The 117,246-nt window shown below is 37.0% G+C and overlaps 6 protein-coding genes and 2 long non-coding RNA genes across 10 annotated transcripts; 4 read left to right on the top strand and 4 right to left on the bottom strand.

Moving 5' to 3' along the window:
* Positions 1-31,362: 31,362 nt before the first annotated feature.
* Positions 31,363-34,795, top strand: LOC123905942 (homeobox-leucine zipper protein HDG1-like). Its single transcript, XM_045955748.1, has 6 exons — positions 31,363-31,783; positions 31,870-31,971; positions 32,060-32,272; positions 33,294-33,465; positions 33,621-33,988; positions 34,199-34,795. The coding sequence occupies exons 1-6, from the start codon at positions 31,463-31,465 to the stop codon at positions 34,586-34,588; spliced, it is 1,566 nt and encodes a 521-aa protein (XP_045811704.1). The 5' UTR covers positions 31,363-31,462; the 3' UTR covers positions 34,589-34,795.
* Positions 34,796-39,688: 4,893 nt separating this feature from the next.
* On the bottom strand, positions 39,689-40,703 carry LOC123905940. The gene is made up of 2 exons (XM_045955746.1): positions 40,248-40,703; positions 39,689-39,945 (listed from the first exon to the last, which is right to left on the bottom strand). Exons 1-2 carry the CDS (start codon positions 40,657-40,659, stop codon positions 39,911-39,913), a joined length of 447 nt encoding a protein of 148 aa, XP_045811702.1. The 5' UTR covers positions 40,660-40,703; the 3' UTR covers positions 39,689-39,910.
* A 477-nt stretch (positions 40,704-41,180) lies between these two features.
* LOC123905941 lies at positions 41,181-46,038 on the bottom strand. Of its 3 annotated transcripts, XR_006808648.1 has the most exons (6): positions 44,479-44,793; positions 43,940-44,351; positions 43,743-43,813; positions 43,514-43,563; positions 42,247-42,329; positions 41,181-41,589 (listed from the first exon to the last, which is right to left on the bottom strand). It is a non-coding gene; the product is annotated as an uncharacterized LOC123905941 (long non-coding RNA). The 3 variants fall into 3 exon arrangements; XR_006808647.1 differs by lacking the exon at positions 43,743-43,813 and having other exon boundaries at positions 44,479-44,789; XR_006808649.1 differs by lacking the exons at positions 43,743-43,813; positions 43,940-44,351 and having other exon boundaries at positions 44,479-46,038.
* A 10,054-nt stretch (positions 46,039-56,092) lies between these two features.
* LOC123905939 lies at positions 56,093-56,957 on the top strand. The gene is made up of 2 exons (XR_006808646.1): positions 56,093-56,124; positions 56,647-56,957. It is a non-coding gene; the product is annotated as an uncharacterized LOC123905939 (long non-coding RNA).
* A 1,499-nt stretch (positions 56,958-58,456) lies between these two features.
* LOC123905932 (putative pentatricopeptide repeat-containing protein At1g12700, mitochondrial) lies at positions 58,457-60,562 on the bottom strand. Its single transcript, XM_045955740.1, has 2 exons — positions 60,476-60,562; positions 58,457-60,348 (listed from the first exon to the last, which is right to left on the bottom strand). Exon 2 carries the CDS (start codon positions 60,293-60,295, stop codon positions 58,646-58,648), a length of 1,650 nt encoding a protein of 549 aa, XP_045811696.1. The 5' UTR covers positions 60,296-60,348; positions 60,476-60,562; the 3' UTR covers positions 58,457-58,645.
* A 13,536-nt stretch (positions 60,563-74,098) lies between these two features.
* On the top strand, positions 74,099-76,477 carry LOC123905936 (homeobox-leucine zipper protein HDG1-like). Its single transcript, XM_045955745.1, has 6 exons — positions 74,099-74,515; positions 74,602-74,703; positions 74,792-75,004; positions 75,484-75,655; positions 75,811-76,171; positions 76,381-76,477. Exons 1-5 carry the CDS (start codon positions 74,204-74,206, stop codon positions 76,068-76,070), a joined length of 1,059 nt encoding a protein of 352 aa, XP_045811701.1. The 5' UTR covers positions 74,099-74,203; the 3' UTR covers positions 76,071-76,171; positions 76,381-76,477.
* Positions 76,478-80,248: 3,771 nt separating this feature from the next.
* LOC123904811 lies at positions 80,249-93,552 on the top strand. Its single transcript, XM_045954422.1, has 8 exons — positions 80,249-80,544; positions 80,752-80,770; positions 81,470-81,635; positions 88,588-89,780; positions 89,846-90,322; positions 90,416-91,688; positions 91,749-92,254; positions 92,377-93,552. The coding sequence occupies exons 1-8, from the start codon at positions 80,249-80,251 to the stop codon at positions 93,550-93,552; spliced, it is 5,106 nt and encodes a 1,701-aa protein (XP_045810378.1).
* A 214-nt stretch (positions 93,553-93,766) lies between these two features.
* LOC123905933 (putative pentatricopeptide repeat-containing protein At1g12700, mitochondrial) lies at positions 93,767-95,714 on the bottom strand. The gene has a single exon (XM_045955741.1). It carries the CDS (start codon positions 95,591-95,593, stop codon positions 93,962-93,964), a length of 1,632 nt encoding a protein of 543 aa, XP_045811697.1. The 5' UTR covers positions 95,594-95,714; the 3' UTR covers positions 93,767-93,961.
* Between the last annotated feature and the right edge of the window lie 21,532 nt (positions 95,715-117,246).

Raw genomic sequence — 117,246 nt, 5'->3', positions numbered from 1 at the left:
TGTTTGAAAGAGGACTTATAATTAGGGACGGAGAGAGTAGTTGTCAATGTTAACATGAAAAAGTAGTTTAAATGGTGTATAACTGTTGAAGCATAATTCAAATTCTAAAGTTTGTGGTTTAGCCGGCCATTCTTGGCCTAGTGAAAAGGGAATCGTGATCTTTGGCTCAACGAGCTCAATCTGGCTAAGCGAACACTATGTCAGTTAGTTTTCTATTATCACGGTTAGAGTGGAAGTATGTTAGGAAATTGTTAGTTTTGTTTATAGTTGTAAATTAGTTATATTTGTTACTTAGATTACAAGTAACATTTGTTGTAGTATAAAACCAATTGTATTCCCCTTTCATGAAAATCAATACTTTCTCTAAGGTCTAATGATAACATGTTTTATTGGATGTGATTTGAGACATTCAAAAGAAGAAAAAAAGAATAAAAATTAGTCATTTAATCTTAAAAGTTTGTGAATTTCTGGATTGAGATTTGAGAATGATGAATGTCTTAGTTTATGTTCAATGTCTACAATAGAGATTTTAATGGAACTCGGATATTACAATATAAAAATTTGTTTGATTCAAACATCATGCCAAATTTTGAAAATTGTGATTAGTAAATTAATATGATATTTAATTTTGATTAAATAAAAATAAATGGTGTATCAATAAAATCAATTTTATATTGATTAAAAAGTTTATGAGATTTTAGGTTGGAGAGAAGCAAGAAAACTCAAGAAAGAAGCTTCTAGAAAGGAGGACGAAGAAAATATCATTTTAGTATTTTCAACCCGGATTTATGTGTTTAAAGAAACATTAGTCTTTATGGATTTAGAAAAATAAGAAGGAAAAAAAAATTGGGCTCAATTTCGCTTTTATGGATTTGATCCTCTCAGCAATTTCATTTTCGAATTTGGCCTTTTTATGGATGACTAAGCATCATCTTTGACACATCATTCTTATTTGTCATGTCACACACTGCCATGTCAGCCTTCATTTACCACATATGTATTTTGGAAACGACACTTAACTAGAGACGAAAACAAAAAAGATTTGTACATTCATGAATTATTTTAAAACAAAAAAAAAATATAGAATCGAAAATTAAAAACTCGCGAACTTACATGGCCAAATCGATTATTTAAGCCAAAAACAACTTATTTATATAATCACTTAACAATCAAAACAACTTAACAAATTTTAAATTGGACATAAAAACAGCTTAACAATCAAAACAACTTATTTATATAATCACATAACAATCAAAAACAACTTAAATTTTTTTAAGTTGGACATAAAAACAGCTTAACAATCAAAACAACTTATTTATATAATCACTTAATAATCAAAACAGCTTAACAAATTTAAAATTCAATACAGAGGTTTTAGTTTTAGGTTGCTTACCTCAAATCTAACGGACAAATAGAGCGATAAGAGAGAGAGCGGCGACGGCGATGGTTGCGAGAGGAGTGAACGACGATGGTGCGAGAGGGAGAGAGAGAGTGAGTGAGAGGCTGAGAGCGATGGTGCGGCGGAGTGAACGGCGATGGTTGGGAGAATGAACGGCGACGGCGAGTGACAGAGAGAGAGCGGCGACGGCGACCGTAAGGTCTGAGACTGAGAGAGAAAGAATGAAATTTTCTTTCTTCTATCGCAACTGAGTTTTTTTTCTTTTGTTTTGTTTTTTTGTAGTTCTTTGGTTTTATTATAAAAAAAAAAAAAAAAAATTAAAAAATGGCAGCCTAGACACGTGCCTGGCATGCCTGGTGGTGAAACCGCCACTGCATACACACCAAATCATTTTTAGTTTCCAAAAGAAGTTGTCCAGTATTAGATAACCTTAGCAAGGTCGGCAACATAATGAAAATAAAAGTTCGTAGTAAAGATGGGAAGGTTTTCCATTTTTGGAGTAAAATAAAGAGATATCACATGAGTTGTTTTTTTTTTTCATTAAAAACTAGAGTGCAAACAAAATATATGTTAGCCTGCGTGCAATTGTAAAAGATAAATTTCTTGGAGCTTTGTAGAATTTAAATAGACGGTAAATTTTTCTTAAAAATTTTAAGACTTAAAAGAGTTTCATAGGACATATTGAATATGTTAATTAAAATTGAATTTACCTTTAAAATTTATTTTACATTTAAAGTTTGAATTTGTAGATTTTAATTATACGTGTGACTTTTATATTTAAATTTATTTTTCAATTCAATTTTATGTAAATGGATACAGTGACAAATTAACATTTGAAATACTTTTAACAAATTAGTTATTGAAAAATATTTTTTATCATTGTATAACCAAATATACGCGTAAAATGTTTTACTTTTGTGAGGCTGAAGTGTGTTTGAATATAAGAAAAATGGGAGCAGATTCTCTTCTTGAAAATGTGGTCAAGTGAAATCTGGTTCACTAATTTTTTTTTGTGTTGACAAATAAAATATTAAAAATTCAATTAATGGTGTAGATGAGCAGTGCAGGGACTCCCATGGAATCCTCAAGGGAGAAGATCCTTGCCAAGAAAAATAATTATGGTTTGTGTCCGTCACAAAATTAAATGTAAATTTTTTTGTAAGTTTGTTATTTGAATTTTAAGATTTTTTTATTTTTTTTATTTTAGACTGAGTTTCATTCTCTCACTATAAATTTTTTGTACTAATTTTTTTTTTTTTGGAAACAAGTACAGAACCTTGGGGAGCCAAACTGAACCCAAGAAAACTATGAAAAAAACAAGGAGGAGGAAAATCAAAAGGGGACTTCTGCTCTGATCGGGCAGAACACATAACTTCAAATAATAGAGATATGTGGTTGATATGATGATCTTAGCTTTTATATGAAGGGAAAAAGTACCTGCAAAATTGTTAGCACTCCGACGCTCAAGTCAGTATTTGAAAGAAGAGAAAATATTATGTAAATTGGGTGAAAATTGCATACCTTAGGATTTAGGGATATGTATGTATTTATAGGTCAAAACTTGCATGAGTATGCATGAAGATTGAAGAGTGATAATTCCACTACTTGAGTGGGACCATGAATACTACAATTTTAGTAATATGCTGAATTCTTATTGGCCGATGTCGTGTGCTTTAGAGAACGTGATTGTCTTTCCCTTGAATAAAATGTATTGGAGCTTTGTACGTTTGGGCTTTAGTGTGGTGGACTTTAGTCCGGTCTGAAACAGCAAAAAATTGATGTTTTGGAAAATTCATTTCATTTTGCCAATAATATAATTGTTGATGTCATGTCATTTTGTACAATCTAGACCGTCTACACTACCATATATTACTAGATGCTTACCCGTGCGATGCATGGGTGTTATTAGTTGTTTATAATATAACGTAAATAATAATAATAATAATAATAATAATAATAATAATAATAATTGAAGGAGGAACAACCTATAGTTGAAACTTGAAATAGAAAACAAAAAATCAAGAACATACATTTTTGTTTAGGCAATGACATACATAATCAAGTTTTTTTATGTTTGAAAGGGGGCTTATAATTAGAGACGGAGGGAGTAGTTGTCGATGTTAACATGAAAGAGTAGTTTAAATGGTGTATAATTGTTGAAGCATGATTCAAATTCTAAAGCATGTGGTTTAGCTAGCCATTCTTGGCTTAGTGAAAAGGGAATCATGATCTTTGGCTCAACGAGCTCAATCTGGCTAAACGAGCACTATGTCAGCTAGCTTTCTATTATCATAGTTAGAGTGAAAGTATGTTAGGAAGTTGTTAGCTTTGTTTATAGTTGTAAATTAGTTATATTTGTTACTTATTAGATTACAAGTAACATTGGTTGTAGTATAAAACCAATTGTATTCCCCTTTCATGAAAATCAATACTTTCTCTAAGGTCTAATGATACCATGTTTTAATGGATGTTGTTCTGGGCCGAGCATCGAGCTCGAGCATCAGAGGGTGTCGAACACATACACCATCCGAGCACGTCCTAACGGTCAGATACCCTTGCGTATTGTAACGGCCGTAAACCGGAATGATGAGCATTTACTGCACATCAAGGCCTCCAAGCCGTTTTCCGGCAGCCACTTGATGGCCATTAATGCCATCAAGGGCCTTAGCCCAGCGCTGGGGGCTATATATATGCATCTCACTTCATTTGCAAGGTACGCATTTTTTATAGCTAAGAAAACCTTACACACGTACTGACTTGAGCGTCGGAGTGCCTGCAGGTACACAACCCCCCTCCGCTCCAACAGGGGTCTCAAACGCTCTCAACCACCGCACACGCCGGCGAAGTCGCATCTTTCTGGTCTACACGATCAGTGGCGCCGTCTGTGGGAAAGATAGTTTCCCTGTTTATTCAAACCAAAAACTAAAAACTTCCTCAAAACACCCTTTCACGACCAATGGCTGGCGTTAACAATCATCAAATCCCGGAGCAAGTGGCGGAGAACCATGGATCGCCGATGGACTACGCAGCATACCACCCAGGGGACGGCCAATTCGCCTCCGTAACGGAAGATGGCCAGGGAGAGCAAAACGCGCATTACGAGCCCTACAACCCAGAAGAACCGCAGATCCCTGTGGCTACCCCGCCACAGGCGACTCCGGCAGCGGCTATCCCTCCGGGCGTTCCCATGCAAGAAATGATGGCTGCGCTGGTCAATGCAATCAACCGCCAGTCAGACTTACTGCTGCAACAGAACCAGCGATTCGAGCAGCAGAATCAAAGGCTCGAGCAACAAAGCCGTCGCATCGACGCAATTGCCGAGTCGAGGATCACGGCGCAAGCTCGACCAGCTCGTCGTTCACCCACACCAGTGAGGAGCAGAACCTACTCCAGGTCTCGCTCACCACCTCGCCACAGAAGCGAAAGGAGAAACGAGGCTATATCTCGAAACTCCACCCCGCCGAGGAGACATTCCCCTAGAAGGGACAACCCTCCTCGTCGCCAAAGGAACCGATCCCCGGAAGAGAGAGACAATCACCAAGGCCCCCTCTCCCGAAGGATCCGAGAACTCCCCCTACCGGTCGGACTCGAAAAACCACCGGCAATGGATACCTACGATGGCTCGACAGACCCGGACGAGCACATCGAGAATCTTGAAGCTCTCCTCGAGTACAGAAATGTACGAGGCTCTATCAAGTGTAAGCTCTTTCCCACAACTCTGAGGAAAGGCGCTATGGCTTGGTACAAGAGCTTGGCGCCAGGTTCCATAGATTCTTGGTCGGACCTGTGCGCCCGCTTCCGGGCTCACTTCACTTCCTCGAGGCGTCACCCAAAAACTGAAGCAACCCTCGAGGCCATCATCCAAGGCGAGAACGAGCCTCTAAGGGCCTACCTCGAACGGTTCAACAAGGCAGCCGTTGAGGTGAAGGTCGATGAGAGCATGAAGCTGTACCTCCTCGACAGGGGATTACATCCAGACAGCGACTTTGCTAAAGCTGTCGGTATCGAAGAGCCGAAAACGCTGGATGCATTCTTCGAAAAAGCGAAGAAGTACATTACCTACGAGGAGAAACAAAGGGCCAAAGATATAAGAAGGCCGAAAAGTCAAGAAAAAACCAGGAACCATGAAAAGGACGAAGCTGGGACCTCGCGAAGAGGTAACGAAAAGCAAAGGGAGGAAAGGATAAAAGATTCCAAACCCCCTCGGGGAAAATTCACAACATATACTCCATTGAATGCGTCAAGAGATCGCATTTTCGCCGAAGTCTCCGCTGCGGACTTCAAAAAGGCTGGGATCCACTTCCCGAGACAGCAGCCCATGAAGGCAAATACTGATAGGACGAAATTTTGTCGCTATCATAAAAGCCATGGACACGTCACTGAGGACTGTGTCCACTTAAAAGATGCCATCGAGATTCTGATACAAAAGGGTTATGCCCGAAGATATGTTCAGAACGACGAACAAGCACAACAACAACAACAACAACAAAGGCGGGAGCCTCAAGAGGTCGCAATGGCCATTGATGTTCCCGAGCAGGAAAACAGAGGCATCGTCCCTCAGGCGCTTGCCATCTCAGCTCCTGAAATTCCACTCCCATCCCCGGGGTCAGACGAGGGAGCGCTCCTGAGGCATTTCAACGCCCACCTGAATGGCTCATGGGAAAATTTCCCAAAAGCACTGGTGATAACAGGTGGAGGGCTAAATAAAATCACCCTCGGATCGGTAAAAAGAAAGTTCGAGGAGTTGGAAAACGTTTGCTCGGTGACTCCCATCACCGTCACCAAACCTGAGGGAGACTCCGACCCGCTGGCCTTCTACAAATCAGAAGTTCCTGGGGGCTCGCCAAACTATCAGATACCACTGTTGGTGAGGGCTCGCATGGCAAACTTCGACGTCCACCGCATCCTCGTAGATCAGGGGAGCTCGTGCGACGTAATGTACTCGGGGCTATTCAAAACTCTACAGCTGTCGGAGAAGAACTTGGTTCCATACGTAGGACCCGACCTTCAGGGGTTCAATGGGTCGACTACCAAACCTTGGGGATACGTGGACCTCATTGTCACCTTCGGCGAGGAAAAGGCTATGAAATCCGTAAGGACGCAATTCATGGTCGTCGACTGTCCCTCGCTATACAACTGCATCATCGGCAGAACTACTTTAGCGGAGCTATTTGCTGTGTCGTCCACTGTTCACTTGAAGCTGAAATACTACACACTGGACGGCCAGGTCGCCACCATCAACGGCGACATAGCCGCTGCGAGGAGATGCTTCGAGGCTGCAGCGAAGAATCTGAGCACCGTGGCAACCCCCAAGAAAACTGAAAAGAAAAATCCGGGGGTAAACACTGTTGGAGGTTCCGTCGACATCGATGCTCGACTCACAAAAAAGGAGCATCAAGAGGAAAAACAGAAGGACCTCGCCGATGCTGAAAAGAAAATCTACCGCCCCATCCCGGACGGAGATTTCGAACTGGTGCCCTTGGGCGAAGACCCCCTCAAAGGGATCAAGATTGGAACTGGACTCCCCGACTTGGTCAAAAAGCAGCTGATCGCCTGCCTTAAGGACAATGCTGAACTGTTCGCCTGGAGCGCTGCAGAGATGCCTGGTATCGACCCTGAGGTCGCCTGTCACCAGCTGACTTTAGATCCTAGGGCTAGTGCCGTTGTTCAGCGGCGTAGGAAGCAGTCTCCCGAAAAAGCGGAGGCTGCCGAAAAAGCTGTAAAAGACCTCCTCGAGGCAAATTTCATTTCGGAAGCTAGGTACACCACCTGGCTATCCAATGTTGTACTTGTTAAGAAATCGAATGGAAAATGGCGCATGTGTGTTGACTATACCGATCTTAATAGGGCTTGCCCTAAAGACGCTTACCCTTTACCTAACATAGACAAATTAGTAGATAATTCATCAGGATTTAAATTACTATCGTTTATGGATGCGTACTCGGGTTATAATCAAATAAAAATGGCTGAAATCGATAAAAAGAAAACAGCGTTTATGACCGAATCCGGTAATTATTATTACAACGTAATGCCTTTCGGGCTTAAAAACGCAGGCGCCACATACCAAAGGATGATGAACAAAGTCTTCAACAATGAAATCGGTGACATGCTCGAAGTCTACATGGATGATATGATCGTCAAGTCCGAAGAGGAAGTCGATCATACAGCCCATCTAAAAAGAGTGTTCGACCAAGCGAGAAAGTATAACATGAGATTCAATCCTGAAAAATGCACGTTCGGCGTAAAAGCTGGGAAATTCCTCGGGTTTTACTTAACCGAAAGAGGAATCGAAGCTAACCCCGATAAATGCAGAGCATTCTTTGAATTCCCTACGCCGGACTCAAAGAAATCAATCCAATCATTAAACGGGATGCTCACAGCCTTATCTCGTTTTGTCGCAAAATCCGCTCAACACGCGCTACCTTTATTCAAATTACTTAGAAAAGAATCCGCATTCGAATGGACAAAGGAATGCGAGGATGCGCTACAACACTTAAAACGGGCATTATCCGAACCCCCAGTCCTAACGCGACCCAACGAAGGGGAAACCTTATATCTTTATCTCGCCGTAGCATCGGAGGCCATCAGCGCCGTTCTCATAAGAGAAACCGAGCAAGGGCAAAAACCCGTCTATTTCGTAAGTAAGGCTCTGCAAGGACCAGAACTCCGGTACTTACAGATTGAAAAAACGGCCTTAGCAGTAGTCATGGCCGCGAGGAAGCTAAGACACTATTTCTTAGCTCACTCCATCGTGGTTCGAACTGATCAACCGATCAAGCAACTCCTTGCGAGGCCGGATATGACAGGACGAATGCTAAAATGGTCGCTCGAGTTGTCCGAATTCGAAATCTTTTTCGAAAGCAGAAAGGCTTTAAAAGCCCAAGTGCTAGCAGACTTCATAGCCGAGATGACCACATCATCTACCCCGAACAAAAACAAATGGACCATCTTCGTAGATGGATCCTCGAATCCACAAGGGAGTGGTGCGGGTATCATACTCGAAAGCGGCGAAGGAGCGCTCATAGAAGTTTCACTCGAGCTCGCCTTTCCAACCACAAACAACCAAGCCGAATACGAAGCTTTCTTGGCAGGATTAAGGTTGGCTCAGGATATGGAAGCTGAGGAAATTAAAATATTCACGGACTCACAACTCGTCGCATCACAAATAACCGGGGAATACCAAACAAAAGACGAGCGACTCACGGAATATTTAAACTTGATCAAAGAAAAATTAACCAAATTCCGACAAACCGAAATCAAGCACGTTCCTCGCGAACACAATGCAAGAGCAGATATCTTATCAAAGCTCGCAAGCACTAAGAAAAAGAAGGGCGGGAATCAATCACTTATTCAGGAAACGCTGTCCAAACCAAGCATAGTAAAACCCACCGAGGTATTCCTGATATGCGAGATCGACGCCAACAGCTGGATGACACCCGTGTTCGAATTTCTGAACACTGGAAACCTCCCACTTGATAAAAAGGAGGCGGCTAAGGTAAAAAGGAGAGCCTGCGCATATGTAATCCTAAATGGAAAAATGTACCGCCGAGGATTTTCCATCCCTCTGCTAAGGTGTGTCGAGGAAAGCGAGGTAGCCTCGATCCTCGGCGAGATCCACGAAGGAATAAACGGTCAACACATCGGTGGACGCTCCTTGGCCAGAAAGGCCTTGCGAGCAGGATTCTATTGGCCTACCATGCAAGCGGACGCAAAAGAGCATGTCAAAAAATGTGACAAATGCCAACGTCACGGGGATATGCACTTGGCCCCTCCAAACGAGCTAAGAACGCTATCGTCCCCGTGGCCGTTTTCTTGGTGGGGGATGGACCTCTTAGGACCATTTCCAACGGCAGCAGGACAAAACAAATACCTAATAGTAGCTGTCGACTACTTCACGAAATGGATCGAAGCCGAACCTCTCGCCCACATCACAACATTCAACGTGTTGCGATTTTTCAAACGCAATATACTTGCGAGATTTGGGATCCCTCAAGTTGTCATTACAGATAACGGGACTCAATTCACGGACAAGAAAGTGCGAGAATTTATGGCAAAAATAGGTACAACCCAACATTTCACCTCTGTCGAACACCCTCAAACGAACGGACAAGCCGAAGCTGCGAACAGGGTTATACTACGAGGACTCAAAAGGAGGTTGGATGAAGCAAAAGGAAAATGGACAGAGGAACTACACAGCGTACTCTGGTCTTACCGAACCACTCCACATTCTACAACGGGAGAAACGCCTTTCCGACTGACGTACGGAACAGAGGCCGTAATTCCAGTAGAAACCGGAGCATCCTCCTTCCAAACAGAAGTACCCCTCGAAGGGGAAGACAACCATGAAATGCTCAGAGAGGAGCTCGACCTCCTGGAAGAACTCCGAGACGGCGCAGCCCTCCGAGAAGCTACTTTGAAACAAAAAATAGCAAAGCGGCACGACAAAAAGGTCATCAAGCGAGAATTTGACGTTGGGACACTAGTACTCCGACGCAACCAAAAAGATTCTCGTGAAGGTAAACTCGCGGCAAATTGGGAGGGACCTTATCGTGTTCGAGCCAAAACCGAAAACGGTGCCTATTATTTGGAAGATCTTTACGGAAAAGAAATTCCCCGACCTTGGAATGCCGAAAAGCTCAAACAATACTACAGTTGAGAGAAGGTCAAAACCATCCCTCAACGAAGGCTGTGTCTTCGCCCATGAGAAACACGCCTATACAACGGAGGAATGCTTAGGTACGGGCATGAATCTTAAAATATAAAACAAAGTCGAGACGTTTTGAGCTCGATGATGTTGGCGAGGAAAGCTCTAGACCACGGAGCACCATCGTCGTAGTACACGCCCGGTAGAACCCCAGCTCGCGATGGGATGTTCACACCCCGAGGAGGAAAGCTTAACAACAGCCCCTCTCCTCGTTGTTAGTTTGGATTAACATCTCCAAACACTTAGAATGGTTCCCCGCACCTTCTAAGCCCGGCATCAAATGGTACCAGCTACCACAACGATGACCACCATCCAAACACACACTAGCGCGAGGAAACAAATAGTTCGGCGTATAGAATGTTTGGAAAATTACCAAGTTAAAAACCTCAAATTTGGTCGAGCGCAAACAAAACGACAATCAACGCATAAGCTTAAAAGCGTCGAGCGTACAAACGATCGATTCGACATTCAGAGGAAATTAAAAGCATCGCCACACAAACCCTAAATCTAGATATGAGATAAAGGCGAAAAAGCAGGAGAATAAATCAAAGTGCTGATAGTTGAAGACCCCGAGGGGCCATAATTGTCAAATACATCAAAAGGGCGAACGAAGCGCCCAAAAGAAAGCAAACTAATTACAAGAGAAAAATAAGATTACATCTCATCATCAGGAGGGGTGACAATAGCTCCATCTCTCACCTCCTTCTCCTCATCCAAACCCTCCTCGTTCAAACCGGGGTTGAGAATCCTAAGCTGAGCCACTGCGTTGTTAAAGCTAAAAGCTGCAGCAGCCACCATGTTCGACTCAAGCTCCTGGATCTTGACGAGCATATCAGCACGAGAGGAGGAAGCATACTCCCCTTGAGGATCGAGCTCCTTCTCCCGATCTTCAACGACCCCGATGACTTGAAGTCTCTCCAACTTCCCTGTCAGCTCGCCGATCATAGCCTTCTGTTCCTCAACCTTCTGCACAGCGCTGTCCCTCTCCTCCGAAACTGTCTTGAGCCTATCCTCCGCTTCCTTAAGATTGGCCGAGAGGGTCTTGCGCTCCTCCCTGAACACCTCGCAGGAGGCCTCGGATTCTGCCAACCTCCGCTGCAACGAAGGCAACTCCTTGCGAGCCTCATCCCTCTCCTCCAAATACTTGCACTCCCGACCATTCAAAAAAGTCGCCATTTCGACCAATTTGAGTAGAGCCATGGATTGGGCAGCTATCTCGGCACGGAGAACCTCAGGACCCATATCCGATAGGATGGCTTCATCCGCGGGATTAATCTTCACTTTGGTAGCTCCGGTCAGTAACTCGGCATGAGCATAAAGTGGAGGGAGGACAAAATCGTCAGCAGGAAGCCCAGCAGTCAATTTGTGGGGACCGGGAAGAGGAGGATCATCCTGGCCAGAAAGATCCACGATCACATGATCCTGTCGAGAAGAGGTTTCCTCCTCCAGCCGAGTCCTCTTCGAGCGATCCACGTTGGAAGCTGTGGGAGACTGAGGGGCAGAAGAAGTTGTAGCAGCACCGCTCGCCTCTCTCTTGTTCTTGGCGGCACGAGCTTTGCGAAGAGCGGCAGATCCACTGGTCATTGTACCTACGCAAATCAGAGCAACGGTTAGCAAAACAGAAGGCGAGCAAGTAAAAATGCAAGCAAGTAAAAGAAGTAAAAACAGTTGGTAAGAAATAAATAAAAGAAAGCTACGAGCATACTCCAAAAAACGGTCAGTTCCTCCGAGGTGTCGCAAGCGAGCAACTCTTTCGTGGCGATCACCTTCCGGTAGGTCAACCTTCGACCATCTTCCCCAAGCAAAGGCTCGCCATTCGAGTCACTCAGAAGGAACGGAGGCAAGCCCTCCACAAACTCTAATAATTTTTTATAGTCAGCTCTCTCCTCAGCTGACAGCGCTCCCAGCGTAAACACAAATTCCTTGGTCGACATGGAATAATGATCCCTGCGCCAATAGAAAGGAAATCTGGCAAAATCCTCCTCGATAGGGAGTCCCTGCTCGTCAAGCACTTCCTGTCCCAGCTCATCAATTCGATGCCCCCTACGAACGAAATTGTTCCAACCTTTCGTCGTTATTGGCCTAACTCCATAAAAGACGGACTTAAACCCCCGTACCGACTCGTCGAACATGTCAAAGAGGCGTTTCCGTTGCCTCAAAGAAACCCATCCATGCTTGGCATCCGGTACCGGGGTTCCCTTCAAGAGCTTCCCTTTCGCCCGTTCCCCCCGAGGACAGCTCCGTTGAAGGCCAAAATGGTAGAAAAATAAAGGCAAGGTGGGGCCCAAACCCAAATACTCAGCAGTTTTTTCAAAAGCCTTGATAAAGGCCAGTGAATTCGGGTGAAGTTGAGAGGGAGCCAACCGAAGATGACGAAAGATGGACACCTCCAGATCTGTGAAGGGCAGTCGAACTCCCAGATGCTTGAAGGCAATCTCGTACATGGGGATCGTTCCCCAAGCCCAATTACCGCAGATCCGGTGGCGAGCAGTGGGAATCCGCACCTCGAAGTCTTCAGTAGGAGGAGTCTGAATATCCGTGCACATCGTCTCTGGGATGTCGCTCTCGCAATCCTGATAAACTGACTCCGTCTCTCGGGGTTCATCCGCCACCCACGAAACGTCGGCTCGGATGCGAATTGATGAGGAAGACTGTTGATCTATGAACGTGAAGTCACCTTGAGATCCCTCAGCCATCTAGAAAACCTGAAAAAGCAGAGGAAGGAAAAATGAATTCGACATTCAAATCCACCCTTCCACCGCCAAATCAAGCGAAAGGGCGAGGATCTCAAACAAAAGATTACACGGAAACTAAAGGTGACAAATCATCTCTCCGAACGCGAAATTCATGTAAACAATCGAGCACGAAATGCATATGGTGCTCGACACTGTTCTAAACTAAAACCCAACCGTCAGTTGGTGAAAACAAGCGATTTCTCGCCGGAAAACCGCGAAAAACCCCTCTTTTGGGGGGAAAAGGGTGCTAATCACCACCTACAACCTTCAAAAAGGCTACCCAGACTACACAGGAAACATACTACAGCCCTACACCGCGTGAACTATCTACAACAATCCAAAGTAAAATCCAAACAAAATCTTCAAAGATTAAAAGGATAAAACACTTACTTGTTGATCAAATGAAGATAGGAATGAGGAGTTTGTAGTAGAAAAACACCAGAGAAAGCTTGGACCGGAAAGGCAAAATGATAGAGAAAGTAAGTGAGAAACTGTAAAGTTTCAAACGAAAAACCTCCCTCCTATATATAGGCCAACGCATCCGTACAGGAAAATTCGCGCCGCTTCCATCTGAACCACAGGATCGATCTAACGGTCCGGATCAATCACGATCAAGTGGCCCAGATGCGATCCCAGGAGAAACGAAAAGGCGCGAAAATCCAACGGTCCAAAACGACCTCGAAGTTCAAATCTCAAAGAATAGACACTCGAGTGCTGTTTCGTAGCCTTTACACGTGGCGAGAGGAAACGAAGCGACTCGTCCTTTCAAGTCACACCCGTCTGCTCGCGCAAATCTCGCGAAATCCAAGACACCACATCCCGAGAAAATCGCGACCAAATAAGGAAACGCAAGATCCTCGGAATCCTTCCCCTTATTTCTTTGCTAAAAATTCGGGGAAAGCCGCAGCAATCGAATAAGAACACCGCGCTCCTCGACAAATTCGTAAAGTCGAAAACGTGCTCAACAATGAGTATAATTTTTCGATCGAAAGTCCGCTCGGAATGGTTCGGAAAATTAGCGACATTATTAAATCAAGAGCATACATAAAGCATGAGTGCAAATAAATTATGCTCGGGAAAAATCAAAAGAATTATTTTATTAATGATAGTCCATTACAAAGGGAAGAGAATTACAAATGGATCTGAGCACCTAGTCCTCGTGCTCGGAACCCGAGCTAATCGCGGAATCCGAATCAGTCCACAGCACCTCCTCTGGCCATATCTTAGCCTCTTTCCCAACCTGGGACCCCCCTTCACCAGAGGCAGGGCCAGGAGGATAGAGATGGGGAGATTGATGAGCCCTCAGGAACTCCTCGACTGCCCCAATGAAATCCGCTGATTCGTCGGAACTGGAGGTATCAGAAGTATCCGAGGAAGGGAACATCACCTTAGCTTCTTTCCCCTTTTGAGAACGAGCCGGCGCAGGCTTAGGAACTTCCGCTCTCTTTTTCCCTCTTCGAGACTCAGAGCCATCAGCAACAACCTTCTTGGAATCCCTATTATCCATCGCTAGCCTTCAAACTCAGGGTATGGGAAGCCAAAGGATAAGCAAGTATTTATAGCAAAACTTGCCACCCAAAGGACCAGTCACCACACCTGACATCCCATAAATACGAGAGGCGGCTGCAGAATCCTAGGATTGACCACTTGGAATAAACGATTTTCCTTTCCAAAGCTTGACTTTGACCATAGGGACACTGCGAAAATTCAGCTGCCCAACTCGGATCTGGTACGTTCGGTAAATCGAGATGAATCGATAAAGCTTCAAGTCATTACCCTCGCCTACGAGCATAACGACTTGGGGGGCTCCTGTTCTGGGCCGAGCATCGAGCTCGAGCATCAGAGGGTGTCGAACACATACACCATCCGAGCACGTCCTAACGGTCAGATACCCTTGCGTATTGTAACGGCCGTAAACCGGAATGATGAGCATTTACTGCACATCAAGGCCTCCAAGCCGTTTTCCGGCAGCCACTTGATGGCCATTAATGCCATCAAGGGCCTTAGCCCAGCGCTGGGGGCTATATATATGCATCTCACTTCATTTGCAAGGTACGCATTTTTTATAGCTAAGAAAACCTTACACACGTACTGACTTGAGCGTCGGAGTGCCTGCAGGTACACAACCCCCCTCCGCTCCAACAGGGGTCTCAAACGCTCTCAACCACCGCACACGCCGGCGAAGTCGCATCTTTCTGGTCTACACGATCAGATGTGATTTGAGACATTCAAAAGAAAGACAAAAAAAAAAGGAATAAAAATTAGTAATTTAATCTTAAAAGTTTGTGAATTTCTGGATTAAGATTTAAAATTGATGATGTCTTAGTTTAAGTTCAATGTGTACAATAGAGATTTTAATGGAACTCAGATATTGCGATATAAAAATTTGTTTGATTCAAACATCATGTCAAATTTTGAAGATTGTGATTAGTAAATTAATATGATCTTTTGATTAAATAAAAATAAATGGTGTATAAATAAAATCAATTTTTTATTGATTAAAAAGTTTATGAGATTTTAGGTTGGAGAGAAGCAAGAAAACTGAAGAAAGAAGCTTCTAGGAAAGAGGACGAAAAAAATATCATTTTAGTATTTTCAATACAGATTTATAGGTTTAAAGAAACATTAGTCAATTTATGGATTTAGAAAAAGAAGGGAAAAAAATTTGGGCTCAATTTCGCTTTTATGGATTTGATCCTCTCAGCAATTTTGTTTTTGAATTTGACCCTTTAAGAGGATGACTAAGCATCATCTTTGACACATCATTCTTATTTGTCACGTCACACACTGCCACGTCAACCTTCATTTGCAACATATTTATTTTTGAAATGACACTTAACTAGAGACGAAAACAATTTTTTTTTGTACATTCATGAATTATTTTAAATATATATATATATATATATATATATATATATATATATATATATATATATATAGTCGAAAATTAAAAACTCGCAAACTTACATGGCCAAATCGATTATTTAAGCCAAAAATATATTATTCAATTTTTTTTTACCAAAAATGAAATTATTCATTGACATCAATTTTCAAAAACACCTATTCTATTTCTATCTATCCACATTGCTTGCTTCCCTAATATGGAACCCACAAACAATAGATGGGGACCGTGAGTTTTGACCCCTCCTAAATTCATACATACACACCAAATCATTTTTAGTTTCCAAAACAAGTTGTCGAGTCGTTTCAAGGTATTATTAGATAACCTTAGCAAGGTCGGCAACATAGTGAAAAGAAAAGTTCGGAGTAAAGATGGGAAGGTTCCATTTTTGGAGTAAAATAAAGAGATATCACATGAGTTTTTTTTTTTTTTTTTTTTTTCATTAAAAACTAGAGTGCAAACAAAATTGTTCTGGGCCGAGCATCGAGCTCGAGCATCAGAGGGTGTCGAACACATACACCATCCGAGCACGTCCTAACGGTCAGATACCCTTGCGTATTGTAACGGCCGTAAACCGGAATGATGAGCATTTACTGCACATCAAGGCCTCCAAGCCGTTTTCCGGCAGCCACTTGATGGCCATTAATGCCATCAAGGGCCTTAGCCCAGCGCTGGGGGCTATATATATGCATCTCACTTCATTTGCAAGGGACGCATTTTTTATAGCTAAGAAAACCTTACACACAAACTGACTTGAGCGTCGGAGTGCCTGCAGGTACACAACCCCCCTCCGCTCCAACAGGGGTCTCAAACGCTCTCAACCACCGCAAACGCCGGCGAAGTCGCATCGTTCTGGTCAACACGATCAGTGGCGCCGTCTGTGGGGACCATAGTTTCCCTGTTTATTCAAACCAAAAACTAAAAAACTTCCTCAAAACACCCTTTCACGACCAATGGCTGGCGTTAACAACCACCAAATCCCGGAGCACGTGGCGGAGAACCCTGGATCACCGATGGACTACGTAGCGTACCACCCAGGGGACGGCCAATTCGCCTCTGTAACGGAAGATGGCCAGGGAGAGCAAAACGCGCACTACGAGCCCTACAACCCAGAAGAACCGCAGATCCCTGTGGCTACCCCGCCACAGGCGACTCCGGCAGCGGCTATCCCTCCGGACGTTCCCATGCAAGAAATGATGGCTGCGCTGGTCAATGCAATCAACCGCCAGTCAGACTTACTGCTGCAACAGAACCAGCGATTCGAGCAGCAGAATCAAAGGCTCGAGCAACAAAGCCGTCGCATCGACGCAATTGCCGAGTCGAGGATCACGGCACAAGCTCGCCCAGCTCGCCGTTCACCCACACCAGTGAGGAGCAGAACCTACTCCAGGTCTCGCTCACCACCTCGCCACAGAAGCGAAAGGAGAAACGAGGCTATATCTCGAAACTCCACCCCGCCGAGGAGACATTCCCCTAGAAGGGACAACCCTCCTCGTCGCCAAAGGAACCGATCCCCGGAAGAGAGAGACAATCACCAAGGCCCCCTCTCCCGAAGGATCCGAGAACTCCCCCTACCGGTCGGACTCGAAAAACCGCCGGCAATGGATACCTACGATGGCTCGACAGACCCGGACGAGCACATCGAAAATCTTGAAGCTCTCCTCGAGTACAGAAATGTACGAGGCTCTATCAAGTGTAAGCTCTTTCCCACAACTCTGAGGAAAGGCGCTATGGCTTGGTACAAGAGCTTGGCGCCAGGATCCATAGATTCTTGGTCGGACCTGTGCGCCCGCTTCCGGGCTCACTTCACTTCCTCGAGGCGTCACCCAAAAACTGAAGCAACCCTCGAGGCCATCATCCAAGGTGAGAACGAGCCTCTAAGGGCCTACCTCGAACGGTTCAACAAGGCAGCCGTTGAAGTGAAGGTCGATGAGAGCATGAAGCTGTACCTCCTCGACAGGGGATTACATCCAGACAGCGACTTTGCTAAAGCTGTCGGTATCGAAGAGCCGAAAACGCTGGATGCATTCTTCGAAAAAGCGAAGAAGTACATTACCTACGAGGAGAAACAAAGGGCCAAAGATATAAGAAGGCCGAAAAGTCAAGAAAAAACCAGGAACCATGAAAAGGACGAAGCTGGGACCTCGCGAAGAGGTAACGAAAAGCAAAGGGAGGAAAGGATAAAAGATTCCAAACCTCCTCGGGGAAAATTCACAACATATACTCCACTGAATGCGTCAAGAGATCGCATTTTCGCCGAAGTCTCCGCTGCGGACTTCAAAAAGGCTGGGATCCACTTCCCGAGACAGCAGCCCATGAAGGCAAATACTGATAGGACGAAATTTTGTCGCTATCATAAAAGCCATGGACACGTCACTGAGGACTGTGTCCACTTAAAAGATGCCATCGAGATTCTGATACAAAAGGGTTATGCCCGAAGATATGTTCAGAACGACGAACAAGCACAACAACAACAACAACAACAAAGGCGGGAGCCTCAAGAGGTCGCAATGGCCATTGATGTTCCCGAGCAGGAAAACAGAGGCATCGTCCCTCAGGCGCTTGCCATCTCAGCTCCTGAAATTCCACTCCCATCCCCGGGGTCAGACGAGGGAGCGCTCCTGAGGCATTTCAACGCCCACCTGAATGGCTCATGGGAAAATTTCCCAAAAGCACTGGTGATAACAGGTGGAGGGCTAAACAAAATCACCCTCGGATCGGTAAAAAGAAAGTTCGAGGAGCTGGAAAACGTTTGCTCGGTGACTCCCATCACCGTCACCAAACCTGAGGGAGACTCCGACCCGCTGGCCTTCTACAAATCAGAAGTTCCTGGGGGCTCACCAAACTATCAGATACCACTGTTGGTGAGGGCTCGCATGGCAAACTTCGACGTCCACCGCATCCTCGTAGATCAGGGGAGCTCGTGCGACGTAATGTACTCGGGGCTATTCAAAACTCTACAGCTGTCGGAGAAGAACTTGGTTCCATACGTAGGACCCGACCTTCAGGGGTTCAATGGGTCGACTACCAAACCTTGGGGATACGTGGACCTCATTGTCACCTTCGGCGAGGAAAAGGCTATGAAATCCGTGAGGACGCAATTCATGGTCGTCGACTGTCCCTCGCTATACAACTGCATCATCGGCAGAACTACTTTAGCGGAGCTATTTGCTGTGTCGTCCACTGTTCACTTGAAGCTGAAATACTACACACTGGACGGCCAGGTCGCCACCATCAACGGCGACATAGCCGCTGCGAGGAGATGCTTCGAGGCTGCAGCGAAGAACCTGAGCACCGTGGCAACCCCCAAGAAAACTGAAAAGAAAAATCCGGGGGTAAACACTGTTGGAGGTTCCGTCGACATCGATGCTCGACTCAAAAAAAAGGAGCATCAAGAAGAAAAACAGAAGGACCTCGCCGATGCTGAAAAGAAAATCTACCGCCCCATCCCGGACGGAGATTTCGAACTGGTGCCCTTGGGCGAAGACCCCCTCAAAGGGATCAAGATTGGAACTGGACTCCCCGACTTGGTCAAAAAGCAGCTGATCGCCTGCCTTAAGGACAATGCTGAACTGTTCGCCTGGAGCGCTGCAGAGATGCCTGGTATCGACCCTGAGGTCGCCTGTCACCAGCTGACTTTAGATCCTAGGGCTAGTGCCGTTGTTCAGCGGCGTAGGAAGCAGTCTCCCGAAAAAGCGGAGGCTGCCGAAAAAGCTGTAAAAGACCTCCTCGAGGCAAATTTCATTTCGGAAGCTAGGTACACCACCTGGCTATCCAATGTTGTACTTGTTAAGAAATCGAATGGAAAGTGGCGCATGTGTGTTGACTATACCGATCTTAATAGGGCTTGCCCTAAAGACGCTTACCCTTTACCTAACATAGACAAATTAGTAGATAATTCATCAGGATTTAAATTACTATCGTTTATGGATGCGTACTCGGGTTATAATCAAATAAAAATGGCTGAAATCGATAAAAAGAAAACAGCGTTTATGACCGAATCCGGTAATTATTATTACAACGTAATGCCTTTCGGGCTTAAAAACGCAGGCGCCACATACCAAAGGATGATGAACAAAGTCTTCAATAATGAAATCGGTAACATGCTCGAAGTCTACATGGATGATATGATCGTCAAGTCCGAAGAGGAAGTCGATCATACAGCCCATCTAAAAAGAGTGTTCGACCAAGCGAGAAAGTATAACATGAGATTCAATCCTGAAAAATGCACGTTCGGCGTAAAAGCTGGGAAATTCCTCGGGTTTTACTTAACCGAAAGAGGAATCGAAGCTAACCCCGATAAATGCAGAGCATTCTTTGAATTCCCTACGCCGGACTCAAAGAAATCAATCCAATCATTAAACGGGATGCTCACAGCCTTATCTCGTTTTGTCGCAAAATCCGCTCAACACGCGCTACCTTTATTCAAATTACTTAGAAAAGAATCCGCATTCGAATGGACAAAGGAATGCGAGGATGCGCTACAACACTTAAAACGAGCATTATCCGAACCCCCAGTCCTAACGCGACCCAACGAAGGGGAAACCTTATATCTTTATCTCGCCGTAGCATCGGAGGCCATCAGCGCCGTTCTCATAAGAGAAACCGAGCAAGGGCAAAAACCCGTCTATTTCGTGAGTAAGGCTCTGCAAGGACCAGAACTCCGGTACTTACAGATTGAAAAAACGGCCTTAGCAGTAGTCATGGCCGCGAGGAAGCTAAGACACTATTTCTTAGCTCACTCCATCGTGGTTCGAACTGATCAACCGATCAAGCAACTCCTTGCGAGGCCGGATATGACAGGACGAATGCTAAAATGGTCGCTCGAGTTGTCCGAATTCGAAATCTTTTTCGAAAGCAGAAAGGCTTTAAAAGCCCAAGTGCTAGCAGACTTCATAGCCGAGATGACCACATCATCTACCCCGAACAAAAACAAATGGACCATCTTCGTAGATGGATCCTCGAATCCACAAGGGAGTGGTGCGGGTATCATACTCGAAAGCGGTGAAGGAGCGCTCATAGAAGTTTCACTCGAGCTCGCCTTTCCAACCACAAACAACCAAGCCGAATACGAAGCTTTCTTGGCAGGATTAAGGTTGGCTCAGGATATGGAAGCTGAGGAAATTAAAATATTCACGGACTCACAGCTCGTCGCATCACAAATAACCGGGGAATACCAAACAAAAGACGAGCGACTCACGGAATATTTAAACTTGATCAAAGAAAAATTAACCAAATTCAGACAAACCGAAATCAAGCACGTTCCTCGCGAACACAATGCAAGAGCAGATATCTTATCAAAGCTCGCAAGCACTAAGAAAAAGAAGGGCGGAAATCAATCACTTATTCAGGAAACGCTGTCCAAACCAAGCATAGTAAAACCCACCGAGGTATTCCTGATATGCGAGATCGACGCCAACAGCTGGATGACACCCGTGTTCGAATTTCTGAACACTGGAAACCTCCCAATTGATAAGAAGGAGGCGGCTAAGGTAAAAAGGAGAGCCTGCGCATATGTAATCCTAAATGGAAAAATGTACCGCCGAGGATTTTCCATCCCTCTGCTAAGGTGTGTCGAGGAAAGCGAGGTAGCCTCGATCCTCGGCGAGATCCACGAAGGAATAAACGGTCAACACATCGGTGGACGCTCCTTGGCCAGAAAGGCCTTGCGAGCAGGATTCTATTGGCCTACCATGCAAGCAGACGCAAAAGAGCATGTCAAAAAATGTGACAAATGCCAACGTCACGGGGATATGCACTTGGCCCCTCCAAACGAGCTAAGAACGCTATCGTCCCCGTGGCCGTTTTCTTGGTGGGGGATGGACCTCTTAGGACCGTTTCCAACGGCAGCAGGACAAAATAAATACCTAATAGTAGCTGTCGACTACTTCACGAAGTGGATCGAAGCCGAACCTCTCGCCCACATCACAACATTCAACGTGTTGCGATTTTTCAAACGCAATATACTTGCGAGATTTGGGATCCCTCAAGTTGTCATTACAGATAACGGGACTCAATTCACGGACAAGAAAGTGCGAGAATTTATGGCAAAAATAGGTACAACCCAACATTTCACCTCTGTCGAACACCCTCAAACGAACGGACAAGCCGAAGCTGCGAACAGGGTTATACTACGAGGACTCAAAAGAAGGTTGGATGAAGCAAAGGGAAAATGGACAGAGGAACTACACAGCGTACTCTGGTCTTACCGAACCACTCCACATTCTACAACGGGAGAAACGCCTTTCCGACTGACGTACGGAACAGAGGCCGTAATTCCAGTAGAAACCGGAGCATCCTCCTTCCGAACAGAAGTACCCCTCGAAGGGGAAGACAACCATGAAATGCTCAGAGAGGAGCTCGACCTCTTGGAAGAACTCCGAGACGGCGCAGCCCTCCGAGAAGCTACTTTGAAACAAAAAATAGCAAAGCGGCACGACAAAAAGGTCATCAAGCGAGAATTTGACGTTGGGACACTAGTACTCCGACGCAACCAAAAAGATTCTCGTGAAGGTAAACTCGCGGCAAATTGGGAGGGACCTTATCGTGTTCGAGCCAAAACCGAAAACGGTGCCTATTATTTGGAAGATCTTTACGGAAAAGAAATTCCCCGACCTTGGAATGCCGAAAAGCTCAAACAATACTACAGTTGAGAGAAGGTCAAAACCATCCCTCAACGAAGGCTGTGTCTTCGCCCATGAGAAACACGCCTATACAACGGAGGAGTGCTTAGGTACGGGCATGAATCTTAAAATATAAAACAAAGTCGAGACGTCTTGAGCTCGATGATGTTGGCGAGGAAAGCTCTAGACCACGGAGCACCATCGTCGTAGTACACGCCCGGTAGAACCCCAGCTCGCGATGGGATGTTCACACCCCGAGGAGGAAAGCTTAACAACAGCCCCTCTCCTCGTTGTTAGTTTGGATTAACATCTCCAAACACTTAGAATGGTTCCCCGCACCTTCTAAGCCCGGCATCAAATGGTACCAGCTACCACAACGATGACCACCATCCAAACACACACTAGCGCGAAGAAACAAATAGTTCGGCGTATAGAATGTTTGGAAAATTACCAAGTTAAAAACCTCAAAATTGGTCGAGCGCAAACAAAAAGACAATCAAAGCATAAGCTTAAAAGCGTCGAGCGTATAAACGATCGGTTCGAACATTCAGAGGAAATTAAAAACGTCGCCATACAAACCCTAAATCTAGAAGAGATAAAAGTAAAAGAGCAGGTGGATAAATTAAAGTACTGATAGTTAAAGACCCCGAGGGGCCATAATTGTCGATTACATCAGAAGGGCAAACGCCCGGACAAAATAAAAAGAAGAAAAACAAATTTACACTTCATCATCATCAGGAGGGGTGACAATGGCTCCATCTCTCACCTCCTTCTCCTCATCTAAACCCTCTTCGTTCAAACCGGGGTTGAGAATCCTAAGCTGAGCCACTGCGTTGTTAAAGCTAAAAGCTGCAGCAGCCACCATGTTCGACTCAAGCTCCTGGATCTTGGCGAGCATATCAGCACGAGAGGAGGAAGCATACTCCCCTTGAGGATCGAGCTCCTTCTCCCGATCTTCAACGACCCCGGTGACTTGAAGCCTCTCCAACTTCCCTGTCAACTCGCCGATCATAGCCTTCTGTTCCTCAACCTTCTGCACAGCGCTGTCCCTCTCCTCTGAAACTGTCTTGAGCCTATCCTCCGCTTCCTTAAGGTTGGCCGAGAGGGTCTTACGCTCCTCCCTGAACACCTCGCAGGAGGCCTCGGATTCTGCCAACCTCCGCTGCAACGAAGGCAACTCCTTGCGAGCTTCATCCCTCTCCTCCAAATACTTGCACTCCCGACCATTCAAAAAAGTCGCCATTTCGACCAATTTGAGTAGAGCCATGGATTGGGCAGCTATCTCGGCACGAAGAACCTCAGGACCCATATCCGATAGGATGGCTTCATCCGCGGGATTAATCTTCACTTTGGTAGCTCCGGTCAGTAGCTCGCCATGAGCATAAAGTGGAGGGAGGACAAAATCGTCAGCAGGAAGCCCAGCAGTCAACTTGTGGGGACCGGGAAGAGGAGGATCATCCTGGCCAGAAAGATCCACGATCACATGATCCTGTCGAGAAGAGGTTTCCTCCTCCAGTCGAGTCCTCTTCGAGCGATCCACGTTGGAAGCTGTGGGAGACTGAGGGGCAGAAGAAGTTGTAGCAGCACTGCTCGCCTCCCTCTTGTTCTTGGCGGCACGAGCTTTGCGAAGAGCGGCAGATCCACTGGTCATTGTACCTACGCAAATCAGAGCAACGGTTAGCAAAACAGAAGGCGAGCAAGTAAAAATGCAAGCAAGTAAAAGAAGTAAAAACAGTTGGTAAGAAATAAATAAAAGAAAGCTACGAGCATACTCCAAAAAACGGTCAATTCCTCTGAGGTGTCGCAAGCGAGCAACTCTTTCGTGGCGATCACCTTCGGGCAGGTCAACCTTCGACCATCTTCCCCAAGCAAAGGCTCGCCATTCGAGTCACTCAGAAGGAACGGAGGCAAGCCCTCCACAAACTCTAATAATTTTTTATAGTCAGCTCTCTCCTCAGCTGACAACGCTCCCAGCGTAAACACAAATTCCTTGGTCGACATGGAATAATGATCCCTGCGCCAATAGAAAGGAAATCTGGCAAAATCCTCCTCGATAGGGAGTCCCTGCTCGTCAAGCACTTCCTGTCCCAGCTCATCAATTCGATGCCCCCTACGAACGAAATTGTTCCAACCTTTCGTCGTTATTGGCCTAACTCCATAGAAGACGGACTTAAACCCCCGTACCGACTCGTCGAACATGTCAAAGAGGTGTTTCCGTTGCCTCAAAGAAACCCATCCATGCTTGGCATCCGGTACCGGGGCTCCCTTCACGAGCTTCCCTTTCGCCCGTTCCCCCCGAGGACAGCTCCGTTGAAGGCCAAAATGGTAGAAAAATAAAGGCAAGGTGGGGCCCAAACCCAAATACTCGGCAGTTTTTTCAAAAGCCTTGATAAAGGCCAATGAGTTCGGGTGAAGTTGAGAGGGAGCCAACCGAAGATGACGAAAGATGGACACCTCCAGATCTGTGAAGGGCAGCCGAATTCCCAGATGCTTGAAAGCAATCTCGTACATGGGGATCGTTCCCCAAGCCCAATTGCCGCAGATCCGGTGGCGAGCAGTGGGAATCCGCACCTCGAAGTCTTCGGTAGGAGGAGTCTGAATATCCGTGCACATCGTCTCTGGGATGTCACTCTCGCAATCCTGATAAACTGACTCCGTCTCTCGGGGTTCATCCGCCACCCACGAAACGTCGGCTCGGATGCGAATTGATGAGGAAGGCTGTTGATCTATGAACGTGAAGTCACCTTGAGATCCCTCAGCCATCTAGAAAACCTGAAAAAGCAGAGGAAGGAAAAATGAATTCGACATTCAAATCCACCCTTCCACCGCCAAATCAAGCGAAAGGGCGAGGATCTCAGACAAAAGATTACGCGGAAACTAAAAGTGACAAATCATCTCCCCGAACGTAAAATTCATGTAAACACCCGAGCACGAAATGCATATGGTGCTCGACGCTGTTCTAAGCTAAAACCCAACCGTCAGTTGGTGAAAACAAGCGATTTCTCGCCGGAAAACCGCGAAAAACCCCTCTTTTGGGGGGAAAAGGGTGCTAATCACCACCTACAACCTTCAAAAAGACTACCCAGACTACACAGGAAACATACTACAGCCCTACACCGCGCGAACTATCTACAACAATCCAAAGTAAAATCCAAACAAAATCTCCAAAGATTAAAAGGATAAAACACTTACTTGTCGATCAAATGAAGATAGGAATGAGGAGTTTGTAGTAGAGAAACACCAGAGAAAGCTTGGACCGGAAAGGCAAAATGATAGAGAAAGTAAGTGAGAAACTGTAGAGTTTCAAACGAAAAACCTCCCTCCTATATATAGGCCAACGCGTCCGTACAGGAAAATTCGCGCCGCTTCCATCTGAACCACAGGATCGATCTAACGGTCCGGATCAATCACGATCAAGTGGCCCAGATGTGATCCCAGGAGAAACGGAAAGGCGCGAAAATCCAACGGTCCAAAACGACCTTGAAGTTCAAATCTCAAAGAATAGCCACTCGAGTGCTGTTTCATAGCCTTTACACGTGGCGAGAGGAAACGAAGCGACTCGTCCTTTCAAGTCACACCCATCTGCTCGCGCAAATCTCGCGAAATCCAAGACACCACATCCCGAGAAAATTGCGACCAAATAAGGAAACGCAAGATCCTCGGAATCCTTCCCCTTATTTCTTTGCTAAAAATACGGGGAAAGCCGCAGCAATCGAATAAGAACACCGCGCTCCTCGACAAATTCGTAAAGTCGAAAACATGCTCGAACAATGAGTATAATTTTTCGATCGAAAGTCCGCTCGGAATGGTTCGGAAAATTAGCGACATTATTAAATCAAGAGCATACATAAAGCATGAGTGCAAATAAATTATGCTCGGGAAAATCAAAAGAGAATTATTTTATTAATGATAGTCCATTACAAAGGGAAGAGAATTACAAATGGATCTGAGCGCCTAATCCTCGTGCTCGGAACCTGAGCTAATCGCGGAATCCGAATCAGTCCACAGCACCTCCTCTGGCCATATCTTAGCCTCTTTCCCAACCTGGGACCCCCCTTCACCAGAGGCAGGGCCAGGAGGATAGAGATGGGGAGATTGATGAGCCCTCAGGAACTCCTCGACTGCCCCAATGAAATCCGCCGATTCGTCGGAACTAGAGGTATCAGAAGTATCCGAGGAAGGGAACATCACCTTAGCTTCTTTCCCCTTTTGAGAACGAGCCGGTGCAGGCTTAGGAACTTCCGCTCTCTTTTTCCCTCTTCGAGACTCAGAGCCATCAGCAACAACCTTCTTGGAATCCCTATTATCCATCGCTAGCCTTCAAACTCAGGATATGAGAAGCCAAAGGATAAGCAAGTATTTATAGCAAAACTTGCCACCCAAAGGACCAGTCACCACACCTGACATCCCATAAATGCGAGAGGCGGCTGCAGAATCCTAGGATTGACCACTTGGAATAAACGATTTTCCCTTTCCAAAGCTTGACTTTGACCATAGGGACACTGCGAAAATTCAGCTTCCCAACTCGGATCTGGTATGTTCGGTAAATCGAGATGAATCGATAAAGCTTCAAGTCATTACCCTCGCCTACGAGCATAACGACTTGGGGGGCTCCTGTTCTGGGCCGAGCATCGAGCTCGAGCATCAGAGGGTGTCGAACACATACACCATCCGAGCACGTCCTAACGGTCAGATACCCTTGCGTATTGTAACGGCCGTAAACCGGAATGATGAGCATTTACTGCACATCAAGGCCTCCAAGCCGTTTTCCGGCAGCCACTTGATGGCCATTAATGCCATCAAGGGCCTTAGCCCAGCGCTGGGGGCTATATATATGCATCTCACTTCATTTGCAAGGGACGCATTTTTTATAGCTAAGAAAACCTTACACACAAACTGACTTGAGCGTCGGAGTGCCTGCAGGTACACAACCCCCCTCCGCTCCAACAGGGGTCTCAAACGCTCTCAACCACCGCAAACGCCGGCGAAGTCGCATCGTTCTGGTCAACACGATCAAAAATATATGTTAGCTTGCATGCAATTGTAAAGATAAATTTCTTCAAGTTTTGTAGGATTTAAATAGACGGTAAATTATTCTTAAAAGTTTTAATATTATATTGTTGTATGTTCAACTTATTCTAGAACTTTGGTTAAGTTAGAAAAGAGTTAAAAGAGTTTGATAGGTCAATTAAAATTAAATTTACCTTTAAAAATTTATTTTACATTTGAAGTTTGAATTTGTAGATTTTAATTATACGTGTGACTTTTATATTTAAATTTATTTTTCAATTCAATTTTATGTAAATGGATACAATGACAAATTAACATTTGAACTACTTTTAACTGATTAGTTATTGAAAATTATTTTTTATCATTTTTTGGACATAAAATAACAACGATATTCATTCCAATTATTGATAGAATACATCAGATGCAAGTACAAATTCAGCACTGCTAAAAACAAAAAGAATGAATCTGCGAACAAACTCACAACATCCAAGTTAATAGCATACAACGGCATAATGCCTACAAATAACATGATAAACTTAAAGTCACCGGAATGTCCATGCTTCCGGATCTATAACGATGAAACGCAAATTATTGATTGAATCTGCAATTGATTGAAGTTGATCTTTCAAATACGAACTAAACGAATACCGCAACAAGACGAGAAATCAAAAGTCGTACCAATGACGACTAACAACACAACGCTGCACTCAGATGACAATATCACAACAAAAGAAAGAAAAATTAAAAGACTTAATCTCTGTGAAGAAAGAATAAAATTCAAAGACACAAATTTAGGCCGGCGTGAGAGACATTATTTTTTATCATTGTATAACCAAATATACACAAAATGTTTTACTTTTGTGAGGCTAAAGTGTGTTTGAATATAAGAAAAATGGAGCAGATTCTCTTCCTGACTTTTTTTTCCTACCCCAACAATCTTCCATCTACCCAACATGTTTTTCAATATTCTCATTCTACCCTTATCAAATTTAAGTATATTTTATTATTTTTTACTTTGTCATTTTGTAACTTTTCCGGTAGAGTGAGATCACAAGTGTTCCGGTACGTTTTTTTCCAGGTTTGTTAACTTTACCGGAATTCTTTTTCAAAGTGTTCCAGTTTACTTAAATTTTTAGTTTCTTACCGAAACACTTTTCAAAATCGTTCCGGTTTTATAATTTGCAAAATCGATTGTGTTGTATACCGTGTCCCGGTATACAAAAAAGTGTCCCGGTATACAAAAAGTTCTCCGGTATACAAAAAAGTGTTACGGTAATTACATACGTGTTCCGGTGTGTTGAACAAGAACGAAAAAGTGTTCCGGTATAGGCTTGTAGCAGTTTTGCTAATTTTATTTTTCTCTTTTTTTTTTTAACTGATATGGCTCAAATCGACAATACAAGTTAAATATTGGTAGATACTACAGATGTTTTTACAACTGATCAAAAATTTGCTACACCAGATGTTGTTCTTACATGGGCTCGAGATGTTGGAGATGCCAATAAAGTCAGTATTATCATTACTCGGTCAGATAAAAAGAACGGAATAAGAGGTAGAAATGACAAGTTGGTTTTAGGTCGTGATAAAGGTGGAAAGTATGACTCTTTAGAAAGTTCCATGTCAACTTCATCGAAAAAGTGCTATCCATTCAAAATTAGAGTCGCACTTTCAACAGATGGTTCAAGATGGAAAGTTAAGGTTTTTCATAGAATTCACAAAAAAGTAATAGATTCCACGTCGGTTGTAATAAAAAACAGACGTGAAATCCACACCCTTCATTTCAGGTAGTAACATAAAACCAACGTAGAATCACCATTAATTTTAATAAAAATTAATTGAAAAATCAGGATACCACACTTCGGTTAAAAACCGAACCGACGTGGAATCCCCAAACTTACAACGACGATAGTCTTTATGTCGGGTCCGAAACCGACGTGAAAGTGGTTTTTGCCCGACGTGGAATTCCCATTTTGTACTAGTGTATGCTTTCCCTTTAAACAAGATTTTGGGAGATTTTTTTCGAGGGATATCACACGCATTTTGTAGGGTTTTCGCATTATATTGATGAGTAGATGCAACGATGAATTTATTGGAGCTAGCTAGAGTTCGAAACTGACCATGGAAGGTCGCCTACATGATGTTGGAAAGCAAAAATCATGCACACCCTAGGTTGAGACATCGAAGCTTGCTCTAGAAAAAATGGAGAAGTCTTGATCGTGCACAGGGATTCCACTAACTTTTGTAACCCAGGGCAAAACATATATAACGGGAGTCAGTACGAGCGCCACGTCATCCCTCAAAATTTGAATACTCCCTCCGGTCCTTTTTATAAGGAACAATTTGGAAAAAAAATTTGGTCCTTTTTATAAGAAACAATCATTAAATTTATTCTTACAATTCCATTTTTACCCTTATTAAATTGTATCCATTCCAAAGTTATGCATTAATTAGAGTGATATATTCCCTAAGGATAAATTAATACACCAAGGTTAGTTTTAGTTTTGGAATAGATTGTAAAATTTTAGAATTTTTATTAAGAAAGATAAGGTTTCTTGGTATGTGTATTTTTTTCAAATTGTTCCTTATAATAAGGACCGGAGGGAGTATTTTTTTTATATACTATTATTCTAAGTGTCGTTTTGGGTTCAAAAAATTGGTGATCAAAGATTGAAAACCCTCTCTTCGCGACATTCCTCATGCGTAGTTCCCTCCCTTTCTTTGTGTTGGTTCCACTTCCCTCAAAGCTCAATATGTGGCATTATCTTTGTGAGTAATTCAACGATTACAAAATAATTTTAAGATAATTATAATCTATGCAGTTGGAAAGAGGTAAATGAGGATGTAACATCGACGGATGCTACAGGTAGCTAAGCAAACGGTGACTAGGACTCTGGTTGGGAAGATAAATAAGCTAGCTTATAGCTTATAAGTTAAAAGCTTTGTTTGATAACAGTTTTAAAAAAAGAGCTTATAGCTTATTTTTCAAACGCTATTTCAAGTAGCTTATGACCTTATAGCTTATCATTTTTTTCATCCATTTTTACCCCTATCATCTTACTTGAAAAAAATTAAATATTAATCAAAGATATCATTTTTATGCCATTAATTTCATCCTTATAAACTAGTTCAATCGCTAACTGTACCAATCACTACAAATTCAATTAGCTAGTTTATTCACAAATAAAAACTAGCTTACAAGCTATCCATTATTTTTTACCAAACAGAACCTATGCGGAAGAAGCCACCAATGGAAAATTAAAATGTACCCTTCCGTCCCAAAATATAAGAAAAAATGAGCAAAAAAAACTTGATGTATTTAGTTAAAAAATTGGACCAAATACATCTACTTTGGTTGACCAATTTTTATTTATATTTTGGGACGGAGAGATTAATATTGATTGAACTTTTATGAATAAAAGAGCAGGTTTTCGTATTTGTAATATTCGAGAATACAATGAGAATTTCGTTTAAAACAAAATCTCTTGTCATTTCGTCGTCTGGTTTTTACAAGCTATCAAGTGGATTGGATGGTAACCGTGGTCTTGATAATGTCATATTCTAGGTCAATTCTAGAACAGTTGTTGACAACTTCAACATAGTACAACATGATTTATCTCAGTTTATTCATATTATTAGAGATCGTAAACATTATTTTTTTTATTTACTTTTCCAACATGTTGTTAGAGTTTTCTACGAGAGACAAACCAACGTAGTACGTAACTCATAATTTATTTTTTTGACACAAAGTAGCTCATGAATTTTAGTAAAGACAATTATTGCTATTGCTTTGAAAAAAATCCAAACAAAATCAAAGTTTTAAATTTATTTAAAGTCATTAGGTTTGATCTAGTGGTTGGGGATTTGGGTAGTATGTTGTAGGTTTTGAGTTCGATTCCCAGCTCATTGTAAATAAAATAAAAAAAAAATTAATTTTAAAAAAATATTATTACAAAATATAAATTGTATTTTGTGAAATTGATATAAATACTAAGATAAAATCACCAACAAAAAAACATATCTCACTCCCACCGCAGAATAAAAAAAACCTAGAAGCTGCTCCGAGCTGAGAACAGTGTGAAGAAGGAAGCTATGGAAAATGGAGCTATGGAAACTGCACCAACTTCTGAAATGATCGGAAATGATACCGAGAACGAGAGATCTAAGCTTATAGATCTTGCATCAGCTGCTATAGATGAAGTTATCAAGTTGGCTCAACCTGACTCCGATCTTTGGATCAAGTCTCTGGAGAGTGGGAGGGTTGGGAGGGAAGTTCTCAACCGCGACGAGTACGAAAAGATTCGTTCTCCTTTTGATACTCCGAAACCAAATGGTTTTGTAGCTGAAGCTTCAAGAAAGACTGTGCTATTATGCACCAACACTGCTGCACTGATCGAAACATTTCTTGATGCGGTATGGAATTTAACTGTCTTGATTTTATATCAAGTTTAACTGATTTACTTGAGATTTATTGTAAACCATGATTTATGATATTATAGGATCGGTGGTCGAAGATGTTTTCATATATAATTGCTAAAGCTAAAACATTAGATGTATTATCTAATGGAATTAATGGAACCAGAAATGGATCTATGCAACTGGTATGGATCTGTCTGATCTTCATTGTATTAATTTGCTTGATTTTTTTATATTTGGATGGAAGTTGGAATTAATTATGCTGTTGATCAGATGCATGCTGAGATTCAATTGCCTACTCCGTTGGTGCCGGTTCGAGAATATAGATTCATCAGGTTTTGCAAGCAGCATGCTGAAGGTAATAAGTGGGCTGTTGTTGATGTTCCGATCGACTTTTATCGTGATGGTCCCAATGGAAACCCTAACTTGAGCTGTAAGAGGCTTCCGTCTGGATGTATTTTGGAGGATATGCCTTATGGTTGCCAGGTAACTGCTTATCTATATACAAATTTTACACATTAATTTTCCTATGATTTAAATATGTTTTTATACTACTGAGTATTGATTCTCATGTATCTTGAATTTTCATTTTGAATCAAATCTTTGTTCCACCTTTTTAAATAACCAATCTAGCTAGCTAGCTACTAATTAATGCACAAGATACTGTCTAGTTGATTTTGTATTATCCAAAGTTCTATTTTAATATGATAACTTCAAAGTTTACATAGTTTTAATCAAGGTTATCAAAACCGGACCGGACCGGCCGGTCGGACCGTGAACCGGTCATAAAAACGGTTCGGTTTTGAGCAAAAAACGGATAGGAAACCGACCGGCAAAAAACCGCGTGAACCGGGGTCGAACCGGGTCGAACCGGTGAACCGGCCGGGCGGTTCAAGCGGTTTTGCAGATTTTTTATTTTTTTTTAAAAAAATAGGGCAAAACGACGTCGTTTTAACTTTTTTTAAAAAAAAAAAAAAATATGAAACAAATCAACGACGTCGTAGGAATAGAAAAGATTTTTGTTTTTCATTTATTTTTCATTTGGTTTGAATTATAAATTTTATTTTATTTTGACTTGTGATATTTTATCTTTTTAATGTGTGAAATTACGAAATATTGAGCAATTATTCTTATATTTTTATTTATATATTAATTAAAATATATATTTAATTAAAAACGGTTCGACCCCGATTGAACCCGGTCCGACCAATTGAACCTTGAACCGGTGAGCTCGCCGGTTCGATGACCGGTCCGGTTCTGACAACCTTGGTTTTAATAGTAATTTGAAGCTTTGTTTCTGTTTGGTTTGGCATCTTAATTAGTAATTTGAAGCTTTGCTTATATAACTATGTTGTGTACTTTCTGCTCAATCTTGTAATTTGAAGCACTTTTGAAATGTGTATCATAGGTTTTAACATTTCTGTTATTGTCATCAAGTATAAACTATAGTTTATCTAATTTATGTAATAAACAAAATTGACTGAAGCTAATTTAAAAATTGTTGCAGATAACTTGGGTGGATCATTCTCAATATGATGAGAGTGCTGTCCACCAAATCTACCGTCCATTGGTTAACTCCGGCATCGCATTTGGTGCTCATAGATGGGTTGCAACTCTCAAGAGGCATTGTGAATCTCTTGCCATCCCAATGTTTACCGTACCATCTGATTACCCTGCAGGTATGACACGTCGACACTGATAATAATTGAATGTAGAATGTGTTGGTGACATGTTGGTGTTGGACACTAACACATGTCACACATCAAATACGCCTTCAATCTAAAGTGTTTGTGCTATAGCTTAACACTTTTTGATGGGCATGTTTCTTTTCCAGCTATAAGCCCATCTGGCAAGAGTGGCTTTTTAATGCTCGCGCAGCGGATGTCTGATAGCTTCATGTCCGGAATTTGTCCTTCGTCAGCTTGCAAGTGGGACATCCTTCACATTAGTAACATGGCCAACAACGACAGGAGAATCATGTCCCGGTTAATTCAGGATGCCTCTGGTGAAAATCGTGCAATCGTGCTAAGTGCTTCAACTTCTGTTTGGATGCCGGTGTCACGGCAAAAGATGTTTTATTTCCTCCGTGATGCACGAATGAGAGGTCGGTGGGATGGTTTGTCCAACAGCGAATCAATGGAGGAGATAGTCCGCATTCCTAAAGGACAATTTGGAGATTCAGTTTCTATCATTGGTGCTGCTGTAAGTGCTCATTTTCCCCTTATGTTTATGAGCCAACCATTTCAAATGCTTAGTGTTTATTTAGATTACTATTTACACCTCTCAAATCTCACACCCGTCCACAAATGTCCAAAATGTAACTTAATTAACTTGGATGTTTATATTAATTGTGCATTAAAAGAAAATTATCACTTTACATTTGGATTTTTTTTTTTTTTTGTTTATGTTTAGGCTGGTAAAGGAAACAAGAGCAACTTTCTATATCTACAAGATTCATGGATCGATAGCTCTGGCGCAATGGTCATATATTCTCCGATTAGTATGGAATCCTACAACATGGTGATGAGTAATGGTGAAGATGCTTCATTTATTCCGGTTTTGCCTTCCGGCTTTTCAATTCTTCCAGATGGCAATTCAAGTAACAAAACAATGGTCAGAAGTGACGGTAGTGGCAGCAGTGGCAGCGGTGGCAACATCGGATGCTTGCTCACGGTTGGATTACAAATGTTGCTGATCAGCAGCCGTCAATCAAGCAAGCTGACAAATGAATCAATTGTTACCGTTAATGAAATCATCTCATGCACTATTCAGAAGATCAAGAACGCTCTTGGAGTTGCATGATGAAGAATTTGATATCAAAAGTTGGCAAAGGCTGAGACTTAAATAAGGGTTTCTTTTGTGAGGAAATTTTTTGGATTTTACTTTATGTGAATTTTTTGCATGATGATAGATTTCAGATTTGTCTCACCTTCATTGCATGAATTTGATGCTGGTTGTTTATCTTCTTGAATGCATGATTATATTTTATATTTTTTATTAGCTTTTCTTAAAAATGATTTTTATAGTGTGTTGTTCTTTTGTTAAATTTAACGAATAATTTTTTTATAAAACTTCAACAGAAACATTATTTTCAATAGCTTCTCTTAAAATGTCAATTTACGCATTTCATCATTTTTTAAAAATCGCTAAAAAAGAATCTATTTTAAATAGCTTTTCAATAAAATCATTTTTTATGATAGTTTTTTTTTAAAAAAAAAAAATAAGATTTTTATTAAGATAAATTTTTTAATTTATAAAAATCATTTTTTACTATATGTCAAGATCATTTTTAATTTATAAAAACATTTTTTGTGATAGCTTTTTTTTTTTAAATAGCTTTTCAATAAAAATCATTTTTTATGATAGCTTTTTTTTAAAAAAAAAAATAAGATTTTTATTATGATAAATTTTTTAATTTATAAAAATCATTTTTTACTAATTGTTATTGAATGTCAAAATCACTCTTTTAATTTATAAAAAGATAAATTTGAAATAACTTTTACTATATGTAATTAAGTAATCATAAAAATCATTTAAAAAAAAAAACTTGTTTTAAAGTTAAACCAAAACCACCCTATATTCTAAGCCTTGCTGCCTTGGTTAAGATTTTTTCTGTACAAAATATAAAAGTAAATCGCTTAGGAGTGCTGCTGTTGCGTTTGGTTAATTAAATTGTGGTTAAAAGTTAAAACTTATTTTGATGGAAGAAAGTTTTAGGTTAAAAAAAAAATTGAAAAAATCTAGAGGTTTTTTTCTCGAGTTTTTCTTTTTAAAAAATTTAAAGCTACATTCCTTTTGTTTACTATCATAAAAATTATTTTCATAACATTCGAAGCTTCTACACTTAGGTTTCTTAGTTTTAAAAAAAACAAAATTTGAACAATAGTTTTAAAAACAAATAGATTCTAAAAAAGCTATTAGGATTAACTTTTCATTTTGAAGTTAAAAGTGATTTTATTTTTATAAAATGATTTTTTTTTTAAATTATAAATGTGAATTTTTTAAATGGAATAGGCGCTTCAAACCATTTTCAAAGCCCACATTTTCCTTTTTCATTTTTCCTCCTAAAAGCCTGCGGTTCTCGTTGTGGAAGAACATATAAGCTTTTTTTTTTTGTTACAAAAAGAGGACAGGGCCCGAACATATAAGCTATTTATATTGGAAAAAACTGTTATATTGACAGAAAGTTTGGTAAAATCATGTAACATTATATTTTGTTTTAAATGTATGTTTTATTAGTATGCCGATGACTTGCTATAATTATGAAATTGTCATAATTGATTTATAGATGTATGTGATCCTACCGGATTCCGACTTTTCAAAATAAATAAATGCATATATTTAAGATTTAAATGTAAGGACGAATATGGAGAAAGTTTCCCTAGATTTTCAATTAACAAAAATTGATTTTGAGTAAGAATTATAAAAAACAAATTTATCTTTTTGACAAAATCTATAAATTTTATTTTTATACTTCAAATGTGATAGTTTATCACTATTTAAATTTTAAAAAAAAACTATCATTATGAATTTTTTGTGATCACAAGTTTCTAAATTCATTGAAACACAACCTTTTCGGATTATTATTATGGTTTATTTGTTTGTTGAGTTTGCAAGAATTTTTTTTTTTTTACCACCGTATTTGGTTCATTTGACAGCGTAATCTGATTAATTATGAAGTCAATTCTGATATCAAGTGGTTGTAATCCCCTCTCAATCACAGTTGTGGAGATCGGAAATTTGCAAGAACTTTGCAAACTGTGGTTGTTGAGTTTTTTTTTTTTGAATGGCCGGCAAAAAGTGATTGTTGCCTGTTTTCCTTAACCATTTTCATCATTGTTTATATAAGAAAGAGAATGAATTGATACATACAAGAAGAGGCAAGAATATTGTATCGTGAAATTGTTGTATACGTTGTAATTTGATGTACATATGTATATATGAGAGTACAAGGATCTGTACACTAATTGCCTATAATTGTCTAGTCTATAATTACCTATAATAGAAATCCTATTTTAAATACAATTATGATACAATATTTTGACAGCTATATGGATATGTATTGCCATCATGTTTACACGCCTATAGTTATATTGCCAGCACATGTTTGCTTGGCTTTGACTTGTGCTTATCCTTAACACCCCCCCTCAAGTTGGAGGTGGGATTGAAATTTCAAGAACACCCAACTTGCCAAGTAGTCGTTTGTAAGCGTCGCCTCCAAGTGGTTTGGTGAAGATGTCAGCTAGTTGGTCGAAGGAGCGGAGGTAAGACGGACGGAGGAGACCTGATTTAATTTTTTCACGAACAAAATGGCAATCAATTTCAATGTGTTTGGTGCGTTCATGAAAGACTGGATTTTCGGCAATGTGAATGGCAGCTTGACTATCGCAATGGACAGTGATGGGTAGAGGGTGAGCAATGTCGAGATCCGAGAGTAGAAATTTCAACCATTGTAACTCGGAAGCCAGAGTTGCAAGGGAACGATATTCTGCTTCAGCAGAGGAACGAGAAATAGTTGGTTGTTTCTTAGTTTTCCATGAGATAGGGTTGGAGCCCAACATGGTAAAATATCCAGTGGTGGAACGCCGCGTAGTGGGGCAACCTGCCCAATCAGAGTCAGCATATCCGATTAACTGGAGGGAGCTGGAGGCCGAATGAAATAATCCTTTACCGACACTTCCTTTAAGATAGCGGAGAACGCGTGTGGCCGCATCGAGATGAGTTGTGCATGGGGATTGCATGAATTGACTGAGAGTATTGACAGCATATTGAATGTCAGGACGTGTCACTGTCAAATATAAGAGGCGACCAATGAGGCGACGATAGACTGTCGGGTCAGGAAGGGGACTACCATCATTTGGCCGCAAACGAAGGTGTTGTTCCATAGGAAATTCGGATGGGCGACAACCAGTCAGACCAGCATCAGATAAAATGTCAAGTGTGTACTTCCGTTGACAGAGAAAGATTCCCTTCTTGGAACGAGAGACTTCAATACCTAAGAAGTATGAAAGATTTCCAAGGTCTTTGATGGAAAAAGCCTGGGCGAGAAATTTCTTGATGTCGGAGATGGCGTCGTCGTTGTTTCCTGTGATGATGATGTCATCGACGTAAACAAGTACAAATATAGTCGTGTGATTACTTTTGAAAGTAAATAGACTATAATCAGAGATGGATTGATGAAAACCCTTTTGAATGAGAGTGGTGGAGAATTTTGAAAACCACTGACGAGATGCCTGTTTGAGGCCATAGATGGATTTGTTTAATTTGCATACACACGGTTGCCCTTTATGAGAGAAGCCGGGAGGTAACTTCATGTAGACCTCTTCATTAAGATCTCCTTGGAGGAAAGCATTGTTAACATCAAGTTGATGTAACGACCAATTTTTAATGGCAGCAATGGAGAGAAGAAGTCGCACCGTGACAAGTTTGGCAACCGGTGCAAATGTTTCATGGTAGTCAATGCCATGTACTTGATTGTAGCCTTTGGCGACTAGGCGAGCTTTATATCGCTCAACGGTACCGTCAGAGTGATATTTAATTTTGTATACCCATTTACAACCGATGGCGGTTTTGCCATTCGGAAGTGGAGATAAAACCCAAGTGTTGTTGGATTCAAGAGCGTGGATTTCTTTAGCCATAGCTTCACGCCATTCAGCGGATTTGATAGCTTGAGAATAAGATGTAGGTTCTTTATTCTCAATGATATTGACAAGAAGAGCTCGATGAGAGGTGCTCAAATTAGATAAAGAGAAATAATTTTTTAATGGGAATGCACTCTGTGATGTGACATTGTTAATGTCACATACGTGGTCCGTTAGGCGAACGGAAGGAGTACGGTGACGTAGAGGATAACGACGTTCGGGATGATTGATCGCTGTAGGGGAATGTTGCTGGGGCGGTTCTACAGGAATGGCTGGAATTTCCGATGGGTTATCAACCAAAGGGTTGGGAATAGTCACGATTGTATTATCATGATGACTAATGCCCGGAGGGATACTTGATGCAGGTGATAAATTTGAAGGAGTATCATCAAATTCATAATCAAGGAATTGAGTATTGATGCTTATGTCGCTAGCGAAGGAAGGAGTTTGAAGGTCGTGGTATGGAAACACGGTTTCAAAAAATTGAACATCGCGAGAGACATATATTTTGCGAGTGTGCATGTCATAGATGCGGTATCCTTTTTGATTAAAGGGGTAACCGACAAAAATACCTGGTTTGGCTCGTTCATCGAATTTGTGTTGAATGTTCATATTTTTGGCAAAACAGAGACATCCAAATACACGAAGGGATGAGTATGAAGGAGGAGAACCGAGTAAAACTTGATGAGGAGATTTATATTTCAGGATGGGAGTAGGAAGTTTGTTTATGAGATATGCGGCGGTGAGGACACATTCACCCCAAAAAGAAAGAGGTAATTTCGCTTGAAAACGTAACGCTCTTGCAACGTCGAGAAGATGGCGATGCTTGCGTTCCACAACGCCATTTTGTTGAGGGGTTGCAACGCAACTGCGTTGATGAATAATGCCATGGTCATGAAACCATGTTTGGATCGGTTTGGACAAGAATTCCGAACCATTGTCGGAACGAATAGTTTGCAGTTGGGGAAGAAAGATACCTCCATCGCCGGAATTAATTTGATGAATTTTAGTATTGAATTGGCGATTGATTTGGTTAAAAAAATGAATTAGCGTAGTAAAAGTTTCAGATTTATGTTGCATGAGATATAACCAAGTACAACGTGAATAATCGTCGACAATTGTTAAAAAAAATCGTGATCCATTGTGTGATGGAGTAGAGAATGGTCCCCAAATATCGACATGAATTAATTCGAAACAATGAGATGAATATGATGTGCGTGAAGAAAAAGGTAAACGTGATTGTTTTGCACGCGGACAAACGTCACAAACAAAATTTTTATTCGCATTAATATATGAGGAGTTCTTAACAATAAATTGAAAACGAGAACTAGATGGGTGGCCGAGGCGGAAATGCCATAGGTCAGTCTTATTACATTGTTTAGAACTAAAAAAAGAACTTGATGGATGATCAAGGCAATAGTGATCCTTGTCATTTTTATTTAATTGTGGTTCATCATGCAGGTAATAGAGTCCATTCCGAGCACTACCCCGACCAATCGTCTTCTTCGTTGCTTGGTCCTAAAATATGCAACCAGATGATGAGAAAATAATATCACAATTGATTGATTTTGTTAATTGTGAAAGAGATAATAAATTATACTTGAAAGACGGAATGTGATAAACATTCGTGAGTGTAAGTGACGGCGAGCAATGGATATTGCCGATATGCTTCACGGCCGCGTGAGAGCCGTCGGGTAATTGGACAAGTATAGTTTTATGAACGGGAGAATAGGAAGAAAAATAAGAAAGAGATGTGCATATATGATTTGAAGCACCAGAATCAATAATCCAAGAAAAAGAGACACAAGTAAAGGCAGTACCTGCTAAATTCACGGATGACCCCATAGTGTCCTCTTTGGCTAAGAGGGATAGGAGTTTTTGATATTGTGCGCTTGAGAGTTGTTGCGCAGGGGTAGATGAGGATGATTCGGATTTCTTTGGTGGCCTATTAGGAAAGCCATGAATTTGATAGCAAGTAGCAACAGTGTGACCATATTTATTGCAATTTTCACAATAAGGACGCGGCCTTTTGCCTTGAGTGCGATGTTGCACTTTAGAAGCCTGCAGCGCCGCTGATTCCTCAGCAGGGAGAGGTCGAAAATTGATTTCTTGCTGTTTCTCTTCCTGGCGCACGATGTTGTAAATACGCTGAATTGAAGGAAAAGGGTCCATGAGCAGTATTTGACTGCGAACGGCCGAGAATCGGTCATGGACACCTTGGAGAAATTCCATGGCTCGGTCCTGATTTTGTTGATCGATAATACTCTTGGCATTACCGCAGACACTACAAGAAAACTGCTTTGGAGCGTCCGCCTAAAACAGACGCTAAATACCAAAAAACGGACGCTACAAGGGTTTAGCGTCTACCTAGAGTCTGTGTCGTGGCGGACACTTAATTGCCTGAAGCTAGCAGTTGCGTCCAGCAGACGCTACTTTAGCGTCTGTCTTTTTAAACGCAAAGCTGAAGCTAGTGACTTGAATATACGGCGGACGCTATTGGCTAATATTAGCGTCTGCTTTTGTTAGATGCTATGAATTAGTTTTTGAATAATATAGTGTCAACTAAAAGCAGACGCTAGCAGACGCTAGCAGACGCTAATCTTAGCGTCTGCTTGTTTTAGATGCTATAAATTAATTTTTGAATAATATAGTGTCAACTAAAAGCAGACGCAAACATTTTTTTTTTTTTTTTCAAATATAGCATTGTAGCTGATGAAAAATCAACAAACAATTAATATTAATGCAACTAAATTATAAATTAAATAGTTTTTTACTGGACCTTCTATTTATACCATATAACCATATATAATGTCAACAAAAAAGGTCTACATCCATGAAAATATAATCCACTAATAAATAATCCACCAAAATATCCCACAAAATATATAACCCATCAAAATAGTCCTAAGCACCTATCAAAATATAACTCACTAATATATAACCCACCAAAATAGTCCTAAGCACCTATCAAAACCGCATCAGTACTTGCTCTAAAAATTGATCTAAAACAATAGGATAAATAAACTACATCGTAAATGAAAAGCCAAAGGGCATAAGATGGAAGTCCATCCTTAAGTAAATTGCCATCCATTCAAGAAGAGAAAACAACACTCTGTATTAAAAAACTGCATCCTTTTCCAAAGACAAAACACACGGCAAGGCCTCCAACAAAATTAAACTAATTACCAACAAAATTTATATTCTCTGGTTCGAACCCTATTAAGATACATTCACATGAAAGTGAATAAATTTAAGTGTAAAAATCACATTTAGAGACAAAATCACATGTAGAATCAATTCTAATCACTATTAGAAACACTAAACACATCAAAATCAATTTTAAGTCTTAAAGAATCATCTTTTGGCTCTCCTAACAAATTGAATGGACTTAAGTATGGTTGCTAAGATAGAGGTATATGAAATAGAGTAAATTAAGCATGTGATCACCGGCACAAAGATAGACAATTGACAAATCAAAATCAAAAGAAGAAACATAGGAGTATATGATAAACGACCGATGCAAATATGTATTCATATTTTCCCAGCTTGACAAGAGATCTATGAAAGAAATTTACAACTTTTGCCAAGGTCTTGGAACAAATGCAATTCAAACAAAAAGTGAACAGATAGAACTTAAACAAGAGGGATTACAATACAACCAATTTTACCATTAAGCTAACAACTTAACAAGCTTGTTATATGTTGACTTTTTTGTGTCCATGATTTCAAAATTATATGCTAATATGTTATGTTAAGTAAGATTATATTGAGATAAAGAGGTTTAAAGGATTCAATGAATAATCAATTAGTATAGAGAACCTGACGGAAGAAGATGCAGTAAGTCAGGCTGCTTCCCACATTTTACTATATAATCCAATGAGGCACGATAAAAGTAAGAGAACCTGACGGAAGAAGATTTCACATCAAGATTGTTAGAACGTTGTCAGCAGAATTTGTCAAAATACTATCTTATTCTTCTTCCTATCTAGTAAGTTTGTATAGCCTCATAATATCCATAAGTTTGATCTTTGTATTAAATGACACAGGCTAGTATTAAGTATTAACATATGAAAGTATGAAACATGTTATACTTCTCTTTTCTAACTCATTCACATTCATATAATCAAAACTTCAAAACATCAAAATCCTAATTTCTTGCAACATGACATAGTTTCAAAAAATTATGTGGATTCTTTATAACATATCATTCATTTTAGTAAATAATAAACAATGATCAAAAGAAGGTAAATATTCTATATCATCAGACTGAGATCAAAACTAGGTTTATCAAATTCACTATGTTTAAACAGTACCTTACTCTTGTTACTTCTTATCTCATAAAAAACTAGACTGATAAATCTCAATAATGACAGTAAAAGAGTAAACACAGTTTCTGAAGCTCAAGGATGCATCTCTGTTTCTATATATATTCCAGCTTGAGGGGAGTGTTAGAGTTCTAATTATTGGACCCTAAACCCATTATTAGTGTATATATGTATATACATTCTTGTAATCTAATCCGTAAGTAAGTAATTTTAAAAATTTCTACATAAAATATCAATAACTTAATGAAGGAGGGATTGAACCTTTTAACCTATTATTGAAGAGTTGAACTCCTCTAAGATTGATTAAAAGTCCTAATGATGAAGGGATTGAACCACTAATTTGATTATTATGAAGACTAAGCTTTCTAAGACCTTCAAGACACCATAATCATTTTGAAATAGAACTGAATAACAGTCACAAACTAGCAAAACATAACAGAACAGTCACATAACTGAATACCACTTCACAGAACAATTATAAAACTCTTCAAATAAACCTTCTCTTCTTTTGAATCATACATGAACAAAGGTACTCTAAATAGTAGCACAAAATTTATTAAAATCTACACTTTAACTATTAATTTGAATGCATGTGATAACCTTCTTTCAGCATCAAAATCTTCAAAATAAACTATAATGAATATCAGCCTCCTTGATACTTACATTATACATATCTAACACTGATTCAACATTTGTGTGCAGGTAATTAGCCATTATAGTACTGATTACTACGTATTGCAAGCTTCAGAATGATCACTTACCAGCCATGTAAGATTCCCTTCATCATATGCATGAAATGGATTCAAATAATCTGTACATTCCAAAAAAATTCGCCAAACAGAGCCTTATTAGAGTGTTATCAAAGATGGCATTGCTATGAGCTTTCAACAATAAAGCTACCATACTGATCTCAACTTATTCTAAATCACATCCTTCAAAATTACAAAGTAATGACAAGCTAAATAAACCACATATCAGAAGGTTAAACACCTCAATTGACTTTAAAAATCTGAAGCTTAATTATTCATACAATGAGCTATGTAAAGGGGCTTCAAGTGAACCTGAAGCAAAATTAAGCAATATTGAATCTGAAGCAAAATTAAGCAAATCATATATTCAAGTGAACCTCAATTTCAAGGAATATTTCAATGAGCTATCTTAATATTGAATCTGAAGTAAAATTGAACCTGGATTTTGAAGATTGAATATGATTTTGAATGTTAAACGAAGCTGAACGAAGTTGAATGGAGATTGAAGGTTCAGCGAAGCTTGAGAGGTTCAACGAAGCTTGAGAGGTTGAGTGATTTAGGGATTCGAACGAAGCCTGAATGTTGAATCTGAACGTAGCTTGAGAGATTTAGGGATTGGAGCTTGTGAGTGAGAATCACAGATTTAGGATTGAAGCTTATGAGTAAGAATATCGATGAGAAGCTTATGAGAATCACAGATTTAGGATTTTTTTAGGGTTTAGGGATTGAAGAAGCTTGAAAACCCACACAGACACACAATAACACACTTATCACACAATAATACAACACCAACATACTTAACATTAGAAAGGCACCACAAACACAAAAGAACAGCAATAGTACGCAAAAACTGCAAAAAAGATGAAGAGATGAAGTTACTTAACAGACAGTAATACAACACCAACACACTTAACATTAGAAAGGCACTTAATCGTTGGTAGTGTGACTTTGAGAGCTGAAGAGATGAAGTTACTAACCTTGTAACCACGAGAACGATGGATAATAACGGCGGAGTGATTGGGGTTGTTCTTCACGGATTAGGGTTGATGGAAGGGTTTTCTTCTTCCACAGCGGATTGTTCTTCGACGGGGACGAATTCGGAGGATTACGGTTGTTGAGACGAATTTGGTTCACCCATTCTGACGAATTCAATTCCGTTTACCCATTGTTGGAGGATTAGGGTTGTTTTCTTCTTTTTCTGTATTTTTTTGTCACTTCTTTTTGTGTATTTGAGAAAGAAAAGCAAAAATATATCAAATGATATATTATTGCTCATTGCTGAAATAGGGAATGAAAAGAAAAAAAGTGGGAAAATGAAAAATTGGGAAAAAAAATTGGCTCTTAACAAAAAGTTTTTTTTTATTTAATTTATTGTTTATTAGAGTCCGCTCCAGTAGACTCTAAGATGAATTTTATTTTATTTTTTATTAGTGTCTCAATCGTGTCTATCAAAGCGGACGCTATCTATAATTATTTAATTAAAATAAAGATTTACAATAAAAAGACAGTAGCGTCAGTCATACAGACTCTAAATAGACGCTAATAGCGTCCGCGTCGGGGCAGACGCTAATATTTTTGAAGCTAAAATGCAATTTTGTTGTAGTGAGATGCACGGATTGATAGGTGCGATGGAATGAAGTTCATCCCAGAGAGATTTCAATTGGGTGAAATACAGAGATACAGACATGCCCTCTTGTTTAAGGGCAGAGATAGATTGTTTCAACTGATATATCTTTGGAGCATTGGACTGAGAAAAACGATCCTTTAGATCGATCCAAATTTGCGCCGCTGTTTCAGCATATAGAATGTTGGGGCGAATCTCGGTTGAAACCGAGTTGAGAATCCAACTTGCAACCATATCGTTGCAACGTCGCCATCTAGGGATATCATATTCCTTCTTCGGACAGGTTAGTGTTCCATCGACAAAACCGAATTTATTTTTGGCACGAAGTGCCATTGTTACGGCGCGGCTCCATGAACCATAATTATCGACAGTGAGCAGAGGGGTAACCAGGACAGTTGCAGGGTTGTCGGAATGGTGAATAACACAAGGATCGGTGTTGGAAGTGGTTGTGGAGTGATCATTGATGGGTGGATTTTGTGAAGGAATTGGGATGGTGGAGATTGGCGGTGGAACATCAGACATGGTGATAAGAGTGAATAAGTGTGATGATGAAGAAGGATGGAAACAAAGTGATAGAAACAAAGTGATGGAGATTAACCAGAAAAAAACTGATACCATATAAGAAAGAGAATGAATTGATACATACAAGAAGAGGCAAGAATATTGTATCGTGAAATTGTTGTATACGTTGTAATTTGATGTACATATGTATATATGAGAGTACAAGGATCTGTACACTAATTGCCTATAATTGTCTAGTCTATAATTACCTATAATAGAAATCCTATTTTAAATACAATTATGATACAATATTTTGACAGCTATATGGATATGTATTGCCATCATGTTTACACGCCTATAGTTATATTGCCAGCACATGTTTGCTTGGCTTTGACTTGTGCTTATCCTTAACAGTTTACTAATGTAAACATACAAAAAGTGGACATCAATACGGATTCTTCACCTCCACAACCACGTTAAATACACTGCCGCCATCAACACTGAAAATAATAAAAGAAGAAAGACTATGTTGTTTGTTCTTATAAGTAAATAATTCTTGAATTCTATATGGATTGGAAGGACTGTATCAGGAAGATATTCAAAAAGAAGCTGACAAGAAAAGTTGAGGACTTGGTTAAATGCTTTAAGAATGCCGATGTTGACAAGCTAACCAATTATCCTCATCATATTCAGGAAGATCTAGTTTTGAAATATCCTGAACCAATAGAGATTGATAACTCTGAGATGATTAAAGGGAATGTTATGGATTTTGAAAATCTTTTACTGCCAGAAAACAAACACACAAAATTTTCTGATTGGTGTAACGATCCGTTAGTTTGCATTGATAGCATCTAATGATTTTCGTTTGAATTGTAAGGATTGAGTGCACCTTGTACTCATTATAATTCAATTTTTGCTTATTAAAAATAAAACAGGAGGCTAGCTTGGACAAGGCATGTAGGTGTACAATAAGCCATAATAAAGTTTTTACATTGTACACTTTTCTCATGAGTTTGATAGAATTATTACAAAAATTCTTATTTTCAAATTGAAAGTTGAAACTCAGATCCATTTATTTAAGTGTTAAATATATTTTTGATCCCTACAAAATGATGACCTTTTAAGTTTAATCTTTGTTTAATTTTTAATTAATTTTTAGTCCCCAAAAATATTATCATGCATTCATTTTTAGTCCTTACTGTTAAGTCAACGTGTATTTTTAAATAAACTTTTCGCAGATATGTTTAGAACATCATAAAAAGTTCCTCCAGAAAATATGAACTCAAATTTTTAAGGATTTTAGTCCCCCACTTCAAATTTAGTGTTATTTTTACTTATGTGTCAAACTTATTAATAATTTGGCATTGCACATTTGACAAAAATATTATCCACATCCTCAATCTTTCATTTTATTTCAACTATTTAGTTTTAAAAATATGAAAATAAATAAATTATAATATTTTGAAATAAAGGAATAAATAAAAACTGTTTAGGAATCTAAATTCCCAAATCGAATTCAACCCTCCTTATTGACAACTATTGCTCATGAATCAGTAAAGACAACTATTGCTATTGCTTAGCAAAAAAAAAAAACTATTGCGATTGCTTAGAAAAAAATCCGATCAAAATCAAACATTTAATTTTTTTTTTTTTTATAGATTTTTTTTATTTTTTTGTCAAAAAAATAATATTATTATAAAATATAAATTGTATTTTATGACATTAAACCCTAGTTTTTGTTAATAAATACTAAGATAAATCACCAAAAAAATAAAACATATCCCATTCCCACCGCAAAAACAAAGAAGCTGCTGCGAGCTGAGAACAGTGTGAAGAAGGAAGCTATGGAAAATCAGATGCACAGCAAGCAACCTCAATGCCGATGGGAGATGGAAACTGCACCAAATTCTGAAATGATCGGAAATGATACCGAGAAGGAGAGATCTAAGCTTATAGATCTTGCTTCAGCTGCTATGGATCAACTCATCAAGTTGGCAGAACCAGATTCCCATCTCTGGATCAAGAGTCCAGAGAGTGGGAAGGAAATGCTTAACTGCGACGAGTATGAAAAGATTCGTTCTCCTTTTAATACTCCGAAACCAAATGGATTTGTAACTGAAGCTACAAAAAAGATTGTGCGGTATGGAATTTAACTGTCTTGATTTTATATTAAGTTTAACTAATTATTTTTGAGATTTATTTTAAATTATGATTTATGATTGACGTGATTGTTTGTTTGTGTGAATATATAGAATCGATTGGGGGAGATGTTTTCTACTATGATGATTGCTGAAGCTGAAACATTGGATTGGATGTGTTAGGTAATCAATGATCCATTGTTTATTCATTAGCAAAGGTTGCCTTATATAGGCTTACAATGTTGGGCCAAGCCCAATCAATCTAGGCCCAAAAGAGCTTCCTAACATACCCTCCCTTAAGCTTGATCATTACAAACTTGATCAACTTAAACCTTCTAAAACAAAATTCAAACATTACAATAAAACTGAACACAAAAAATACATTGCAAAGAACTAAGTAACAAGGTTGCAGTCAACAGCTTGTAGGCTTGACACAAGTTGCAGGCATAGGTTGCAGGCGCGCCTATGAGCACAAGCAGTGCAATAACAAGCCAAGCACACGAACCCTGCTGCAAGCCAACACAGTCAAGCAAACCAGCAATTCCATCAGAAACAAGCAATTGCAGCTATAATCCAGCTGCAAGCCAAGCAAACTCACACAACTAACACATGCAGGCCACACCAATCCTTAACTCAATTTTGAAAATTCACACATGCCAATTCCCTCCCTTAATTTGCAAAAGCTATCAAGCTTGAGGGGCTTGGTCATGATATCTGCCAGCTGCTCTTGTGACCTGCAAAACTTCAATTCAATCACACCATCTCTGCTTAGATCCCTCAGAAAGTGGAATCTCACATCAATGTGTTTGCTCCTTCCATGCATAATGGGATTTTTAGACAACTTGATAGTGGAACTATTATCACAGTTAACATTAATGCTGCCAACTTGCTCAATGTGCAGGTGATCCAAAACATTTCTTAACCACAAACATTGACAAGCACATGAGGCTGCAGCAACATACTCAGCCTCAGTTGTTGATAGAGTAACAATAGGTTGCTTTTTTGAGGACCAGCAAATTGCACTATCCCCTAATGTAAACACATAACCTGAGGTGCTTTTCCTGTCATCATAATCTCCAGCATAATCTGAATCACTCCAACCTTGCATAGTTAATCCAGTGCTGTTCTTACATTTGTACAAAATACCAAACTTCATTGTTCCTTTCAAGTACCTCATTATTCTTTTCACCACTGCAACATGCATTTCAGTTGGTCTTTCCATGTATCTAGCAGCCAAACACACAGCAAAGGTCATGTCTGGTCTAGTGGCTAGTAGATACATCAAGCATCCAATCATCTGTTTGTATGTAGTAGCATCAGTAGCTTTCCCATTTTCATCCTTCACTAGCTTGCATCCAGTGACAATTGGGCTACATACCTTGTTGCAGTCCATCATTCCAAACCTTTTCAGAATCTCAGCACTATACTTATGCTGATAAATGAAGATTCCTTGTTCACTCTGACTTACTTCAACTCCTAAGAAATACTTCATTTTCCCAAGGTCTGTCATTGCAAATTTCTCTTTCATTGAAGCTTTGAATTCATTCATCATTAAAGCATCATTACCAGTGTAGATAAGATCATCCACATATATGCTAACTATCAAAAACTTCTGATTACTGCCTTGCTTGACAAACAAGGTAGCTTCATGACTGCATTTTTCAAACTTTTCTGTTATGAAGTGAGATTCTATCTTGCTATACCAAGCTCTGGGAGCTTGCTTTAAGCCATACAAAGCCTTTTTAAGCTTGTACACTTCATCACTCCTTCCTTTCTGATATCCCAGTGGCTGCATCACATACACATCCTCCATTAGCTCACCATGAAGGAAAGCACTCTTGACATCAAGTTGCAGCACAAGCCATTGTTCATGAGCAGCTAAGCAAAGAATTGTTCTTATAGTGTCCCATCTAGCAACAGGTGCATAGACTTCACCATAGTCAACACCATATTTTTGTGAATATCCCTTTGCAACTAGTCTGGCTTTGTACTTCTCTATCTTGCCATTTTCATTAAACTTGGTTTTGAATATCCACTTAACACCTATTGCTTTTGCTCCCTTAGGAAGGGTGGTCAACTCCCAAGTATCATTTGATTCAATTGAGCTGATTTCTGATTCCATTGCTTCTCTCCAAACTTTTAATTTTGCTGCATCTTCATATGTTTCTGGATCCTCACTTGTGCTGAACATAGCTATTGCAAGGTTTTGTAGCTGGTCAATGCTGTCTAGTTCTTCTGTTCTGGTCACATAATCACTGAGATATCCTGGAGGTCTTCTTTGCCTGGGTGAAAGTGATTCATCACTTGTATTTTCTAAGTCCATGTCACTGTCAAGATTTCCATTGACATTTTCATTGTCAATGTTAGCCTCATCATGATTAACACCTTCATTGCCTGCTGCAATATCAACATTATCATCATCATTATCACTTCCATACTGAATGTTCCTTGAACTTTCAGCCTTTTTATCCCAGTTCCAGCTTTTATTTTCTTCAAACACCACATCCCTACTGACAATTATCTTCCTTTCTTTTGGATCATAGAGCTTGTAGGCCTTGGACTCTTCACTAACACCAAGATGAATACATCTGATGCTTTTCTTGTCCAGCTTCTTTCTCTGAGCATCTGGAATGTGCACATGAGCCACACACCCAAATATTCTGAAGTACTTCACTGATGGTTTGTGTCCACTCCATGCTTCTTCTGGTGTGATGTTTTTTACAGCAAAAGTAGGACACCTGTTCATGACATGAGTGGCCCAATTGACTGCTTTTGGCCAGAATCTTTTAGGCACTTCTCTGCAAGATAACATACTTATCACCATATTCAATAGTGTTCTATTTTTCCTTTCTGAAACTCCATTTTGTTGTGGAGTGTAAGCAGCTGTCAATTGTCTTTTTATACCCTGAGAACTACAGAAATCATTGAACATAGCAGATGTGAATTCACCACCCCTATCAGTTCTAAGACACTTAATCAAGCATCCAGATTCCTTTTCAACTAGGGATTTAAACCTTTGAAACAGTTCTAAAGCAGAAGATTTTTCTTGCATAAAGTAAGTCCAGGTTTTTTCTAGTGAGATCATCAGTGAAAGTGATAAAATACCTGTTCCCTCCATTGGACTTAGGGTTTAAGGGACCACAGATATCTGAATGCACAAGCTCTAATTTCTCAGAAGCTCTCCAATTTGCCTGCTGTGGAATACTATTTCTGTGTTGCTTCCCTGACAAGCAATCACCACATTTGTCTTCACTATCTTTCAATTCAGGCAAGCCTCTAACCATCTTCTTTCCAGTCAATACTTTCAACCCTCTATGGCTGAGATGTGCATATCTTTTGTGCCATAGATCAGCTTCTTCCTCTTTTGTTATTTGCAGACAATTTGGAATTATCACAGGTGCATAGATGATGTACATTCTATTTGCAGTCATAGCAGTGCTAATGATCAATCCCTTCTCTTCATGAAACAATTGACACATATTGTTTTTAAAGATAATAGTGATACTCTTTTGCTGTAATTGCCCTATACTAAGCAGATTATTGCTTAAGCCAGGCAAATAATACACATCAGTAATCACTATTATTTTTCCTTCCATATCCAATTTCACATTACCTTTGCCCATTACAGCCATCTTTGAGTCATTCCCAAGCTTCACTGATTCTCTGAAGCTTTCATCAAATTCAAACAGCCAATCTTTGTTGCCAACCATATGATTGCTGCAGCCACTATCAAGATACCAAGCCACATGCTTGCAGTCAGTATCCATACCAGAGAAAGCCATTAGTAACATTTCTTCTTTGCTACCAAACTCAGCATAGTTTGCATTTGTATCCCAATCAGGGCATTCATTCTTGTAGTGTCCCAATTTGTGACACTTGAAGCATTCTACATGTTCTTTATTCTGACTTCCTCTCCCTCTCCCTCTGGATGAAGAGCCACGACCCCTCCCTCTACCAGCATTGGATACCTTGAGAGCTTGCTCCTCTCCAGCTGTGACACCATGACTTTTCTTGCCTTTCATAAGCTTCTCATGAACAAGGAGACTGCTTTGTAACTCATCTATGGACATAGTAGTTACATCATTGGATTCAGTGATTGAGCACACTACATAGTTGAATTTCTCAGTCATTGATCTGAGAATCTTTTCAACAACTGTCACTTGCTCCATTCTTTCACCATGTGCAGTCATGTTATTTGCAATCTTGAGAGTTCTTGCAAAGAATTCAGTGACAGATTCAGTTTCTTCCATCTCAAGAATCTCAAATTCACGTCTTAGGGATTGCAATTGCGCACGTTTCACCTTGTTTGAACCTTGATACTTGCGTCTCATTGCATCCCAAATGTTCTTTGCAGTGTCACGTTCCAATATGGTTTCCAAAATTGTTCGATCAATAGATTGGAAAAGATAGTTCTTTACCTTCAAATCCATAAGCTTGCTTACATCTGCAAGCCGTTGTTGTTCTACCGTCGCATTCACCGGAGCTGCAAGTACTCCATGTTCAATCATTGTCCAGTATTCCTTTGATCGGAGAAGATTCTCCATGAGCATAGCCCAATGTTCATAATAACCATCGAACTTAGGGATGGATGGTTGAGCAAAATTGGAGTTTTCTGCCATCGTGATTCAAAGGGAACGAAAGAATTGAGCTGAATGATGATGAATGCGAGCAAAAAAGATGAAGAAGCCGGTTAACAACCACCGTAACTTTCTAACAAACCGCCGTAACAGATGCCGGAAAACTGCAGTTTCCGTTGAAAGAAACGGTTGGCGCGCGCGGGAAAAAAAATGAAGATCTTGGATCAAGGCTTAGCTGATACCACTTGTTAGGTAATCAATGATCCATTGTTTATTCATTAGCAAAGGTTGCCTTATATAGGCTTACAATGTTGGGCCAAGCCCAATCAATCTAGGCCCAAAAGAGCTTCCTAACAGGATGTAATATCTATCTAATGGAATTGATGGAACCAGAAATGGATCTATGCAACTGGTATATATGTTTCTGATCTTCATTGTATTAATTTGCTTGATTATTATTTATGACTTCACGACACGTGACACTCTTTTCTCACAAAACTACTTATCTTTCTCACACCCGCACACTTGCGGAGACAAACATGTATCTTGAACTTTCATTATGAATCAAATCTTTGTTCCACCTTTTTAAATAACTAACCCTAGCTAGCTAGCTATATCACTGAATATCATTATTTTCCTTAATTTCTTCAATCAGCAATAAATCAAATGAGATACTAGTATATATATATGCACAACAATCAATAAATCCATTTTTTAAATTTTTTTTAAATTAAATGGTTTAAGCATTTTACATTTTAATTAATGCAGAGGATACTTGATAGTTTTTTTTTTTTTTTTTTTTTTTGAAAAGAACTTGATAGTTGTTTTTGAATCATCCAAAGTTCTATTTTAATATGATAACTTCAAAGTTTACATAGTTTTAATGTTTCTGTTTGGTTTGGCATCTTAGTAGTATTTTGTACGTGCACAAAAACTTACAATACAATTGCTTATATAATATATAACTATGTTGTGTATTCTTTTGAAATTTGTTTCATTTTGTACTTTCTACTCAATCTTTTCAACAGAGCTCTTTTGAAATGTGTATCATAGGTAATAAACAAAATTGACTGAAGCTAATTTAAAAAATGTTGCAGATTACATATGGGTGGATCATTCTCAATATGATGAGAGTGCTGTCCACCGGTCCAATGGTTAACTCCGGCATCGTATATGGTGCTCATAGATGGGTTACAACTCTCAAGAGGCTCTCTGAATCTCTTGCCGTCCCAATGTCTGTCGTACCATCTGATGACCCTGCAGGTATATATGCAACTTTGTAATTTCACTTAACACCTATAAAGCTCATATATGACACGTCGACACTGATAATAATTGAATGTAGAGTGTGTTGGTGACATGTTGGTGTAGGACACTGACACATGTCACACATCAAACACGCATTCAATCTAAAGTGTTTGTGCTATTGCTTAACACTTTTTGATGGGTATGTTTATTTTCCGGTCATCAGCCCATCTGGCAAGAGAGGCATGTTAATGCTCGCGCGGTGGATGTCTGATTGCTTCGGTTCCGGAGTTTGTTTTTCGTCGGCTTGCAAGTGGGACATCCTTCACATTAGTAACACGGGCAGCAACGACATGAGTAAGAATAAAAGATAACTGCACTACAATAATTGAGTATCGACAATTATACCTTGATCGAATGAAAATCTCATGTGTTATAGAGGTATGGATTCAGTTAGACCCAAAATAAATATTAAAATGGTATGATATCATAACATTATATCCATTCAATGCGAATATTGTAAGTGTTAAATTCACGCTCCTTTCATTTTAATTTTATCCCCTTCGCATTTAAGTAGTGAATATTGTAAATATGTAAATTTTGAAAACATATAGTCTGCAACTTAACTTGCAAACATAGTTCACACTATAAATAACGAACTTTATAAAAATATAACAGTTGTGTCCTCATCCTTCATGAGGGTGAGGCGATAATGCAAACTATGTTCGTAAGTTAAGTTGCGGAAGGGATATTTTTAAAAACTCGTAGGATGAACTAGAAAATATGAGGGAAGCGAAAATAAATTTTCCAAAAATCAACCTAGACACACATATTGTTGTGGCTCATTTTTCATCTTGAGAAGATTAGCTGAATGGAGGCCGCGAGAGAGGAAACAAAATATGATAAATATGAGAGGGTATATTATATACTTGGGGGGAGTGTCAAAGGCCTTGTAATTATTATTCCAAAAAAATACAAGTTTAACAATAAACACCGCACCCAAGTATTAAACCATTAATACATAAAATTTTAGATTTAAATTTTATTGATTTGAATGTAACTAAAAAAACACACCCAAATAACTAAAAAAAATATAAAAAATTGAGTCATGCGACAAACATAAACCAACCTACCACATATGTAAAAAACCCAAGATACTTCACCAAAAAAAGAAAAAAAACAAAACCAAGAGACAACAACATCATAAATGAGTTTTCAACAACCAAAAATGATTCCTGTGAAAAATCAGAAAGTGAGATAAACATAGATATAACACAAGGGGTCGGATACATTAAAAAAACATTGCATTAGATCTCATTTATTATATATACAACAAAGTAAAATATTTGACGCACCTTCGAGATATTAATTCGATCTAGCAGACCACGTACAAACAGCTGAGATATTGTTGGCTTTGATTGATGGCTGAGAGAAGATGTGGGGCCAGCTTCGATCTAGGGTTTAGAGTTCGGCAGCGAAGGGTAATGAGAAAGGGGTTGAGTGACTTCTAAAATTAAAGGACTAAATCTTTTTAGGGTATTGCACCTTTTTATATATTAACGAATATTAATAAATAAAAAACAAATATATATATATATATATATATATATATATATATATATATATATATATATATATATATATATATATATATATATATATATATATAATATAAAAATTGGAATGAAAACGGTCGAGCTCCTGTAAAAAAAGGTTTAAAATGTCTATGTGACATTGGTTGAACTAGTGGTAGGAATAAAAAGTTAAAAACTGAATTTGTTTTAGAGTATATACAAACATGTTACTTTTTCTTATAGGACTAAAATTGAAAAATTAAAATTTGTATACTTTGTTAAACCAATGCCACATAGACATTTTAAAATTAACATGTTTTTAACTTTTTGTTCCTATAAGAAAAACTAAGATGTTTGTATACTCTAAAAAAATTCAGTTTTTAACATTTTGTTCCTACCGTTAGTCCAACCAGTGCAACATAGACATTTTAAATCTTTTTTCACGAGCTCGGCTATTTTCATTCCAATTTTTATTTTTTTAATATATATACATATATATATATATATATATATATATATATATATTCGTTTTTTATTTATTAATATTCGTTAATAAAAAGGTGACAATACCCTAAAATGATTTAGTCCTTTCATTTTTAGAAGTCACTCAACCCCTTTCTCATTACCCTCCGCCGCCGAACTCTAAACCCTAGATCGAAGTTGGCCCCATCTTCTCTCAACCATCAATCAAAGCCAACAATCTCAACTGCTTGTACGTGGTCTACTAGATCGAATTGATATCTTGAAGGTGCGTCAAATATTTTACTTTGTTGTATGATAAATGAGATCTAATGCAATGTTTTTTTAATCTATCCGTAAAACGTGGCCCTAGTGTTATATCTATGTTTATCTCACTTTCTGATTTTTCACAAGAATCGATTTGGCTGTTGAAAACTCATTTATGATGTTGTTGTCTCTTGGTTTTTTTTTTTAGGCGAAGTATCTTGGGTTTCTTACATGTGTGGTAGGCAAATTTTTTTTTTTTAGGTATATGTGTGTGTTTTTTTAGTTACATTCAAATCAATAAAATTTAAATCGAAAATTTTATTTATATTACGCAAATTTTTTATCACTGGATGTAGTGTTTATTGTTAAACTTGTATTTTTACACACACACCATTATGTAGTATATAATATACCCTCTCATATTTATCATATTTTGTTTCCTCTCCCGTGGCTTCCATTGGGCTAATCTTCTCAAGATGAAAAATGCACCACAACAATATGGGTGTCTAGGTTGATTCTTAGAGAATTTATTTTCACTTACCTCATATTTTCTAGCTCGTCCTGCGAATTTTTAAAAATATCTCTTCCACAACTTAACTTACAAACAATGTGTATAATGCCGTCGTTACTTGCCTGATGGAAGGTACATTACAATGCTTAATTCCTTTTCTTTCTTAAGTTTTGCAAAGGGGTGAGAGGCGTGTCAAGGCTCAATCCTTATTTTATGTCATGTACTTTTTGTTTTTGCGAAATTTTCCAGTTATGAAGATTGGGGAGTTGATGAACTGATTGTGGAAGATTCCTGGAAGAAGCAAGTTGGCGGTGGGTGATTGATGGCGGAAACTAGAACTGACGAGTTTAGTCTGACGTTTATACACTAATTGCCGGATGTCTATGTATCTCCGATGCTTATACTTTGAATTCTGTACACAAATTTTTGGATGTCTCTGTTACTCTGTATCATTGATGCTTATACTTTGTTTTAGTTTAATGTCATCATTAACATTATGGCTTGCATTAATTTTTTATGGCAACAATGTGAAATAATTCAGGCACTACTATTGCAACCTTGTTAAGATGTCAAATTACTCATCATTTTTCATACATTCAACCCATGCAAAATCTGATTTCAACATAACAGAACACCACATTCATGCAGGATACAATTTCTTACTATTTGAGCATTATACACATTATGTATGAGCACTCCTCTACATCACCTGCTTCATGATAGAAAGAAGAAAATAGAAAACAAGCACCAGACAAAATAATGCAAAGCATACACAATATGAGCTTTACTGCAAGATTGAAGGATGGAACCAATTACTCCTTTTTAACCACAATAAAGTATTTCTAGAATCTGATTCTAATATAATGTTCGGTGTATTAACCACTCTTTTTGTTTAGTTGTATAGTGTAGTTATGAATGACTTATGATATACAAGTCTAACACAACACCTCCTCGGCGATTCCACTCCTAAATGTGCTTATATACTCATCTACTGTACATTAATATAACAATTACAAAATTGAAAGAAGAAAAAATGATCCAGGACAATCAATTATCAATATAATTTTCTTTCATTCTTCTGAATTTATTTGGGATCCTTTTTCAGTTCTCAATTGAAACAACTAATACACGAAGAAACAATACCTGAAAATCCATGAATCCTTCAATCTGGATCATCAGTAGAAGTTCTCTACTGTTTGAAGCAAATCTATGAAGTAGCTGAACATTTTGCTAGCTAAATAAATACACTCACATCTTTTTAAACATTAATCACTCATAGCTTTTCAATTGTACCTTCGATTGACAAAGTAAAATTCAGATTGTTGTGACTGAAATCTACCATGCTATTTGAGCTAAAGGAGTTCTGCGTGTAGATCGTAAGGATATTGTAGCTGAATATGTAGAGACTAATAAGCTCATCTGTCGTGTTAAGAAGATACAGGTGCCCAAGGGGTTTTTGAGATTCCAAGGCACCAAGTCTGGATTGGAGAAGGCCTTGACGACTAGAATGGAGTCACATTCTATGCCAACCTTTGCGAGAAGCCAATTCAATTCAACAGCTACCATTGCAGACGCGCCATGAGTTGAAAGTTTAGATGTATGGAATCTAGTCTATTCCACAAGGGCACAGTTTCGTTATCATCATACTATCATTGAAACTGAGCTAAATGTAAACCTGATATAGGATGTAGTTATACAAAGGAATTACAGTCTCACCCTAAATTCTTATTTGACCTCTCAACAAAGCTTTAACCGATTGAATATAATTAAGTTCAACAACATAAGGCAGGTATGTTGAAGTTAATTTACGAACTAGTAATACAAATTCAACAACATAAATGAAATATAATATGGAACTGAGGTGCTTCAAAAGCTATCATTCTAATTCTTTTTAAGAACACAAGAAATTATTTCAACAGTTACAACATTCAGAATGTTAATTATAACATAACACATGATCATGATTCATGATTCATATATAAAGTAACAAATAAAATATGACTACACTAAATAATTCTCATTCCTTTATTTATTCATTTATAAAGGTAGATAACTCATATCAAGCAAACACATTTTTCTTATGTTTCCAACTCTTCCAAAGTGCGAAACAATAACAGGAAATACATTGCAATTGGAAAGAAAAATATAATTATGTCAAGAATAAAAAACATCAACCAATTGTAGCATTATACCATCAAACTGAACCTAAAAACACATAATAAGTAAAATGAAATCATCTTAAGTAGTATTATAAACCTCTAGCAATCATTTCACATAGAAGTTTCTCTGCTTTATCATTCTCATCCTTCTCAAAGAGAGCATAAATAATGGTTTCATAAGTTATAGCATTAGGAATACAACCATTGTCTTCCATTTTTGACATCAAGACGATAGCTTCATCAAATAAGCCCTCTAAACAAAGACCATTGATCATAATAGTATATGTCCAAACATTTACATTGTAGCCTTTAATCAAAAGATCATGAAAAATCACTTGTGCGTCCAGAAATCTCCCTTGTTTGCAAAGTCCATCCATGAGTATATTGTATGTGTGCATATCTGGTTGAATGCCTTTGTCTTTAATTTTCTTGACCAATGCAATTGCCTTATCAACATGATGGATTTTACATAAAGCATGTAATAAAGAATTGTAAGTGATTATATTGGCAGGTTGACCTCTATCGTGCATCTCTTCAAGAAGCTCCCAAGCATGAGAGATTCTCCCTGATTTGCACAAACCATCAATAAGAGAACTGTAAGTTACTCTATCAGGAATAATCTTCTTGTTTTGCATTTCTTGAAATAGATTTATGGCTTCATCCATCCTTTTAATTTTACATAGCCCGTTAATCATGACATTATAGGAACAAACATCAGGAGTCACTCCCCTTTGAGCTAGAGAATAGAATATATCTTTGGCCTTGTTCACTTGATTAAGTAAGCAATACCCATCCATTAAAGTATTATAACTAACAACATTCAATTGTATACCTTCTTTTGTCATCATAGCCAACAAATTCATAGCTTCTTTCATCTTTCCTTCCTTGCAGAATGCATCAACCAATATATTAAAAGTATAAACATTTGGCATGATGTTTTTCAATACCATTTCATGGAACAAACCAAATGCTTCTTTCAATTGACCAACAACACAAAATCCATAGATTAGGGTACTGAAAGTGACAACATCGGGAGAAATTTTCTTTGCAATCATTTCAGAATATAACGCATAGGCATCTTTTACAAATTTATTTTTGCACAAACTATCTATTATTATGTTATACATTTTCTCATCGATCTTGATCAATTTTCCTTCAATTCGTCTCAACAACTGCAAGGCTGCTCTTGTTTCTCCGGTTTTACATAACCCATTGATCAATATTCTATAACTAACTTGATTCAACTCAAATCCAAGCGCAATCACATGGTCATGAAAGTGCAGAGCTTCCTTAATCTTACCGCTAAGACATAGACCTTTAACAAGTGTATTTAAGGTTATGGTACTCGGCTGATAACCGATCTTGAGAATCTTGGCAAATATAGAAAATGCAAAATTGATTTGACGCAAGTGACAATAAGAATTGATCAAAATATTGAAAGTAACAATAGTTGGCTTAATTCCATTGAATTCCATTTGGCGAGAAAGTGAAATAACAGTTGAGAAATGGGTGTCTGTCTTAACAAGATAAGTTAAAATCTTGGCAAATTGTACAATGGATGGGGTTGGATTCATACGAAGCATGCTATGGAATGAAGAAACAGCATTATCAACATCATTATCAATATCATTGTGAGTGAATCGAGATTTAGATGAGAAGGAATGAAGGAAAGTGGAAGTTGTGATATTATTATTAGAACGAAGTAAAGGTAACCTTGAGAGTGAGAGCGAGAACGACATTGTTGATGATCTTATGTGTTAGAGAGAGATTCGCAACACCGCAATACAAAACCCTTCAAACAACAAAAACCAAGAACAATTTGAGCTAAGAAACAAAACCATGAATGAATGCATTTTCCAATTTAACAACACAAAGAAACATGATCTGCAATGCAAATTTCAGTATAAATGGAAACTAACCTTTTAAGCCAAATTATTGAGAACGCGATTCTTAGGGAATAGTTGGCGGAAGAGAATGCTATGAATAAAGAGAATGAATGAATAGAAATAGAAATTTGGGGTTAAATGAAAATTAGGGTTCAATTTCCCTATTTTGAAATTTTAATTTTAATCTGAAAAAATTAACAATTTTTAATATTTAGTATTTAAATTATAAAAAAAAAATATTTAAAAAAATTGTCACCCCTAATTAGAGCTGTCAAATAGGCTGCCCCGGCCCAGTGGGCCAGACAATATATGGGCTAGCCTGGCCCGGCACAGATATTATTGCGCTACACATTTATGAGTCCGGCCAGCCCGTGTGGGCCACGTGGGCTAATGGGTCTGGCCCGACCCATTTTATTTTATTTTTTCTCATTTATTCGATCTTTTTTTACATGATTTTGATGTATTAATTCCTCATAATTATCAATTTTATTGAATATAATTTTATGCAAGTGTAAATAATTTTTACATCAGCACTAAATATCAATTAAACTCAAGTTTGATTCTTATAAAAGAAATAAAATCAAATTAATAAATTATAAACTAAGTTTTTCAAAGAGTTTTAGGTAAATATGATCCTTTTTATTATGTTTACACATTTAACTATATTTTTCATAATAAATTTTCAATTAGATGATAATTTTTTATGTTTTAATCGATATTATTTTTACAAAAATGACATAAATTTTTTGTTAACGGGTCGTCCCGAAGCCCACTGGGCTATCCCGGCCCAGCCCAATTTTCATTTGGGCTACGTGGGCATGGGCCAAAAATGTCCGGTTTCAATTGGGCTAGGTTTTTTTAGGCATGATCCGCCCAAACCCGTGGCCTAATCGGTCGGTCCATCAACCCGACCCATTTTTGACAGCTCTACCCCTAATTGCACCTTGTTTATCTAGTTTTTCTATCTTTGTCTTGTCTAGGTGTTAAATTATTTGAAAAATGAAAATTTATTGATCAATGAAATTTTAAATGCAGTAACAAAGTTTTAATTTAACTCGGTAAAACTGATTTGCTCTATCGGTCACCCGTATGACCCGGCACCCAAACAAACTAGAGATGTAGACGGTTGGATTGGATCCAAATTAAGATGATGCGGTTTTTAAGAGTTTAGCAATTTTTGTATAGTAAAAAAAAAGGGTTTAACAATTTTTGACCCAAAACCCAATCAAATTCGTCCAATGCTCGGCCCTAATTTTATCTCTTGTTCTATAAAATTTTACTTTGTTTCTCATTAGTCCCTATGAATCGATATTTTTTATTACGACGATAATCTCTTATTAGTGACAGGCTATCATTACTCATATTAGGGAGCAGATCCTCTCCCGTGTCCAGTATGTGCATTTAAATTTGGACCACATACTATGAGTTTGAGTGACACCAGATACTATGAGTTCGGGTTTGAGATTATTCAAACTTGCACCCGAAACCCGTAATCACGATGTTAAATTACTTATTATCCCTATGTATATATAAGTGTATAAATATTCTATGTTTTATACAAAGTTTGTAACTTTTATAAAAAAAATTAGTACATAGCTTCAATTTGTTGTACAGCATTTTATTTACAATTTTATAGTTTTTTTGTTGCAAAAAAATATTTGAATGTTGGAATCTTGTCATGAAAAGGGAAAAGGTCAATGAATTTGGGCCGAGTTCAAGTCGGGATCGGGCAAGTAATTAATTTTGCGTGTTCTTGCTGCGGGTTCGGATTTGGGTAGAAAAATTCGAACCCAACAGGTGTGGGTGTGAGTTTTGTTTTGCCACCCGAACAGCCTTAGAGTTCGAGTTGTGGTTTTGGAAGCGGGTTTGGGAAGGGTAAAACCCGCACCCGACCCTACCTGTTGCCATCCCTATTTGAAGAAGGTGAGATGAGTTTTCAAATTGTAGTGGTGGCAAGGTAAAAAAGTTTAGCGGCGCGCAACTTGTTGTCCGCCTACCTTTCATTCATGTGTAATTATTTTGGATATACCGTCTCCGACTTTATTTATAAGCAAAAGTCAACAAAATAGTTTGGCCTCAAATATAAGCAAAAGTAAGTTTACTAAATGCTATCATTCCAAAAGTACCCATAATTAGTTGTTCCACTTTTTAACATTACTACAAGTCTCGATGCAAATTTAATGTATTATAAGGGATACTTTAGTAAAAATAACAATTTTTTTATAAACAAAGAGTATTATTATAAGGGAGTACAAGGGGTACTCAAACCCTTACAATTGACATCAAAAAGTCAAGAACTTTGAATACAAGACACCGGGTCTAAACACCAACTAGGAAATGAAATACAAGCATTACGGCCATAATATGACAAGAAAACCATAGCCAAGAAAAAAGCTTAATATCCTCTAATAGAGACGACGTGTCCGGGATGGCTCCTTTGAAGATAGTATTATTCATGTATTTCCATATATTTCAAGTGGTTGTCAACCAAACTAAGTGACGAACCCGCCCCTTATCTATAACAAATTTCTTAATATGTGTGAAACAAGATTATGATTATGTCAACGTTTTTGTGTGACATAGCCACATTAATGACTAAAACGAAAATAATTTGAAATTACATGGGCAAATTGAAAGAAATTTGTTTAGGGACTAATACCCAAATTCATTAACATTACAAGGACCAAAAACACATTTTACCCTTTACATTTATTTTCATTTGAGTTTTGTTTGTAAAAACTAGGGTTAAACATGTTTTTGGTCCATATAAATATCCTAAATTTTGTTTTCGATCCATATAATTAAAGTTGAATAAATAAATATTGGGTAATTACAAACGGGCAACAAGCTATGTCGCTAATATTTTTTTAATGACAAAACCAATTTTCTTAAAAACAACATTCATAGCTCTAGGAGACACAACATTGTTATTCACATAACCTTTTGAACTCTTGCAGAAGACTCACAACCTCTGGTGAGAGGAAGCCAAAAGTGGTATAAAAGCATATTTATTGTCAGAACATATTTTCTCATGTTTGGTCACTTTTCTTTAAGCAACTTTGAGGGTTGTCTGTCCCACAGTAAAAGTCTCAACTCTCAATCCAACAAGTGGCGAAACTCCAGTCAAATCCACCGATGCATGCTTTCCGCCTACCCATCCATACACCATAACATCTGCCGATCTAAGAGGTTATCGCCCTTCTTGTGGTTTGGTCAAAAACACTTTGTCACTCAAATATTTTCTGTCATTATTTTTGGTCCATGTTTTTCGGTCAACTCATTTATATCACTTAATTTAATTCTTTTTTCTACGATCATGTTTAATACATTATATGAATCTCTCTTGCAAAAGTTTAAATTTTCTTAACAAGGGAGGAATTAAATATTACTTTTCAGTTTTTTTCAAATAAAAATTCATAAATAATTCATCATACGTTAAAAAATTCTAAATTTTTGTGGGAGGAGTTCTTATAATATTATAAACATGAATACATAAAATCATTGAAAAATGTGAAAGTACACAAAAGTTTAATTAAAAGTATGAAGTGATAGAAAATAATTGAAGAACCAAAAGTTGCTGAAATTTTTTATAGGGACTAAAAATAAAATTCGAGATATTTATAGGGAACAAAAACTTATTTAACCCTAAAAACTATAACATAATGTAACCTTTTTTTTCACAGTAGCCAATGAGATCGAATTTAGTACCTCATGCATTGTACTTAAAGCCCTCACCAGTAAATCAAATCTAAGATTTATAATGTAACTTTTTTTCTTTGCACAAACGGTGGCCAAATTCTATTTTTAAGTAATCCAAGCTCGGTCATTTATGCTAAATACATATGGTCAAAGTTAGTGATACTGCTTGAACCAAAAAATAAGGTCCCCCCTTAGGTAGGTACTAAATCCTGAATTTCAGAATCTGAAACATTCAGGAACAAACTTTCAAATGATTTGAACAAAGGTATAAAAGAATGCTACTTGTGAAGACACTTTGATACTTGACATTTCAATAATACATTCAATTTTTTCTTAGTTAAGTCAAATTCGTAAATTCAAACAGATCCAAAAATTTGCTGGCTAAAGCTGCAGAGCAATTTCTTTCTTACTAATATCAATTGATGCCTTACAGTTTGTGAAATACAGTTAAGAAATCTTCTCTACGGATAAAATTCCTCTATTAAATTGTGAGAAGGTTGATAAAATTCCTATAAAAAAATATTAAGCTAGTACAATGAGTCATGCACCCTATACCAGATTCAATATAGCACAAAAATAAGAAATTGTAACAGACCCATGACAGTGACACAAAAACTTGTACCAAACTCAACAACACCAATCTATACAAGTCTAACACAGGACAACGTATCACATACCAATGTTTCTTGAACTGTATCACGGATGACAAACACCAGCCAAAGATCACAAATACGACAAGAAAGGCAAGGCATAAACAAACTATAGCACAACCAACAACCATAAGTAGTTGTTGGATATGCCTTGAAATCTCGGTAACAAGAAGTCAGAAAATCATGTTTTTAGGGAGATTCTGCCTGCTCACGCCCAGGCGTGGGAGCTGGCGCCCAGGCGTACAGAATTGGGATCAAATCTGCCTTCTCACGCCCAGGCGTGGGAGCTCACGCCCAGGCGCAGCGCGTTTTGACAGCATGTGTTGTTTTGCTGTTTTTGGGAAAAATCTTTTCTTGGAGGGTACTCTGACTTGGATTTGTTTTATTTTTAAAACAGATTTGTTACTAGTTTTTTGGCATATATTTTTCTATAAATAGGGATCACTTTATTCATAGAAAAATAAGAGAGTGAAAGGAACAATAAGGATTTGCCACCATCAAAGGCTAGGGTTTTAGAGAGAGAACAAATGGGTTTTCTTTTGGTATAATTCTAGGGCAAAGGTTTATTGTTTGCTTTGTTCACCTTGGGTAGACTAGGTCAAATTGAGTTTCTTCATCACGGGAAGGAATTCGGGATTTGGGTAGAGTTAGGGTTTGCTAATTCTTGTAACCCAAATTTGGGAATTGCTTGTAAGTGACTTATTTGATTCTAGTGGAACGGAGGGCTGCTCTCTCCCCCAGACTAGGTTATTTTAACCGAACTGGGTAAACAAAGATTTGTGTCTCTTCTCTCTTTTATTTGTTTACTTGCTTTTTGGATTATTATTATCATCATCTCTATCAACTCTTTGATATTGGTTGCTTGACTCAATTGCTCCACACATCAAGTTTCGTATTGGTGTGATTTTATTAACGAATTCACAACAATTGGCGCCCACCGTGGGGCAAGGATCATTCGATAATCAAGTGCCATGGGTTCAAAGTTTGATATCGAGAAGTTCACCGGTAGTAACGACTACGGGTTGTGGAAGGTGAAGATGAGGGCTGTTTTAGTCCATAACAAGTGTGTTGAGGCCTTGAAGGGGGAAGCACGGATGCCGGCGGGTCTCTCCGCCGCGGAGAAGACTGAGTTGAATGATAAAGCAGTTAGTGCTATCATCTTGTGCCTCGGAGACAATGTGTTGAGAGAAGTTGCAAAGGAGACCAACGCTGCGTCTATGTGGGCTAAGCTTGATTCATTGTATATGACCAAGTCGGCGGCACATAAGCAGTTTCTGAAACAAAAGCTCTTCTTTTACCGAATGGTGGAGACGAAATCCATGACGGAACAACTGGCGGAATTTAATAAGATTATTGATGACTTAGCCAACCTTGAGGTGAACCTAGAAGATGAAGACAAAGCACTACATCTACTATGTACGTTACCTAAATCCTATGAAAGTTTCAAGGATACCATGCTCTACGGCAGGGAAAACCCTGTTACCTTGGAGGAAGTTCAATCGGCCTTGAGGTCGAAAGAGCTAACTAAGTCAAATAACTTGAAGGTGGAGAGCGGTGTGGATGCCTTAAACGTTTCAAGTGGGAGAGGTGGAGGTAGAGGTAGGAAGGCTAAGGGAAAGGGCGGTGACAAGTGGAATTGTTTCCATTGTCAGAAGAAATGTCACTTCAAGAGGGATTGTCCGGAGTTGAAGGACAATAATTCTGCTCATGTTGTTGAAGGCTCATCGGAGTATGAGGGTTATGAGTATGGAGAGGCACTAGTGGTGTCTGGTGATGATGCTCGTGACGGTGGAGAGTTAGGGGATTTCGGGGTGGCTGTTTCAGAGGAGTTGGAGAGGTCTTGCTTGTTACAAGGTGGAGATCATGGTAAATATACTTTGGTGGAAACTCAGTTTGAGGTGGAGTCTTCCAATAGTGGTAGACAGTCAACATTAACCCTTGGCTATCTAATCGGAGATAGGGAGGAGGGTGGTAGTGTTGAACCAAAGGGGGATGACCATGGAGACCTTGTGGGTTATGTTTCAATTGTATCTGAAGAAGTGCAAGACCTTGAGAGAATCTTCAGGGAGGCAATTGAAAGCAACGGTGATCAAACTAGGGAACTTGTAGGACTGCTGGAGGTAGTTGGATGCAAGGGGAGTTTGATGTTGCAGCTTGTGGAACCGCCTAAAATTCCAGGGTGGGTTCGGAGCCAAGCAATACTTCGAGAGGACGGAAGGCATTCCGGGGGTCGAAGGATGGTGAAGCTTGTTGGGCTATCTAAAATGCCGGTGATAGTGGGGAACAAGCGTTTCTTCAGGAGGACGGACTTAGCTACTCCGGGGGCTGAAGAGGGTGCGGTGAATCTTGTGGGTGCTACCAAACATCCTATGGTAGTGGGAGGCAAGATCTTCATGAGGGCGGAAGGCATTCCGAGGGATGAAGGTGAGGTACAGCTTGTGGGAAGCAAGTGGAGGATGGTGCCTAGGTCAAGGTTCAAGTGGGACTTGGACTTGGCCGGTGATCTTGAATAGAGGTTCAAGATGGAGAGAGCAGCATGGTGGTTGATGGGATCACCATCGATTTAAAGGCAAGGTGGAGAATTGTTGGATATGCCTTGAAATCTCGGTAACAAGAAGTCAGAAAATCATGTTTTTAGGGAGATTCTGCCTGCTCACGCCCAGGCGTGGGAGCTGGCGCCCAGGCGTACAGAATTGGGATCAAATCTGCCTTCTCACGCCCAGGCGTGGGAGCTCACGCCCAGGCGCAGCGCGTTTTGACAGCATGTGTTGTTTTGCTGTTTTTTGGGAAAAATCTTTTCTTGGAGGGTACTCTGACTTGGATTTGTTTTATTTTTAAAACAGATTTGTTACTAGTTTTTTGGCATATATTTTTCTATAAATAGGGATCACTTTATTCATAGAAAAATAAGAGAGTGAAAGGAACAATAAGGATTTGCCACCATCAAAGGCTAGGGTTTTAGAGAGAGAACAAATGGGTTTTCTTTTGGTATAATTCTAGGGCAAAGGTTTATTGTTTGCTTTGTTCACCTTGGGTAGACTAGGTCAAATTGAGTTTCTTCATCACGGGAAGGAATTCGGGATTTGGGTAGAGTTAGGGTTTGCTAATTCTTGTAACCCAAATTTGGGAATTGCTTGTAAGTGACTTATTTGATTCTAGTGGAACGGAGGGCTGCTCTCTCCCCCAGACTAGGTTATTTTAACCGAACTGGGTAAACAAAGATTTGTGTCTCTTCTCTCTTTTATTTGTTTACTTGCTTTTTGGATTATTATTATCATCATCTCTATCAACTCTTTGATATTGGTTGCTTGACTCAATTGCTCCACACATCAAGTTTCGTATTGGTGTGATTTTATTAACGAATTCACAACAGTAGTAACATCAAATCATGCTAGCTTATATTCTCCTTCCATATGTCCTTTGAAAACAAGCTGGTCCATCTGTCAGAAGTTATCATCACCTCTGTTAATTATCATAATTGACCTATAATTAGATTGATATCCCAAGAACCCTGCAGGGTGAGAGGGAACATGACAAACCCCATTCAAAACTCATATTAGATTCATAGCCCGTATCCATGCCGTTTCCAATTTGGATGCAAGTTAAATATTTTTTTTTTCTCTACAAATTACCTTTAAAGTTTGAATTTGTAGATTTTAATTATATGTGTGACTTTTATATTTAAATTTATTTTTCAATTCAATTTTATGTAAATGGATACAATGACAAATTAACATTTGAACTACTTTTAACCGATTAGTTATTGAAAATTATTTTTTATCATTTTTTTACATAAAATAACGATAATGCCTATAAAAAGGATAAATCTGCGAACAAACTCGCACCATCCAAGTTAATAGCATACAACGGCATAATGCCTACAAATAACATGATAAATTTAAAGTCACTGGAATGTCCATGCTTCCGGATCTGTAACGATGCGCAAATTATTGATTGAATCTGCAATTGATTGAAGTTGATCTTTCAAATACAAACTAAACGAATACCGCAACAAGACGGGAAATCAAACGCCGTACCAATGACGACTAACAACACAACGCCGCACTCAGACAACGATATCACAACAAAAGAAAGAAAAATTAAAAGACTTAATCTCTGTGAAGAAAGAATAAAATTCAAAAACACAAATTTAGGCCGGCGTAAAAGACATTATTTTTTATCATTGTATAACCAAATATACACAAAATGTTTTACTTTTGTGAGGCTAAAGTGTGTTTGAATATAAGAAAAATGGGAGCAGATTCTCTTCCTGATTTTTTTTTTACCCCAACATCTTCCATCTACCCAACATATTTTCCAATATTCTCATTCTACCTTTATCAAATTTAAGTATATTTTATTATTTTTCACTTTGTCATTTTGTAACTTTTCCGGTAGAGTGAGATCACACCTAGTGTTCCGGTACGTTTTTTTTTCAGGTTTGTTAACTTTACCGGAATTCTTTTTCAAAGTGTTCCAGTTTACTTAAATTTCTAGTTTCTTACCGGAACACTTTTTAAAATCGTTCCGGTTTTATAATTTGCAAAATCGATTGTGTTGTATACCGTGTCCCGGTATACAAAAAAATGTCCCGGTATACAAAAAGTGCTCCGGTATACAAAAAAGTGTTCCGGTAATTACATACGTGTTCCGGTGTGTTGAACAAGAACGAAAAAGTGTTCCGGTATAGGCTTGTAGCAGTTTTGCTAATTTTATTTTTCTCTCTTTTTTTTTTTAACTGATATGGCTCAAATCGACAATACAAGTCAAATATTGGTAGATACTACAGATGTTTTTACAACTGATTAAAAATTTGCTACACCAGATGTTGTTCTTACATGGGCTCGAAATGTTGGAGATGCCAATATAGTCAGTATTATCATTACTCGGTCAGATAAAAAAAACGAAATAAGAGGTAGAAATTGCAAGTTGGTTTTAGGGTGTGATAAAGGTGGAAAATATGACTCTTTAAAAAGTTTCATGTCACCTTCATCGAAAAAGTGTAACTGTCCATTCAAAATTAGAACCGCGCCTTCAACAGATGGTTCAAGATGGAAAGTTATAAGGTTGTTCATGGAATTCACAAAAAAGTAATAGATTCCACGTCGGTTGTAATAAAAAACAGACGTGAAATCCACACTTTTCACTTCGGGTAGTAACATAAAACCAACTTAGAATCACCATTAATTTTAATAAAAAATAATTGAAAAATCAGGATACCACTTCGGTTAAAAACCGAACCGACGTAGAATCCCCAGACTTACAACGACGATAGTCTTTATGTCGGGTCCGAAACCGACGTGAAAAGTGGTTTTTGCCCGACGTGAAATCCCCATTTTGTACTAGTGTATGCTTTCCCTTTAAGCAAGATTTTGGGAGATTTTTTTCGAGGGATATCACACGCATTTTGTAGGGTTTTCGCATTATATTGATGAGTAGATGCAACGATGAATTTATTGGAGCTAGAGTTCGAAACTGACCATGGAAGGTCGTCTACATGATGTTGGAAAGCCATAATCATGCACACCCTAGGTTGAGACATCGAAGCTTGCACTAGAAAAAATGGAGAAGTCTTGATCGTGCACAGGGATTCCACTAACTTTTGTAACCCAGGGCAAAACATATATAACGGGAGTCAGTACGAGCGCCACGTCATCCCTCAAAATTTGAATAATTTTTTTATATACTATTATTCTAAGTGTCGTTTTGGGTTCAAAAAATTGGTGATCAAAGATTGAAAACCCTCTCTTCGCGACATTCCTCATGCGTAGTTCCCTCCCTTTCTTTATGTTGGTTCCACTTCCCTCAGAGCTCAATATGTGACATTATGTTTGTGAGTAATTCAACGATTACAAAATAATTTTAAGATAATTATAATCTATGCAGTTGGAAAGAGGTAAATGAAGATGTAACATCGATATATTTACGTGCAACGTTTCTCAATTAATGCAAATGGGCAAACTTGGTGGCGACATTGACGGATGCTACAGGTAGCTAAGCAAACGGTGACTTGGGAAGATAAATAAGCGGGAGAAGTTATTATACATAAGTGTAATAATCCACATGTAATAATCCTAGCCAATCTCAACTCACACACTCACACCTAATCTCACACCCCCCAAATTTCTCACGTACCCCCCAAATTACTCGCGCACCCCCAAATTTCTCGTGCACCCCCCAAATTTCTCATGCACCCCCAATTTCTCGCTCACCCCCAAATTTCTAGCGCACCCCCCAAAATTTTTCACGCACCCCCAGATGACTTGTGCGCCCAATTTTTTTTTAACCCCCCATATTTCAAGCCTAAACCATTTTGCTGTGGGAATGGTTTCAAAAATATACACTCCAAAACCATTAAGTGCATAAGATGGTTTTGAAGTACAACCTATAATTAGAATCATAATTGTTTTTTTTTGGTACAATTATAATCATTATTTAAAACCAGTTAAATGGTTTCAGATAGTTATACACTAAAACCATTTGTATTGTAAAATGGTTTTATGTGTGTTTTTATGGTTTCAAAAATTCTGGAAACCATTATGCTGGTTAAATGGTTTCAGATAGTTATACACTGAAACCATTTGTATTGTAAAATGGTTTTATGTGTGTTTTTATGGTTTTAAAAATTCTGGAAACCATTATGTTAGTTAAATGGTTTCAGATAGTTATACACTGAAACCATTTGTATTGTAAAATGGTTTTATGTGTGTTTATATGGTTTTAAAAATTCTGGAAACCATTATGTTGGTTAAATGGTTTCAAATCACAATTATTGTTTGTATTCTAATTATAGGGTTGTACTCTAAAACCATCTTATACACTTAATGGTTTTGGAGTGCATATCTCTGAAACCATTCCCACAACAAAATGGTTTAGGCTAGAAATGTGGAGGAGACCAAAAAAATAAAATTGGGGGGCAAAAGTCATATTGGGGGTGTGCGAGAAATTTGGGGGTGCATGAGAAATTTGGGGGTGCACAAGTAATTTGGGGGGTGCATGAGAAATTTGGGGGTGTGCTAGTAATTTGGGGGTGCACAAGTAATTTGGGGGGTGCACTAAGTAACTTATGCATGGTGCATAAGGATAGCTTATGTATAATAACCAATCCCTAAATAAGCTATCTTATAGTAGCTTATAAGTTAAAAGCTTTGTTTGATAACAGTTTTAAAAAAAGAGTTTATAGCTTATTTTTCAAACGCTATTTCAAGTAGCTTATGACCTTATAGCTTATCATTTTTTTCTTCCACTTTTACCCAGTGGCGGAGCTAGCCCAAAAAATTGGGGCGGGCCGCTACAAATATAAATCGAATATGCAAAAAAAATTACTAAAAAAAAAGACATATCATATTGAGAGTCTGTCTAGTATGAATATCTCAAAAATAGTCAAAAGGTAGACCATTAACATGTTTATTAAGGCTCTGTTTGGTAATACAAATAAGCTAGCTTATAGCTTATTATATGAGCTTATAAGCTTGTTTCAAAAAATTAGAGGTGTTTGGTAACAAGCTTTTTGTACTAGCTTATAGGTTTTTTTCAGATGCTATTTCAAGTAGCATTTGAGCTTATAGCTTACAGCTTTTTACACTTTATTCCATTTTTACCCTTTAATTTAATAACTACCCACTCTAAAAAATAAACTACCCACTATCAATTATGTAATTTTATATTTAATAACCACTTTAAAAGCTAATTTTACCAAACACTTTAATTTCAATAAGCTAGCTTTTCAGCTATCAGCTATAAGCTAGCTTTTCAGCTATCAGCTAGCTTATCAGCTATCAACTAGCTTATAGCTTATTTTTACCAAACAGACCCTAAATAAATTTTAAAAATATATTATGAAATATATTTTATGTCAAACGTGTAAACTTCATACTTTTTAATTAGTTTTTGTATTTATGTTTATAATATTATATGCATCTCTCTAACAAAAATTTAAATTTTTTTAATAAAAGATTGATCAAACATGAATTTTTATGCACAAACTCTAATTTAAATAAAAATTTGAGTACTTTTTTCTCCAAAAAAATATACTTGAATACTTCGACAAAATAAATTACACATTTTAAGACATCTATAAATTATTAAACAATAAAACATTAGAATGGATGCTTAAAAAAATAAATTAAAAAGTATATTTGAATCATTTGAATTCTGGGACGTAACATTAGCGGGGGTTTGAAACCCCGCAAAATACAAACCTGTAAAAAATACTGGATTTTATGGTTTGAAACCCCCGCAAAACAAAATATAACCAACTACACAGACTATTTAGCGGGGGTTTATAACCGCCCTAAAAAGTATACCTATGAAAAAAAATTTAAAAATTCTGGGGCGGGCCATGGCCCTGTCCAGCCCATGAAGGGCTCCGCCCCTGCTTTTACCCCTATTATCTTACTTGAAAAAAATTAAATATTAATCAAATATATCATTTTTATGCCATTAATTTCATACTTATAAGCTAGTTTAACCTCTAATTTTACTAATCACTACAAATTCAATTAGCTAGCTTATTCACAACTAAAAACTAGCTTACAAGCTATCCGTTATTTTTTTACCAAACAGAACCTATGCGGAAGAAGCCACCAATGAAAAATTAAAATGTACCCCCTCCGTCCCAAAATATAAGCAAAAATTAGTCAAAAAAAACTGGATGTATTTAATTAAAAAATTTGATCAAATACATTCACTTTGATTGATCAACTTTTACTTATATTTTCGGATTTAGCTTTTATGAATAAAAGAGCAGGTTTCGGTATTTGTAATATTCGAGAGTACAACTCAAATTTCGATTAAAACAAAATCTCTTGCCATTTCGTCGTATGGTTTTTACAAGCTATCAAGTGGATTGGATGGTAACCGTGGTCGTGATAATGTCATATTCTAGGTCAATTCTAGAACAGTTGTTGACAACTTCAACATAGTACAACATGATTTATCTCAGTTTATTCATATTATTAGAGATCGTAAACATTATTTTTTTTATTTACTTTTCCAACCTGTTGTTAGAGTTTTCTACGAGAGACAAACCGACGTAGTAACTCATAATTTTTTTTTGTTGACACAAAGTAGCTCATGAATTTTAGTAAAGACAATTATTGCTATTGCTTTGAAAAAAATCCAAACAAAATCAAAGTTTTAAATTTATTTAAAGTCATTAGGTTTGATCTAGTGGTTGGGGATTTGGGTAGTATGTTGTAGGTTTTGAGTTCGATTCCCAGCTCATTGTAAATAAAATAAAAAAAAAAATTAATTTTAAAAAAATATTATTACAAAATATAAATTGTATTTTGTGAAATTGATATAAATACTAAGATAAAATCACCAACAAAAAAACATATCTCACTCCCACCGCAGAATAAAAAAAACCTAGAAGCTGCTCCGAGCTGAGAACAGTGTGAAGAAGGAAGCTATGGAAAATGGAGCTATGGAAACTGCACCAACTTCTGAAATGATCGGAAATGATACCGAGAACGAGAGATCTAAGCTTATAGATCTTGCATCAGCTGCTATAGATGAAGTTATCAAGTTGGCTCAACCTGACTCCGATCTTTGGATCAAGTCTCTGGAGAGTGGGAGGGAAGTTCTCAACCGCGACGAGTACGAAAAGATTCGTTCTCCTATTGATACTCCGAAACCAAATGGTTTTGTAGCTGAAGCTTCAAGAAATACTGTGCTATTATGCACCAACACTGCTGCACTGATCGAAACATTTCTTGATGCGGTATGGAATTTAACTGTCTTGATTTTATATCAAGTTTAACTGATTTACTTGAGATTTATTGTAAACCATGATTTATGATATTATAGGATCGGTGGTCGAAGATGTTTTCATATATAATTGCTAAAGCTAAAACATTAGATGTATTATCTAATGGAATTAATGGAACCAGAAATGGATCTATGCAACTGGTATGGATCTGTCTGATCTTCATTGTATTAATTTGCTTGATTTTTTTATATTTGGATGGAAGTTGGAATTAATTATGCTGTTGATCAGATGCATGCTGAGATTCAATTGCCTACTCCGTTGGTGCCGGTTCGAGAATATAGATTCATCAGGTTTTGCAAGCAGCATGCTGAAGGTAATAAGTGGGCTGTTGTTGATGTTCCGATCGACTTTTATCGTGATGGTCCCAATGGAAACCCTAACTTGAGCTGTAAGAGGCTTCCGTCTGGATGTATTTTGGAGGATATGCCTTATGGTTGCCAGGTAACTGCTTATCTATATACAAATTTTAAACATTAATTTTCCTATGATTTAAATATGTTTTTATACTACTGAGTATTGATTCTCATGTATCTTGAATTTTCAATTTGAATCAAATCTTTGTTCCACCTTTTTAAATAACCAATCTAGCTAGCTAGCTACTAATTAATGCACAAGATACTGTCTAGTTGTTTTTGTATTATCCAAAGTTCTATTTTAATATGATAACTTCAAAGTTTACGTAGTTTTAATAGTAATTTGAAGCTTTGTTTCTGTTTGGTTTGGCATCTTAATTAGTAATTTGAAGCTTTGCTTATATAACTATGTTGTGTACTTTCTGCTCAATCTTGTAATTTGAAGCACTTTTGAAATGTGTATCATAGGTTTTAACATTTCTGTTATTGTCATCAAGTATAAACTATAGTTTATCTAATTTATGTAATAAACAAAATTGACTGAAGCTAATTTAAAAATTGTTGCAGATAACTTGGGTGGATCATTCTCAATATGATGAGAGTGCTGTCCACCAAATCTACCGTCCACTGGTTAACTCCGGCATCGCATTTGGTGCTCATAGATGGGTTGCAACTCTCAAGAGGCATTGTGAATCTCTTGCCATCCCAATGTTTACCGTACCATCTGATTACCCTGCAGGTATGACACGTCGACACTGATAATAATTGAATGTAGAATGTGTTGGTGACATGTTGGTGTTGGACACCGACACATGTCACACATCAAATACGCCTTCAATCTAAAGTGTTTGTGCTATAGCTTAACACTTTTTGATGGGCATGTTTCTTTTCCAGACATAAGCCCATCTGGCAAGAGTGGCTTTTTAATGCTCGCGCAGCGGATGTCTGATAGCTTCATGTCCGGAATTTGTCCTTCGTCAGCTTGCAAGTGGGACATCCTTCACATTAGTAACATGGCCAACAACGACAGGAGAATCATGTCCCGGTTAATTCAGGATGCCTCTGGTGAAAATCGTGCAATCGTGCTTCAACTTCTGTTTGGATGCCGGTGTCACGGCAAAAGATGTTTTATTTCCTCCGTGATGCACGAATGAGAGGTCGGTGGGATGGTTTGTCCAACAGCGAATCAATGGAGGAGATAGTCCGCATTCCTAAAGGACAATTTGGAGATTCAGTTTCTATCATTGGTGCTGCTGTAAGTGCTCATTTTCCCCTTATGTTTATGAGCCAACCATTTCAAATGCTTAGTGTTTATTTAGATTACTATTTACACCTCTCAAATCTCACACCCGTCCACAAATGTCCAAAATGTAACTTAATTAACTTGGATGTTTATATTAATTGTGCATTAAAAGAAAATTATCACTTTACATTTGGATTTTTTTTTTTTTTGTTTATGTTTAGGCTGGTAAAGGAAACAAGAGCAACTTTCTATATCTACAAGATTCATGGATCGATAGCTCTGGCGCAATGGTCATATATTCTCCGATTAGTATGCAATACAACATGGTGATGAGTAATGGTGAAGATGCTTCATTTATTCCGGTTTTGCCTTCCGGCTTTTCAATTCTTCCAGATGGCAATTCAAGTAACAAAACAATGGTCAGAAGTGACGGTAGTGGCAGCAGTGGCAGCAGTGGCAGCGGTGGCAACATCGGATGCTTGCTCACGGTTGGATTACAAATGTTGCTGATCAGCAGCCGTCAATCAAGCAAGCTGACAAATGAATCAATTGTTACCGTTAATGAAATCATCTCATGCACTATTCAGAAGATCAAGAACGCTCTTGGAGTTGCATGATGAAGAATTTGATATCAAAAGTTGGCAAAGGCTGAGACTTAAATAAGGGTTTCTTTTGTGAGGAAATTTTTTGGATTTTACTTTATGTGAATTTTTTGCATGATGATAGATTTCAGATTTGTCTCACCTTCATTGCATGAATTTGATGCTGGTTGTTTATCTTCTTGAATGCATGATTATATTTTATATTTTTTATTAGCTTTTCTTAAAAATGATTTTTATAGTGTGTTGTTCTTTTGTTAAATTTAACGAATAATTTTTTTATAAAACTTCAACAGAAACATTATTTTCAATAGCTTCTCTTAAAATGTCAATTTACGCATTTCATCATTTTTTAAAAATCGCTAAAAAAGAATCTATTTTAAATAGCTTTTCAATAAAATCATTTTTTATGATAGTTTTTTTTTTTTAAAAAAAAATAAGATTTTTATTAAGATAAATTTTTTAATTTATAAAAATCATTTTTTACTATATGTCAAGATCATTTTTAATTTATAAAAACATTTTTTGTGATAGCTTTTTTTTTTAAATAGCTTTTCAATAAAAATCATTTTTTATGATAGCTTTTTTTTAAAAAAAAAAAAAAAGATTTTTATTATGATAAATTTTTTAATTTATAAAAATCATTTTTTACTAATTGTTATTGAATGTCAAAATCACTCTTTTAATTTATAAAAAGATAAATTTGAAATAACTTTTACTATATGTAATTAAGTAATCATAAAAATCATTTAAAAAAAAAACTTGTTTTAAAGTTAAACCAAAACCACCCTATATTCTAAGCCTTGCTGCCTTGGTTAAGATTTTTTCTGTACAAAATATAAAAGTAAATCGCTTAGGAGTGCTGTTGTTGCGTTTGGTTAATTAAATTGTGGTTAAAAGTTAAAACTTATTTTGATGGAAGAAAGTTTTAGGTTAAAAAAAAAATTGAAAAAATCTAGAGGTTTTTTTCTCGAGTTTTTCTTTTTAAAAAATTTAAAGCTACATTCCTTTTGTTTACTATCATAAAAATTATTTTCATAACATTCGAAGCTTCTACACTTAGGTTTCTTAGTTTTAAAAAAAACAAAATTTGAACAATAGTTTTAAAAACAAATAGATTCTAAAAAAGCTATTAGGATTAACTTTTCATTTTGAAGTTAAAAGTGATTTTATTTTTATAAAATGATTTTTTTTTTAAATTATAAATGTGAATTTTTTAAATGGAATAGGCGCTTCAAACCATTTTCAAAGCCCACATTTTCCTTTTTCATTTTTCCTCCTAAAAGCCTGCGGTTCTCGTTGTGGAAGAACATATAAGCTTTTTTTTTTTTGTTACAAAAAGAGGACAGGGCCCGAACATATAAGCTATTTATATTGGAAAAAACTGTTATATTGACAGAAAGTTTGGTAAAATCATGTAACATTATATTTTGTTTTAAATGTATGTTTTATTAGTATGCCGATGACTTGCTATAATTATGAAATTGTCATAATTGATTTATAGATGTATGTGATCCTACCGGATTCCGACTTTTCAAAATAAATAAATGCATATATTTAAGATTTAAATGTAAGGACGAATATGGAGAAAGTTTCCCTAGATTTTCAATTAACAAAAATTGATTTTGAGTAAGAATTATAAAAAACAAATTTATCTTTTTGACAAAATCTATAAATTTTATTTTTATACTTCAAATGATAGTTTATCACTATTTAAATTTTAAAAAAAAAACTATCATTATGAATTTTTTGTGATCACAAGTTTCTAAATTCATTGAAACACAACCTTTTCGGATTATTATTATGGTTTATTTAATTGTTGAGTTTGCAAGATTTTTTTTTTTTTTACCACCGTATTCGGTTCATTTGACAGCGTAATCTGATTAATTAGGAAGTCAATTCTGATATCAAGTGGTTGTAACCCCCTCTCAATCACAGTTGTGGAGATCGGAAATTTGCAAGAACTTTGCAAACTGTGGTTGTTGAGTTTTTTTTTTTTTTTGAATGGCCGGCAAAAAGTGATTGTTGCCTGTTTTCCTTAACCATTTTCATCATTGTTTACTAATGTAAACATACAAAAAGTGGACATCAATACGGATTCTTCACCTCCACAACCACGTTAAATACACTGCCGCCATCAACACTGAAAATAATAAAAGAAGAAAGACTATGTTGTTTGTTCTTATAAGTAAATAATTCTTGAATTCTATATGGATTGGAAGGACTGTATCAGGAAGATATTCAAAAGAAGCTGACAAGAAAAGTTGAGGACTTGGTTAAATGCTTTAAGAATGCCGATGTTGACAAGCTAACCAATTATCCTCATCATATTCAGGAAGATCTAGTTTTGAAATATCCTGAACCAATAGAGATTGATAACTCTGAGATGATTAAAGGGAATGTTATGGATTTTGAAAATCTTTTACTGCCAGAAAACAAACACACAAAATTTTCTGATTGGTGTAACGATCCGTTAGTTTGCATTGATAGCATCTAATGATTTTCGTTTGAATTGTAAGGATTGAGTGCACCTTGTACTCATTATAATTCAATTTTTGCTTATTAAAAAAAAAACCGGAGGCTAGCTTGGACAAGGCATGTAGGTGTACAATAAGCCATAATAAAGTTTTTACATTGTACACTTTTCTCATGAGTTTGATAGAATTATTACAAAAATTCTTATTTTCAAATTGAAAGTTGAAACTCAGATCCATTTATTTAAGTGTTAAATATATTTTTGATCCCTACAAAATGATGACCTTTTAAGTTTAATCTTTGTTTAATTTTTAATTAATTTTTAGTCCCCAAAAAAATTATCATGCATTCATTTTTAGTCCTTACTGTTAATTCAACGTGTATTTTTAAATAAACTTTTCGCAGATATGTTTAGAACATCATAAAAAGTTCCTCCAGAAAATATGAACTCAAATTTTTAAGGATTTTAGTCCCCCACTTCAAATTTAGTGTTATTTTTACTTATGTGTCAAACTTATTAATAATTTGGCATTGCACATTTGACAAAAATATTATCCACATCCTCAATCTTTCATTTTATTTCAACTATTTAGTTTTAAAAATATGAAAATAAATAAATTATAATATTTTGAAATAAAGGAATAAATAAAAACTGATTAGGAATCTAAATTCCCAAATCGAATTCAACCCTCCTTATTGACAACTATTGCTCATGAATTAGTAAAGACAACTATTGCTATTGCTTAGCAAAAAAAAAAAAAAAACTATTGCGATTGCTTAGAAAAAAAATCCGATCAAAATCAAACATTTAATTTTTTTTTTTTATAGAATTTTTTTATTTTTTTTGTCAAAAAAATAATATTATTATAAAATATAAATTGTATTTTATGACATTAAACCCTAGTTTTTGTTAATAAATACTAAGATAAATCACCAAAAAAATAAAACATATCCCATTCCCACCGCAAAAACAAAGAAGCTGCTGCGAGCTGAGAACAGTGTGAAGAAGGAAGCTATGGAAAATCAGATGCACAGCAAGCAACCTCAATGCCGATGGGAGATGGAAACTGCACCAAATTCTGAAATGATCGGAAATGATACCGAGAAGGAGAGATCTAAGCTTATAGATCTTGCTTCAGCTGCTATGGATCAACTCATCAAGTTGGCAGAACCAGATTCCCATCTCTGGATCAAGAGTCCAGAGAGTGGGAAGGAAATGCTTAACCGCGACGAGTATGAAAAGATTCGTTCTCCTTTTAATACTCCGAAACCAAATGGATTTGTAACTGAAGCTACAAAAAAGATTGTGCGGTATGGAATTTAACTGTCTTGATTTTATATTAAGTTTAACTAATTATTTTTGAGATTTATTTTAAATTATGATTTATGATTGACGTGATTGTTTGTTTGTGTGAATATATAGAATCGATTGGGGGAGATGTTTTCTACTATGATGATTGCTGAAGCTGAAACATTGGATTGGATGTAATATCTATCTAATGGAATTGATGGAACCAGAAATGGATCTATGCAACTGGTATATATGTTTCTGATCTTCATTGTATTAATTTGCTTGATTATTATTTATGACTTCACGACACGTGACACTCTTTTCTCACAAAACTACTTATCTTTCTCACACCCGCACACTTGCGGAGACAAACATGTATCTTGAACTTTCATTATGAATCAAATCTTTGTTCCACCTTTTTAAATAACTAACCCTAGCTAGCTAGCTATATCACTGAATATCATTATTTTCCTTAATTTCTTCAATCAGCAATAAATCAAATGAGATACTAGTATATATATATGCACAACAATCAATAAATCCATTTTTTAAATTTTTTTTAAATTAAATGGTTTAAGCATTTTACATTTTAATTAATGCAGAGGATACTTGATAGTTTTTTTTTTTTTTTTTTTTTTTTTTTTTTTTTTTTTGAAAAGAACTTGATAGTTGTTTTTGAATCATCCAAAGTTCTATTTTAATATGATAACTTCAAAGTTTACATAGTTTTAATGTTTCTGTTTGGTTTGGCATCTTAGTAGTATTTTGTACGTGCATAAAAACTTACAATACAATTGCTTATATAATATATAACTATGTTGTGTATTCTTTTGAAATTTGTTTCATTTTGTACTTTCTACTCAATCTTTTCAACAGAGCTCTTTTGAAATGTGTATCATAGGTAATAAACAAAATTGACTGAAGCTAATTTAAAAAATGTTGCAGATTACATATGGGTGGATCATTCTCAATATGATGAGAGTGCTGTCCACCGGTCCAATGGTTAACTCCGGCATCGTATATGGTGCTCATAGATGGGTTACAACTCTCAAGAGGCTCTCTGAATCTCTTGCCGTCCCAATGTCTGTCGTACCATCTGATGACCCTACAGGTATATATGCAACTTTGTAATTTCACTTAACACCTATAAAGCTCATATATGACACGTCGACACTGATAATAATTGAATGTAGAGTGTGTTGGTGACATGTTGGTGTAGGACACTGACACATGTCACACATCAAACACGCATTCAATCTAAAGTGTTTGTGCTATTGCTTAACACTTTTTGATGCGTATGTTTATTTTCCGGTCATCAGCCCATCTGGCTAGAGAGGCATGTTAATGCTCGCGCGGTGGATGTCTGATTGCTTCGGTTCCGGAGTTTGTTTTTCGTCGGCTTGCAAGTGGGACATCCTTCACATTAGTAACACGGGCGACAACGACATGAGTAAGAATAAAAGATAACTGCACTACAATAATTGAGTATCGACAATTATACCTTGATCGAATGAAAATCTCATGTGTTATAGAGGTATGGATTCAGTTAGACCCAAAATAAATATTAAAATGGTATGATATCATAACATTATATCCATTCAATGCAAATATTGTAAGTGTTAAATTCACGCCCCTTTCATTTTAATTTTATCCCCTTCGCATTTAAGTAGTGAATATTGTAAATATGCAAATTTTGAAAACATATAGTCTGCAACTTAACTTGCAATAAACATAGTTCACACTATAAATAACGAACTTTATAAAAATATAACAGTTGTGCCCTCATGCTTCATGAGGGTGAGGCGATAATGCAAACTATGTTCGTAAGTTAAGTTGTGAAAGAGATATTTTTAAAAACTCGTAGGATGAACTAGAAAATATAAGGGAAGCGAAAATATATTCTCCAAGAATCAACCTAGACACCGATATTGTTGTGGCTCATTTTTCATCTTGAGGCCGCGAGAAAAGAAACAAAATATGATAAATATGAGAGGGTATATTATATACTTGGGGGGAGTCTCAAAGACCTTGTAATTATTATTCCAAAAAAATACAAGTTTAACAATAAACACCGCACCCAAGTATTAAACCATTAATACATAAAATTTTAGATTTAAATTTTATTGATTTGAATGTAACTAAAAAAACACACCCAAATAACTAAAAAAAAATAAAAAAAATTGAGTCATGCGACAAACATAAACCAACCTACCACACATGTAAGAAACCCAAGATACTTCACCAAAAAAAAAACCAAGAGACAACAACATCATAAATGAGTTTTCAACAACCAAAAATAATTCCCGTGAAAAATCAGAAAGTGAGATAAACATAGATATAACACAAGGGGTTGGATACATTAAAAAAAACATTGCATTAGATCTCATTTATCATATATACAACAAAGTAAAATATTTGACGCACCTTCGAGATATTAATTCGATCTAGCAGACCACGTACAAACAAGGGAGATATTGTTGGCTTTGATTGATGGCTGAGAGAAGATGTAGGGCCAGCTTTGATCTAGGGTTTAGAGTTCGGCAGCGAAGGGTAATGAGAAAGGGGTTGAGTGACTTCTGAAATTAAAGGACTAAATCTTTTTAGGGTATTCCACCTTTTTATTAACGAATATTAATAAATAAAAAACAAATATATATATATATATATGGGTCTAAGTTAGCAAGGTGCACCTTTTCAGTTGGACCAAAATACCCATTCTTTTTAATTAATTAACCAAATTACCATTAATAGACGCAGATCCAGTGTCGCGCGCGTACCGCAGGACCATGGTTACAGGCCGTTGATTTCCATCAGACAGCCAAGATCTGATCTCATCAAGACTGTCTGATCAATCAGACAGCCCAGATCATCCAAATCCATCAGATTCCAGCGCGTGCACCACACTGGATTACACCCTGGAGAGAGAAGAATCTACTTTTTAAAAGCAGGACACGTGTCGCTGTCTGATTGGCTGGGCGTGATTTTTTTCCATTTAATACTTTGAACTCAATTATTTCGTTGTAAATTAATTTTTTATTTTTTATTTTTTATACCAAAATTCATAATTTTTTTTTCTCTACAAATAGAGACTTGGTTCGTTTGATTTGGACACAGAAAAAAAAACCCCAATTTTTCAACAATTGAGAACGCGATTCTTAGGGAATAGTTGGCGGAAGAGAATGCTATGAATAAAGAGAATGAATGAATAGAAATAGAAATAGAAATTTGGGGTTAAATGAAAATTAGGGTTCAATTTCCCTATTTTGAAATTTTAATTTTAATCTGAAAAAATTAACAATTTTTAATATTTAGTATTTAAATTATAAAAAAAAAAGTATTTAAAAAAATTGTCACCCCTAATTAGAGCTGTCAAATAGGCTGCCCCGGCCAGTGGGCCAGACAATATGGGCTAGCCTGGCTCGGCCCGGATATTATTGTGCTACACATTTATGAGTCTGGCCAGCCTGTGTGGGCCACGTGGGCTAATGGGTCTGGCCCGACCCATTTTATTTTATTTTTTCTCATTTATTCGATCTTTTTTTACATGATTTTGATGTATTAGTTCCTCATAATTATCAATTTTATTGAAATATAATTTTATGCAAGTGTAAATAATTTTTACATCAGCACTAAATATCAATTAAACTCAAGTTTGATTCTTATAAAAGAAATAAAATCAAATTAATAAATTATAAACTAAGTTTTCTAAAGAGTTTTAGGTAAATATGATCCTTTTTATTATGTTTACACATTTAACTATATTTTTCATAATAAATTTTCAATTAGATGATAATTTTTTATGTTTTAATCGATATTATTTTTACAAAAATGACATAAATTTTTTGTTAACGGGTCGTCCCGAAGCCCACTGGGCTAGCCCGGCCCAGCCCAATTTTCATTTGGGCTACGTGGGCATGGGCCAAAAATGTCCGGTTTCAATTGGGCTAGGTTTTTTTAGGCATGATCCGCCCAAACCCGTGGCCTAATCGGTCGGTCCATCAACCCGACCCATTTTTGACAGCTCTACCCCTAATTGCACCTTGTTTATCTAGTTTTTCTATCTTTGTCTTGTCTAGGTGTTAAATTATTTGAAAAATGAAAATTTATTGATCAATGAAATTTTAAATGCAGTAACAAAGTTTTAATTTAACTCGTTAAAACTGATTTGCTCTATCGGTCACCCGTATGACCCGGCACCCAAACAAACTAGAGATGTAGACGGTTGGATTGGATCCAAATTAAGATGATGCAGTTTTTAAGAGTTTAGCAATTTTTGTATAGTAAAAAAAAAGGGTTTAACAATTTTTGACCCAAAACCCAATCAAATTCGTCCAATGCTCGGCCCTAATTTTATCTCTTGTTCTATAAAATTTTACTTTGTTTCTCATTAGTCCCTATGAATCGATATTTTTTATTACGACGATAATCTCTTATTAGTGACAAGCTATCATTACTCATATTAGGGAGCAGATCCTCTCCCGTGTCCAGTATGTGCATTTAAATTTGGATCACATACTATGAGTTTGAGTGACACCAGATACTATGAGTTCGGGTTTGAGATTATTCAAACTTGCACCCGAAACCCGTAATCACGATGTTAAATTACTTATTATCCCTATGTATATATAAGTGTATAAATATTCTATGTTTTATACAAAGTTTGTAACTTTTATAAAAAAAATTAGTACATAGCTTCAATTTGTTGTACAGCATTTTATTTACAATTTTATAGTTTTTTTGTTGCAAAAAAATATTTGAATGTTGGAATCTTGTCATGAAAAGGGAAAAGGTCAATGAATTTGGGCCGAGTTCGAGTCGGGATCGGGCAAGTAATTAATTTTGCGTGTTCTTGCTGCGGGTTCGGATTTGGGTAGAAAAATTCGAACCCAACAGGTGTGGGTGTGAGTTTTGTTTTGCCACCCGAACAGCCTTAGAGTTCGGGTTGTGGTTTTGGAAGCGGGTTTGGGAAGGGTAAAACCCGCACCCGACCCTACCTGTTGCCATCCCTATTTGAAGAAGGTGAGATGAGTTTTCAAATTGTAGTGGTGGCAAGGTAAAAAAGTTTAGCGGCGCGCAACTTGTTGTCCGCCTACCTTTCATTCATGTGTAATTATTTTGGATATACCGTCTCCGACTTTATTTATAAGCAAAAGTCAACAAAATAGTTTGGCCTCAAATATAAGCAAAAGTAAGTTTACTAAATGCTATCATTCCAAAAGTACCCATAATTAGTTGTTCCACTTTTTGACATTACTACAAGTCTCGATGCAAATTTAATGTATTATAATTTAGTAAAAATAACAATTTTTTTATAAACAAAGAGTATTATTATAAGGGAGTACAAGGGGTACTCAAACCCTTACAATTGACATCAAAAAGTCAAGAACTTTGAATACAAGACACCGGGTCTAAACACCAACTAGGAAATGAAATACAAGCATTACGGCCATAATGACAAGAAAACCATAGCCAAGAAAAAAGCTTAATATCCTCTAATAGAGACGACGCGTCCGGGATGACTCCTTTGAAGATAGTATTATTCTTGTATTTCCATATATTTCAAGTGGTTGCCAACCAAACTAAGTGACGAACCCGCCCCTTATCTATAACAAATTTCTTAATATGTGTGAAACAAGATTATGATTATGTCAACGTTTTTGTGTGACATAGCCACATTAATGACTAAAACGAAAATAATTTGAAATTACATGGGCAAATTGAAAGAAATTTGTTTAGGGACTAATACCCAAATTCATTAACATTACAAGGACCAAAAACACATTTTACCCTTTACATTTATTTTCATTTGAGTTTTGTTTGTAAAAATTAGGGTTAAACATGTTTTTGGTCCATATAAATATCCTAAATTTTGTTTTCGATCCATATAAATAAAGTTGAATAAATAAATATTGGGTAATTACAAACGGGCAACAAGCTATGTCGCTAACATTTTTTTAATGACAAAACTAATTTTCTTAAAAACAACATTCATAGCTCTAGGGGACACAACATTGTTATTCACATAACCTTTTGAACTCTTGCAGAAGACTCACAACCTCTGGTGAGAGGAAGCCAAAAGTGGTATAAAAGCATATTTATTGTCAGAACATATTTTCTCATGTTTGGTCACTTTACTTTAAGCAACTTTGAGGGTTGTCTGTCCCACAGTAAAAGTCTCAACTCTCAATCCAACAAGTGGCGAAACTCCAGTCAAATCCACCGATGCATGCTTTCCGCCTACCCATCCATACACCATAACATCTGCCGATCTAAGAGGTTATCGCCCTTCTTGTGGTTTGGTCAAAAACACTTTGTCACTCAAATATTTTCTGTCATTATTTTTGGTCCATGTTTTTCGGTCAACTCATTTATATCACTTAATTTAATTCTTTTTTCTACGGTCATGTTTAATACATTATATGAATCTCTCTTGCAAAAGTTTAAATTTTCTTAACAAGGGAGGAATTAAATATTACTTTTCAGTTTTTTTCGCATAAAAATTCATAAATAATTCATCATACGTTAAAAAATTCTAAATTTTTGTGGGAGGAGTTCTTATAATATTATAAACATGAATACATAAAATCATTGAAAAATGTGAAAGTACACAAAAGTTTAATTAAAAGTATGAAGTGATAGAAAATATTTGAAGAACCAAAAGTTGGTGAAATTTTTTATAGGGACTAAAAACAAAATTCGAGATATTTATAGGGAACAAAAACTTATTTAACCCTAAAAACTATAACATAACCTATGCAAAATCTGATTTCAACATAACAGAACACCACATTCATACAGGATACAATTTCTTACTATTTGAGCATTATACACATTATGTATGAGCACTCCTCTACATCACCTGCTTCATGATAGAAAGAAGAAAATAGAAAACAAGCACAAGACAAAATAATGCAATGCATACACAATATGAGCTTTACTGCAAGATTAAAGGATGGAACCAATTACTCCTTTTTAACCACAATAAAGCATTTCTAGAATCTGATTCTAATATAATGTTCGGTGTATTAACCACTCTTTTTGTTTAGTTGTATAGTGTAGTTATGAATGACTTATAATATAGCAATTACAAAATTGAAAGAAGAAAAAATGATCCAGGACAATCAATTATCAATATAATTTTCTTTCATTCTTCTGAATTTATTTGGGATCCTTTTTCAGTTCTCAATTGAAACAACTAATACACGAAGAAACAATACCTGAAAATCCATGAATCCTTCAATCTGGATCATCAGTAGAAGTTCTCTACTGTTTGAAGCAAATCTATGAAGTAGCTGAACATTTTGCTAGCTAAATAAATACACTCACATCTTTTTAAACATTAATCACTCATAGCTTTTCAATTGTACCTTCGATTGACAAAGTAAAATTCAGATTGTTGTGACTGAAATCTACCATGCTATTTGAGCTAAAGGAGTTCTGCGTGTAGATCGTAAGGATATTGTAGCTGAATATGTAGAGACTAATAAGCTCATCTGTCGTGTTAAGAAGATACAGGTGCCCAAGGGGTTTTTGAGATTCCAAGGCACCAAGTCTGGATTGGAGAAGGCCTTGACGACTAGAATGGAGTCGCATTCTATGCCAACCTTTGCGAGAAGCCAATTCAATTCAACAGCTACCATTGCAGACGCGCCATGAGTTGAAAGTTTAGATGTATGGAATCTAGTCTATTCCACAAGGGCACAGTTTCGTTATCATCATACTATCATTGAAACTGAGCTAAATGTAAACCTGATATAGGATGTAGTTATACAAAGGAATTACAGTCTCACCCTAAATTCTTATTTGACCTCTCAACAAAGCTTTAACCGATTGAATATAATTAAGTTCAACAACATAAGGCAGGTATGTTGAAGTTAATTTACGAACTAGTAATACAAATTCAACAACATAAATGAAATATAATATGGAACTGAGGTGCTTCAAAAGCTATCATTCTAATTCTTTTTAAGAACACAAGAAATTATTTCAACAGTTACAACATTCAGAATGTTAATTATAACATAACACATGATCATGATTCATGATTCATGATTCATAAAAAGAGGGCCCAAAATTTGCGAGTTGGACGAGATGGGAAAAGGAGAATTCACCCTATCAGAGAGGGGCTTGGGTGCGTTTGTATGGCGTTCCTCTTCATGCTTGGAACGAGCAATTCTTTAAGTTGTGTGTTTTTGAATGTGGAGGGTTTCTTCGAACGGATTGTTGTGCTGCTGAAAAGAATCGACTTGACTTCGCGCGGGTTCTGATCGCTACCCCTGAACTTGACTTAATCAAAAGAAGTGTGACTGTCTTGGTAGATGGCATTCAAGTGGAGATTAAGATTGTGGAGGAGTGGGGGTATGCTATGGGAGAGGATTCTTGTCTCTTTGAAGAGGATAGCGAGGCAGAATCATCTTGTGGTGAGGGTCAAGATGATCCGGAGGTTCATCGCAATATTGACATGCTAGTCAATCAAGTTAAAGAAGGACTTGAGGTGGAGGATCATAATGAATTCCAAGGCAAGCAGGATGAAGAGTTTTTAGATAAGCTTGAAGCTAATTCAGGTTCTAAGGGAGTTGGGACAAATTCAGTTTTAAGGATGGACTCTCTTGAAGTGTTTGGAAATCAAGATGATCGGGCAGAGGTGTCTTCCCCACCGGGGAATGCTTTGGTTCGTCCTTCTTTTCGGCCGCTTATTGGTAAGCGTACTAGTTCTTGTCCTCCGGAGGCGAGGCGTTCCGTTATGTCAGGGCCTTGGAGTTTGGAGTGGTTACAGGATCAGAATTATGGGGATGCGGGAGTGATTTTTTCTGCAAGTAAGAAAAGTAGAAAGGAGGTTTTTCACGGACCGAGCCTTAAGCGGAAAGTGGATCAGGATTCGAGGAGACGGAAAGCAGGAGGTGTGCTTCGTCATCCAATCCATAGTCTTAAAAAAGTGGCTAGGATGCCATGCAAGGATCGTGGTGAGGTGTTAAAGGTCTTGAAGAAAAGTGTTCGTCGGCGCAGGGGTGGAGATGGGCTTAATCGATCTTGCTCTATGAGCTGTCATGTTTCCTCCGGAGATTCAGGTTCGTTGGGGTCTGTAAACAACGATTGGATGAATTGGGTGGCTGTTCATGGTAACGACCACATGGCGGTGGATGATGTGTGGGGAATCGGGAAAGCTATCGGGGTTAAGTTCAAGGGAGACAATGTGAATATGTTCAATATTCTTTCTAGGGCGAGTAAAGGCAAGAGGAAGGCTTCAGGGTTGATGGCCGAGGCGGGGGGGTCCAGGAGGGATAATGGATGCTAGTAGTGTGTCTTTCTTTGTTGGGGTAGGGGGAGAGAGTTTTTATGAAGATTATCTCTTGGAACATTAGAGGGCTGGGAGGCCTTGAGAAAAGGAAGGAAGTACGTAAGATGGTGGGGGAGTTGAAACCCTTCATCCTGTGTATTCAAGAAACGAAGTTGCAAAATTGTGATACTTTTCTTAGCTCGACTCTTTGGGGTAGTTCCTCGCACGGTTTTTCTTATCGTCCATCGGTTGGGGCATCTGGAGGGCTTCTAACTTTGTGGGATTCTTCTGAGGTGGATGTGTGGTCGACTGAGAGCCGAGAGCATGTGTTGTGGTGTCATGGTCGGTTCTCGAAGTCAGGGGAAGAATTTTATGTGGCAAATGTCTATGCGCCCTGTGATGATGGGGCTAAGCAAGGGCTGTGGGATTCTATTTCCGCGCGGCTCCAATTGCTGGCGGGGAAGAGGGTGTGTGTGTGTGGGGACTTTAATGCGGTCAAACACATTGATGAAAGACGATCGGTTAGGGATGGACATCGTTCCTCAGATCATATCCCTTTTAATCGGTTTATTGAAGATAACACGCTGGTTGATCTTCCCCTAATTGGTCGTAAGTTTACTTGGTTCAAAGGGGATGGTCACTCGATGAGCCGACTTGATAGGTTTCTTCTTTCCGAGGAGTGGTGTTTGGATTGGCCTAACTGTAAGCAAATGGCCAAACTGAGAGGGTTGTCTGATCATTGTCCCCTGGTCTTATCTGCGAATGAGGAAGATTGGGGGCCAAGACCGTCGCGTATGCTTAAGTGCTGGAAGGATATACCTGGGTATAACTTGTTTGTCAAAGATAAGTGGAATTCGCTCCAAGTGGATGGTTGGGGTGGTTATGTTTTAAAGGAAAAACTTAAGATGATTAAGGCGGCTTTAAAAGACTGGCATAAGACTCATGCTCAGAATCTTCCTAGTCGTATAGATAATTTGAAAATCAGGCTTTCAGCTCTCGATGAGAAGGGGGGAGGGGAAGATGATCTTTCTGAGGAGGATCTCGTTGAGCTTCATGGGGTTTCGGTCGACATTCACTCGCTATCTAGGTTGCATGCTAGCATTAGTTGGCAACAATCTCGATCGTTATGGCTTAAGGAAGGGGATGCTAATTCTAAGTATTTTCATTCAGTTTTGGCGAGTCGTCGTCGAAGGAATGCTTTGTCAGTCATTCAGGTAGATGAGGTTTCGTTGGAGGGTGTTAATCCTATTAGGCAAGCGGTGTTTTCGCATTTTGAGTCTCATTTTCAGGCTCCTAATGTGGATAGGCCTGGGGTTGACGACCTTCAGTTTAAGAGGTTAGATCCGATGGAGATTGGTGGCTTAACCAAACCTTTTTCGGAGACTGAGGTGAAGCTAGCTGTGTGGGATTGCGATAGTTTTAAAAGCCCAGGCCCTGATGGTATTAATTTCGGCTTTATTAAAGATTTCTGGGCCGAGCTTCGAGGCGACGTAATGCACTTTCTCTCTGATTTCCATCGAAATGGCAAGTTGACGAAAGGTATTAACTCGACCTTCATTGCTCTGATCCCCAAAACGGATAGTCCTCAGAGGCTGAGTGACTTTCGCCCTATTTTGCTTGTCGGATGCCTCTATAAAATATTGGCGAAGGTTTTAGCTAATAGGTTGCGTCAAGTGATTGGTAGTGTTATCTCTGAGTCCCAGACTGCGTTCGTAAAGAACAGACAAATTCTAGATGGTATTCTTATAGCTAACGAGGTGGTGGATGAGGCGCGAAAGTCTAAAAAGGATCTTTTGTTGTTTAAGGTTGATTTTGAGAAAGCTTATGATTCGGTGGATTGGGGGTATCTTGATGCTGTTATGGGGAGAATGTCATTTCCGACTTTGTGGAGAAAGTGGATTAGAGAGTGTGTTTGTACGGCTACGGCTTCGGTGCTAGTTAATGGTAGTCCGACTGATGAATTCCCTCTTAGGCGAGGGCTAAGGCAGGGTGATCCGCTCTCTCCTTTCCTTTTTCTTCTAGCGGCTGAGGGCCTTAATGTGCTTATGGAAGCTATGGTGGCTCGTAACTTGTTTACAGGTTATAGTTTTGGTGGTCAGGGGTCGGTCACGGTGTCACACCTTCAATTTGCTGATGATACTCTCTTGATGGGGGTAAAAAGTTGGGCAAATGTTCGGGCTTTGCGGGCTGTTTTAGTGCTTTTTGAAACTATGTCTGGCTTGAAGGTTAATTTTAATAAAAGTATGTTGGTTGGCGTTAATATCCCTGAGTCCTGGTTGTGTGAAGCTGCGTCTTCTCTGTGTTGTAAAGTGGGAAAGATTCCTTTTCTTTATCTGGGTCTTCAAATTGGGGGTGATCCGCGTCGTTTGGTATTTTGGGAACCGATGTTGACTCGTTTAAAGAACAGATTGTCTGGGTGGAAGAGCCGCTTTTTGTCTTTTGGTGGTCGTCTGGTTCTGTTAAAGTCTGTCTTGACCTCTTTACCTGTCTATGCCCTTTCTTTCTTCAAAGCTCCCTCAGGTATTATTTCCTCTATTGAATCTATTTTCATTAAATTTTTTTGGGGGGTTGTGAGGATTCTAGGAAAATCTCTTGGGTTAGTTGGAAATCTGTTTGTTTACGTAAGGAGTATGGAGGTTTGGGGGTTAGACAGTTGCGTGAGTTCAACATAGCGTTGTTGGGTAAGTGGTGTTGGAGGATGCTGGTGGACAGAGAGGGGTTGTGGTTTAGAGTGCTGGTAGCTAGGTATGGGCTTGAGGGAGGTAGTCTGCGGGCGGATGGTCAGAGAGGGTCGGTGTGGTGGAGGGAGCTGGCGCGTATTCGGGAGGGTGTTGGTGAGCCAGGTGGTAGTTGGTTTAGGGAGCATGTTTCGAGGAGGGTGGGGGATGGGTCATATACTCTTTTTTGGACCGATCCGTGGTTGGAGGGGATTTCGTTACGGGAGCGGTTTGGACGACTTTTTGAGTTGGCGGTGACCAAATCTCGTTCGGTCGCAGAGATGTTTGCTTTGGGTTGGGGGGAAGATGGTGGGGCGTGGGAGTGGCGGAGACGGTTGTGGGCGTGGGAGGAGGAGATGTTGGGGGAGTGTCAGTCTTTACTTCTTGACATTTCTTTGCAGGATCAGGCTATTGACAGGTGGCAATGGAGACTTGACCCTGACACAGGTTATACGGTCGGGGGAGTTTATCAGCTTTTGACGTCTCAGGATTCAGTTACTTTGGATGATGCGGATAATCTTATATGGCATTCTCAGGTTCCCTTGAAGGTTTCCATCTTTGCGTGGCGATTATTGCGGGATAGGTTGCCTACGAGAGCAAACCTGGTTACTCGTGGCGTTTTGTCTACTACGGTTGCCACTTGTGTTTTTGGATGCGAAGCGGCTGAGTCGGCTCATCATTTATTTCTATCTTGTAGTATTGCTGGATCGCTTTGGGATTTAGTTCGCGCATGGATTGGCATTTCCTTGGTGGATTCCACTTCTCTGCGTGATCATTTTGTTCAGTTTACGGCTTTATCAGGTGGATCTCGGGCGAGACGGTCCTTTCTGCAGCTTGTTTGGCTCGCTTGTGTTTGGGTGTTATGGACAGAGAGAAATCATCGGTTGTTCAAGGGCTCAACGGGCACACCTCATATTTTATTGGACAAGATCAAGCTTTTCTCTTTTAGGTGGTTGAAGACGACGAACATCACGTTAGCTTTAAATTACCATAGCTGGTGGTCTAGTCCATTGATGTGTTTGGGCCTTGTATGATTTTATTTCGATTGTATTTCTCTGACTCGTTTGTAATTTTTTAGTCTTCTTTGGTACGTCTTGTGCTGGGGAGACTGTTTATGTTAATATATATCATTTTGGCTTCTTCAAAAAAATGATTCATGATTCATATATAAAGTAACAAATAAAATATGACTACACTAAATAATTCTCATTCCTTTATTTATTCATTTATAAAGGTAGATAACTCATATCAAGCAAACACATTTTTCTTATGTTTCCAACTCTTCCAAAGTGCGAAACAATAACAGGAAATACATTGCAATTGGAAAGAAAAATATAATTATGTCAAGAATAAAAAACATCAACCAATTGTAGCATTATACCATCAAACTGAACCTAAAAACACATAATAAGTAAAATGAAATCATCTTAAGTAGTATTTCTCTTACAATAAACCTCTAGCAATCATTTCACATAGAAGTTTCTCTGCTTTATCATTCTCATCCTTCTCAAAGAGAGCATAAATAATGGTTTCATAAGTTATAGCATTAGGAATACAACCATTGTCTTCCATTTTTGACATCAAGACGATAGCTTCATCAAATAAGCCCTCTAAACAAAGACCATTGATCATAATAGTATATGTCCAAACATTTACATTGTAGCCTTTAATCAAAAGATCATGAAAAATCACTTGTGCGTCCAGAAATCTCCCTTGTTTGCAAAGTCCATCCATGAGTATATTGTATGTGCGCATATCTGGTTGAATGCCTTTGTCTTTAATTTTCTTGACCAATGCAATTGCCTTATCAACATGACAGTTTTTACATAAAGCATGTAATAAAGAATTGTAAGTGATTACATTGGCAGGTTGACCCCTATCTTGCATCTCATCAAGAAGCTCCCAAGCATGAGAGATTCTCCCTGATTTGCACAAACCATCAATAAGAGAACTGTAAGTTACTCTATCAGGAATAATCTTCTTGTTTTGCATTTCTTGAAATAGATTCATGGCTTCATCCATCATTTTAATCTTACACAACCCATTAATCATGACATTATAGCAACAAACATTAGGAATCACTCCTCTTTGAACCATGGTGTTGAATATAACTTTGGCCTTGTTGACTTCATTAACTAGGCAATACCCATCTAGAAATGAAGTATAAGTAACAACATTTGGTTTGATACCTTGTTTCACCATAACAGCTAACACATTTTTAGCTTCTTTGACATTTCCTTCCTTGCATAAAGCATCGAGCAATATACTAAAGATATAAACATCTCCATTGAGTTTTCTGAATACAAACATTTCATTTAAAAGTCCAATTGCTTCTTTTAATTGACCAACTATGCAAAATCCATATATCAGAGAAGTGTAAGTAATAACATCAGGAGAAATGCCCTTTACAATCATTTCAGAATATAAATCCTTAGCATCTATTAAAAGCTTATCTTTACACAAACTATCAATAATTGTGCTGTATATTACCACATCAGGTTTGACCAATTTCCCTTCGATTCGTCTTAGAACTTGCAAGGCAGCCCTTGTTTCTCCAATTTTACAGAGTCCATTGATCAAGGTCCCGTAGCTAACTTGATCGAGGTGAAATCCATGTGCAAGCACATGGTCGTGAAAATGCAGAGCTTCTTTCACCTTATCGTTGAAACACAGACCTTTGATAAGAGTATTTAAGGTTATGACATCAGGCTGATAACCCAACTTGAGAATCTTAGCCAATATAGAAAAGGCAAAAGTCATATGACCGACGTGGCAGTAACAATTGATCAATATATTGAAAGTAACAACATTAGGCATAATTCCATTGAATTGTAATTGGTTAGAAAGTGAAATAGCAGTGGGGTAATGTTTCATCTTAACAAGGGAAGTTAAAATCTTGCAAAATTGTACAATGGATGGGGTTGGATTCATACTGAGCATGTAATGGAATGAAGAAACAGCATTATTACCAGCATCAATATTATTGTGATTGAATCGAGAATGAAGGAAAGTGGAAGTTGTGACATGAGAACGAAGTAAAACTAACCTTGAGAGTGAGAACGACATGGACAACATTGTTGGTTGGTTGATCTATTATTATGTTGTTACTTGTTAGGTTTTCGGAACAACAAAATGCAAACCCTTCAGAAAAACAAAAACGCAAAGTACAATGGAATTCTAATGTTTTCTTTATACTTTAAATCAATGTTTTAAGAACCGGACCGGAGGTCGAACCGTTGTGACAACTGGTTCAAGGGTCAACCGGTCGGATCGGTTCAACCGTTATTGAACCGTTTATATTGAACCGTTCATATAATTTTTTCACGTGTTTGAGTCTATGGTTGGAAAGGAAAGATTTTTGATTTTTTAACCTTTCAATTTCAATCCATCGTGTTGTCAAAATAAAAAACCTTTCAATCCATCGTTTTTTTTTATTAAAAAATCAGTTTTTTTTTTAGTGAGAGAAAAACCGGCCGGTTTTTCCGGTTCACCGGTTTTCCCGGTTCACACCGGTTTTTGACCGGTTCCACTGACTAGCGGTTCTTGCTAGTCGTCCGGACCGCCGAGGGCACCGGTTCGTGGTCGGACCGGCCGGTCCGGTTCGGTTTTTAAAACATTGCTTTAAATTTGCAGCACATACATGGAGGTAAAACTGGTGAGAACTTGATTGTGGTGGTCGGAGCCGAGGTAGAAGCTGTTGTCGGAGCTGATGACGGTGGTCAGGTGACGGCTGGCTTCGACAGCAGTAGCTGGTTAAACTGACCCAAACGGAAATGCTTCTCAACGTGCAGTTTAATTCACCTTTTCCTCTTTTTCTCCAGTCTCTCCTCATACATCGATGACTAAGATGTTACTATTTCTCTCGAGTAATTGAGAGAATTCATTCTCCTTATTTTCTATATCTTCAGAAAGTTTGACACTCTTTAAACATTCCAAGATAATCTTTTTTATTGGTTAAAATTTATAACGGTCATAAAATTTATATGGGACTCGTATGAATTTCAACCAATAAAAGAGTATATTTAAATGTGTGTGTTAAAAAGTGTGTTTTGAGCATTATTCTATTTTTTTATTATGCTGATGTTGAAGTTGTACCAGTCGGCCCCCTCTTTTAGACGATCCTGACACTGCCACCTTACGATCTTATCGGGCTGACGATCTTATCGGGCTGTTACAGATGCTCCTTGTTAGATATATACTTCAATAATTTAGACATTAAATAGCTGTATAATAATAATATACTTAGCAGTTAGCAGACCTAAATGACATTATTATAATCAAATGTCAAAATATTTGAAGGAATGTTAAATGCTATGCTTTGTTTTCCCTTAACCAAAGGAAGCATGCATTTTGTCTCCTTTCACAATTTGGTTTATTTTTCAACAATGGTATAGCAACCAACTTCTATGTTTTGTGTTGGACTATAATGAGATGATCTTATTGTTATTTCTATATTTTGAGGTGCCTGCTGAAGCAATGATCATTATTTTTTCTATTGGTTGTACTGTTAGGTAAGTGTTACTATTCTGAAGAGGTGGCATAAAGGTCCTTTCAAGTTCATTTTCTTTCTAGTCTAGGCGATGTATAATCCTATGACGTTTTCTCTCCCGACCCCAGGGTTTTTTTTATACCCCCTAAAATTCTATTTTGCCCTTCGTATTTTGAAAAAATTTGGCCAACTTATTTCGGTTTCTACAACCCGAAATTTTTAAACATGGAAAAATAATTCTGGTTTATATAAACCGAAATAACATCAGTGTTAAGAAAAGAAGAAAGATTTATGTGAAAATTCGTGTAGAGCTATCTGTGGTAAATTTAGCATATCTCTCTAAATATAAGTCGTATGCTAATGATTTTTAATCTAGTGTAAAGAAGACAAAATTTACTACAGGATTGACACCGGAATTGTTAAATTTCATTAAGTATAGTATGAGAAAATCTATCTACAAGTTTGAGAAAAGTTTCTGCCCTATTTCTGTACCAGTACCCATTATTTGCTTAAACTGAACCAATTGAATAGTTAACCCTCAAAACAAAAATTATATTTGTAATCTTGACACCCTATGCTTTCCAACGAGTGGATGTTTACTCAAATCGGACATCGTTTAGTATTTCAAATAAATTGTGGAAGTTGAGGGTCTGATGCTGAATTTATGCAGGAAATCTGGAACGCAGACGAAACACAAAATTTGGAACACAAAATTTCGGTTTTTATTAACCGAAATTTTTTAGCATGACAAAAAAATTAGGTTCGTACAAACCGAAGTACCCCCAAGGACAAAAACAGAAATTCAGGGGTAGAAAAAAAAAGGCAGGGGATCGGGCGAAAAAACATATAATCCTCTAGATCAATTAGATTCCTCTAGTTCACTTTCTTTCAAGTGTATCTTCTGGCCATTAGGTCCATTTTCTGCATAATCAGGTCCTAAAGCTAGCTAGCCAAAGCTGCAAGATAGACCTTTATTCCTAATATTAATATGGCTTAATTAGTATTTTGGTCCCTTAAAGAAATTTTTGGTTTCACATTAGTCCCTTATTGAATAAAAGTTTCGCTTAGGTCCCTTAAAGATGTCACTGTTTTTCAAATTAGTCGTTTCCGTTAATTTATCAACCCCAAATGTATTAGGTGGACCAACATTATAGGTGGTCCACCATATACCTCAATAATTTTTTTAATCTTAACCATCAGATCTTTTTGAAAAGAAAGAAACCATTAGATTTTGCATGTCCACCAGAACTAACAATGCACCATCACCAACTAGTTTTTATTTCTATTTCTTCATCTTCTTCCTCATTCCTTCATAACTCCTTCATCATGTTCTTCATAACTTCATCCTTTAAACCCAGAATTTCTAAAAAATTAATCCAAAATTGCAAAAATCTTAAATTCATTTTTTTTCTCTTCACTTCAAGGAAAAAGGAAATCAAGTTCTAGATCTAAAACATAACCACTCCCACCAAGTTTATTAATTAGATTCATACAGATGTGATCTTTGTGGTTTTTAATTCCGTGGTTTTGATAGTTTTAAAAATCAAAGCTTCAGTCACCAAGCATGTTAGATTTATCCAGATTTGATGTTTGTGGTTTTTAATTTCATGGTTTTGTTGGCTTTAAAAATCAAAGTTTCATTCACCCTAAATTATCAAATCAAAAGGGTTGATGAATTGAGGGATTTTGAGTTCTGGGTATTGAAGATTTTGAAGAGATTCAAAAGAAGGGGGTGATGGTGAAGATGAAGCTCACCATGTGAATATGCAGGTTGGTGATTGTGAAAAACGTTTGCTTTTTGTTATTGGTTTTTGGCACTAGTTCTTCTATGGTGATGAAGAAGAATAAGGAAGAAGATGAAAATAAAAGGAGAAAAAGTTAGGTGTGGTTGGCTGGCTCTTAGATACCATATACTTTACATGATTCGATGGTTAAGATTTTCACAAAATAATCAAATGGTTAAAATTTTAAATTTTATTGAGGTCTACGGTAGACCATAATGTATATTGGTTCATCTATTAATAGTTAACGTTTCTTTGGAAAAAATGGACGGAAGGGACCAAAACGACTGACGGATATGTCTTTAAGGGACCAATCCAAAACTTTTTTTCTTTAAGGGACCATTATGAAGCCTTACTTTTTTTTCTTTTTCCAACGACTGACGAATATGTCTTTAAGGGACCATTATGAAGCCTTACTTTCTCTTGAACTCAACTAGATCAGTTAATACTTGTTCAAAAAAAAAAAACTAGATCAGTTAATAAACACCCTTATAAGTTTGTTCAGCACAGAAACAAACATGTGCAAAATAACATATTTTTGTAACTTTTTTGTAATATCCCAGAAAAATTAAAATAACTAATTAGTACCTAATAATTGTTTTAGTACTTTAAATTAAGATTTGAAGCTTAAGAGTAAGTAAAATAGAAATCAATGGTAGTAATGACAGACAAATATTTTATGAAAGCTAAGAAAGGGTAATGTAGAATGGTATATTTGTAATTAACTAGAAGCTCAAGGGGTAAAATTTTAAGGGGTCATATATATATAAATCTCATACCAATATTCCTAACCCTAATTGTATTAACCAATGCTTTTAAATCATTTTCCTTAAAAAATAAATAATAAAAAAATTAACAATTGTAATTTTTTTTTATTTAGCCACATGTCACATTACTTCTAATAATTTGTCATATACCACGTTTAATTTCAAGCATTCATATGTCTTTTCATTTCATATCTATTCATACACCATTATCATTTTCATATGCCCAATTTAATTACCAAGAAATCTAATGGTTTCCAATGAAAAGTTTTTTTTTTAAGCGATGAAAAGTTGTACAAATTTAATTTCATATAAGCACCTATCTTTCCGGCGGACATTATAAATATTTTTCTATTTCTTTTGTTTCTTTTTCAATTCTTTCCACCACCCGAGTCATTTGGAAGGAATTGATTTTCTTCTTTACCTATGCTTTTTTTTTATCTTCCATTCACATTCACCACTTCAACTTTCTTATTTTTTCATTTTGTTCTTTTTTAACGTGCTTGCACATGATATTAGGTAATAGTTCATCATTTTAACTATTTTTGTTTCCTCCCATAATTACTTGCATTCAACATATTTGCAGCAGTAGGTTTAATTCATATGCTTTGAATATCTATAAAATCTTTTGTTTTGTAGATATACTAATTTACATTGGTTGATCTAACAAATACTTTATTTTAATTTTTGTCCAGGTAGATGTTGCTATCATCATGAAAGTAGGATTTGGTGTGATTGTTTATATATTTAAAATGTAATACTACTATTATGCATATGTCTTTATATATGCTACTATAATTCCTAGATAGTTCTCCTACTATCCATCTTAACCCTAATCCACATCACCCACTTACATCCAATTAAATCACACAATAATGCCACATCACTTCCTTATATTATATCATTTTCATCTCTATTTTTTTTTTGTTTCCACATCATTTCCTTATATTATATCATTCTCATCTCTATTTTTTTTTTTATATTATATCAATCTCATAATAAATAATAAAGAATTATGTTTCTCCAATTATCCAAAAATTGATGTCACAAGATGTTACAATTTTCTACATTATTATTGAATTATACCTCTCCAATTATCCAAAAATTGATGTCACAAGATGTTACACTTTTCTACATTATTATAACATTTCTTAGTGACAATGAAGATGAACATAGTTGGATTCTCTTTCAACATTTATCCCATTTAAATGTCAACCGTTTTCATAGAAACAACAAAGAGTTTATAATTTAGTTACACAAAACAATACGAAGAGTGTATACATTATTGACTTAATTACATTATAATTTTAGAGAAGAGTGAAGGTTATGCAAAAAGTTAGGTTATGGGATTGAAATATATAATAACCATTATCATTATCATATTTCATTCAATTTTAGTGTGTCGCCTATGCGTTGCACTATTGCATTGGCTGGCGCACCCCACACAAAAAAAAATTCATTCAATTTTGATGGTCCGTACTCATTCTCTATACATATAGGTATATATATTGGTTGGAGGAAGTGATAAGTACATCACTTTTATATTATTATTATTATTATTATTATTATTATTATTATTTTCATTTTATAATACTTATTGTTACAATTTATACGAATAATTTTTCAACATTATAATATAAAATACCACATAACACCTGTGCATCGCACGGGTGTGGGACTAGAGAATGTAATTCTCCATATATCAATAAACAGATGTTTAATGCTTGCACTACTTTCTGTGTGGATAGCAAGTTTGGCTTGTCTTTTACATTTATCATATTCAATCTTGTTCATTTCTAGAACTGAATGATTTTCTATTAGTAATTTACTACCTATAATTTACCAAACCTCTAAAAATAGTGATTCCTCATACAAGTTAAACTATTTGTCACTTAATGGATTCTGTGACTCAAACTAATTATGTTTTACTTTACATAATAGAACTATGAGGTGCTAAAGAAGTGAGAAGCTAAAAGTGTCCTTTGCATAAAATGTCATGAATTTGATGCTGATTCTCAAAATATAAATTGAAGAAGTTCTTTGCATATAATAGGAGATGATTCATAAAATGATGTTAATTAATGTTGCATCACTTGAAAATTTGTTTGCTAGGTTGTGTTATATTTGACAATGCTCAAAAGAATGGCTGTTTTGTGCAAGCCTATGCGAAGAAACTTGATGGGACCTTGAGCATTGCAAGGAAGAAGTTATAAGAGTATTGGAAGTTATATATGAGTTGTATTTAGTTGTGCTATTATGGATCTAAGAGGTTATTAGCTTTGTGTTATTACTAGACGCTTACCCGTGCGATGCACGGGTCTTATGCTCTATTTTATATTATAATGTCAAAAAATTATTTGTATAAGTAGTAATTTCAAATTGAAATATCCTTCACAAAAAAAAATCAAATTGAAATAATTGGTATTATCAAAATAATAGTAACAATAAAAGTTATCTAAATGTGTTTATACATTTAAAAAACTTATTTATTTATACATGACATTTGAAGTTACTTTGGTATTTTCTTCGTTAACATTAGTTAGCAATATCTTTAACTCATTCTTTAAAATAACTTTGGAAATGACATCATATAATTGACCATGAAAAACAATTGACGTTGAATAACTCATGATTATGAGTTGGATAAACTACTTTATTATTGAATTTGTCATTTATATTAATTTGAAACTCATTGGAGCAACGATAAACCAACTTAACTTATACTCAAAATCGAATATGATAAAAATCATGCGGTGCATACCAACCATTAGTAATTTTTTTTACTAACATTAGGAAGTAGTCCTAACAATCGACCAACTCCTTATATACACAAAGAATAGACAAATTTTGAACATTAACTATTTTGAAGAAAAAAACAATAAAATACACAAAATAATAAAATTAAAAAAAATTAAAATGGATAAAAACCCAAAACAACAATAATAATAATAATAATAATAATTATTATTATTATTATTATTATTATTATTATTATTATTATTATTATTATTATAATTATAATTAGTACCACACATTAAATGGATGTAAGTGATGTGGCTAAATGAAAGGTTTTGATTGGATTGTGGATTAGGGTTTGGATAGACAATTGGACAACTATCTAGGATTTATATATACTAGTCCCACACCCGTGCGATGCACAGGTGTTATGTTGTGTTTTATATTATAATGTTGAAAAATTATTCGTATAAATTGTAACAATAAGTATTATAAAATGAAAATTATAATAATAATAATAATAATAATATAAAATGATGTACTTATCACTTCCTCCAACCAATATATATATACCTATATATGTATAGAGAATGAGTATGGACCATCAAAATTGAATGAAATATGATAATGATAATGGTTATATATTTCAATCACATAACCCAACTTTTTGCATAACCTTCACTCTTCTCTACAATTATAATGTAATTAAGTCAATAATGTATACACTCTTCGTATTTTTTTGTGTGACTAAATTATAAACTCTTTGTTGTTTCTATGAAAACGGTTGACATTTAAATGAGATAAATGTTGAAAGAGAATCCAACTATGCTCATCTTCATTGTCACTAAGGAATGTTATAATAATGTAGAAAAGTGTAACATCTTGTGACATCAATTTTTGAATAATTGGAGAGGTATAATTCAATAAGGGTAAATAGTGTTATACCCCCCTGCAAAATAGACGAGTTTTGCGTTACCCCCCTGCAAAATATTTTTTTGAGATTACCCCCTGCAATGTCAAGATTCTTTGCGTTACCCCCCTGGCTTAACAAGTGGGCATATGACATGGAAGAATCTTGACGTGGCATGACACGTGGAAATTAATTTATTTTTTATTTTTAATTACCAACTCATTAATTAATGTGGGTTTTTAATTAAAAAAATGAAAAAAAAAACTTAAAAGTTGTTATATTTTTATGAACTTACTTAAAAGAAAGTTTTTTTTTTTTTTGACTAAAAGTTGTTATTATATATATAAAAAAAATTCTTATATATATATAATAACTAATAATAGAGTAACCAACAAAAAAAACCGAAGATGAAAAAAAAAACTAATAATAATAATAGTAACCAAAAAACTAATAATAATATTATTATTATTATTAGTTTTTACTTTTTAATAATAATAATAGTAACCAAAAAACTAATAATAATAATATTATATATTATATATTATTATTATTAGTTTTTTTTCATCTTCGTTTATTTTTTGGTTACTCTATTATTAGTTATTATATATATATATGAGAATTTTTTTTTATATATAATAACAACTTTTATATATAAGAATTTTTTTTTTTATATATAATAACAACTTTTATATATAAGAATTTTTTGTTTTATATATAATAATAGAGTAACAAAAAAAAATGAAGATGAAAAAAAAACTAATAATAAAAATATTATTATTATTACTTTTTTGGTTACTATTATTATTATTAAAAACTATTAATAATAATAATATTATTATTAGTTTTTTGGTTACTATTATTATTACTATTAGTTTTTTTTTCATCTTCGTTTTTATTTTGTTGGTTACTCTATTATTAGTTATTATATATATATAAGAATTTTTTTATTATATATAATAACAACTTTTAGTCAAAAAAAAAAAACAAAACTTTCTTTTAAGTAAGTTCATAAAAATATAACAACTTTTAAGTTTTTTTTTAATTAAAAACCCACATTAATTAATGAGTTGACAATTAAAAATAAATAAAAAATAAATTAATTTCCACGTGTCATGCCACGTCAAGATTCTTCCATGTCATATGTACACTTGTTAAGTCAGGGGGGTAACGCAAAGAATCTTGACATTGCAGGGGGGTAATCTCAAAAAAATATTTTGCAGGGGGGTAACGCAAAACTCGTCTATTTTGCAGGGGGGTATAACACTATTTACCCATTCAATAATAATGTAGAAAACTGTAACATCTTGTGACATCAATTTTTGGATAATTGGAGAAGCATAATTCTTTATTATTTATTATGAGATTGATATAATATAAAAACAAAAAAATAGAGATGAGAATGATATAATATAAGGAAGTGATGTGGAAACAAAAAAAAAAAAGATGAGAATGATATAATATAAGGAAGTGATGTGGCATTATTGTGTGATTTAATTGGATGTAAGTGGGTGATGTGGATTAGGGTTAAGATGGAAAGTAGGAGAACTATCTAGGAATTATAGATATAGATTCTATATATATAATTCCTAAATAGTTCTCCTAACCCTAATCCACTTAGACCAATCAAATTGTTTCATTTAGCCACATCATCTATATTATTATTATTATTATTATTATTATTATTATTATTATTATTATTATTATTATTATTATTATTAGTTATTATTATAATTATTATTGTCATCTCTATACTTTTCATATTCTACATTTATATACTTATGCCTTTTTAATATACACTCACTCAAACTTTTACTTAGCCTTTACTTTTTTTGGTGAATATAATAATTTTTGCTTACTATATTATAATAAGGAGAATACAAAAATACACACTAATTAACTTTGTAACTCTCGGTAATATATTTTTCATCTCTTAAGTCACAATTCAATTTTCATCCCTTGGACTCTTCTACCAATATTTTAATATATAGCTTACAACTGTTTTAATTTGTATCCTATTCATATTTTCCTAACTAACCATTACGAATGTTAGAAACAAATATTTTCATCCCCTGGTGCTCAATCATGTGCTTAATAAGATTACCATTTCTTTTTCCGGTTGAATGTGAGAATAGATTTTTTCATATCTTATAATGTGCAATTTCTCTTTACATTATCTTGCCTCTTCATCTTTTGTGCATCAGGTATAAATACTTATGTTATTTTCTAAAATCATGATTTGTTGTAGTTATTTTATTTTTTGCAAAAATTAACTTTTTGCATAACAAATAAAATTAAGAGAATTTGACATTTTTTGTTTCTTGCAGATCATACATTCAACTTTTGTGTTGCACATCATTTATAGGTTTAGTTAATTGTTACTGTATATGTGTATTTATATTCTATTATGATACAAATTTAATAATATATACTTTATTTTTAATTGAATTATGTAATAGTTGTTTTACTTTCCTTTCCTTTACTTTTTTATTTATTCATTTTTTTATTGATATACTTATTTTTATAATTTTTTATTTTAGGCTTTGGGTCATCATCTCTTACTCAAACGAACTGAACTGTGAGGTTGATGCTCTTTGTAACGACCCAAAATTTAGTATTCGTTATTTAATTATTTTATTACTCGAGGGCGTGATTTATAATTAAATTATTAAGCGGCGAATAATCATTTAGCGAGAACGTAAGTTAATGAGCGAGAAGTTATGTTGTTTGGGCCTTTGGGCGTGGAATAGGCATTGGGCCTAAGCCAATTGGGCTTTGATCCATGAGAATAGAGAGAGCTATAAGTAGCAAGTCAACCATGAATAGTCTCATAAGTTACAATTCTTGAGAAAGAGCAAGAGGAGGAGCTCATGAGGGAGAGGGAGAGCTCGTGGAAGAGAAAGAGAAGAGCAAGCTCGAGGAATCGTCGAACTAAGGTACGAGAGTTAGATTACATATTCGTGAGTGATTCGAAAGAGGGGAGGATGTCGATTCCTCCATTCCCAAACTCTTTCCACTCTATTTTCTTGTGGGTTTTGTGGGTGATTTTCTTAATGGAAAATGGATTCTTTTGATCCTAACATGTGTAGTAAACTCATGGTAGATGAGGTAAACAACTTTGGGGAGTTGAAAGTGGGTATATGTAGATGTTTGATCAATGATTTGCATGTTTTGTTAAACTTGCTTAAAATGCAAGAAATTGGTATGAATTTGTAAGTGTGATGTATGTGGGTGTTTGTGAGTGTTAATTAATGTTCATAGATACCATATATGCTTGAATTAGCTGTTTATAAGAATTTATAACATGTCTAGATGGATTTTTGAGTGGATTCAATGTTAAACCGCCTTAGAGAAACTCAAGAACAGATATTTTTCTGGTGTAGTTCGCTAAGCGACCAGGAGTTCGCTGTAGCGAACATGTTCGCTGAAGCTCGCCAATGCTCGCCATGAGCAGGTGACTTCCTGGTGAGGTTCGCCATGTCTCGCTAAGCCCTCGCTTAGCGAAGGCCTCTGTGACAGCAATTTTTGTTGATGTTCGTAAGTGTAATTAGGCACTTGTAACATGGTTTAAGGGTGTCCTTACATGATTATTGATACATGTTGATACTGTTAATACTTATTGTTAATCGTTATATGATTGATAAACGTGTATGCAATAAGTTGTAGCTTAAAGTGAGCAATGTGATGTTGTAGCATTAATTTGCAATGTTAAGGAAATGATGTGTGTTTTATGACATAAGTGTAAATGAAACTTTATGTGTATAAAAATGGTTATGCAGATAATTATCATGTGAATAATTATGATTTGAGTGATAGGATATTGTGTTATCCTAATGTGTTAGATGTTGGAATTGTGTTTCCGCATCAGTGAATGAATAGCTTCGAGCTAGATAGCGTCATGTATTTGATGTGTTTAAAAGTAATCATGCATTCATGAATAATTGTGTTATGGGAATCATGTGAATTCCAATAATTGATGAAAATGGACTATGTTTATGAAAAGTGGCCGAAGATGGGATTATGTTATCCGAGATCTGGAGCCCATATCCAAACATGATATAAAACTGTGTGACTCCTCTTTATGGGAGAGATGGTTGATGATAACCATATCCTACATGATATAAAACTGTTATTGAGCTTATCCAAGGGAGATAAGGTGGTTCGGTAAGTTCCGACGCATCCAACATGATGTAAAACTGTTAGTTCATCTTAAATGGGGTGACGAGCATCCTGCATGATGTAAAACTGACAGCATCCTGCATGATGTAAAACTGATGTAGAGTCCGTGCATGACTATAATCTGAACAGTCCGTACATGACTATAATCTGAACAGTCCGTACATGACTATAATCTGAACAGTCCGTCATGACTGAAATCTGAACAACGTGGAAATGGTACCACATGCATTAGTCGTGTCTAGGGATGACATGACATTGGATAATTGGCATTAGATGCATTAGGGTAAATGCACATGTATTTGATAATTGTTAAGTGACATTATCTGATTGGATTGTAATGTGTTTTCCGTATGTGTTAAGCTTTGGTATTTACTAATTGTTTAATACTATGATTGTTGCCATGTCTTGGTATGTGAGCAGAGTCCGTCATGACTATAAAATGAACAAGTGTAGAGTCCGTCATGACTATAAAATGAACACTTTGGTAGTGTCCGAGAAGACGTGAAACTATATGATTGGTGTGTTTGTAAATGAATGATTAATTGGTAGTCGTATTTGACGATGTATGTGCGTGAGTTAGAAATGTATGATAGCGTGTGAAGTGTGTAGTATACTACTCACACTTATATTTATGTTTATGTTTTCTAACTCTCTGCTATGTGTAATTGCTGGACCTTTGGGGGTCCAGGTTGACAGTGAAGGTGTGAAAACACAAGAAGGGGGGGGGTTGAATTGTGTTTTAGCTAAGTTAAAACTTTTTCAAGTTCTTAACTCAACTACGTTAGCAGCGGATAAATAACACAAATAATAACAAGAGAGAGAGAGAGAGATCGCACAGGCAATTTATACTGGTTCCTCTCACAAAACGAGAGTAGTCCAGTCCCCTTGCACTTCCAAGGGATTTCACTATAATCACACAAGATTACACCTGCTCAAGCACACAAGCAAGAGACTTCTCAACAATGCTCAAGCACACAAGCAAGAGACTTCTCAACAACTTCTTAAGCACACAAGCTTAAGACAACTTACTCAAGCACACAAGCTTAAGTTTCTCAAGTAACAGAAAAGTATATAACAATATACAATTGCTCTTAACAGAACCTAAAGAGAGCCAATACAAAGAGTACAGAGTATTAGACTAAAGTGCAAAAACACTTAACAGAGGTTCAGAGCTTGTATATCACAGAGTTCAGAGTTTGTTCAGCACGAGTTCAAATCTTGATAATTCTATATCTTTGTTGTAGCTGAATCTTCTAGTATATATACCACTAGAAAAGAGTCGTTGCAAAAGGAGCCGTTGGAGTAGAAAACTTTTGTCTTCAAGCAGCCTGTCTTGATGCAGTTTGTTTGTATCTAAACTGAGTAAGAGTTTCAGATACTTTGACTACTGCAGAGTGGACTTTCCTTATTCAGCTAACAATTCTGAAGACCCACGTTCTCAAGTGAGGACAGACAAAACAGGAGTAGCTGAACTGATCAGGCTTGAAAGGTCCTTTTCTTCATTGGTAGAAGAGTTGACTTGCAAAGAGAATCTTCATAGATATCAAAAAGATCTTCAGAGGTTGATGAGGCTTTAGTCACTCAAGAAGTTCTGAAGTCTTCATCCTCTGAATGTTGTAACTTCTGAAGTCCAACATCTTCTGAGCGCTTGTGAACTTCTGAACTCACATCCTCTGAGCTTCACTCAGAGCTTACCTGATGCTTATATCTGCGCACTTAAAATAAATTTTTAGTCCTTCCAATTGTTTATTAATACTTTGTTATCATCAAAACCTTTATAGATTTAGGGGCAAACATTTTTTAAATCAATTTTGTTCCAACAATCTCCCCCTTTTTGATGATGACAAACATAAGTATTAATTGACAATTGTTGTTAAATTAACTTATCATGTTTCTCTTAGGTTTATGAGGTTTGCAAGCTCCCCCTAAGATTGATACTCCTTAAAGCCAAAACTTTAGGTTATATCCATGATATTTTAATTTAGTATAAGATTAAGATAATCTGAAATAAAACAAGTTTCATATCTTTCTTCAGAGTGAGAGGTTTGCAAGCTCTCCCCCTAAGTCTCATAAGGCTAAGTTAAAATTGCACTCTTAACTTATCCTTACTTATGAAATTTATTTTAGTTTCAACTAACTTAGTCTCCGCATTGAAATACGTAAAACAACTTAAAAGTAACAACTTTTAATTTAACGGATAAAAGCGAGATAAAAGGCGTGGTTTCAGTTGGTTTCAGTTTTGAAACATATCACTTATCAATTAATGCGTAACTACTCCCCCTTTTGTCATTATCAAAAAGTAAAAAAATTTATATACCCAAGACAGTCAAAGAAGAAGAGTGGTTGTTACAAAGGTGAATTTATTTCAAAGACAGAAAACAACGCGCTCAAAGGTTTATAAAAGGTGAACGAGTTAACATGCCTGCTTCACGTAAAAACAAGAATAAACGAGTAAAACAAGAGAGATTAGGAATAATGAAAAGGTTTAGTTTACGCATCGCAGAGTTTCGGAGAAAGAAAGAAGACGAACAACGCGAAAAAGATGAGAAAGATAAAGAAGACATCAAGAAACCACAAGATGCTGAGATAATAATCATCTCATCAGATTCTGAAGCTGAAGAGAATGAAGATGATGCTGACTATGTTGAGTTCTTGGCTGGCTATGTTCCAGAAGAAGAACAAGAAGAAGAAGAAGAAGAGCAAAACCCAGATCCCATAGAAATATCAGCAGATGATGCTGAGGAGAAATCAGAGATTTCTTCTGAGTTTTATCCATCTGATTAGGATTAGGTTGTCTTTTTTTTTTTCTTTTTCTTTTTACCAATGTACTCAACATTGTTAGATCATTAATAAAAATTTTCGTTTAAAAGCATCTTGTGTTCTTATGTTCTTATTTATCAAGGAAAATTAGCACAAACAAACCACATAATAAGAAAACAAAAACAGCTTAAAATAAAATTGTTCAGAAGATAACAAGAAAACAAAACAGCTTAAAACGAAAACATCTTAAAATAAGTGCATAGAATCCTAGGGTTTCTTAAGGAAGGCTAAGAGTTGGTCAAATTTGTCATTCAGCGATCCCACATTGGAAACTAAACCATCCACCTTGGTTTCCAATGTTTGGTGAGCAGCTCTTTGCCTTTCCAAACCTTCCTGCTGTTCCCTCAGGGCTTCTTGAAAGATCTGCAACTGATTAACCACCACAGGAGCTTGATCTTGAACCAAAGGCGCTTGTTCTTCAACCAAAGGTGCCTTGCCTTTATCAGAGGGTTCACCTTCCTCTGGATAGTCAATCATCAGCACATCTTCTTGATTCTGAAAAGCAAGCACATCATCCTCTGAAAAGTCCTCTGGTTGCAACTCATTTGCCAACTGGGCAACTCTTGCAGCAGCTTCTTCTAACCTTTCAGACTCAGACCTCTGAGCATCAAGACTCTGAAACAGCTTGGATTCTACCCAGATGACTTTGAAAGCGTTCAGACGTTGTTCAGCAGCAGCAAGTGCTTCCAGCTTAGCACGTTCAGACTCAGCATGATTGAAAGTTGTAATCCTCTTCAACTCAGCCCTAGCCAGACTTTTCCTCATGAAGCTTATCACATCCAAGTCTCTTCTTCCAACCACAGCCTTAATTTCCTCAGCAGCACCATCCAAAGCATTACAAATCCTTGCCTTAATGCTTGAAACTTCCAAATCCACATCAGAAGGACAAACTAGAAACCTGTCCTTTAGCAAAGATAATCTAACCAAGTCTTTATGCAATTGAGTGGATAGGTTATTGAATGGGTTAAATGATGAGGGTGAAGGATTGGGAATGGTAGAGAGGTTGGTTGATTCATTAGCAGGATTGTCAATAATGACAACTTCTGCCTCTGAAGGCTTGGGGGCACAAGTATGAATACGTTCAGGAGAAGCATATTCAGCACTTGGTTCAGGATTTTGTTCAGGGGTTGATTCAGATGATGAAATGTCAGAGGTTGATTCAGGATAAATGTGTTCAGGGGATGGTTCAGGAGATTTATGTTCAGCTGTTTGTTCAGGAGATTTATGTGGAGAGGGTTGTTTTGTGGGAGAAGCTTTGTCAGGGTTTGGAGTGTGTGATATAGGTTCAGATGGTGATATGATAGGTGTTTCTTTTTGTGGTTGAGTTTGAGGTGATTTAGATTTGGGAGGTGATGAAGGTTTCTGGGTGAATGTTTGATTGTTAAGAGGGTCTGGACTAAGATGTTTTTCTAATTCTGATAGGGGGTTATCAGAGTTTGAAGTTTCAGAGGTTGGTAAAACAGTTCTGAGAGGTTTGGTGTAACCTATACCAATCTCTTTTGCATTAAAGACATACTTAGTAGACTTACCTTTATCTCTGGAAGTAGGAGCAGGTCTTCTCTTCAATCTTGAAGTCAGAGTTTCTTCATCAGATTCAGTCTCATCTTCTGACTCAGACTCTTCAGATGAGCTGGATACTTCAACAAAAACAGGCTCTTTTGAAGCTTCTTCAGTAGCCTTGGTAGCTGATTCTTCATGCTTTCTCTTAGTCCTTTGCTCAGCCATAGATTGTTCAACTTTAACTTTCTTTTGAGCCAAAAGATCTGGCTTGGGTAGATCCTCTTGAGTTCCAGCCTTTCTCTTTTGCTTCCTAGAAGGATTATACAGATTTGCAGGAGCAGGAGGAACCATACTCCTATCAACAATGAATCCTTCTTTTCTGAGCACTTCCAAATAGTCTTGAATTACATGCTCAGCATCAGCTTCAGATATAATAGGGTAACCTTCTATGTACAGACGATCTTCAAGCCTAACAGAGAATTCTTGAGGAGGAGCAACAGGCTTAGATGCAATCAAACGCATCTTGGACAGAAAACTAGCATTCAGAATCTCAGGATAGAACTTCTTCTGAACCAGTTCAGGATGAAACTTCTTAAGGTTATGAACCACATGACCTTGATACAGAAGATCTGATAATAATCTAGGATAAACTATAGTAGTTTTCCTCTGAGATTTACTTGCAAAAATAGCTTCACAAATCCTTTCAAAGAAGTAATCTCCAAGATTAACTCTCTTCCTTGTCAGAAGGAAATAAAGCAGATGACGATGCGTCCAGGAGATTGTATCAGTCCCTCCAACTCTTGGACTGATAGCAGCAAGGATTATTTTGAACATCACTCTGCACTCGTCAGTCAATCCTTTGACTTTCCCTTTCAGCTTGAAGTCAGTGCAGATGAGATGCAGAAGATCTTCTCTGAATCTGGTATCCTTTTCAAAAGCATCTAACTCTATCCCAGAGTTAGGTAGACCAAGGAGAGCATTGAAATGAATTGGTGAGAAAGCCATATTCATCCCACAGATGTTAGACCTAATCTGAACACCTGTAAATTCCAGTAGACCCATTTCCTTCCTAGTTTTTCCTTTCAGACTAGGATCCCTCTCAATAGCAGCAACCTCTTCCTTCTTAGCTTCATGCTTGTCAAAGACCTTTGCTTTCATCCAGAATTTCTTAAGCAAGTCTGGGTAGATAGGACCGTTTAGCATGTCGAAGTACTTATCCCATCCTTGTGATGTAAAGTACTGCTTAACTTCAAAACCATTAGCAGACAAACTATCAAAATCCACAATCTTCTCAGACAGAAAGCAGAGTTCAGATTCAGGAAACTCCATCTCGTTCCCAATAATCTGAAGATTCTTGAACATGAACGGTGGAATCTTTGTTGAAGAAGATGACGAAGGTCCAGCCATTGTTGGAGATTAGGGTAGGGTTTGGAAAACTAACGAGAGAGAAAGAAAGTGTGTTGGAGGTTTAGAGAGAATATGAAAGTGTAGGTTGTGAAAGTGAATAGTGTGCAAGTGTATTGTGTAAGTTTATTTAAATGAGTACAGTTAACACAAAAATAGCAAATTTGGGAAGTTACGCTAATTGACAAAAATTGAATACCAAAAAATCATCATTAACCACCCACTACCTGACACACGTAGACCACGTGCAGAAATTTACTCGGTAACTGCTATTTTAATGGACAACTATTCAGCAGTGAATACTAAACGTTTCCCACTTAAATAGTTCAGAGCCTCTGAGATATTTAAAATTCTCTATCAGAGTTAGGTACTTCAGAGCTTGTGTTTCAGATGATCTGAATCATAAGTTCTGACATACATAACCTCTTACACTTTAAAAGCCAAAAAAATTTTCATTCAGAGATTGAAAACATGTTCAGATGTTTCTTTATAAAATCAAATCTTTCAACAGGTAAGGCTTTAGTAAATATGTCAGCCCATTGATTTTCAGTATCAACAAACTTAATATCTATAATGCCTCTCTGAACATAATCTCTGATAAAATGGTGTTTAATTTCAATATGTTTGGCTCTAGAGTGTAGGATAGGATTTTTAGATAAATGAATGGCTGCAGTATTGTCACAATATAAAGGAATATTGTTACTGCTTACCTGATAATCTTCTAACTGATATTTTAACCAGAGTAGTTGTGTACAACACTTAGCTGCTGAAATGTATTCTGCTTCTGCTGTAGACAAAGCTATAGTAGTTTGTCTCTTACTAGCCCAGGAGATAAGGTTTTCACCAACAAATTGACAATTGCCACTTGTGGATTTTCTTTCAATTTTATCTCCAGCATAGTCAGCATCACAGAATCCATTTAGCACATAATCATTGGATTTCTTATAGAGAAGTCCAAGATTAGTAGTTCCTTTCAGATACCTAAAGATTCTCTTTACAGCAGTAAGATGAGATTCTCTAGGATCTGACTGGAATCTTGCACATAAGCATACACTGAATAAAATATTTGGTCTAGACGCAGTCAGATAGAGTAAGGAACCAATCATACCTCTGTAGACCTTTTGGTCTACTTTTCCTTCATCTTCTGACTTGCTCATGTTGGTAGTTGAGTGCATAGGAGTGTTCATTATCTTGCAGTCATCTAGGTTGAATTTCTTCAGAAGTTCTTTGGTGTATTTTGATTGATGAACATAAGTTCCTTCCTTCTTCTGATTGATTTGAATTCCAAGAAAGAACTTCAATTCTCCCATCATGCTCATTTCAAATTCATCCTGCATTATCTTAGAGAAATTCTTGCACAAAGAAGCATTAGTTGAACCAAAGATAATATCATCAACATAAATTTGAATGATTAAAATATCTTCTTTGGTTGTTTTTCTAAAGAGTGTGCAGTCAACCTTTCCTTTTTCAAAACCCTTTTCAAGAAGGAAATTACTGAGTCTATCATACCAAGCTCTTGGAGCTTGTTTCAGACCATACAGTGATTTCTTCAATTTAAAAACATGTTCTGGGTTTGAGACATCTTCAAAACCAGGAGGTTGCTTAACATACACTTCTTCAGAAATAAAACCATTTAAGAAGGCACTTTTAACATCCATCTGATACAAGGTTATTCCATGATTAACTGCATAAGATAGAAGTAACCTGATTGCTTCAAGCCTAGCAACTGGTGCAAAGGTTTCAGTATAGTCAATCCCCTCTTGTTGACTATAACCTTGTGCAACCAATCTAGCCTTGTTTCTTACCACTTCACCTTGTTCATTCAGCTTGTTTCTGAATACCCATTTTGTTCCAATAATGTTCTTGTGTGAAGGTTTGGGCACTAGAGTCCATACATCATTCCTTTGAAATTGATTCAGCTCTTCTTGCATTGCTACAATCCAAGCATCATCTTTCAGAGCTTCATCAATCTTTGAAGGTTCCATCATTGAGATAAGACCAACTAATGATTCCTTATTTCTCAGTTGAGATCTTGTCTTCCTTGGACTATCCTTGTTGCCTAATATCAGTTCCTCTGGATGTGATGATTTGTATTTGAAGGTATTTCTTGGGGGCTCATCATCTTCAGACTCAACAACATCAGGTTCAGTAGTTGCTTCAGTTCTTTGTTGTTCAGAGTCTGTAGGAACTGTTATGTTCAGAGGTTCTTCTGAGAATGGATGTTCTGAGTAGTTTGGAATATCTGAATATTGATCCTCTGATACCTGAAATCTAGACAAACCTTCCACAAGCTCTGACACTTGATCAGGCTCTTTGTCATCAAATTTGACATGCATACTTTCTTCCACAGTGTGTGTTTCAGAAATATACAGTCTGTATGCTTTTGAGCGTTCAGAGTATCCTATAAAAATACCCTTATAACCTCTAGCATCAAATTTCTTTAGATGGACTTTGTTGTTTAAGATATAACATGTACATCCAAACTGATGAAAATAAGAAATATCAGGTTTTCTTCCTTTGAACAATTCATAAGCAGTTTTGTTCAACTTAGATCTGATATAGATTCTATTTTGAACATAACATGCTGTGTTTACAGCTTCTGCCCATAAAAACTTTGCTACATTTGTTTCATGCATCATGGTTCTGGCCATTTCTTGCAGAGTTCTATTCTTCCTTTCTACAACCCCATTTTGTTGAGGAGTTCTAGGAGAAGAGAATTCATGCAGAATGCCATATTTTTCACAAAAGTTTTCAAAAGGTTCATTTTCAAATTCTCCACCATGATCACTTCTAACTTTTAAAATAGTGTAGCCTTTTTCATTTTGAATTTGTTTGCAGAAGATGCTAAACTCATCATAAGCTTCATCTTTTGTTCTTAGGAATTTTACCCAAGTCCATCTACTGTAGTCATCAACAATTACTAATCCATACTTCTTTCCATTGATAGAGGCAGTGTTAACTGGCCCAAACAGGTCAATGTGAAGAAGTTCCAATGGTCTTGAGGTAGAGACAATGTTCTTAGGTTTAAAAGATGATTTTGTAATCTTTCCTTTTTGACAAGAACCACAAAGTGTGTTTGAGTGATATTTGATTTTTGGTAAACCTCTGACAAGGTCAAGCTTACTAAGCTTAGAGATTAACCTCCAGTTAGCATGGCCTAACCTCTTATGCCAGATCCATTTTTCTTCACTTAAGGTCAAAAGACACATCACTTTTTGTTCATTCAAATCAGAAAGATTAACTTTATAAACATTGTTCTTTCTCAGACCTTTGAATACCATGGAGTTATCAGATTGTTTAGACACAGTACATGATTCCTTATTAAAGACAACTACATAACCATTGTCGCAAAATTGACTTATGCTCAATAGGTTATGTTTGAGTCCATCTACTAACCAAACATCATTAATAGATAGAGAAGAATTACCTACTGTACCTGTACCTATTATCTTTCCCTTTTGATTACCTCCAAAGCCAACAGATCCTCCTTCTTTCATAGTCAGCTTGGAAAATAGTTGTTTGTCACCAGTCATATGCCTTGAACATCCACTATCCATATACCATGAGTGTTTCATGATACTTCTTTGAGTGGCAGGCTGTATGAGAAACAACTTTAATCATTGCGATAGAATTCTTCATCAAGGTTAATGATAAAGTCATCCCAATATTCTTCCTCTTCATTTATCAAGTTCTGATTGTTAACTTGAGAACTTGTCAGCCATTGGTCTAGGACATAAGCTCTTCTTCCTTTGCATAAGACTTGTTTCCACACTCTAAGTAGGACATATCCTTTCCTAGTTGGTAAATCTGAATGATACATTATTTCAGCTTTTGGTACCCATCTTCTGGGTCCGCGCTTGTTAGTCCATACATGCTTACTGTGTTGTTGAGTGTGAGAGAAAGATTTTGGTTTGGAATAATAACTCTTTTGAAAGTGTTTCTTAGTTTGAGTTCTGTTATTATTCCAGACCTTGGATTGTTTATGATCCCAGAATTTGTACTTATCACCAGTCCATTGATTTGACTGATTATATTTACTGACTCTAGAATCATAAATAATCTTAGTCCTATGTTGCCTCTGAGGTTTGAGGTTTGACTTTCTTTTAAAAACTTCTGAGCCTTTAGGTTGACTTTTCTCTGGAACTAGA

This window comes from Trifolium pratense, linkage group LG2 (assembly GCF_020283565.1).
Source record: "Trifolium pratense cultivar HEN17-A07 linkage group LG2, ARS_RC_1.1, whole genome shotgun sequence".
Classification (NCBI taxonomy): Eukaryota; Viridiplantae; Streptophyta; class Magnoliopsida; order Fabales; family Fabaceae; genus Trifolium; species Trifolium pratense.
This window is presented reverse-complemented; position numbering and strand designations above follow the sequence as displayed.

Bases quoted from the DNA above. Each gene is read 5' to 3' on its own strand.
- LOC123905936 (XM_045955745.1), top strand. From the start codon at position 74,204: ATGGAAAATGGAGCTATGGAAACTGCACCAACTTCTGAAATGATCGGA. The intron at 74,516-74,601 runs GTATGGAATTTA...ATGATATTATAG, and splicing joins TCGAAACATTTCTTGATGCG to GATCGGTGGTCGAAGATGTT. The intron at 75,656-75,810 runs GTATGACACGTC...TTTCTTTTCCAG, and splicing joins ACCATCTGATTACCCTGCAG to ACATAAGCCCATCTGGCAAG.
- LOC123904811 (XM_045954422.1), top strand. From the start codon at position 80,249: ATGGAAAATCAGATGCACAGCAAGCAACCTCAATGCCGATGGGAGATG. The intron at 90,323-90,415 runs GTTAGGGATGGA...ATTGGTCGTAAG, and splicing joins ACATTGATGAAAGACGATCG to TTTACTTGGTTCAAAGGGGA. The intron at 91,689-91,748 runs GGAGAAAGTGGA...TAGTTAATGGTA, and splicing joins AATGTCATTTCCGACTTTGT to GTCCGACTGATGAATTCCCT.
- LOC123905942 (XM_045955748.1), top strand. From the start codon at position 31,463: ATGGAAAATGGAGCTATGGAAACTGCACCAACTTCTGAAATGATCGGA. The intron at 31,784-31,869 runs GTATGGAATTTA...ATGATATTATAG, and splicing joins TCGAAACATTTCTTGATGCG to GATCGGTGGTCGAAGATGTT. The intron at 33,989-34,198 runs GTAAGTGCTCAT...GTTTATGTTTAG, and splicing joins TTTCTATCATTGGTGCTGCT to GCTGGTAAAGGAAACAAGAG.
- LOC123905932 (XM_045955740.1), bottom strand. From the start codon at position 60,295: ATGTCGTTCTCGCTCTCACTCTCAAGGTTACCTTTACTTCGTTCTAAT.
- LOC123905933 (XM_045955741.1), bottom strand. From the start codon at position 95,593: ATGTTGTCCATGTCGTTCTCACTCTCAAGGTTAGTTTTACTTCGTTCT.
- LOC123905940 (XM_045955746.1), bottom strand. From the start codon at position 40,659: ATGGAATTTCTCCAAGGTGTCCATGACCGATTCTCGGCCGTTCGCAGT. The intron at 39,946-40,247 runs GTACTGCCTTTA...TGCATATTTTAG, and splicing joins GTCATCCGTGAATTTAGCAG to GACCAAGCAACGAAGAAGAC.